The sequence below is a fragment of the Musca vetustissima genome, unplaced genomic scaffold, assembly GCF_032173495.1.
Source record: "Musca vetustissima isolate MV318-11 ecotype Yass unplaced genomic scaffold, APGP_CSIRO_Mvet_v1 utg24453, whole genome shotgun sequence".
NCBI classification, from domain to species: domain Eukaryota; kingdom Metazoa; phylum Arthropoda; class Insecta; order Diptera; family Muscidae; genus Musca; species Musca vetustissima.
The window spans coordinates 1-135,468 of NW_026872833.1; the positions used below are offsets into that span (position 1 = coordinate 1).

The window sequence follows — 135,468 nt, forward strand, 5'->3', positions numbered from 1 at the left end:
AAATAAACACCCCTCCCGGGAGTCGTTACAACATCTGCTAAGTCCTCAACAACAAAGTCAAGAAACTGTCATAACATCTCGGGGTGGTCGTGTGGAGATCAAACAACCGAAAAGATCTTCCTCGCCCAATATTGGTCACTTTCAAGTTCTGGATGTTGCGGTGCATCCCGATATTCTAGTGAAAATATCACCGAAACATTCTCCCCTCTGTGAACCGAGACGTCCTCATGAATCTCCACTAGCTGCCAGGTCAACACAACAGAGAAGGAGACTCTTACAGCGATCGCATGAAATTGATTCGGGTGGTTCAACATCAGAATCAGAAAAATCCGTAGAAGTCAAATCGCCAACAGATTTGAAATCACCCTTGAGTACCCGAACTCAGGTGGCAAGTCCTTTACTCACATCGAAAAGATTACCTCTACAGGCTTCGGTATCTTCTTCCGCATCCGATGATTCGAATTTTAATGCAGCACAAAAATATTTTGCCGAAAGTGGTATACTAGGACCGGTACCCAGTTCGGCTACGAATCTAATAAGGAAGACATCGAAAATATTGCAGGACTCGAATGTTATTGAACAGGTGAGTTTCGAAGGTTTTCAAGAAAATATTTGTCAGGGATCCACTAGGTTTTAAAAATATTTTAATAAGGGCAGATAGGGCCCCAGAATTTTTAAAAATATTTTGTCAAGGGTTTTCTAAAAGGCGTGGATTTTTTAAATAATTTTTAAGGGTCTCTACAAGGCGTGGATTTTTTAAATAATTTTTTTAAGGGTCTCTACAAGGCGTGGATTTTTTAAATAATTTTTTAAGGGTCCCTACAAGGCGTGGATTTTTTAAATAATTTTTTTTAAGGGTCTCTACAAGGCGTGGATTTTTTAAATAATTTCTTAAGGGTCTCTACAAGGCGTGGATTTTTTAAATAATTTCTTAAGGGTCTCTACAAGGCGTGGATTTTTTAAATATTTTTTTTAAGGGTCTCTACAAGGCGTGGATTTTTTAAATAATTTTTTTAATGGCCTCTATAAGGCGTGGATTTTTGAAATAATTTTTTTAAGGGCCTCTACAAGGCGTGGATTTTTTAAAGAATATGTTTTCAGAGTCTATATTAGGCGTGGATTTTTTAAAGAATATATTTTCAGGGTCTCTACAAGGCGTGAATTTTTTAAATAATTTTTTCAAGGGTCCCTACAAGGCGTGGATTTTTTAAATAATTTTTTCAAGGGTCCCTACAAGGCGTGGATTTTTTAAATAATTTTTTCAAGGGTCCCTACAAGGCGTGGATTTTTTAAATAATTTTTTCAAGGTTCCCTACAAGGCGTGGATTTTTTAAATAATTTTTTCAAGGGTCCCTACAAGGCGTGGATTTTTTAAATAATTTTTTCAAGGTTCCCTACAAGGCGTGGATTTTTTAAATAATTTTTTCAAGGGTCCCTACAAGGCGTGGATTTTTTAAATAATTTTTTCAAGGGTCCCTACAAGGCGTGGATTTTTTAAATAATTTTTTCAAGGGTCCCTACAAGGCGTGGATTTTTTAAATAATTTTTTCAAGGGTCCCTACAAGGCGTGGATTTTTTAAATAATTTTTTCAAGGGTCCCTACAAGGCGTGGATTTTTTAAATAATTGTTTCAAGGGTCCCTACAAGGCGTGGATTTTTTAAATAATTTTTTAAGGGTCTCTACAAGGCGTGGATTTTTTAAATAATTTTTTAAGGGTCTCTACAAGGCGTGGATTTTTTAAATAATTTGTTTAAGGGTCTCTACAAGGCGTGGATTTTTTAAATAATTTGTTTAAGGGTCTCTACAAGGCGTGGATTTTTTAAATAATTTGTTTAAGGGTCTCTACAAGGCGTGGATTTTTTAAATAATTTGTTTAAGGGTCTCTACAAGGCGTGGATTTTTTAAATAATTTGTTTAAGGGTCTCTACAAGGCGTGGATTTTTTAAATAATTTGTTTAAGGGTCTCTACAAGGCGTGGATTTTTTAAATAATTTTTTTGGGATCTGGATTTTTAAAAAATATTTTTTTTTTAAAATTTTTTTATTCCTTTCCCTCTTTTCCAGATCCGTAAAACCTCAATGATTTTACGTTCGAATACCGGTGGCAATACTGGAACAACTAATCAACCAACAGCCATAAATGCAAGTGTAATGCCAAAGACAAATAACAACAACAGCAGCAGCCAGAATACCAATAACGGGGCCACAAACTACAACAACAACACTGTATCCTCAACAAACCTTACACTAAAATTACAAAGCAATGTCACTTGTGGTGGTGGTAGTGGTGTGATAACTGGCACTACATCATCGACAGCAGCACAATACCAGCCTGGCCTTATCTATTCACCTCCCTCACCCCAATCACCACACACAATGGCCACAAAATGTGGCTTCAGTCCGAATGTCACGACACAAAGTTGCAGTGTCATCGATGACAAGGATGCACAAATTAAAAGCTTACAAGGCGAAATTGTCTCGCTCAAGGATGTGATAAAATCTCGAGATGCTGAGATTGTTAAACTGCGTCGGGAAATACACAAACTGAAGGTAAGTGAGGAGAGGGTAAACAGATAAAAAAAATAAAAACAAGGGGGGGGGGAAAGAGGGGGTAAAACGTGATAATGGTTTACGATGGAAGTCGATTGGAGATAATTGTTATTCCATTTCATCAATGATTTTGGAAGGACATTCTGTCGGAGAATTTCTTATAGGAGCGAGGGAACTGGATTTTTCAGGATTCTCTCAAAAATTAAAAAAAAGTTATAATTTATAGTTTAAATATTTTTATTGATTAATTAATTATTTATTTAAAGCTTCTCAATATTTTTTGTTGCCGCTCATTGACATTTTGTAGCGATTCGATTTTTTTAATTTGCAAATAATTAATATTTAATTGAGCATGTCAATACAGAAGCACGTGAAGAGCTACTTATTTGCATTAATTTGTAATGACCTTCAATGGAAGATAATCAATAAATTAACAAAAAATCAGGGTCAAATTACACTTCTGTCCTGCTACAACCAGATGAAAGCTGGGGCGTGGATTTTTCTAAAAATTTATTTTTCAAGGATCCATAAGTATCGTGCGGCTCTATATAAGTCGTGGATTTTTTCAAGAATTAATTTTTCAAGGCTCCAATCAAGGCGTGATATTGTAAAATACAATTTTAAGGCTATAAAAGAGGCCTGGATTTTTTGATTAATTTTTAAGGCTCTAGCCAAGGCTTGGATTTTTTTAAATTAATTTTTCAAGGCTTTAACCAAGGCGTGGACTTTTATACCCTTCACCACACTGTTGTACATGGTATTATGTCCTTGTGCATATGTTTGTAACAGGCAAAATGAATCGAGATAGACCCGTGGTTCCTTTTGAGAATATGCATAGAATCACTTTTTAAGTCGATTTATGTCCGATTTATGTCCGTCCGTCTGACCGCCTGTCTGTCCATGCTAAATTGTAAACAATTGGAAGAAATTTGACCACTTATTTGGCCCAAGGACGAACCCTATTGAAATTGGGAAAAATCGGTTCAGATTTAGATATAGCTCCCATATATAGTTTCGTCCGATTTAAAGTAAATGGTGCAGCAAAGTTCCTATATATCTTTCGATTTGCACGAAATTTGGCATAGCGTACTGAATGAAGCCTAGAATGATGTGTGCAAAGTTTCGTAAAAATCGGTTCAGATTTAGATATAGCTCCCGCATATATTTTCGTCCGATTTAATGTAAATGGTGTACCAAAGTCCCTATATATCTTTCGATTTGCACGAAATCTGGCAAAGCGTACTGACTTAGGTCGAAAATGATGTGTGTTAAATTTCCTGAAAATCGGTTCAGATTTAGATATAGCTCCCATATATATTTTCGTCTGATTTAATGTAACTAATGCAGCAAAGTCCCTATATGTCTTTCGATTTGCATGAAATTTGGCATAGCGTAATGAAGTAGGTCTAGTCTGATGTGTGTTAAGTTTCCTGAAAATCGTCTGTCTGTAAATGCCTTGTTGACCACGAAGTCAGGCGCCAACGAAACGAACTTCTCATTGGGGTCGTATCGCTGGTAACGTAAGAACTTCGAATTGTCACAAGAGACATTTGGGTTTGAAAGGTTTTTTGTAAAGAAGCTATTAATAGCTTCTGGGGAGAATATCCCAACAAAAAACTAAGGGAACTGATGAGGATCAGTGGCGAGATCCGAAACTATAGTCTTCCCTGCCTTACCCCTCGGCGGACAATGCCATACATTCCCCATTAATAAATAGTTGTTTTTTTTATAAAAACAACAAACTGGGATTAAGCCTAACTATTTTGCAAAAACAAAATACAAATGGTATCCCACATAACCCGCCAAACACTACTGAAAATCGGTTCAGATTTAGATATAGCTTTTATATGGGCAATATTGCCAATTTTTTAACATAGCTGAAGCGGAGGTTCACCCCTTTATAACTCGGGAACTACTTAAGTATATGGAAAAAAGTGAATAGTTTTGGGTTAATTGATCTGTCGTTGCAAACTGCTCATGATATTGACCTCCAAACTTTATTTTGGTGGAAGCTGTGTCTACTTTAATGTAAAAAAATGTGTAAAAACACGTTGAGGCGAACCAGTTTTTTTATGTTCTCTATCGATTTGTGACTAAGCCACTCATTGCACGGTCTTCGTGTCAAAATAAAACTAGAAACCAACAAAATGGGGACTACGCCCCTTATGTATCATTTTTCAAAATTTTCACTGCATCTACCTTTAAATGATGCTGACATTTTGAAGCTCGATTTTGAGTGTTTTTTTAATTTTTATTCTAGCTTTAATACGCAAACAGGAATTTCTAAAAATCGATTATAAGATTATTGTAGTCGCGAATCTGCGTCATTTGATATGTATTTTGTGTATGTAGTATGCACAGCTTCAGAGTAATACTCATCCGAAGGTGCGAATTTTGTGCGATCAAATTTCTAAAAAACCTATTTTTCGGTCCAAATTTTTAGATCTGTCAACTGAATGATATGGGTACCCGCGATCAATAAGGTTTTTTACGTTTCGGATGATATAAAACCTTCTTCGTGAAAATCCATCTATTAGAACTGCGGGAACTGGCCTTCCAAAAACACGAAATTTGGCAAAAAATGTTTTTGAAAATATCGCGGATTTATTTGCGTTCTCTGTGTATCATTTCCGCTTCAATAAATGACATCATACGGATTTTGATCTTTTTCAAAAAGAGAACTTTAAAAACTTCAGCCGAAAGAGAGATGTACGCAATTTATCTCAAAAATAGATTTTGCTGGCACATCCATGGTTCTTAATGGACCACATTGAAATTGTATAGATCGATGTATTTTTTTAGGGTGCACACCGAAATCGGATGCGCGTTAATGGCATATGGAGTGTTTGGAAATTATTCGCGTTTTACGATTTTTTGGGTACTTCAATGCAACGTGTGGCACATCTTAGCCGTCAAATGAAATTTCGCAAAATATGCATGGATTGGAAGATAAACTTCAGTACTTCCTGGAAACCGCATGCGCATCAAATGATTTTGAGAATTACGCGATTTAGACGCAATTTATCTCAAAAATAGTGTGAGCTGGCACATCCATGGTTCTTAATGGACCACATTGAAATCGGTATAGATCGATGTATTTTTTTAGGGTGCACACCGAAATCGGATGCTCGTTAATGGCATATGGAGTTTTCGGAAATTATTCGCGTTTTACGATTTTTTGGGTACTTCAATGGAACGTGTGGCACATCTTAGGCGTCAAATGAAATTTCGCAAAATATATATGGATTGGAAGATAAACTTCAGTACTTCCTGGAAACCGCATGCGCATCAAATGATTTTGAGAATTACGCGATTTACACGCAATTTAAAATTTACATTTCATAATATTATTTTATTTTAAGATTTATTCCTATTTATAGAATTATAAGATTAATTGGAAGGGTCTTGATATAATCCGCAAGGCGTATACTTATACACAAAAAGTGATTATTATTATATATGACAATTTTTCGGCGAAATTCGGGTAAAATAGCAGAATAACCCCAACATTTTTTTTCTGAAATTTCTTGTATACAATAAAAAAAATATATATGATGACATTATTTTTTCGAACCAAAAGCAAATATTTTTCCTCAATATCTTGTTTTGTTGTCGCTTTGATTTAGAAACCGCTACACGGACTTGTGTTATTTTGATATCATTTGATTCATCATGGTGTTTAGATTATGTAGATATTTTAAATTATTTTTTTAGGTGTGTGTATGTCATTAATATATTGAAAATATTAATGTAATCTGCTTTATATTTTTTATTTTTCTCATATTTCGCGAATATGTGCAACTTTATCGTGATTATTATAATATATTCATATTCTTATTTTACGGAGGAAGATATATATCAACGTTTTTGGTCAATATAATAAACGGCGTAATTTTAAGATTTTTTTCTTATGCCCAAAATTAAAACTTCGATAACTTTTGCGCGCATCAACCAAAAATTTGATCGCGAACGGTTTCGGAGTCAGAACATTTTTCTCTATATGTGTACCAAAAATCATTGATGTGCCACAAAAACAAAAAAGCAGATTTTTTGAAAATGAAATATTAAAAAATTGGCAATATTGCCCATATATATTTACGTCCGATTTAATGTAAATGGTGTACCAAAGTCCCTATATATCTACCGATTTGCACGAAATTTGACACAGCATACTGAATTAGGTCAAAAATTATGTGTGTTGAGTTTCCTGAAAATCGGTCCAGATTTAGATATAGCTCCCATATATATTTTAGTCCGATTTAATACAAATGGAGTACCAAAGTCCCTATAAATATTTAGATTTGCCTGAAATTTGACATAGCGTAATAAATTAGGTCGAGAATGATTTGTGTTAAGTTTCCTGAATATCGGTCCAGATTTAGATATAGCTCCCATATATATGTTCGTCCGATTTAATGTAAATGGTGCAGCAAATTCCCTATATATTTTTCGATTTGCACGAAATTTGGTATAACGCAATGAACTAGGTCTGGAATGGTGTGTGTTAAGTTTCCTAAAAATCGGTTCAGATTTAGATATAGCTCCTATATATATTTTCGTCGGATTTTATGTAAATGGTGCAGCAAAGTCCCTTTATATTATTCGATTTGCACGAAATTTGGCACAGCGTAATGAATTGGGTCTAGAATGATGTGTGTTAAGTTTCCTGAAAATCGATCCAGATTTAGATATAGCTCCCATATATATTTTCGTCCGATTTAATGTAAATGGTGCAGCAAAGTCCCTTTATATTATTCGATTTGCATGAAATTTGGCACAGCGTAATGAATTAGGTCTAGAATGATATGTGTTAAATTTCGTGAAAATCGGTTCAGATTTTGATATAGCTCCCATATATATTTTCGTCCGATTTAATGTAAATGGTGCACCGAAGTCCCTATATATCTTTCTATTTGCACGAAATTTGGTACAGCGTGCTGAATTAGGTCTAGAATGATGTGTGCTAAGTTTCCTGAAAATCGGTCCAGATTTAGATATAGCTCCCATATATATTTTCGTCCGATTTAATGTAAATGGTGTACCAAAGTCCCTATATATATTTAGATTTGCACGAAATTAGGCATAGGGTACTGAATTAAGTCTAGAATGATGTGTGTTAAGTTTAATGAAAATCGGGCCAAATTTAGATATAGCTCCCATATATATTTTCGTCCGATTTAATGTAAATGGTGCACCAAAGTCCCTATATATCTTTCTATTTGCACGAAATTTGGCATAGGGTACTGAATTAGGTCCAGAATGATGTGTGCTAATTTTCGTGAAAATCGGTCCAGATTTAGATATAGCTCCCATATATATTTTCGTCAGATTTAATTCAAATTGTGCACTATAGACCCATAGCTAGGCCGATTGACACAACGTACTGAAATTAGTATTCCTTCGAAAAGGCGACGTCTGTTAGGATACATATGTAGAATATACCTAAAGTGGTGAAGGGTATCATATAGTCGGCCCAGTTCGACTTTACTACTTTCCTTACTGGTTCTTTTCTGGTCGCTCTGGAGGCCGCAATTATGCACCAAAAATTTTACATGGTGTATAATTGCGGCCTCCAGAGCGACCAGAAAATCAGACAAAATAAAGTTTTCCCCTAAATATTCATTGGCCAGAACCCATCCTACTTGCAAAATTTCGTGAAGATTGGTCCATAACTGTGGCCTGTATCGTGTTTACAAATTATAATGGACAGACGGACGGACGGATACACATGTCTAGATCGACTCAGTAAAGTATAAGCATGTCTGCTTTGATAAAGATCAATATTTAGTGGTTCTTTTTATACCCTATACAACTATGTTGTCTGGGTATTATAGCTTTGTATACCGATCGTCATATCTCGACTAGCTGAGTCGATCTAGACATGTGTATCCGTCCGTCCGTCTGTCCATTATAATTTGTAAACACGATACAGGCCACAGTTATGGACCAATCTTCACGAAATTTTGTAAGTAGGATGGGTTGTGGCCAATGAATATTTAGGGGAAAACTTTATTTTGTCTGATTTTCTGGTCGCTCTGGAGACCGCAATCTGTCCCAAAAATTATTCATGGAGAAGGGGATCGGGCCAAAGTTTAAGCATTCGTGTTTTGATAAAGATCGGTCAATATTTAGTGGCTCAAATGGACCCTGACTTTTGTGTGAAAAATTACAACATTTTTACTCTATAGCGTATAGATTTACCCCTGAAGGACATAGACCCGAGAAGATGATTGTAAATCCATGAGAAGTGGTTGACCTTTAAATTGATACCAATTATATTGTGGGAGTTACACGTAAATATTTATTGATATTTACGTGTTCCGATATTATTTATTAACCCATTACCACACTAAAGGGCGGAAATATAGCCCTGATCGCTTTGAAATTTTCCATGAGAATCCAGGTATGGTCAAGGACAACCATATGATGATCTGATAATAATATTGGGATGAAGTGGACCGAAAAGTTATTTTCTTGTGTTTTTTTTTTCGAGTCGATCTATAGGCCACAGTTGAAAGCCGAACATCACAACACAACCCACGGTGAAGGGAATCTGGACACGTAATTAGAAGTACTGTACTGAATATTAGTAATATTTTTGTACCTCTAGTCGGCCAAAAGGGTGCAACTATCTCGAAATATAGTCCAGACTCAGAATATAGAACCGCAGAAAGTTAGATTTTCGTGGTAGTTGTGTAGGGTCGGCCCCGTCCGACTATAATGCTCCGCTCATTGTTTTTTTAGTTTTTTTTTATAAATAACTTTTATGCAAATATTATTTTTCGTAGAAACTTCCCGCTACATTTGTTGTTATAGATATTTGTTTCAAATATTTATTAAAATAATTAGCACATTTTGGTTAGATTCGTTTGGTGCTATGTACTTGTAGTCGATTTCAAATACTGTTTAATTTTTTCTTCTTTCCTAACTCACAAACACAGTCATACACCTCCCTAAAGGCAATCATTGCTCTCAGACAATTTCTGTATCCAAAAAATATATTTTTGTTGATAATAATTATTTACATTTTTTGTTATTATTAGTATTATTATTCTTATTTGTTGTTGTTTTCGTTTTTTTGCCATTTTGATTGCGACTCATCATTTGCTTTACCTTAGTCGCATATTTATCAAATATATTATTACACTCATATACAATGTTTTGGTTACTTAGTTTATAGCATTATGACTATACTATTATTGTCTTAAATAGCTCTTGGCCCGCTTGTGGGGGTCATACTTTCTGTAGCTATCTTTATGTAAATAGTGAGCATTTTTTTTGCAGGTGTGGGAGTTGTTAAAAAAAAACTGTAACATCTATGAACTAATTTATTTGTTTAAATAAATGTATTTTTAATTTTTTTTTTTAAATATTTGTTGTTAATGACCAATGCGGAATGTTCGTATTGAAAATTAGTTTAATTTTTTTAAGGTGAGGTTGTAATGAGCTGTCACGGAAGTGTATCTTCAAAAAACTAGGTCTACTTAGCATAAGTAATGGGTGTTGACATTGTTCAAAAATATAAATATATAAACAGTCATAACAAATGACTAATTTTTGGACTAAATGTGTCGAACAATTGATCAATAAGCGTGAGATAAAAAATGTCGTGGATTTTTTCCACCGCTTGTAGTCAACAACCAGTGGAAAGCTGGCATAATTTCTTTTAACGATTTGCAACCCCTGAGTTGACTAAAATATTTTCTAAATAATGTTTTCAACATCTAGAAGGCCAGAAATAGTGGATATTCCCTGATGGGTTCTGGGTTTTTAAAAGAATATTTTCGGTACCTATAAATGCGTGGATTATTTTAAATATTTTTTAGACTCCAATTGAAGTGCCGATTTTTTAACATTTTGGCCATTATAAGGATGTGAGAATTTTTTACAAAATATTTTTGGGGTCCTATAGAAGCGAGGGTTAAACCACGAGTTGAGCACAAACCGGAATATGTATACCCTACACAACTATGTTGTCAAGGTATTATAGCTTCGTGTAGCTCTAAGAGTTTGTAACGTCGCGAAATATTTGTCCTACACCCACCATTAAGTATACCGATCGTCATATCTCGACTAGCTGAGTCGATCTAGACATGTGGGTCCGTCCGTCTGTCCATTATAATACAGGGCACAGTTATGGACCAATCATCACGAAATTTTGCATGTAGGATGGGTTCTGTCCAATGAAGACCCCTAAATAAAGATCGATTATTATTTAGGCGATGAAATAAACAGAAAAAGAATGGTAAATATGATGGTATGAATTTCCATTTGCGAAGCCTTGGCCAAACAGAATGAGATAGACCTATTTCTTAAACGGATGGTGACTGGAGATGAGAAATAGATCACATACGATAACCCTGTGCGAAAACAATCGTGGTAAAAGAGCGGTGAAGCACCTCAAATGGTGGCCAAACTGTAATGCATTTAGTGGGACTGGAAGGATACTATTTACAATTTATTTACAATTTACTATGAGTTGCTTCCATATGGCCAAACGCTAAATTCTGATCTCTACCGTCAACAACTGGATCGTGTAAAGATAGCAATGACCAGAAACGGTCAGAATTGGCCAACAGCAGAGGTATCGTGTGCCACCAGATCAACGCTAGGCCACACACATCTCACCAAAAACTTCGGGAGCTGCTTGGGAAGTTGTAATTTTCTTGCATTGCAAAGTTTCTTTAATGATAAAAAAAATTTGGTATCTAGGGTGGATTGTGAAAACCGGCTACTAGAGTTCTTTACAAATAGAAAGCAGGACTTCTATGAGAGAGGCACATCGGACATTCATATAAAAATAATGGGTTTATTTTTCCCCAACCTAATATTTTATACATGTGTTTTGGATCATTAAATAAAATTTTGTTCTCCTTCAACAAATTGATTTAAAAACATGCTATATAAATACATGGTTAAGCAAATATTGTAATATTACACAGAAAGGTCTTGGGTGATGTGAACCGCTGAATATGGACCGATCATCGAATATAGCCCCTCTAATTAGTTTGCCAGATTCGTAATTATAACCCCAAAATAAAGCGAACTTAATTTCTGATTCGATCCAAACTGTACACATCGTAAAATTGCTTTCAAACACATATTAAATTCAAAGGTGTGGAGAATATGTCCAATCGATCTTGTGCCTCTGCGTTTTGTAATATCATGCGAACAGAGCATCCAATTCAAATCAAATTTTGCACTAACAAATATTTTAAACATATTTGTATACTGTTGGGAGATGGGACTCATCAGTATAATTTTCAACCGAAGTGACTCTAATTTTATACCAGTGAGCGGAGCAGTATAGTCGGACGGGGCCGACCATGCGATACCCTACACAACTACCACGAACTCTAACTTTCTGAGGATGTTTATTCCGAGTCTGAGTAATATTTCGTGATATTTGCCCCCTCTTGTCCGATTAGAGGTTAACAACACCTCTTCCTTACTTTTTGTCGAATATTCAGTACAGTCCTTCTAATTACTTGTCCAGATTACCTTCACGGTGGGTTGTGTTGTGATTTTCGGATTATACTCTACTCGAAAACACACAAAAAATTATGTTTTCGGTCCATTTCATCCCAAAATTTTAATCTGATCATCACCGAAAATTATAGGCGTTGTTCTTGACCATAACTGGAACTTCATGAAAAATTTCAAAGCCATCAGCGCGATATTTCTCCCTCTAATGTGGTAATGGGTTACTGAATAATATCTGAATACGTAAGCACCTGTAAATATTTTACTGTAACTCCCACATCTGAGTAGATACATCACTATATTTGGTATCAATTTAAAGGCCAACCACTCCTCTTGGATGTGCTATCAACTCCTGGGGTCTACATCCTCCAGGAGTAAATATATATGCCATAGAATACAAATTTTGTCATTTTTCACACAAAAGTCAGGGTCCATTTGACCCGCTAAATATTGACCGATCTTTATCAAAACATGCATGCTTATTCTCTGGCCCGACCAGAAAAACCGACAAAAATTTAGTATTTGGTCCATTTCATCCCCTAAATATTAACCGATCTTTTCCAAAAACAATAGGGGTCTTCATTGGCCAGAACCCATCCTACATGCAAAATTTCGTGAAGATTGGTCCATAACTGTGGCCTGTATCGTGTTTACAAATTATAATGGACAGACGGACGGACGGACACACATGTCTAGATCGACTCAGCTAGTCGAGATATGACGATCGGTATACTTAAAGGTGGGTCTAGGACCAATATTTCGCGGCGTTACAAACATTTGGGGCTGCACAAAGCTATAATACCCTGACAACATAGTTGTGTAGGGTATAATTACATTTTATATTCTTTTTGGGTAAAAAATCTTCCTACAATAACCCTTTTTTAAGGCTGATATACATATACGCTGAAAATCTTAGTCCAAGCTTAGTTTATTCGATAAAAGTCCAAGTCCAAGGCCCCATATAATTGTAGCGCCGGATTTCTACAGCGCAGTGATTGTAATTTGGCATTTCGGGTTCTTGGAGCGTGAAAAACATCTTTGCAAAAAATATTGAGGTCCACGTTTGTACAAGGTCGCATATTAAGATTCCACCCAATTTATATTTGGAGCATATTGGTCATTTTTTCAGCATTTACCCAACGTAGTTGCAGTAATTTGACATTTTGAGGGTAAAACATAGGACCATTTATGAATGACCTACAAATTTCAGAAGGTTTTAACTCCGAAATGCCTTTTCTTTCCAGCAAGTTTTCCATGTAGTTTTCCATGTTCGTACAAAGGTCCTGATCAAATATCGGTACGTTGATGTTCCTACAACATTTCCAAATTTTCAAGAGGATACTAGAGATGTTGGACCTACATGCTGCACTATATCTATGGTACATATAAATATTAAGGTCTGCAAAGTATAGACCACACAGAAAAGCCTAATGGAGTTGAGAATATCGTTCCGACCTTTCAATTTGATATTCGTTTGGAATAAAAAATATTACGATGTGCAATGCTATAAAGAAATCGAATTTGGTTCAAAAAATTGGGTTTCCAATATTTCGATGAGCCTCATTTTTGTCGCAGTGCCCTCATTAGCCATAAGGTCGAGGGTATAAAAATTTGAAAACTGTTTTTATAAAAATTCAATTTTTTTTAAAATCTAATCTTAAGTCACGCCTTTTTTAAGGATCCACTCTCTTGTTGGTTATTTGTCAATTTTTTAATCCTCAACAGGTTGGCCTTTTGGCTAATATCAGCAGCTGTAAACCTTCAAAAAATATTTTTTTCAAATCCAACCTATGCTGTCTTTTTGAAAATTTTGTTATACCCTTCACCACACTGTAGTAAAGGGTATTATGTCTGTGCATCTGTGTCTGTGTTTGTAACAGGCAAAAGGAAATGAGATAGACACATGGTTCCTTTTGAGAATATGCATAGAATCACTTTCTGGGTCTATTTATGCATGTCCGTCCGTCCGTCCGTCTCTCTGTCCATGTTAAATTGTAAAGAACGTACAGATCGCTATTATGATCCGAATTGGATGAAATTTGGCACATGTCACTTGTTTGGCCCAAGGACGAACCCTATTGAAATTGGGAAAAATCGGTTCAGATTTAGATATAACTCCCATATATATTTTCGTCCGGTTTAATGTAAACGATCCCTATATATCTTTCGATTTACACAAAATTTGGTACAGCGTAATTAATTAGGTCTAGAATGATGTGTGCAAAGTTTCGTGGAAATCGGTTCAGATTTAGATATAGCTCCCATATATATTTTCGTACTATTTTAGGTAAATGGTGTACCAAAGGTCTTATATATCATTCGATTTGCACGAAATTTGACACAGCGTACTGAATTAGGTCTAGAATGATGCGTATTAAGTTTCCTGAAAATCGGTCCAGATTTAGATATAGCTCCCTTATATATTTTCGTCCGATTTAAGTTAAACGGTACACCAAAGTCCCTATATATCTTTCGATATTCACGAAATTGTTCATAGTGTACTGAATTAGGTCCAGAATGATGCGTGTTAAGTTTCCTGAAAATCGGTCCAGATTTAGATATAGATCCCATATATATTTTCGTCCGATTTAAGGTAAATTGTGCACAAAAGTCCCTACATATCTTTCTATGTGCACGAAATTTGGCACAGCGTACTGAATTGAGTCTAGAATGATGTGTGTAAAGTTTCGTGAAAATCGGTTCAGATTTAGATATAGCTCTCATATATATTTTCGTCCGATTTAAGGTAAATGGTGCTTCAAAGTCCCTAAATATCCTTCGATTTGCATGAAATTTGGCATATCGTACTAAATTAAGTCTAGAATTATGTGTGCTTAGTTTCGCGGAAATCGGTTCAGATTTAGATATAGCTCCCATATATATTTTCGTCCGATTTAAGGTGAACGGTGCACCAAAGTCCCTAAATATCACTCGATTTGCACGAAATTTGGTATAGCGCACTAAATTAAGTTTAGAATGGTGTGTGTTAAGTTTCGTGAATATCGGTTCAGATTTAGATATAGCTCCCATATATATTTTCGTCCGATTTAAGGTAAATGGTGCACCAAAGTCCCTATATTTCTTTCAATTGCCACGAAATTCGGCTTGGCATACTGAATTGAGTCTAAAGTGATGTGCACTGAGTTTTCACACTTGGCGATTCGATGCAGGTCCACATTATTTAAAGTAAAATAGAATCGTAGAAATTTCTTTTCTTCCTCCAGGGGTGCTAAGGAAAATTATATGATAGTTGATACATACATACATATGTATGTAATGTTTTTATCTAGTAGCAAACAAAATTGAAAAATCGCCTGCACTCATTTACAGCGGGGTGTGTGATTTATGTGTAAAAAATTAGACCTCTGTAAAAAATAAAATAATATATAATTTGTTGTATTTAAATTTGTTGGCCTTAAGGTGTGAAGAATTGTCCCATAGCATGGTTGGCATTCATGTGTGTGTGCGGCACTTATTTGGATGTCATGTTTTTCTTCGTCGCTGTTCTTACAAATTGTTGTTGTTGTGGACTTTTTCGTCCGTCTGTCTGAAAAGTGTAAAAATGATCTGCAAACAAATAGACAGCGATATGATATGGCTCTGACAATGATGACGACTTTACGTTACGGGCATGTGTACGTACGTACACACGTACGTATATGTACATATGTACGTACAACAAAGCGAACTGCGACAACAACTGATTGTCACCGGCAAAAATGTCAACAAAAGTCATGGGGAGAAAATAACAACAACAAAAAAAAGGTGTCGCTTGGCGTAGTCGGTTGGTAGTCTCAAACTATAAATATACTCCTCATAATTTATAAATTTTCTCAATATATTTTATTTTTTTGAATACTACTTTGTTGTCATTTTCTCAAAACAATTGTTGTTGTTGTTGTTTGTGGGGTTGTGTATGCTAATGTGTCGTCGTCTTGCATAAATAATTGTGGTGATTTGACCCAAACGTAAATATGGATATGGATAATTTGTTTGTTGTCGTTGACGTTGTTGTTGTTGTTGAATTTTCAATATTGTTATTGTTGCTTTTGTGTGTTTGCTTATCATATAAAATGTGCGTCTGTGAGTTAGACACGAGCCATTTTTCAAAATATTTGTTTATATTGAAAATCAAAATAAAAATCGATTATAGGATTTGAAAACAAAAATATAAAGGCAACATAATCCGCGTTTCAGCTAGCTTTATAAAAAAAAATATTATTTATACCACTGTTCACCAAACAGGCGCCCGTGGGCGCTTTGGGAGAGTACCAATACAATCACAGTTCTGTGTTCGAACTCAACATTATTCTCGACATCGAACATGTCGTATGCTTTGCAATGCTTTAACATAGACGATCTGTACCGAGAGAGCGAAAATTACTCTCCCAACGGATCTATGCGTGTGTCCAACACAATCATAGCAGTTTGCGTATGTATTGTTGGCTAACCCTGATTTATACCCTCTGCCCCAAGGCAAATTATGGTATCTTCGGTTGAACGAAATCCGAATCATACAATTGAGACGCGATTTAATTTTGTCCGTCGCCATACTGGTTGGTCTAACACGATATTTCACAAAGAGTGTAGATGGTTTGTTGTTATTGGCCTCTAATATTGTACTACTTAGTTCAAATCTAGAACAGGCCGGCTGGTGCGCAAGATGACTCTCGAACGAAGTAACTGATTTCATCTAAATTATGCACATCTTAATATATCTTTCAAACTTAGTTCAAGTTCGAAGATGTGGAATAGCGGTTCACTCCTTCTGGTACCTCCCACACAAAATGGCCAAAATTGTGAAAGTAAAAAAATTTTACTTGTTTTGTATTTTAAAGATTTCGGTATATTCAAGGTACCATCCCAATTTTCCATCTTGAGGGTATGTGGTTTGAATTTTCGTTTTCTCGTGGCAGCAATTTTCCGTGGTGCATCTCATGGTTGAGATTATAAACAATTCAATCCCGCCAAATATAGCGTCTGCTTAAAGGTTCCAAATTTTCCATTTTGAGTCCTCCTCACAAAATATTTTCATATTTGGTAAAAATTCCCCTGGTTAACGTACCGCATCATTTCTGGTATTCTGAATCTTCTCTTTAACATGGATAACTTAGGCGTTCTTATTTAGGGTTCTAGAAGAAAACCATATTCTATGGTTTTCAAATCCGCATCTGACATCAATTAAGAAAATTTCCAATACACATCCATATTTTGGTATAGATTTTCATTTTGATTGTGAAGCTCAATATGCGATATATTGTTATTGTTTTTAAACAACACAATTTAAAACCAATAAGAAAAGTAGTAAAGTCAGCCTGGGCCGACAATATGATACCCTTCACCACTATATGTTCTAGATATGGATCCTAACAATTTCAAATTGAAAGAATATAAATATTTTATATTTATCCGACTAACATCAATCCATACACATGCCTTTCAGCAACCCATGCTAAATTTCATTTTATTCGGGTAGATTTAAAGTCGTCCGATTTTATGTTATCAGAGCACCAAAACTCAAATATTTCTTTCGATTTGCACGAAATTTTGCACAGCGTACTAAATTAAGAGTAGAATGATGTGTCTTAAGTTTCGTAAAAAATGGTTCAGATTTAAATATAGCTCCCATATATATTTTCGTCGGATTTCATGTTAATTGAGCAACAAATCCCCTATATTTCTTTCGATTGCCACGAAATTCGGCATAGCATGCTGAATTGAGTCTAGAGTGATGTGCATTGAGTTTTCGGACTTGGCGATTCGATGCAGGTCCACATTATTTAAGGTAAAATAGAATCGGAAAGCACTATCGAAAATCGTAGAAAAAATTTCTACGGTTAACACCCTTAACACCCCTGATGGTTGATACATACATATGTATGTAGTGTTTTCATCTAGTAGCAAACTAAATTGAAAAATCGCCTGCACTCATTTACAGTGGGGTGTCTGATTTATGTGTAAAAAATTAGACCTCTGTAAAAAATAAAATAATATATAATTTGTTGTATTTAAATTTGTTGGCCTTAAGGTGCTAAATTTCATTTTATTCGGGTAGATTTAAAGTCGTACAATGGGACAAATTAATGTAAGTCAATTTATAGCACATTTGATTCACGATATTCGGTATATCGCACCGTTCAAAATTTAATCTCAATCAAATACCCGTTCGAAATATATATAGGAGCTATGTCTGCATCTGCACCAATTTCAATAAAACGCAATAACGTCATTCTAGTCTTAATTCGATACGTTGTGCAAAATTTCGTGTCAATAGGACAAACATTAAGTGTATGGTGCACCATTTACCTACAATGTGGTGGCAATATATTTGGGCGCTATTTCTAAATCGGAACCGATTTCAACAAAACGTACAAGAGATTAATTTATATTAACTTCAGTAATTTGTACAAAATTATGTGCCAATCGGACTAACTTTGAGTCTTTAATGAACACTTTACATAAAACTTCGCACACATCATTCTATAGTCAATTCAGTACGATATGCCAAATTTCGAACAAATCGAAAATGATACAATATTTACATTAAATCAGACGAAAATATGTATGTGAGCTATATCTAAATCTGAACCGATTTTCATCAAACTTAGCTCACATTATTCTAGACTCATTTCAGTACGTCATGCTAAATTTCGTGCAAATCAAACGGATAGTGTAGCAACTATTTACATAACATCGGAAGAAAATATATAAGTGAGCTATATCTAAATATGAATTGATTTGCACGAAAATTAGCACACACCATTCTAGACTTCGTTCAGTCCGATATGCCAAATTTCGTGCAAATTTACATTAAACCGGACGAAAATTTATATGGGAGCTATATCCAAATATGAACCGATTTTTGTCAAACAAATTAAATTTTATCCAATTTACATGGACAGACGGACATGCATAAATCGACTAGAAAGTGATTTTATGCATATTCTCAAAAGCAACCATGTTTATATCTCGTTTCCTTTTGCCTGTTACAAGCATATGCGCAAAGAGGGGTGAAAGGTATAATTACAACTGATTAGTTTGAAAAATTAATCAAAAGCTTCTACCTAACAAATATTGGGGGCAATTGAGAGGAACTCCAAAACATAGGTCAATATTAAAAATTGTTAGTAGAGAATTTGTTTGATATTACTCGCAACATGTTTAAGTTTATAACGGCATTTTTTCACCAAAGTGGATGTAGTTTTGTATTCCTGTTATGTGAAGTATAAAAAAGAACTCCTCAAACATCTTTGCAAAAAATTATATGTAGGACCGGTCTAATTTTCGGTATTTTAAAGGCTTTAGCTAAATTTCCTTAAAGATTTCTTTGCGGTCCGATTTTCGAAGTGTCTGTAATTTAACATTCCAGATTCCCTGTACTGTGGTACAGGGTATTATTTCTTTGTGCATATGTTTGTTACAGGCAAAAGGACACGAGATAGAAACATGGTTCTTTTTGAGAATATGCATGGAATCACTTTCTGAGTCGATTTATGAATGAATGAATGATTTATAAAATTGTAAACAAAGTACAGGTCGCATTTATAATCCGATTTGGATGAAATTTGGCACAAGTCACTTATTTGACCCAAGGACGAACCCTATTGAAATTCTATAAAATCGGTTCAGATTCAGATAAAGCTCCCATATATATTTTCGTCCGATTTAAGGTAAATGTGGCACCAAAGTCCCTATATATCTTTCGATCCAGAATGATGTGTACCAAGTTTCGAGAAAATCGGTTCAGATTTAGATATAGCTCCCATATATAGTTACGCCCGATTTAAGGATTTGCACGAAATGGTGCATAGAGTACTGAATTTGGTCCAGAATGACGTGTGCCAAGTTTCGTGAAAATCGGTTCTGATGTATATATAGCTCCCATATATATTTTTGTCTGATTTTATTTAAATGGTGCCCCAATGTCCTATATATTTGTCGATTTGCACGAAGTTTTGCATAGTGTACTGAATTGAGTCTAGAATTAAGTATGTTAAGTTTCGTGAAAATCGGTTCAGATTTATATATAGTTCCCATACATATGTTCGTCCCATTTTATGTCAATGGAGCACCTATTTATAAGTTACCAGATTTAGATATAGCTTAGCTTCTATATATAATTTCGACCTATTCATGTTTATTGTACACCAAATAATAAATGGGTACCTGATATTACATTTTAAACAGTGAAGCATACAAAATAGCGTGTGTAAATTTTGCTTTAAATCTATTTACAAACTTTAGAATAGGTTGCAGAATGCCATATATTGGGATTGATGTCCATAATTAAGTTCTTTCAATTTCATGTAAATGTTCCTTCGAATACCCAAAAAGGTGAAGGGTATCATATAGTCGGCCCAGTCCGACTTTACTACTTTCTTTACTGGTTTTCAACTCAAAGAAGTGTGTAATATTTGGAATTTTCGGTTCTCAAAGCACAAACAATTTTGAGAACCGCAATCTTGGCCAAAAATTATCTATATGGTTCCGATTTTCAAGTTGTTTTAAAGGCACCCTCCTCATTTTAAAGCACCAATTATCCATAACATGGCATTTAGGGTTTCAAAGCGAAGTGGATGTACTTGGATATTCCGGGTTTGTGGGTTTTAAAAAAGATATTTGCACAATTTTTTTATCTCGGATTCTTTGATGGGAGAAATATTTTTGAGAAGGATTACTTACGTACTTACTTACTTTGCTGGCTTGTTACAGAACGGTTGTTCCATAAGCCGAGCTTAAAAAAGATTTCTAAGCGCGTCGGTCAATTTGAAAGACACGTTCCAAGATGTTGTTTTCTACTTGGTCTTTCCATCTGATTCGTGGCCTTCCCCTTCTACGGGAACCATCAATAGGCTCGCTTTTATATGCCTTTTGAGCTGGGGCATTCTCATTCATTCGCTCCACATGGCCATGGCCTTGCCATCGTAGTCGCTGCAGCTCAATACGACTGACTATGTCGATGTCCACGAATGAATTGTAAATATCGTGGTTCATTTGCCGCCGATATTCACCGTCGACTCAGATCGGCCCGTATATCTTTCGGAGTATTTTTCTTTCAAACACCCCAAGAGCTGCCTCATCTGCTTGCACAAGTACCCATGCTTCAGATCCATATAACAGCACGGGTAGTATCAGCGTCTTGTAAAGTGTGAGTTTGGTCTGATGGGAGGTGGCCTTGTTTCTAAACTGCTTACTTAGACCATTTGATGTCATTCGTTTTATTTATGGCGGTACCAAGGTATATAAAATCATTAACTACCTCGAAGCTGTAGTTCTCACAGTTGTCATTATCTCTTTCATCTCAATTGTGGACACAAACCTTCCTGCGGTGTCACCTGGGGTAGCTATTCTCATCACCCGTTGAAATAGTGAGCTAATATGTGCCGCGAGTTCACACATAAGATCTATAAAAAATGGAGAAACCCTCCTACTATAAAAAAGCAAAAAAGGATTGGTGACATAAAATTTAATATGTTGGTCGGATTCATATAGACGGATTAATTTATAGTCAAGGGTATATACATTTTCTTGTTCCGTTTGTAACTCATGGAAATAATCATTTCCGACCCTATAAAGTATATATATTCTTGATCAGCGTAAAATTCTATGACGATATAGCCATGTCCGTCTATCCGTCTGTCTGTCTGTCCGTCTGTTGTAATCACTCTAGCGTCTGAACGAATTGAGATAGATCGCCAAAATTTTGCATAGAGTCGTCTTTTGTCTGCAGGCAGGTCAAGTTCGAAGATGACCTTTATCGGTCCACGGTTAGGCAGAGTTCCCATATAAGGGTACCCCCCTAATTTTCGGTATTTTGAGGTTCTTGAGCGTGTTTTTCGAATGAATTCGCTGAAATTCGGTACATTGAGATTTTATTGGGTAGCAAATCTCTCCAGAGAAAGTTATAAATATGGGTCCATATTTTTGGATAGCCCCCATTTTGGGGGGTTTGATCGCATTTTTCGAACGAATTCGCTGAAATTCGGTACTTTGAGTTCTTATTGGGTAGCAAATATCTACACTAAAAATTATAAATATAGATCAATCTTTTCGGGTAGCCCCCATAAAAGGGTACTCCCCAATTTTCGGTATTTTAGGGTTCTTGAGCGCGATTTTCAACCGATTTCGCTGAAATTTGGTACAGAGGGTTTTAATTGGGTACCAAATTTTCCCACTAAAAATTATAAATATAGGTCCACTTTTTCTGGTAGTTCCCATATAAGCGTACTTCCCAATTTCCAGTTTTTGGGGGGTTTTTACTGGATTTTTTCACCGAATTGGCTGTAATTTAGTAATTTGAGTTATTATTGGATAGCAAATCTCTCCACAAAAAAATTATAAATAAAGGTCAATTTTTTCGGGTAGTCCCCATATAGGGGTACCCGCAATTTTCGATATTTTGAGGTTCTTGATCGCATTTTTCAAACGAATTCGCTGATATTTTGTATTTTGTAGTCTTATATGGCAACAAATCTCCTCAACAAAAATTATTAATATTCACCCCTTGTTATAACCCCCTTTTTTATATTAAATTAGTTATCTGATTTGTTCCGTGTGTTGCGGTTGGGTAGTCGTTACGGGGAATAGTCAATTTGTACACTACAAAGACTATTTAGCCATATGTTGTAAGCATTCCGCCTTCTAAAGATATTGTGATAAAAAAACTCAAACATTATGATAATGAAATATATCGGCAGACATTTAGGCATCTCCTCAATATAGTGATACCTCCTGAAGGAAAGAATTCACATAAACAATTAAAATATTGGGTTCAAAATTGGCATATACCGGTCATTAATTAGGCATAGCCCTCATATAATGATATTCCCAAATATTCACTATGTAATCAATATTGTTCCCCCTTTAGACATACCCTCATATAACTTTGTAATCTAAATTACAGTAGTTTGAGGATATTATACTCTACCATGCGTTATCAGTATCAGTCCACTTTTTGGATCTTACAGAATTTAGGAAAAATCCCCATTACAAATTGCTGAAGTTTGTATTTGGTGTACATAATGGTTTACATAAATCGGTTTGTAGAATTATCAGTTTATGCCCACTTGTTGGTATGTTCCCTCTATTTTCATTGCATGTGTCTGTCAGTATAACTATGGTGGAGGGTATCCAAAGTTCGGCCCAGCCGATCTTAACGCTTTTCACTTGTTTAGGCCTGGATTCGTTGTTCGATGACAAAGCCTTAAAATACTTTGTAGGGGACTACTATAATATGTGTATGGAAGAAGATAGGCGTGAAAATTCGCCGAAGTGACTGTTATTTTTTTATTCCAGAGTTTTTGAAGACTGATAAAAAACCGTTTATATAGAGCCATGTTTGACATAGCTTCCATATTCAATTTCCGTCCCATTCTCAGTATTTTGAAAGGGGGGTGTGAAAAACTTATTTACAGAAATGTACAGCTCCCTGTTATGACATAGCTTCCATTCGGAAGGGGACAAACATTTATGTAGAAAATTATCAGTAAGAGTCGATGTTTGATGTATTTATATTTCAGTTTAAAGGGTAATTTTTAGAATATTTAAGTTCATGACCGCATTTTCCCACCAAACTGGATGTAATTTGGTATTCTGGGTTTCTTGAATGTGAAAAATATATTTGCAAAACAATTTAATATGGGTGCAAACTTCCTGGGCTCTTAGTGGGGCAAAACATCTTCATAGAATGTTATATGTAGGGCCATTTTTTCACATATCTCTCATATAAAGAACAGGCCCTATTTTCGTTATTTTAAAGGCCTAGCTAAATTTCCTTAACGAAGTGATTATAATTTGCCATCCGGATTCTTGAATTTCCTGTCCGATATTCTCAACCTTTTAATTTTTTTGCATTCCAGATTCCTGGTGAATAAGAAAATTTTTAATATATCCTGGTTTTTTACATGGCTTTCATGAATAGGTCAGGCTTTAACTTCGTTACGTTAAAGTTCCTAGTCCGATTTTCCAAACTGAGTGTATGTAACTTGGTAATTAATTTCCTAAATTTGGTAATTAATTTCCTAATTTCCTAGATAAACATTTTTATATACTGTTTTAACGGCTCATTTTTTGGTGTTTTTTTCAAATGATTACTTTTCGGGTATTTTAATTTTTTGTCGGTTTTATATTCTCCAGTTTTTATAAATTTTATGTTCTGGCCAATTTTAGTTTGGGTCGTTTATATCTATATATGAATTTATATATCGACGCCTCCGGAGAGTAGTATGCTAAGTCTGAAAAGTGACTTTTTCAGCAGAAGCTCTCAAAGTATGGACGCTTCTTTAATCTTACGTGCCATGCTAAGTACATTTTTGCTTATAACTTTGGTTTGGATTGACCGATGATTACCAAAATTTCAGAGAATTTAAATTGAGGACCGTAGTATCTAAAAACGTAAAGAACTTTAAAATATGCTAAGTCGACTTAGCATACTATGGTTCGGAGGTGTCGATATAATAATTGTTAGATCACATCTCGAATATCCCCACACACACATCTACATCACAAGTATAATGGGGACATTGCACACGTGAGCTCCCATATATTATTATTATTTAAATACGTTTTTGTTGATATAATTTTGTTTATATATACAGACATTCCTTTTGGTTTCTTCATCACATTGCTAATAACTACGCTAATTAATTTTCTATAGCAATATCTACCTATATTTCCTAAACTAAGTATTGAAATGATCTTCTTTTTTCTTGCAAAAATAAAATTATCTAATCTCTGTGTAACTACAATTGTTTTCTTTTTCCATATCTTTACTCTTTTTTCCCCTTTGTATCTTACTCTTACAAAATTGTTCTCTTCCCCTCTTTCTATTTCTATCGAAATGCCAACATCACAGGAACAAATAGATTCTAAACAATTTAGTGGAGAAATTAAGTTAAAACCAAGCAATCGTAGATCGTAATACCTTTTTCTGTATTCAATCGACGATGTAAATTGAAAATATTCCAGAAAAAAATATAATATGACGATAAATTGCATTTGTAAATAAAGATATTTTTTGCATATCATTTAAATAAATATTTTACAAAAACGTCAATATATAGCTATATAAAACATATTTTTTAAGGCTGTACAATAGGTGTGAATTTTTTAAAAATACCTTTTTAACTAATTAATTTTTTTTCCTCCATCCCTCCCCACAGAGCGTTCTTCAACAGACCACAAATCCCCTACCATTGGCCCATGACGAATTACTGCAGCCACCCTCACCAACAGTGCATCGTGTCTTTGTACCCCCAGCTCTGCCCATACAATGTAGCGATATCAGCAGCACCCATGAACGCCTCTGTGAAAAATGTAAAAAACTTCTGGATCCACGCATCTCTCCCATACCGGAATTTGTACCACAAATACCGACAAGTGATACCAAAGCCTCTTCCGATAGTAATGGCAGCTCTGTTGATTCCTCCATTTCCGAACAATATCAATCATGTCAATCACGTTCCGCTTCAACGGGTACAACTTCTGAAACCTGGACACCGGCTGAACGTAATACTGCTGCCTCCAGCGTCGCCCCAGCCGAGGAGGCCACAAAAATGGAAAATTCCGAAACAGCAAATGGTGGCCATGGCCAGGTGAAAAATAAAATCTTAGCTTTAGCTTCTAGCCAGCCGGTGCTCAAGAAACAGGGTGTATCCGGTGAAAGTTGTGAGACGTCAATGCAGCAATCGATCAATGTGCCCATACCGAAATATGACAAAGACTTTGCCAGTAAACAGTTGATTAAGGATGCCATTATGGATAATGATTTCCTCAAGAATATCGATGCTTCACAGGTTAGGGAATTGGTGGACTCAATGTATTCGGTAAGCATTCCAAAGGGGAAATTTGTAATACGCGAGGGGGAGGTGGGAGCCCATCTCTATGTTTCGGCGGAAGGGGAATTTGAGGTGGAAAAGAATGGCAAGGTGTTGGGTGTTATGGGTCCCGGTAAGGCCTTCGGAGAGTTGGCAATTCTTTATAATTGTACCCGCACCGCATCGGTGAGGGTGCTGTCCGATGCCAGAGTTTGGGTATTGGATCGTCGGATTTTCCAACAGATTATGATGCGTACTGGTATGCAGCGCATAGAGAATAGTGTAAATTTCTTGAAGTCGGTACCGCTCCTCAAGAATCTCAGTGAGGAGATTTTGGCCAAAATTGCAGATGTTTTGGAAGTGGTAAGTCAGACCCATCTACAAACCCCTCTGAAAATATTTCAAAGTTTTATTATTTCCTTCTCAGGAATTCTATCCAGCCGGTACATATATCATACGCCAAGGGGCCAGCGGAGATACCTTCTTCCTCATATCCCAGGGCTCGGTGAAGGTTACCCAAAAAATAGCACCCTCAGCAGAGGAGAAAGAGATACGCACCCTGGAGCGCGGTGATTATTTTGGTGAGCAAGCTTTGATCAATGAAGATAAGCGTACGGCCAATATTATTGCTATGGCTCCGGGTGTTGAGTGCCTGACATTGGATCGGGATTCATTTACCCATTTGATTGGTGATCTCTGTGAGCTGAAGGAGAAAAATTATGGTGATGAAAATCGCGTGCTGGCCATGAAACATGCTGAGAAGACCAAGGAGATATTTGGTGCTAATGTTAAACAGGGTAAGTAAGGGGCCAATATTCCATTAAAAATTATTTTCGAGGGTCCTGAAAAGGCGTAGATTTTTTAAATAATTTTTTTCTCAACTCTATACAAGGCGTAGATTCTTTAAATAATTTTTTCTCAACTCTATACAAGGCGTAGATTTTTTAAATATTTTTTTCTCAACTCTATATATAATTGTTTCTCAACTCTATACAAGGCGTAGATTTTTTAAATAATTTTTTCTCAACTCTATACAAGGCGTAGATTTTTTAAATAATTTTTTCTCAACTCTATACAAGGCGTAGATTTTTTAAATAATTTTTTCTCAACTCTATACAAGGCGTAGATTTTTTAAATAATTTTTTCTCAACTCTATACAAGGCGTGGATTTTTTAAATAATTTTTTCTCAACTCTATACAAGGCGTGGATCTTTTAAATAATTTTTTCTCAACTCTATACAAGGCGTGGATTTTTTAAATAATTTTTTCTCAACTCTATACAAGGCGTGGATTTTTTAAATAATTTTTTCTCAACTCTATACAAGGCGTGGATTTTTTAAATAATTTTTTCTCATCTCTATACAAGGCGTGGATTTTTAAAATAATCTTTTCAAGGCGCTATACAAGGCGTGGATTTTTAAAATAATTTTTTCAAGGCTCTATACAAGGCGTGGATTTTTAAAATAATTTTTTCAAGGCTCTATAAAATGCGTGGATTTTTAAAATAATTTTTTCAAGGCTCTATACAAGGCGTGGATTTTTAAAATAATTTTTTCAAGGCTCTATACAAGGCGTGGATTTTTAAAATAATTTTTTCAAGGGTCTATTTAAGGCGTGGATTTTTTAAATAATTTTTTCAAGGCTCTATACAAGGCGTGGATTTTTAAAATAATTTTTTCAAGGGTCTATTTAAGGCGTGGATTTTTTAAATAATTTTTTCAAGGGTCTATACAAGGCGTGGATTTTTAAAATAATTTTTTCAAGGATCTATACAAGGCGTGGATTTTTAAAATAATTTTTCAAGGCGCTATACAAGGCGTGGATTTTTAAAATAATTTTTTCAAGGATCTATACAAGGCGTGGATTTTTAAAATAATTTTTTCAAGGCGCTATACAAGGCGTGGATTTTTAAAATAATTTTTTCAAGGATCTATACAAGGCGTGGATTTTTAAAATAATTTTTTCAAGGCGCTATACAAGGCGTGGATTTTTAAAATAATTTTTTCAAGGATCTATACAAGGCGTGGATTTTTAAAATAATTTTTTCGAGGCGCTATACAAGGCGTGGATTTTTTAAATAATTTTTTCGAGGCGCTATACAAGGCGTGGATTTTTTAAATAATTTTTTTAAGGCTCTATACAAGGCGTGGATTTTTTAAATAATTTTTTCAAGGCTCTATACAAGGCGTGGATTTTTTAAATAATTTTTTCAAGTCTCTATACAAGGCGTGGATTTTTTAAATAATTTTTTCAAGGCTCTATACAAGGCGTGGATTTTTTAAATAATTTTTTCAAGGCTCTATACAAGGCGTGGATTTTTTAAATAATTTTTTAAGGCTCTATACAAGGCGTGGATTTTTTAAATAATTTTTTAAGGCGCTATACAAGGCGTGGATTTTTTAAATAATAATTTTTTCAAGGCTCTATACAAGGCGTGGATTTTTTAAATAATTTTTTCAAGGCTCTATACAAGGCGTGGATTTTTCAAATAATTTTTTCAAGGCTCTATACAAGGCGTGGATTTTTTAAATAATTTTTTAAGGCGCTATACAAGGCGTGGATTTTTAAAAAAAATTTTTTCAAGGCTCTATACAAGGCGTGGATTTTTAAAATAATTTTTTCAAGGCTCTATACAAGGCGTGGATTTTTAAAATAATTTTTTCAAGGCTCTATACAAGGCGTGGATTTTTAAAAAAAATTTTTTCAAGGCTCTATACAAGGCGTGGATTTTTAAAATAATTTTTTCAAGGCTCTATACAAGGCGTGGATTTTTAAAATAATTTTTTCAAGGCTCTATACAAGGCGTGGATTTTTAAAATAATTTTTTCAAGGATCTATACAAGGCGTGGATTTTTAAAATAATTTTTTCAAGGCTCTATACAAGGCGTGGATTTTTTAAATAATTTTGGTCGTTTTCTCTTTCTTCCAGAATTCCCCGATTTACAGTTAACGGATCTGGAGGTAATTGCCACCCTGGGCATTGGTGGTTTTGGTCGCGTGGAACTGGTCAAGGCCTATCATCAAAATCGTGTTGATACCTTTGCCCTGAAATGCTTGAAAAAGCGCCACATAGTCGATACCAAACAAGAGGAACATGTCTTCTCCGAACGTACCATTATGTTGACCTGTAATTCACCATTTATATGTCGCCTTTATCGGACATTCCGTGATGAGAAATATGTTTATATGCTGTTGGAGGCCTGCATGGGTGGTGAAATATGGACAATGTTACGGGATCGTGGTAGTTTCGATGAAAATGCTGCCCAATTTATTATCGGTTGTGTTCTGCAGGCCTTTGAATATTTACACTCGAAGGGTATCATCTATCGGGATTTGAAACCGGAAAATTTGATGTTGGACGAGAGGGGTTATGTTAAGTTGGTGAGTAGGGGGAGGGGTAAGGAGACTTCGAGAATTTTTTATTATTATTTTTTTTTGTTCCTGCAGGTCGATTTTGGTTTTGCCAAATACATTGGCAACAGCTGCAAAACTTGGACCTTTTGTGGCACCCCAGAATATGTGGCCCCCGAAATCATTCTAAATAAGGGTCATGATCGTGCTGTGGACTATTGGGCCTTGGGTATTTTGATACATGAATTGCTGAATGGAACGTAAGTTAGAGCTTTCCGAATTTTGGAAAATATTTTTTTGTAATTTTAAAATTTTTTTCTAGACCTCCCTTTGCCGCCAATGACCCCATGAAGACCTATAACATCATCCTGAAGGGCATTGACATGATTGACTTCCCCAAACGCATGTCCCGCTCTGCCGTGCAGCTGATAAAGAAATTATGCCGTGATGTACCTGCCGAACGTTTGGGCTATCAAAAGGGTGGCATACAAGATATCAAGAAGCACAAGTAAGAGAGGAAGAACTTTCTCTTAGTTTTTGTTTTCCCTTTAATTCTGATTTTCTTTTTTTTTTTCTTCCTCTTAGGTGGTTCCTTGGTTTTGACTGGGATGGCCTGCAGAGTCAGCTGTTAATACCACCATTTGTGCGACCCATTGCCCATCCAACAGATACCTGTTACTTTGACAAATTCCCATGTGATCCCAATGAGCCACCAGATGAGCTATCCGGATGGGATGCAGATTTTTGAAAACTATAAATTGACCAGTTTCTTTGCAATTATAACCCCCAGCAGGGGGTGGTCTTAAGTGCCTTTATTGCCTTTTCTTGAGAATGGGAATCAAATGTTAAACAATTTTTTTTTAAATAAATAAATTTAAGTCATAGGGCGGGGCCATGAGGGGAAGAAAGGGGAGTCTAGATAATAAGTCTCCAAACCCATAGACATTTTGTAGTGTGGTCCTTTTCGCCCCTTATTGGCCCCCTAGAACATTTTTTGCTTGCTTTAGGTGTTAGTCTCTTAAGAACAACGTAAAAATTAGCTTAGCTCTAAAAATAGTTACAATTTTTTTAAATAAAAAAATATTTGCTCTTTTACATTCTATGAAAGTGCCTTTGATCCAAAAACTAATAATTATTGCTCAATTTTATTTTTTTGTTAATTTTTTTATATAAAAACTAATTTTTTGTAGTACCTTGTTTAATGTATACGCACACAAAGGATTAAGAAAATATGTAGATTTTTTTTAAACAAAATATTTATAGGGTAGTCTAAGTCTACAGCTATGTTTATATTTCTTCTAAAGAAAATATTAAAAAATATTTATCAACTAGAGCTTATTTTTTAATTTTTAAGAGAAATAAACATTTATTTTCTTTGTTAAATTGTTGTTATAATTAAATCTAATGCAAAATAAAAAAAATAAATAAAATTTTCTTGTCAACGATAAATAAATATAAGGCGTGAATTAAAAAAAGCTAGTAAGGAAAGTTGTAAAGTCGGACTGGGCCGACTATATGATACCCTTCACCACTTTGGGTATATTCTACATATGTATCCTAACAAACGACGCGTTTTCATTATATATATGTATATCTGAACCAATTTCTGGGAAACTTGCCAGAGATTAATTTATATTACATCAGTACGTTGTGTCAATCGGCCTATCTATGGATCTTTTCACGAAGCTTAGCAACATAATTCTAGACTTAATTCAGTACCCTATACCAAAATTCGATCAAATAGAAAGATATATAGGGACTTTGGTGCACCAATTACATAAAATCGGACGAAAATATATATGGGAGCTATATCTAAATCTGAACCGATTTTCACGAAACTAGGCAGACATCATTCTAGACCTTGTTCATTACGCTGTGCCAAATTTCGTGCAAATCAAAAGATTTCCAGGGACTTTAGTGGACTATTTACCTAAAATAGGGTGAAACTATATATGGGAGCTATATCAAAATCTGAACCGATTTTCTAAAAACTTTTCACACATCATTGTAGACTCAATTCAGTATGCTATGCCAAAATTCGTGCAAATCAAAATATTTCCAGGGTATTTAGTGGACTATTTACCTAAAATCGGGCGAAGCTATATATGGGAGCTATATCTAAATCTTAACCGATTTTCACGAAACTCAGCACACGTCATTCTGGACCTAATTCAATACTCTATGCCAACTTTCGTGTAAATCGAAAGATATATAGGGCCTTTGGTGCACCATTTACCTTAAATCGGACGAAACTATATATGGGAGCTATATCTGAATTTGAACCGATTTTTATACCCTACACAACTATTTTGTCAGGGTATTATAGCTTTGTGCAGCCCCAGAAGTTTGTAACGCCACGAAATATTAGTCCTAGACCTACCTTTAAGTATACCGATCGCCATATCTCGACTAGCTGAGTCGATCTAGACATGTGTGTCCGTCCGTCCGTCTGTCCATTATAATTTGTAAACACGATACAGGCCACAGTTATGGACCAATCTTCACGAATGGATGGGTTCTGGCCAATGAAGATCCCTAGTGAATTGGAAAAGATCGGTTAATATTTAGGGGATTAAATGGACCAAAAACTTTATTTTCGTTGGTTTTTCTGGTCGTTCCAGAATTTTTGCATGGAGAAGGGGATCGGGCCAAAGAATAAGTATGCCTGTTTTGATAAAGATCGGTCAATATTAAGCGGTTCAAATTGACCCTGACTTTTGTGTGAAAAATTACAAAATTTGTATTCTATGGGGTATATATTTGCACCTAAATGTCCCAGACCCGTGAAGTTGATAGTATGTTCAAGAGGAGTGGTTGACCTTTAAATTGATACCAATTATATTGTCGTATGTACTCGGATGTGGAACTTACACATAAATATTTACAGGTGCTTACGTATTCATTCATTATTTAGTAACCCATTACCACACCAGAGGGCGGAAATATAGCGTTGATCGCTTAGACATTTTTCATGAGGTTCAAGATGTGGTCACTGACGATAGCCTTTAATTTTCGGTGATGATCAGATAATAATTTTGGGATGAAGTGGACCGAAAACTAATTTTTTGGTGTTTTTTTTCGAGCCAAAATTGAAAGCCGGACATCACAACACAACACACCGTGAAGGGAATCTGGACAAGTGATTAGAAGGGCTGTACTGAATACAAGAGGGTGCAAATATCGCGAAATATTGCCCAAGCTAGGAATAAAGAACCACAGAAAGTTATAGTTTCGTGGAAGTTGTGTAGGGTATCATATGGTCGGCTACGTCCGACTATACTGCTCCGCTCACTGATCTTGAATTTCTATAGGGTTCGTCCTTGGGCCAAATAAATTGCAAAGAATTTGGTTGAAAAACGCGTTCAAGAACCCCAAAATTTCGAAAATTGGGAGGTACCGTTATATGGGGCCTACCCGAAAAAATTGACCTATATTTATCATTTTTAGTGGAGTAATTTGGTACCCAATTAGAACCCTATATGCAAAATTTGAGCGAATTCAGTTGTAATACGCGACCAAGAACCCCAAAATACCGAAAATTGGGGTACCCTTATATGGGGGCTATCAGAAAAAATTGACCCATATTTATAATTATTTGTGAAGACATTTGCTACCCAATAAGAACTCAAAGTACCAAATTTCAGCGAATTCGGTCGAAAAATGCGATCAAAACCCCCAAAATACCGCAAAATTTGGGGTACCCTTGTATGAGGGCTATCCGAAAAAAATGACGCTGATACTTTATAGGGTCGGAAATTATTTCGAAGCGTTACAAACGGAAAAACAACGAATGGTGGAGGGTGTAAAAAAATATCAAGGTCTACCCAAGGCGTGGATTTTTTAAATAATTTTTTTCAAGGCCTATATAAGGCGTGGATTTTTTAAATAATTTTTTTCAAGGCCTATATAAGGCGTGGATTTTTTAAATAATTTTTTTCAAGGCCTATATAAGGCGTGGATTTTTTAAATAATTTTTTTCAAGGCCTATATAAGGCGTGGATTTTTTAAATAATTTTTTTCAAGGCCTATATAAGGCGTGGATTTTTTAAATAATTTTTTTCAAGGCCTATATAAGGCGTGGATTTTTTAAATAATTTTTTTCAAGGCCTATATAAGGCGTGGATTTTCTAAATAATTTTTTTCAAGGCCTATATAAGGCGTGGATTTTTTAAATAATTTTTTTCTAGACGTATATAAAGCGTGGATTTTTTTTTAAATTATTTTTTTCAAGACGTATATAAAGCGTGAATTTTTTTTTAATTATTTTTTTGAAGGCGTGGATTTTTTCAAAATTATTTTTCAAGGCCTATATAAGGCGTGGATTTTTTCAAAATTATTTTTCAAGGCCTATATAAGGCGTGGATTTTTTCAAAATTATTTTTCAAGGCCTATATAAGGCGTGGATTTTTTCAAAATTATTTTTCAAGGCCTATATAAGGCGTGGATTTTTTTAAATATAAGGCGTATATTTTTTTGAAATTATTTTTTATTCAAGGCCTATATAAGGTGTGGATCTTTTTTTAATTATATAAGGCGTGGACATAAAAAAACATGGTCTAAAATGGATTTTTTATTAAAAAAGAATTTATTTATTTATTTTTTTCAAGGCGTGGATTTTTTAAATATTTTTTTTCAAGGCGTGGATTTTTTTTAATTATATAAGGCGTGGACATAAAAAAACATGGTCTAAAATGGATTTTTTATTAAAAAAGAATTTATTTATTTATTTTTTTCAAGGCGTTGATTTTTTAAATATTTTTTTTAAAGGACTATTTTTTAAAGGCGTGGATTTTTTAAATTATTTTTTCCAAGGCCCAAGGCGTGGATTTTTTTAAATTATTTCTTTTCAAGGCGTGGAATTTTTTAAATTATTTTTTTTTAAGGCGTGGATTTTTTAAAATATTTTTTTTTAAATGCGTGGATTTTTTTAAAATATTATTTTAAATGCGTGGATTTTTTTAAATTATTTTTTTAAATGCGTGGATTTTTTTTAATTATTTTTTTAAATGCGTGGATTTTTTTAAATTATTTTTTTAAATGCGTGGATTTTTTAAAATAGTTTTTTATAGGCGTGGATTTTTTTTAATTATTTTTTTCCAAAGCCTACCTATAGGCGTGGAATTTTTCCAAAGCCTACCTATAGGCGTGGATTTTTTTAAATTATTTTTTTCCAAAGCCTACCTATAGGCGTGGATTTTTTTAAATTATTTTTTTAAATTATTTTTTTTAAGGCGTGGATTTTTTTTAAATTATTTTTTAGGCGTGGATTTTTTTAAATTATTTTTTTTAAGGCGTGGATTTTTTTAAATTATTTTTTTAATGCGTTGATTTTTTTAAATTATTTTTTTTAAGGCGTGGATTTTTTTAAATTATTTTTTTAAGGCGTGGATTTTTTTAAATTATTTTTTTAAGGCGTGGATTTTTTTAAATTATTTTTTTTTAAGGCGTGGATTTTTTTAAATTATTTTTTTCAAGAGGTATATAAAGCGTGGATTTTTTTAAATTATTTTTCAAGGGACAAGGCGTGGATTTTTTTAAATTATTTTTTTCGAGGCGTGGATTTTTTAAATTATTTTTTTTTCAAGGCCTATATAAGGCGTGGATTTTTTTAAATTATTTTTTTCAAGACGTATATAAAGCGTGGATTTTTTTTTAATATTTGGATTTTTTAAAATATTTTTTTAAATGCGTGGATTTTTTTAAATTATTTTTTTCGTGGCGTGGATTTTTTAAATTATTTTTTTTCAAGGCCTATATAAGGCGTGGATTTTTTTAAATTATTTTTTTCAAGACGTATATAAAGCGTGGATTTTTTTTTAATATTTGGATTTTTTTAAAATATTTTTTTAAATGCGTGGATTTTTTAAATTATTTTTTTCGTGGCGTGGATTTTTTAAATTATTTTTTCAGAGACCAGCCAAGGCGTGGATTTTTTTAAATTATTTTTTTCAAGACGTATATAAAGCGTGGATTTTTTTTAAATTATTTTTTTCAAGACGTATATAAAGCGTGAATTTTTTTTTTAATTATTTTTTTGAAGGCGTGGATTTTTTTAAAATTATTTTTCAAGGTCTATATAAGGCGTGGATTTTTTTAAATATAAGGCGTATATTTTTTTGAAATTATTTTTTATTCAAGGCATATATAAGGTGTGGATTTTTTTTTAAATTATATAAGGCGTGGACATAAAAAACATGGTCTAAAATGGATTTTTTATTAAAAAAGAATTTATTTATTTATTTATTGAAAAAACAAATAACCGATTTACTTCCACTTCACAATGAAGGTGCGGATCTGCATTGGATCCATGGTAATTTGGAACTTCGAAGCCGCATCCTTTTGTACAGCTGCCAAGGGAGTGTGTTTCGACTTGTAGTATTCCACTTTCTTTGGAACGGTACCATCCGGTTGGAATTTGAAACGATTCATGTTGCTCAAGGCCATAGTACCATCCAGGGTGGTTTCACGAATCTCCGTACCACCCAAGCTATCAAAAACTTGACGAATATTAAATGTGATGCTGGTACTTTCATTTTTATTAAGGAAATATTCCAAACGCAAGAGGCGTTCATTGGCCGAATATGGTTCCAAGGTGAGGACATCAACACCAATCGGCAATGAGGTAAAGGTGGGTAGGCGTGGTAAAACTTTGTTGGTGGCCTTTGTGGAATTGCTGAAGAACTTCCAGAAGGGCAAATGTAATTCACGTTCAGCCAAACGTTCATTGACGGTACTTGTTTTCGACACAGGGCTCAAGATGAGGTAAACTTTACCGCGGGCAACCAAACCCTGACCGTTGACAGTTTCATTGAGAGCCTCACCCACACCAAAGGCATCATCACGCAACAGGCGACGATGTAACATTAATTCCAAGCTACCATCCTTCAAACTTGAACCACCTTGGGCACGATCATTCAGCAGGGTCATACGTCTGGTCGTGGATTCCAAAGCTATGCGCGATGTAATGGGGTAGTAGTTTCCGGAAACACTTTCGGTCAAATTTGGTTTGAAATATTCACGTTCATTGCGGACACGACGTAACATTTCACGACCATTGGAATCGGTGTAGAATACGCCGGAATTTTTCAAATTCGATGTGAAACGGGTAATCACCTCCTTGCCGATATTATCGTTAATTGGAATTGGACCCACCAACCATTCAAATTCAACACGATTTACACCCTCATAGATGCGGATCACTTGCGAGACCCATTCGTTGAAACGTTGATGGACTTCTTTGACCAGGGTACCATTGTAAAACGATAAGGTGGCCTTAGGGCCAATTAGAATCTCTGTACCATTGGGACGGAAAATATAGGCACCCGAAGAGCGGTTCTTAAATTCAGCATTATTACCATAGGCACCCTTATAATAGTAGAATTGTTGGGTGATATCCTCGGAGACGCCATTCATTTGGACATTGTAGAGGAAGCCGTTGGCGTTGAAGGTCAACTTGATTTGCTGGAAAGAGAGATAGAAGGGGAGAAAAGTGGGATTAGAAGAGAGGTAAAACAATTTAAAAATATATTTTAAAGGGCTTGGATTTTTAAATACTTTTTTCAAAGGTCCTGAAGAGGTGTGGATTTTCTAATTAATTTTTTCAAGGCCCTGAAGAGGCGTGAATTTTTAAAATATTTTTTAAGGGTCCGACACAGGGGTGGATTTTTTTAAATTAATTTTTCAAGGGCCGGACATAGGCGTGGATTTTTTAAAATTAATTTTTCAAGGGTCGGACATAGGCGTGGATTTTTTAAAATTAATTTTTCAAGGGTCGGACATAGGCGTGGATTTTTTAAAATTAATTTTTCAAGGGTCGGACATAGGCGTGGATTTTTTAAAATTAATTTTTCAAGGACCACAGGGCCTATCAGGCGTGGATTTTTTAAATTAATTTTCAAAGGCCGAATCATAGGCGTGGATTTTTTTAAATTAATTTTTTAAAGACCGGACATAGGCGTGGATTTTTTTAAATTAATTTTTCAAAGACCGGACATAGGCGTGGATTTTTTAAAATTAATTTTTCAAGGGTCGGACATAGGCGTGGATTTTTTAAAATTAATTTTCAAGGGTCGGACATAGGCGTGGATTTTTTAAAATTAATTTTTCAAGGGTCGGACATAGGCGTGGATTTTTTTAAATTAATTTTTCAAAGACCGGACATAGGCGTGGATTTTTTAAAATTAATTTTTCAAAGACCGGACATAGGCGTGGATTTTTTTAAATTAATTTTTCAAAGACCGGACATAGGCGTGGATTTTTTTAAATTAATTTTTCAAAGACCGGACATAGGCGTGGATTTTTTTAAATTAATTTTTCAAAGACCGGACATAGGCGTGGATTTTTTTAAATTAATTTTTCAAAGACCGGACATAGGCGTGGATTTTTTTAAATTAATTTTTCAAAGACCGGACATAGGCGTGGATTTTTTTAAATTAATTTTTCAAAGACCGGACATGGGTGTCTTTCAAGGGTCCATTAAGGGTGGTGATTATTTATTTTTTTTTACTTACCGAATTTTGTACGATTACATCTCCGGCAGCTCTGGGTTCAATCTCCTCTTCCTCCTTCTTTGATTCCACGTATTTATTATACCGTTGCCTAAAGAAGCCTTTAGGCAATTTGATCTCATTTGTGGCAATTTTCTCCTCTTCTGATCGTGGTGTTGGTGCAACCTTAATATAATAATTTGCAATCTTTTCAGCATAGGCTGAGAAGACCAATTCATGTTGCGATACATTGGGTCTCAAATGGGTTAAGCCAATAACCTCCTTGGGCACTGGTACCACCTCCGACCTAACTTGACGCCCAGTGGAATCGGTGACAATGTATGTACCATTTTTAACAGGAATTCGTACATATTGTGTAGAAGGATGTGCCAAAGGATTGACAATGGTCACAACCAAATTGTTGGGGCTCCATTGGCTGTATTCACACATGCTCAAATTCAATTGAAGACAACTGTCAAATTCACCATTTGTCAAATTGGTCAGTTTGCGTAGAGCATCACGGGTATTGGTCTCAGCAACGCTAATGGCCTTGGTCAGCATGCGATCATAATCATAGGCAACATGTTGTTTCTCAGTGCCGGTAATGGCATCATGATGTTGCATGATACCCATAGCGTGACGTAAATTATCCAAATTGGCGAAGGCTGTCGTGGTGGTCAGATTAGCCATTGTGGTCAATTGTTTGGCGACCTGCAGGAAATGATTACCATCACGTTCGAATCGCTTTTGGGTGGGACGTGAACTATAGTAGCCGGTCCAATAGGTATGCCAATCTGTCGAGTAGGGGAAGAAGTCCTGTGTTTTCACCGGCCAGGTCATGTTGGTGTTGTGAAGAGCCTGGAGGTAACAGGCTGGGGTGGAATAGAAGACGTTCACCTTGCCACCTTGCAATTGGCGTTCATTGACATATCTGAAAAAAAATGGCGATGTTTTTAATAATTTTTTCCGAACTCTAAACAAGGTGAGGGTATTTTTAATATTTTTTTTTATTCAAACTCTATACAAGGTGGAGATTTTTTTAATAATTTTTTGCAAACTTTTTTTCCGATCTCTATACAAGATGGGTATTTTTTTAATATTTTGTTCCGAACTCTATACAAGGTGGGGATTTGTTAAATATTTTTTTTTCAAGGGTCCATACTCACTTGATCAATTTATCCATGTTCTTATAATTCACATAGGCATTTTCATAATTGAAATCATCGCCCATTGGTACCAGCAAATCGGTGGCCCGATAATATGTTCCCATTTTATTTACGTAAGTAAGGAAATCATCAACCTGAAAACAACAACAACAAAATTTCGGAACATTGTTTTCGAAAATTCCCCTTCCGACCCTCCACCTACCTTCTTCTTAACATTATTCTCATAACTGTCACCATCAATGATGGGATCATCGGAACACAAATTATCGAAGCAGAAGCCGGGAGGTGCTGAATAATGATTATACAAAACCCCTGTGAAGAGTTCCGATCTCTCATCTAAATTATCCGAGGCCTTCCATATCATTTCACCGGTCATATTATTGAGACGAGTATTTTTCTCCACATAATCCATGCGGGCGAAAAATTCACCATCAAAACCCATTTGCGCAAACAAAGAGGCCATTTCACGGGAGTGGCCAAAGGGATCGATTTGCCAGCCGACACGAGGACGGGCACAGGTACCAAAGGTGTCGGCAAGGGATCTGAGATGAAAAATTACAAAAATTGGAAATTAAAATTTAATCAAACTTCGATCTCTAAAGAAAACTTCCGGAGAACATTTATCCCCTCTCAACTTACTTGAGACCCACTGTAAAATGATCAATAACACTTTGATAGTGCACCGCCGCCTCATCGTTCATACTCCAGGCACCACCGGTAAATTCTAAACGTCCCTCTTCCACCAAGGTCTTGACATTCTTTTGGACAGCAGCCGTTTGTTCCTTGTACCATTTGAAGAAGAAGGCCGATTCAACTTGAATGAATCTGAAGACAAAGACAAATCGCATTTAAATAAAAATTCTCCTCCTCACCCTCTTCCTCCACTCCACTTACCTTCTCGTCTTATCTTTCAACAGTTCTGTAATGACACTATCCAAAATATACTGGACACCAGCATGTTGAATACCATTACGACTGCCATAGTAATATTGATCGACAGTTTTCAACCAACCAGTATCATCGTGAGAATGTGGCACCAGGTGAATATTTATCATGTTCGCTTTGGAGGTGGGGCATGCCTGCAAAAGGTGAAACATAAATGGTAATGATAAACATCTAATGTTTTTTATTGATAAGTATTATCGGAATCGTTGAAGTGGCAATACATAGAAGTAACAACAACCGATGACGAGTCTGAAGGGCAGAGGAATTTTTTTCGGCATGAAAAAAAAAATACACAGGCCCTCACTTGGAAATCATGAAGATTCTTTAATAGAAAAATCGAGGGTTGATGATATTTTCTCTAGGTGAAACAATCCTCAGAGAGGCCTCAACATTTTTTCTATAAAAATCCCTCTATTTAAAAAAATCCTCTGTCAGAACTGTGCTCATTGACTAAAAAATGTGTATTTAAGAACAAATTTGAATCTATCCTGCATCATTGCTTGTATTTTTTAACTTCGATGCATTCATCGACAAGCTATTTTCCTTGAAGTACAAGGCAATTCTCATTCACTTCGTAGTGCGATGTAGATATATCTTTATATTTTCTTTGTAAAGTAGTCGACTTTTAGCCAACTCCCTAATTAAAGCTCTCATTGCGGTAAGTTATTTACTAAGGAGCCGACAGCATCTAACATCTTCGAGCCGGTCGTCACCTTCCGATTACTAAAGAGCGGACAGTAGCTTGTCGATTACATTTAAATAAACCGATAAATCGGAAACCGATCTTTATTAACCTATGCCGTGATAAAGGAGGTGCAGGCATCATCAATCTACTTCATATGCCACCTAGGAAACCGATCTTCAGCAACCTATAATTTTCAGCTCGTAATTCACGACCATTTATTTACTAACGAACCGACTGAAGCTAACCAGCCATCCATAACCATCAGATTACTAGAGTTCAGATAGAAGCTAACCGATTACATTTAAAATAATCGATCTTCAGCAATCTATTCCGCAATCAAGAAAGTCCAATCCCTATAAATTAGAAATTCGAACCTACTTTATTATTATTCAAATATCGTAAACATTGAAGTATTATAACAACGATTGGCTTCCGATGTCTTGGCTACTGGTAGCAAATTTTGCCCTGAGCATAATCCACTTTTTGCCAGGTTATCAAAAAGTGGATAATCAGTTATTTATAAGGAAACAATAGCAGCTGATCGGACCATTCATGAGTATCCGATGACTAAAAATCCGATATTAACTAGTCAATTACTCTTAAAAGAACCCATAACTTCGAAATCGATCCTCAGCAACCTATTCGCGATCAAGGAGATCCAACCACCAACAATCACCTATAAAACCTACTTCGTATACCACCTATTAAACATTTGCCATAACGAATGCTCGCAGCAGATGGGTTAAGTGTTTCCGCTTTTTATATCTTCTCTGGGTCCCTGCGCGGGCGCCGTTAATAACAAATTGCCCACAAACCATTTGTAATTGGATCCTCAACATGACACTGATAGCGGCTGAACTTAACTCGTCGTTAGAAAAAAATCACCCTTTTAAAATTGAACCATCGCTAGTAAGGATTCGTTGTGATCAATGCATAATCGTGGGAAGCATTCGGAAATAACCGACTTTTTAAATTCAGAATCTATTATCTGAGAATATTTACTGAAATGCGAACAGTTATTTGTATCTACATGTCTAGTTCCGGCACCGAATTAATAAATAAAGTTCATTATTGACGCGAACTTCTTTAAGAGCTAACCGAGTTTCTCAATCTTAATCGCCTACTCCTGGCAGAACTCACCACATTTGAGAAAAATATATTAAAATTAACCAAATGAAACGATACGACATCCTACAAGGACCGACTTCAATACAGAGCCGAAAAATTATTTCTATCCACGTACCGTATAGAGTCAAATAGAGCATACCTTCTACAATCGCCAACAACAGATCGAAGAAGAAGCTAAAGATTATGTGTTAAACAAGCTCACGACTTCAATGCTTCATTCTCCGTTAAAATCCATAAACAATCTGGATCTTATTTTCAAGGGCCTTCGACTGGAATACACCCATTATGGCCGCCGACATGACTTCCACACTTCAGATGAACTGATAAAACAAACGGACAACTACGAGCTTTTCAAAAGAGACGGTGCCCACATGCTCCATGCAGTAGACTTCACTACTTCCGGGACACGAGCCTACTATTTACCATTGTTGTCAAATACCGACCCGACTTTGTTCACTTTGTGGAAAAGGTGAGTCTGCGATTGTTTAGTCAACTAACTACCTCAAAAAAACTGTTACGCAAAACGAACGATCGGAACTAGGTTCGGCTATTTCCTCCATCTAGTCCCTTTTGTTCCAAACGTTCACTTTTGTTCCCGTTTGCTAATTCCTTTTACCCAATCGTTCATCTAGATATTTCCGTTCATTGACCGAAGTAAATGACGTGACGATTGTACTCAAATGAACCATGAAAATAAATATCCTGGTTTATTTTGTAGGCGAACCGAAAATGATCGAAAAGTGTCGGGAACGAATCACCGATTATAGGAATTCGATATATACAGACAAAATAGTCTGTATTTTATTTCCGTTTTTTTCAGTTGCAGTCGACATAGAGAAGAGAATAATGCGAGTGACCGACTAGAGGGTAATCCAGATCGTGGGATGATTTAACGCTTAGGCGCTTTCGGGAATGAACTATCAAATTTCAGGCTGAGTTTTGTCGGAGAAATCCTACTCCGAATTATGAATGAACTGTTTAACGAGTATGCCCTTAGCTAAAATGATGAGTCTATGCGAAGGATATTGCAGTCGCAAAGAGTACCTCCGGCACAATTAAACGAATAATGCAAATGACCGACCACAGTGTGACAAGATGTGAATCAGATCTTCGACACTATAAAACTTTTTCGTACCTCATACAGGAGGTTTGGCCAATGTGTACAGGTTATACCAATGAACAAAGCTCGTGAGCTTTATGTTCACCATTTACCCCAAATGAATGCTATATTGGATCAATTTAGAGAAGCAAAGTTCACTTCAACATCGTGAAAAGCTTTCCTAAGCTCCTTAATGTATTAGAAATTGTATTAAAAGCGATTGCAGAACGCTGGAATACAAACAAACGTTCAAAAGGTTGAGTTCATGTGAATGTCCAACTGAGACACATAGTGACACCCTAAAAACATGGACCTCGAAACACTTAAGACATGCAAATCCTCGAAATATTCGTCGGCGATCAGAATATAATTCAATGTCATTTAAATCACGGTAGAGCTTTTAAAATTTGCACAGACATTGCAATTTCGGTATATCGGGCATCGTTTTGGTAAAGCCAAATAACGGCACCGCCCCATTTTCGAAATTTTGAAGGGTTTATCCGCTTTTTACAACCGCTGACAGTGCAATTTTATATTTATGGTTCTTGGAAAATTCCATACATGAATGCAGAAAATTATTCCTGTAGGTTAAATATTTCACTGACGGCTCCGTCCGATTTTCGGTATTTTGACGGTTTTAGTCGCATTATTCGAAACGATGGCGGCATTTCTATTGTGTAAACCAAGAAATATTGATACTAGGCCTACATTTTAGTATATCATTCGATATATATAAATATATATACTAGGTGAGTGGATCTAGCTATGCGCGTACGTCGGTTTAAAGACCACCGTAATAACGCGAGTATCGAGAAGTTATTTTGATAAACATCAGTGAATATTTAGTCGGTCAACTGTGTAAAAATCACATAAAATTGAATTCTATATTTACTCCGAAAGGGAATAGACCGGAGAAGTTGACAGTATATCCATGAGGAGTGGTTTACCTTACATTGATACCAATTATATTGAAGTATGTACTCGTATGTGGGAGTGGTACTAAAATGTTTACAAGTATTCTTATTTTGTCTATTTTTACCCTTACCATTGATCGCTATGAAATTTTACATGAAATTCCAAGTCATGGTCAAGGACAACATCTATAGCTTTTGGTTTATATTTGAAATTTCACATGGGGAGAGGAATCTGGCTAAATAATAAGCGTGACGAAAATTAAAAAAAATCTATGCTGATCTATTGGCGTGTATTAAAAAATTGCTTGAAATTAAAAAAAAATAATAATATAAAAATTCTATTTTATTGTAAAAAATATATTCTGGTTAATTACATTTATTTTACTAATAATATTCTTTAAAGCCCCACGCCTCACTATGGCCCTTGAAAAAAAAATATTCTTTAATAAATCCAAGCCTTATATAGACCCTGATAAAATTTTCTTTAAAAATCCACGCTTATTATGGCCCTTGAAAAAATATTCTTTAGAAATCCACGCCTCACAGTGTGGTATCTATCCCGAATACTCCCTTCTATCCGGTTTTATAAGAAAATCAATTAAATTCTGATCGATTTGTCTATTCTTAACTATGGTCACTATCAGGACCACCTTATAAACTACATCGATAAGAAGCTAAATATGACCATAACGTAGGATGGAAAGCGTGTCCATTTAAAGTGATTGGCAAACAACATGAATGACCGTCTCACCGGTTATCCAGATACACCTCAAACAAATCCTCCTCCTTTGCTGGGCAACTAGACCACCTCTCAACAGCAAAACGAGATATAAACGAGACTTGTTGACTTGTTCGATCAAACATTCATAATGTTTAAGGTGCAGTTAAGTGTAATATTGTAGCACACCATATGCGTGGATTTTTTATACCCTCTAGCGATCCGTCTGTCCGTCCGTCCGTCTTTTGTAATCACGCTATGTTCTGAAGGAATTGAGATAGGGTGCTGAAATTTTGTATAGGGTTGTCTATTGTCTGCAGGCAGGTTAAGTTCGATTATATCCCTTCCAATTTTCGGTATTTTAGGGTTATTGAGGTCGTTTTTCAACCGAATGCGCTGAAATTTGGTACATTGAGTTTTTATTGGATACCAAATATTTCCACAATAAATTGTAAATATAGGTCCACTTTTTCTGGTAGCCACTATATAACGGTACCTCCTAATTTTCAGTATTTTGGGGGTTTTGATCGTATTTTTCCACCGAATTGGCTATAATTTAGTATTTTGAGTTCTTGATAGTTAAAAATATGTAAATGATAGGTAAATATAGGCCCAATTTTTCGGAAAGCCCCCATATAAGGGTACGTCCAATTTTCGGTATTTTGGGGTTCTTGAGCGCGTTCTTCTACCGAATTCTCTGCAATTTGGTTTTTTGTTATCGTATATAGTAAGAAATCTCCCCAACAAAAATTATTAATATTCACCAAACTCCCAAGGATTGTCCGAATGAGACAACATTTGGCACAGCGTACTGAAGTAAGTCCAATTCGATGTCTGTGATGTTTTGTTGAAATCGGTTCAGATATATATATAGCTCCCACACATTTAGCTTAACTATTGGCCTGTTTTTTTTATTTAAAAACCCTTTGTTCAACATTATTTTATTATTATTATTTCTTTTAATATATATTTTTTAATTTAAATCTCTTCTAACCCATAAAAAATATATGACCAACATTTATGGATATTAGTGAAATAAAATTGAATTGATTAGATTAGATTGCAATTTTATGGATCTAAAAAAATCACTTTCCATCAGATATCGAGTGAAATTTATAGCACTGTTTACCACAATGGGAAGTCAAAATTGGGATAATAAAATATATTGACTCAGAAGCACATAATTTATAGAGGGGGAACATGACAACAATTATTTAAAAATTTTATTTTTAATATTGACACTATGTCGCCAAGCAATCTGGGAGGGCTGAAAAGACTACGGTCCCATAGGAGAGCTTCAAGATAAAAAATTATGTACAAGTGTCACAAGAAAATTTAATTTTTTCCAGTTTCGAGTTATTTAAAAATTTGATTTTAAAACCATTTAATTTTTTTTAATTTCCAGATTTAAATATCCACCATTATTCATTTCCATTTCAATATTTATTCATTACACTCTATTATACACCTTTCCACATTCACTTTCATTTGCATACCTTATAGCCACAGGCGGCTTCGGATTGGTAACTCCATGAGAGCACCAAAAGGGCTGATAAGGCCCACAGGGTAATTTTCATTTTTTTAAATAATTTTTCAGGTCACCAAAATTTAATTTGATCACTATTTTTCCACTTCACAATTCCACGAATGAAATTTCAATTGCAAAACTATTGCAAATAAATTTTCGTTTTTTAAAGCGAATTTTCTTAAGACCGTTTCTCCCGATGTGTTGTTCGTTTCGTTAATAAATTCCAACTAAATTTAATTATTGTTTATTTTTTATTTTATTTATATAGGAGGTCGGTGGATCGGTAGGGTTTTGAATTTCAACAATGAAATGTACTCCAGAGGAAGCAGTGATAAGAATTCACGGAATGTTGAGTTTAACTCAAATTCGGTTTTGAGTGGTTTTTGCCGATATCGTTGTGAAAAATTTGAGAAAGACAAATTGAGTATTGCCTTAATCAATGAATAACAATAATATGAAGTGGCTATTGCCGCTTTTTATGTTGATAAAAAAAATGTTAGGAAAATAATTTATGATTAGCAAAAAAACAGAGTATCTGAAGGGTGTTGAATTTCTTTCTTGGCCAATTTGGGGATAAGAACAATTCTAGGAATTGTGATTACAAATTGAAATATTTAGAGGAAATTAATTTTACACAAAAAAATACATTTTAAAAAAATCCACGCCTATGTAGTCCTCAAAAAATATTTTAAAAAAATAATTTTTAAAAAATCCACGCCTATGTAGTCCTCAAAAAATAATTAAAAAAATAATTTTTAAAAAATCCACGCCTATGTAGTCCTCAAAAAATAATTTTTAAAAAATCCAAGCCTATGTAGTCCTCAAAAAATAATTTAAAAAAAATAATTTTTAAAAAATCCGTGCCTGTGGTTAGCCCTCAAAAAATAATTTTTAAAAAATCCACGCCTATGGTTAGCCCTCAAAAAATAATTAAAAAAATAATTTTTAAAAAATCCACGCCTATGGTTAGCCCTCAAAAAATAATTTAAAAAATAATTTTTTAAAAAATCCACGCCTAAGTTTGGGAGTAAATATTAATTTTTAAAAAATCCGCGCCTATAGTTACCCCTCAAAAAATTATTTAAAAAAAATTTATTTAAAAAAAATTATTTAAAAAAAAATTCTTTAAAAAAAAATTATTTTTAAAAAATCCACGCCTACATTCTGTAAAAAATCCATGTTTAGACACCAAAAAATTATTTCAAAAAATACGAAATTTCCGGTGATTTCCCTAAGAGCATGACTAAGTTTGCCCACAATAATCAGTTTGGTCAATTTTGGCTCGAACATAATTCTCCAATATCATTGCCTAATCTTATCGTCATTTGATTATGACCGTCAAAAGATTTTCGGTTATCGGTAAAAATATAAGCCAATTGTTTGAACATATTTATTTTAATGTTCAATTAATAAGTAATACATATTGAATTGTTGTAGTTGTTGTAAAAAAACACGTCTCTGAATGGGTTATCAAAGTAAGGGGATATACAAAAGTAAGGGTGACTTATTCGAAAAAGAAAGGGTTTAATAATAATCGCTTGGCTACCAAATGACATTTAAAATATCGGTTGCCTGGGTGAGGTCAAAGATGTCCTTAATAAAATATTCTTTAATAAATCCACGCCTTATATAGACCCTGACAAAATATTCTTTAATAAATCCACGCCTCAGTTGGCCCTTGAAAAATATTCTTTAATAAATCCACGCCTCAGTTGACCCTGACAAAATATTCTTTAATAAATCCACGCCTTATTATGGTCCTTGGAAAAATATTCCTTAAAAATCCACGCCTCATATAGAGCCTTCTTTAAAATGAAATATTAAATATTCTTTTCACGCCTAACAGTGTGGTATCTATCCGAATACTCCCTTCCCTTAAAAGAAAACCAATTAAATTCTGAATGATTTTTCTTTTCTTTACTATGGTCATCATTAGGACCAACTGATAAACTACATCGATAAGAAGGTAAATGTGACCATAACTTAAGACAGAAAGCGTGTCCATTTCAAGTGATTGACAAACAACATGAATGGCCGTCTCATCGGTTATTCAGATACACCTCAAGCAAATCCTCCTCCGTTGCTGGGCAACTAGACCACCTCTCAACAGCAAAACGAGATATAAACGAGACCTGTTGACTTGTTCGATCAAACATACATAATGTTTAAGGTGCAGTTAAGTGTAATATTGTAGCACACCGGTATTTTGGGGTTCTTTTTTTTTTTTTGAACCGTATATGGTAACAAATCTCCCTACCAAAAATAATTAATATTCACCTCCTTTTTGCGGTAGTCCCCCATATAACACCCTTTTTATACCCTTCACCACACTGTGGTTTAGGGTATTATGTATTTGTCCATATGTTTGTAACAGCAAAAGGAAACGAGATATACACATGGTTCCTTTTGAGAATATGCATAGAATCACTTTCTGAGTCGACATATTCATGTCCGTCTGTCCATCTGTTGGTGTTAAATTGTAAACAATGTACAGGTCATATTTATAATCTGAATTCGATGAAATTTGGCACAGCTCATTTATTTGGCCCAAGGACGAATTGGGAAAAATCGGTTCAGATTTAGCGGATATGGCACAAAATATATATTTTAACATGTGCCAAATTTTATAAACCAAAGATATACCATATATATATTTTTTCCACGAAATTCGGATAGCGTAATGAATTAGGTGCCAACTTTTATTGTTATATGGTGTGTGTTAAGTTTCCAATGTTAAATTGTAAAAAATCAGGTCGCATTTATGATCCGAATTTGATGAAAATATAGTTCCATATTGAAATTGGGAAAAATCGGATTAAGATATAGCTCCCATATATATTTTCATCCGATTTAATGTAAATGGTGTACCAAAGTCCCTATATATCTTTCGATTTGCACGAAATTTGGCACCGCATACTGAATTGAGTCTAGAATGATGTGTGTTAAGTTTCCAAAAAATCGGTTCAGATTTAGATACAGCTCCCACATATATTTTCATCCGATTTAATGTAAATGGTGTACGAAGGTCCCTATATATTTTTCAATTTGCACGAAATTTGACACAGCATACTGAATTGAGTCTAAAATTATGTGTGTTAAGTTTGCTGAAAATCGGTCCAGTTTTAAATGTAGCTCCCATATATAGTTTCGTCGGATTTTATGTAAAGTCCCTATATATGTAAAGTCCCTATATATCTTTCGGTTTGCACAAAATTTGGCATATCGTACTGAATTGAGCCTAGAGTGATGTCAGCCAAGTTTCGTGAAAATCGGCCCAGATTTAGATATAGCTCCCTTATATATTTTCGTCCGATTTTAGGTAAATGGTGCACCAAAGACCGTATATATCCTTCGATTTGCACGAAATGTCGCATAGGGTTCTGAATTAAGGGGACCCCCCCATTCTCGGGGTCAAAATTTTTGTTGATATAATTCGAATCTACACTGATTAAAGAATGTCTCTAAAAAATTTCAAGTGAAAATCTCAAGAACTCTTGAAGATATAGTCGATTTATTGTATCAGCATCAAGTGACGGCTGAAGGGCTTCTCAAACTTTAAACGCGTTTTTCTCTAAACATTTTTTTGCGAATGGCGGGCACGATAACTCAAAAACTAATAACCCAATCGGTTCCAAATTTTGCAACGTTTCTCTGGGAGTGTATAGCTCTCGTATGAACTAGGATAAAGCAAATCGGTGAAGATCTTCCTTATTTTTTAACTTGGCTTTTGGTAAAAAATCTGCGATTTTTCAAAAATAATTTTTCAAAAGTCCACCATTTTGTTAATTTTAGAGCGAAGTCAATAATCCTAGTTCATACGAGAGCCAGACATGTACTCTTTCTAACACCGTTGGAATTTTCGGATTCCGATGTTCCAGTGAGGAGTTATCATGCCCGCCATCAAAAATAAGGACTTTTCTTTAATTACAAAAAACAACAACAAAACAATAACAAAATTTTTTTGTAAATTATTTTTCTTCTCTTTTAAATCTTCAATTATATATGTGCAAAGTTACAAACCTTAACAAGCATTGGTATTGATTTACCAGCCCATTGAAAATCTTGAAAAAATAAAATCGAGAATGGGGGGGTGTTCCCTTAAGTCTAGAACGATGTGTGCAAAGTTTCGTGAAAATCGGTTCAGATTTAGATATAGCTCCCATATATATTTTGGTCCGATTTTATGTAATTGGTGCACCAATTCCCTATATATCTTTCGATTTGCACGAATTTTGGTATAATGTACTGAATTAAGTCTAGAACGGTGTTGCTAAGCTTCGTGGAAGGATCCATAGCTAAGCCGATTGACACAACGTACTGAAGTAATGCAAATTAGTCTCTGGCAAGTTTTCCTGAAGTCGGTTCAGATATAGATATATAACAAAAACGTGACGTTTGTTAGGATACATATGTAGGATATACCCAAAGTGGTGATGGGTATCATATAGTCGGCCCAGTCCGACTTTAATACTTTACTCACTGGTTTAAAAATTCATTTTCAAGGGTCTATACAAGATCTGGATTTTTTAAATAATTTTTTCAAGAATCTATACAAGGCGTAGATTTTTTTCAAGGGTCTATACAAATCGTGGATTTTGAAAATTAATTTTCAAGGGTCTATACAAATCGTGGATTTTGAAAATTATTTTTTCAAGGGTCTATACAAATCGTGGATTTTTTTTGTGCTTTAATTTTGTTCTCCACTGTGTGAGTTTTTCCTGTCCTGTGGACTTATCTGTCGATGACACTGCACTTGCCTTCTTGAAATACTAGACTTAGTTGCTCAATGAAAATTGCAATAGAACGATGAAACCCCCTTCCCCTCGTGTAAACAAAACCCTCCATGCCCAGTACCATCTGACACCGGTTTGCCGGCTCACTTTTACTCAACTCAGAATCGTCAAGATGCCCCACTTGAGTGGGTCTTACTTCTGCCGGCTAAGTTATGTGTGTGCGTGTTTTTATATGCGGATTGAGTTTGAGTCTAGTCTTAATAAATATCAATTAAATTCCACACAATAGCTCAGTTGAGCTTGAGACTTCGTGGGGTTATCACATAACAGCGGGATTGTTAGTGCAGTGTGAAAAATAAAGTGAAGTGGAAAAAAATTGGAAAATTTATTTGAAAAACAAAAAATATATTAAAAACAACAACAACAATGTTAATTTCCGACTTTAAGTCGGCCAAATTTTTAGCTTGCCTCTGCATTTTCTTGGCCCTGGTGGAAAATGCTGAATTACTTCCCCAGAAGAGGCAGCAACAAAAATCAATGCCAAATGTAGGGGCTCATTGTGGCTATGCGGTAGGTCAAACAATGTTATCGCTGATAATGTAAAGAACACACAAAATAACAACAACAAAAACTACAAGAAAAAAAGAAAACATCTTCATTATTCTCAAAAAAAAAGAAATTAAAAAAATCTACAACAAATTAAAAAAAAATAAAAAATCTAAATAAATTATTTTTTAGAGTTGCCCCAAAACCAAGCCGCATATGCTGAATGTCCACTTGGTTCCGCACACCCATGATGATGTAGGCTGGCTGAAGACAGTCGATCAATATTATTATGGCAGTCAAACGTTGATACAAAAAGCCGGCGTGCAATATATTTTAGATTCAGTGGTTGCGGAATTGCTAAAGGATCCCGAGAAACGTTTTATTTATGTCGAGTCGGCATTCTTTTTCAAATGGTGGTCCGAACAGTCGGATGCCATGAAGCAGCAAGTCCGTATGTTGGTCGATGAAGGGCGTTTGGAATTTATTGGCGGGGCCTGGAGTATGAATGATGAGGCAACGACCCATTATCAGAGTATCATTGATCAATTTGCATGGGGATTGAGGTGAGTTGTGAAAAACCTTAATAAATTAAAATGCAGAAGAAATTAATTTTTAAAAAAATCCGCATCTCCTATGGACTCTTAAAAACTTAATTTTAAAAATCCACGCGAACCTTGAAAATGTAATGAACCTTGAAAAAATAATTTTAAAAAATTCACACCGTGTACAGAGCCTTAAAACATTATTTTAAACCAGTGAGCGGAGCAGTATAGTCGGACGTGGCCGACCATATGATACCCTACACAACTTCCACGAAAATCTAACTTTGTGTGGTTCTATATTCTGTGCTTGGGCAATATTTCGCGATATGTTCACCCTCTTGACCCACTAGAGGTCTACAAATATTACTAATATTCAGTAGAGCCCTTCTAATTACTTATTCAGATTCCCTTCACCGTGGGTCATGTTGTGATGTTCGGATTTCAATTGTGGCCTTAAGATCGATTCGAAAAAAACACAAAAAATTAAGTTTTCGGTACACTTCATACCAATATTATTATCTGTTCATTACCGAAAATTGTAGGCGTTGTCCTTGACCATACCTGGAACCTCATGGAATATTTCAAAGTCATCAGCGCTATATTTTCGCCCTCTAGTGTGGTAATGACTTACTAAATAATATCTGATTACCTAGCCACTTGTAAATATTAATGTGTAACTCCCACATCCGAGTACATACAACAATATAGTTGATATCAATTTAAAGGTCAACCACTCCTCTTGGATATATCACCAACTTCTCGGCTCTATGTCCTGCAGGAGTAAATATATACGCTATAGAATAAAAATGTTCTTATTTTTCACACAAAAGTCAGGGTCCATTTGACCCGCTAAATATTGGCCGATCTTTATCAAAACAGGCTTGCTTATTCTTTGGCCCGATCCCCTTCTCCATGAAAAAATTCGCCATGTTCAGGCCATAGCTGAGGTCTCTGGAGTAACCAGAAAATCAGAAAAAATTAAGATTTTGGTCCATTTCGACCCCTAAATATTAATCGATCTTTACCAAAAACAATAGGGATCTTCATTGGCCTGAACCCATCCTACATGCAAAATTTCATGAAGATTGGTCCATAACTGTGGCCTGTATCGTGAACAGACAGATGGACGGACACCCATGTCTAGATCGACTAAGCTAGTCGAGATATGACGATCGATATACTTAAACCGATCGATCCACGCCTTGAGTAGAGCCCTGAAAATTTAATTTAGAAAATCCACGCCTTGAGTAGAGCCCTGAAAATTTAATTTAGAAAATCCACGCCTTGAAAATTTAATTTAGAAAATCCACTCCTTGAGTAGAGCCTGGAAAACTTAATTTAAACCAGTAAGGAAAGTAGTTAAGACGGACGGGGCCGACTATATGATACCCATCACCACTTTGGCTATATTCAACAGATGAAATCTAACAGACGTCGCATTTTTAAAGGACCAGTAAAATGAAATTCGATCCATAAACATGTCATTCTGCAACCAATACTAATTTTTTTTCATTTGGTCAGATATAGAAGCTATATCTAAATCGGGAGCGATTTTCAGAAAACTCAACACACATCATTCTAGACCTAATTCATTACGCTATGCCAAATTTCGTGCAAATCGAACGATATATAGAAACTTCGGTGCACCATTTCCATTAAATCGGACGAAAATATATATGGGAGCTATATCTAAATCTGAACCGATTTTTCCGAAAATTAGCACACATCATTATAGACCTAATTCAGTACGCTGTGCCAAATTTCGTGCAAATCGAAAGATATATAGGGACTTTGGTGCACCATTTCTATTAAATCGGACGAAAATATATATGGGAGCTATATCTAAATCTGAACCGATTTTTCCGAAAATTAGCACACATCATTATAGACCTAATTCAGTACGCTGTGCCAAATTTCGTGCAAATCGAAAGATATATAGGGACTTTGGTGCACCATTTACCTTAAATCGGACGAAAATATATGTGGGTTCTATATCTAAATCTAGATCGATTTTCAGGAAACTTAACACACATCATTCTAGACCTTATTCATTACGATATACAAAATTTCGTGCAAATCGAGAGATATGTAGGGACTTCGGTGCACCATTTACCTTAAATCGGACGGAAATATAGATGAGAAATCTGAACCGATTTTCAGGAAAATTAACACAAATCATTCTAGACCTAATTCATTACGCTGTGCCAAACTTCGTATAAATCGAAAGATATATAGGGACTTTGGTGCACCATTTACATTAAATCGGACGAAAATATATATGGGAGCTATGTCTAAATCTGAACCGATTATCACGAAACTTAACACACATCATTCTAGACCTCATTCATTACGCTATGCCAAATTTCATGCAAATCGAAAGATATATAGGGACTTTGGTACACCATTTACATAAAAACGGATGAAAATATAGTTGGGAGCTATATATATATCTGAACCGATTTTCAGGAAACTTAGCACACTTCATTCTAGGCATAGTTCAGTACGCTGTGCCAAATTTCGTGCAAATCGAAAGCTATTTAAGGACTTTGCTGCACCATTTACCTTAAATCGGACGAAAATATATATGGGAGATATATCTAAATTTGAACGAAAATTAGCACACATCATTCTAGGCTTAATTTAGTACACTGTGCCAAATTTCATGCAAATCGAAAAATATATAGGGACTTTGGTGCACCATCTACATTAAATCGGACGAAAATATTAATGGGAGTTATATGTAAATCTGGACCGATTTTCAGGAAACTTAACACCCATAATTGTTTACCTAATTCAGTGCGCTCTGCCAAATTTCGTGCAAATTGAAAGATATGTAGGGACTTTGGTACATCATTTACATTAAATCGGACGAAAATATATATGGGAGCCATATCTAAATCTGAACCGATTTTCAGGAAACTTAACAAGCACCATTCCAGACCTAATTTATTACGTTGTACAAAATTTCGTGTAAATCGAAAGATATATAGGGACTTCGGTGCACCATTTACATCGGACGAAAATATATATGGGAGCTATATCTAAATTTGAACCGATTTTCCCCAATTTCAATAGGTCCTTGAGCCAAATAAGTGACGTATGCCAAATTTCATCTAAGTCGGATCATAAATGCGACCTGTACATTGTTCACAAAAATACATGGACGGACGGACAGACGGACATGCGTAAATCGATTCAGAATGTGATTCTATGCATATTCTCAAAAGGAACCATGTGTCTATCTCGTTTCCTTTTGCCTGTTACAAACATATGCACAAAGACATAATGCCCTGTACCACAGTGTGGTGAAGGGTATACAAAATCCACGCCTTGTATAGACCCTTGAGAAAATAATTAAAAAAACACGCCTTGAGTAAACCCTTGAAAAATGTTATTTTAAAAAATCCACGCCTTGAGTAAAGCCTTGAACATATAATCAACGCTTGGTTTGGACCCTTGAAAAATATTTTTAAAAATCCACTCTTCTTCTTCTTCTTTTATTTGAATTCGTCTCTCTTTGTTTTCTTCCCCCTAGACGCCTCAATGACACCTTTGGTGAATGTGGCCGACCTCGCATTGGCTGGCAAATTGACCCCTTCGGCCATTCCCGTGAAATGGCCTCAATGTTTGCCCAAATGGGCTTTGATGGCCTCTTCTTTGGCCGTTTGGATTATCAGGACAAGGATGAGCGCTTAATGACGAAGAAAGCGGAAATGATTTGGAGAGCTTCGGCAAATTTAGATGAAGATGCCCATCTCTTCACCGGAGCCCTTTATAACCAATATCAACCCCCACCAGGATTCTGTTTCGATATTCTATGTGCCGATGAGCCGATTATCGATGGCAAACACAGTCCGGATAATAATGTCAAGAGGAGGGTAAGTACGAATGGAGTTCGAAATTAAATTTTTGGAAATTTGGAAAATTTTTGAAATGTTGTTTTTTGGCCAGGTCGATGAATTCTTTGAGTTTGTCAAGAAACAATCAAAATATTATCGCACCAATAATATTATTGTGACCATGGGCGGTGATTTTACCTATCAGGATGCCAATGTTTATTATAAAAATTTGGATAAATTAATAAGGTAAAAATTAAATTTTGAAAAAAATATTTGGATATTGGAAAAAAATTCGGCTTAACTTGGCTTAGAGTGTAAAAAATCCTTACCCATGTTCAGAATATTTTTGTAGGGGTGGCTGAGGACCCACCGGATCTTTCAGCTACTCCTTTGTAGTAGTTACCTCCTTACAAATGACCTCCATGTTAATAAGACCCCATATACACCCCCATAGGTAGATGAATTCTTTAAAATAGCCCTTGAAATGGCAGAGGGCTATCGCTCCAATAATATTCTGGTTACCATGGGTGAGGATTTCCATTACCAAAATGCCAATATGTGGTATAAAAATTTGGATAAATTAATAAAGTAAGCCGATTTTTTTCCAAGTCCAAGAAAGTCTCTCTCTAACACCCCACCCTTCTCCGCACAGATATGCCAATGAACGCCAGGTGAATGGCTCCCAAATAAATCTGCTCTACTCCACTCCCTCATGCTATCTGAAGGCTCTCCACGATGCTGGCATTACATGGCCCACAAAGGATGATGATTTCTTCCCCTATGCCTCCGATCCGCATGCCTATTGGACGGGATATTTCACCTCACGGCCCACCATCAAACGTTACGAACGCATGGGCAATAATTTCTTACAGGTTTGTAAACAGCTGACCACCCTCACTCCGAACTTGCATCCGGAATTATTACCTCACCTCGGTTTTATGCGTGAAACGATGGGTGTAATGCAACATCATGATGCAGTAACGGGTACCGAAAAACAAAAGGTGGCCTATGATTATGCTCGTCATCTTAGTGTGGGAATGCGAACATGTTCGGCTAATGCCCGTTCGGTATTGAATGTTTTGGTTGAAGGTGACTCACCGCGTCCGAAACGTTATGGCAAACCACGACCGGTGAAATTTGAATTTAAAACTTGTTCGTTGCTGAATATTAGTTCGTGTGATGTGTCGGAGCAGAGTGAGCAATTTGTGTTGACGCTTTATAATCCTCTGGGTCATTTGACAGATGAATATGTGAGGATCCCAGTGCCAGATGTTAACTATGTTGTCAAAGATTATAAAGGTAAGAGATTTTTAATATTAAAACCAGTAACGAAAAGTAGTAAAGTAGGACTGAGCCGACTATATGATACCCTTCACCACTTTGGGTATATTGCGCATATGTATCCTTACAATAGCATGTCAATGTTCCCTCGAAGGAACATACACATGCCTTTCTGCAACCTATGATAAATTTATAGGATATATAGACACTTTGGTACACCATTTCATTAAAATCGGACGAAAATATATGTTGGAGCTATATAGAAATCTGAACCGATCTTCTAAATTTAACACACATCATTCTAGACTCAATTCATTACGCTATGCAAAATTTCGTGCAAATCGAAGGAAATGTAGGGACTTTGGTGCACCATTTCATTAAAATCGGACGAAAATATATATGGGAGCTATATAGAAATCTGAACCGATCTTCGAAAATTTAACACACATCGTTCTTGGCTCAATTCAGTACGCTATGCCAAATTTCATGCAAATCGAAGGATATATAGGGACTTTGGTGCACGATTTACCTAAAATCGGACGAAAATATATATGGGAGCTATAGCGAAATCCGAACCGATTTTCACGAAACTTAAAACACATCATTCTAGACATAATTAAGTACGCTATGCCAAATTTCGTGCAAATCGGGACTGTGGTACACCATTTACATTGAATCGGACGAAAATATATATGAGAGCTATATCGAAATCTGAACCGATATTCGAGAAATTTAACACACATCGTTCTAGACTTATTTCAGTACGCTATGCCAAATTTCATGCAAATCGAAGGATATATAGGGACTTTGGTAAACCATTTGCATTAAATCGGGTGAAACTATATATGGGAGCTATATAGAAATCTGCACCGATTTTCCCGAAACTTAACTCACATCACTCTAGACATTATTTAGAACGTTATGCCAAATTTCGTGTAAATCGAAAGATATATAGGGACTTTGGTGCACCATTTCATTAAAATCGGACGAAAATATATATGGGAGCTATATAGAAATCTGAACCGATTTTCACGAAACTTGGCAGACATCACTCTAGACTTTATTTATTACGCTATGCCAAATTTCGTGCAAATCGAAGTATATATAAGGACTTTGGTGCCCTATTTACCTAAAATCGGAGGGAATATATATATGAGCTATATAGAAATCTGAACCGATCTTCGCGAAATTTAACACACATCGTTCTAGACTTAATTCAGTACGATATGCCAAACTTCATGCAAATCGAAGGATATAAAGGACTTTGGTGCACTATTTACATAAAATCGGACGAAGATATATATGGGAGCTATATAGAAATCTGAACCGATTTTCCCGAAACTTAGCACACATCATTCTAGACTCAATTCATTACGCTATGCCAAATTTCGTGCAAATCGAAAGATATATAGGGACTTTGGTGCACCAATTACATTAAATCGGGTGAAACTATATATGGGAGCTATATCTAAATCTGAACCGATTTGCACGAAACTTGGCAGACATCACTCTAGGCTCAATTCAGTACGTTATGCCAAATTTCGTGCAAAACGAAAGATATATAGGGACTTTGGTACACCATTCGGACGAAAAAATATATGAAGCTATGTCTAAATCTGAACCGATTTTTACCAATACCAATAGGGTTCGTCCTTGGGCCAAATAAATGAGCTGTGCCAAATTTCATCCAGTTCGGATTTTAAATGCGCCCCAATAGTTTGTAACGCCGCGAAATATTGGTCCTAGACCCACCATTAAGTATACCGATCGCCATATCTCGACTAGCTGAGTCGATTTTGACATGTGTGTCCGTCCATCTGTCCATTATAATTTGTAAACACGATACAGGCCACATTTATGGATGGAGTGGACCGAAAACCTATTTTTTTTTTTTGAGTCGATTTATAGGCAGCTATTATAAGCCGAACATCACTATACAGCCCATAGTGAAGGGAATCGGGACAAGTAATTAGAAGGGCTGTACTGAATATTAGTAATATTCGGAAAATATGTCAGTGTAAGGAAAAGGTGCTGTGTACCTCTTATCGGGCAAGAGGGTGCAAATATCACGAAATATTGCCCAGGATCGGAGTAAACATCCGCAGAAAGTTAGAACTCCGTAGTAATTGTTTAGGGTATCGTATGGTAGGCCCCGTCCGACTATATTGCTTCGCTCACTGGTTTCAAATTAATTTTCAAGGCTCAGACCAAGACTTCAATTGTTCTAATTAATTTTCAAGGGCCTATAAAAGGCTGGATTTTTTTCAAATAAATTTTCAAGATCTATTTTTTTCAAAAACTTAATTTTTATTTTATTACATTTTCTTCTCCCCAGATGTGGTCATGGACATCCAATATGTCCCTGTGGCCGACCCTGTACAAAATCTGACCTTCCGTGACTCTCAGGCAAAGTATGAATTGATATTCTTGGCCACTGAGCTACCGGCATTTGGTTATAAGTCCTACTACATCAAGAAGACCAATGGACATCACATGAAACCCGTACCAGATCCGGAGAATATGTCCAGCTTGATTGATATTGGTAATGAGGTAGGGAGGAGAATTTGCCGATATTTTTATAAAAAAAAATATTTTTAAATTTTTTTCTGTCCCCTGTAGTACCTGCGCCTGACCTTTGACACCAATGGCTTCCTGACCAATGTTGAGGCCGATGGGGTCTCTCGTATAGTGAATCAGGAATTTTTGTATTACGAAGCAGCCATTGGTAATAATCGTGAATTTGTAAACCGCTCCTCGGGAGCCTATATCTTTAGACCCAAGGAGGATAAGGTACGCACCGTAACCGTGGCTCCGGAGATCACCGTATATCGTGGCGATTTAGTCGAGGAGGTCCATCAGAAATTTAACGATTGGATTAGCCAGGTGATTCGCGTCTACAAGGGTAAACGTTATGCCGAATTTGAATGGATGGTTGGCCCTATCCCCATCGACGATGGTGTGGGCAAAGAAATCATTACTCGCTTTAATGCCGACATTAAATCGGAAGGTATTTTCTATACCGATTCGAATGGTCGTGAAATGATTAAACGATTGAAAGATCATCGTGACACCTGGAGGGTGAAATTGGAGGAACATATTGCGGGTAATTATTATCCGGTGACCACAAAGATAGCTTTGGAGGATGAACATGCCCGTATGGCCATATTGACGGATCGTGCTCAGGGTGGTTCGTCATTGTCGGATGGTTCATTGGAATTGATGGTTCATCGACGTCTACTGCACGATGATGCCTTTGGTGTTGATGAGTCATTGAATGAGACAGCCTATGGCCAGGGTTTGGTGGCCAGGGGTACACATTATTTGCTATTCGGTTCGTCACAGCTCGATCAAAGTCCCACCATACAGGCATGGGAAAGATTTACTCAATTGGAGAAAACTTTGTCGCCCTGGAAATTCTTTAGTCAGACGAATTATAGCTATACCCAATGGAGGCAACAGTTTACGAATATTGTGAGTTAGATACAGCCCCTCTGACACCCTTCCTTGGAACCTCTACTAACCTCCATTTTTTATTTCAGTTCACCGCCATGTCTGCGAACTTACCCAAAAATATCCACCTCCTCACCTTTGAACCCTGGCATGACCACGAAATCTTGGTACGCTTTGAACATCTGCTGGAAAAGGATGAGGATCCAATGTTCTCGAAATTTGTGCAATTCAATGTCAAGAACTTATTCGCCGGATTCTCAATCAGTGATATGCGAGAAACGACCCTGGATGGTAATGCTTGGCTTGATGAAAATCGTCGCATGGAATTTGTACCCGATCCTGAGGAAGATAACTATGAAAATTATGCCGTCTTCGCAAAGGCCTATAATTATGTCCAGCTACAAAAGGCTGATCGACCAATGGTTTCGACCGAGTTCTATGAGGAACTATTGCCGGCTGGTAAATTGGGTGCGGAAAATAATCGCTTGAAACGTGACACGTTGCACGATCATCAGGAATTGAATCGTTTGCGTAGCGAAAAATTGAAGCGAATGAAATATTCCATTGGGGAATTGCCCTTGGAGAAGAATGATGATCGCAAATTTTTAATTGAACTGAGTGCCATGGAGATAAGGACATTTATTTTGACCTTAGGACCAGTTTGAAAAACAAATTAAATATTTTGAAAGTAAATTCAAATAAATAAAAATATTGATATTCAGCAAAATAAAATTTCAGATTTTTTATACGGTAGTTCAAAAATCTCAAAATATTTTTTTAATGGGTCATCCACACATGCGGATTTTCCATAATTATTTTTTCCACGCCTTGTATAGGCCCTTGAAAAAATTATTTAAAAAATCCACGCCTTGTATAGGCCCTTGAAAAAATTATTTAAAAAATCCACGCCTTATATAGGCCCTTGAAAAAATTATTTAAAAAAACCACGCCTTGTATAGGCCCTTGAAAAAATTATTTAAAAAATCCACGTCTTGTATAGGCCCTTGAAAAAATTATTTAGAAAATCCACGCCTTGTATAGAGCCTTAAAAAAATTATTTAAAAAAATCCACGCCTTGTCTAGAGCCTTAAAAAAATTATTTAAAAAAATCCACGCCTTGTATAGAGCCTTGAAAAAATTATTTAAAAAATCCACGCCTTGTATAGAGCCTTAAAAAAATTATTTAAAAAATCCACGCCTTGTATAGAGCCTTGAAAAAATTATTTAAAAAATCCACGCCTTTTATAGAGCCTTGAAAAAATTATTTAAAAAATCCACGCCTTGTATAGAGCCTTGAAAAAATTATTTAAAAAATCCACGCCTTGTATAGAGCCTTGAAAAAATTATTTAAAAAATCCACGCCTTGTATAGAGCCTTGAAAAAATTATTTAAAAAATCCACGCCTTGTATAGAGCCTTGAAAAAATTATTTAAAAAATCCACGCCTTGTATAGAGCCTTGAAAAAATTATTTAAAAAATCCACGCCTTGTATAGAGCCTTGAAAAAATTATTTAAAAAATCCACGCCTTGTATAGAGCCTTGAAAAAATTATTTAAAAAATCCACGCCTTGTATAGAGCCTTGAAAAAATTATTTAAAAAATCCACGCCTTGTATAGAGCCTTGAAAAAATTATTTAAAAAATCCACGCCTTGTATAGAGCCTTGAAAAAATTATTTAAAAAATCCACGCCTTGTATAGAGCCTTGAAAAAATTATTTAAAAAATCCACGCCTTGTATAGAGCCTTGAAAAAATTATTTAAAAAATCCACGCCTTGTATAGAGCCTTGAAAAAATTATTTAAAAAATCCACGCCTTGTATAGAGCCTTGAAAAAATTATTTAAAAAATCCACGCCTTGTATAGAGCCTTGAAAAAAATATTTAAAAAATCCACGCCTTGTATAGAGCCTTGAAAAAAATATTTAAAACATCCACGCCTTGTATAGAGCCTTGAAAAAATTATTTAAAAAATCCACGCCTTGTATAGGCCCTTGCGCCTTGTATAGGCCCTTGAAAAAAAATATTTAAAAAATCCACGCCTTGTATAGGCCCTTGAAAAAAATTATTTAAAAAATCCACGCCTTGTATAGGCCCTTGAAAAAAATTATTTAAAAAATCCACGCCTTGTATAGGCCCTTGAAAAAATTATTTAAAAAATCCACGCCTTGTATAGGCCCTTGAAAAAATTATTTAAAAAAATCCACGCCTTGTATAGGCCCTTGAAAAAATTATTTAAAAAATCCACGCCTTGTATAGGCTCTTGAAAAAATTATTTAAAAAATCCACGCCTTGTATAGACCCTTGAAAAAATTATTTAAAAAATCCACGCCTTGTATAGACCCTTGAAAAAATTATTTAAAAAATCCACGCCTTGTATAGACCCTTGAAAAAATTATTTAAAAAATCCACGCCTTGTATAGGCCCTTGAAAAAATTATTTAAAAAATCCACGCCTTGTATAGAGCCTTGAAAAAATTGTTTAAAAAATCCACGCCTTGTATAGAGCCTTGAAAAAATTATTTAAAAAATCCACGCCTTGTATAGAGCCTTGAAAAAATTATTTAAAAAATCCACGCCTTGTATAGAGCCTTGAAAAAATTATTTAAAAAATCCACGCCTGGTATAGAGCCTTGAAAAAATTATTTAAAAAATCCACGCCTTGTCTAGAGCCTTAAAAAATTATTTAAAAAAATCCACGACTTGTCTAGAGCCTTGAAAAAATTATTTAAAAAAATCCACGCCTTGTCTAGAGCCTTAAAAAAATTATTTAAAAAATCCACGCCTTGTATAGAGCCTTGAAAAAATTATTTAAAAAATCCACGCCTTGTATAGAGCCTTGAAAAAATTATTTAAAAAATCCACGCCTTGTATAGAGCCTCGAAAAAATTATTGAAAAAAAAATTTTAAAAAATCCAATTATTTAAAAATTCCACGCCCTGTATAGAGCCCTGAAAAAAAAATTCTAAAAAATCCTTGCTTGTGGATGATCTTTGAAATAGTGGCCACGTTTTACCTGAACCTTGATTTTTTGTTTGTTTTTCTATTTGGTTATGCAGCGACATTGAACAGGATATTGTTCATGAAATTTTATTTATAACCCACCAAAGCCAACTTCGGAATTTTTTCATTTTTCCTTATCCTTGACCTTGAGTTTTTTGTTTGATCAAACACAAAGGGAATTGTTACCCTTTATGGAGAGAAAAAAACAACAACAATGGGAGACAAAGCGACACGAAAAGGAAATAAAATAAATAATTCCGCCTCTTAGAGGAACGTATCCCGCCGAATGAAGTCATTAATGAATTTTAAATGGGCAGGCAGATTTCTATAAAAGGATGGCGCACGAAGCTAACGGCGAGAAGTCTATTTGAAAAAGTGTAACTGAGTGAAACGAAAATTCTCGAAATGGCATTTTGGGCAACAGTGAATAGTAAAAATCCCACACCACCGAAAATCACCCCCGTCTTGAATCCGAATCAGCGTCAATTTCTGCAGGATGAAATTACCTATCAAAATAAAATTAATTTTCTTGCGGAAAATGTGGGAGCAAATCTCACGGATTTTTATGTACGCAAGGAAGAGGTTATCGACGACCCGGAACTATTGGATAAACACGACTCCTTCTATCATAACACCAAAAGCCTGTTGGTTCTCTTTCAAATTATGGGTGTTATGCCGCTACATCGTAATCCCCCAATACGGGGAATACCTCGCACAGGCTACTCGTGGAAATCGAAGCAATTCTTTTGGGCCCTTTTTGTGTATATTATACAGACAAGTGTGGTCGTGATGGTGTTACGGGAGAGAGTCATCCACTTCAAGGAGGGTCCTGACAAACGTTTCGATCAGGCCATTTATAATGTCATCTTCATTAGTTTGTTATTCACCAATTTCCTGCTACCCGTGGCCAGTTGGAGACATGGCCCTCAAGTGGCGATTTTCAAAAATATGTGGACCAATTATCAATTTAAATTTTATAAAGTCACGGGATCGCCAATTGTGTTTCCTAATTTATATCCCCTCACCTGGGGTCTGTGCATTTTTTCATGGGTTTTGAGTATTCTGATAAATTTGTCACAATATTTTCTTCAACCGGATTTTAAATTTTGGTATACTTTTGCCTATTATCCGCTGATTGCTATGCTGAATTGTTTTTGTAGTTTGTGGTAAGTTTGAATTTTTTCCTATGGAGGTCAAAATATTTTTTTGAAACTTCACTAGGTATATAAATTGTACGGCCTTTGGCATTGCCAGCAAGGCCTTGTCGGAGAATTTACGCAAGACTCTGAGAGGAGATAAGCCGGCAGAAAAATTAAGTGAATACAGATATTTGTGGGTGGATCTCAGTCACATGATGCAGCAATTGGGTAAGTCTCCTCAAGGACCCAATATATTTTTTTGAAGGCGTGGATTTTTGAAAAGCAATTTTTCAATGGTCTATACGAGGAGTGGATTTTTTAAAAGCAATTTTCAAGGGTCTATACAAGGCGTGGATTTTTTAAACTTAATTTCTCAAGGGCCTATACAAGGCGTGGATTTTTTAAACTTAATTTCTCAAGGGCCTATACAAGGCGTGGATTTTTTAAACTTAATTTCTCAAGGGCCTATACAAGGCGTGGATTTTTTAAACTTAATTTCTCAAGGGCCTATACAAGGCGTGGATTTTTTAAACTTAATTTCTCAAGGGCCTATACAAGGCGTGGATTTTTTAAACTTAATTTCTCAAGGGCCTATACAAGGCGTGGATTTTTTAAACTTAATTTCTCAAGGGCCTATACAAGGCGTGGATTTTTTAAACTTAATTTCTCAAGGGCCTATACAAGGCGTGGATTTTTTAAACTTAATTTCTCAAGGGCCTATACAAGGCGTGGATTTTTTAAACTTAATTTCTCAAGGGCCTATACAAGGCGTGGATTTTTTAAACTTAATTTCTCAAGGGCCTATACAAGGCGTGGATTTTTTAAACTTAATTTCTCAAGGGCCTATACAAGGCGTGGATTTTTTAAACTTAATTTCTCAAGGGCCTATACAAGGCGTGGATTTTTTAAAAACAAATTTTCAAGGGTCTATACAAGGCGTGGATTTTTTAAAAACAATTTCTCAGGGGGTCTCCATACAAGGCGAGGATTTTTTAAAAACAAATTTTCAAGGGTCTATACAAGGCGTGGATTTTTTAAAAGCAAATTTTCAAGGGTCTATACAAGGCGTGGATTTTTTAAAAGCAAATTTTCAAGGGTCTATACAAGGCGTGGATTTTTTAAAAGCAAATTTTCAAGGGTCTATACAAGGCGTGGATTTTTTAAAAGCAAATTTTTAAGGGTCTATACAAAGCGTGGATTTTTTAAAAGCAAATTTTCAAGGGTCTATATAAGGCGTGGATTTTTTAAAAGCAAATTTTCAAGGGTCTATACAAGGCGTGGATTTTTTAAAAGAAAATTTTCAAGGGTCTATACAAGGCGTGGATTTTTTAAAACCAAATTTTCAAGGGTCTATACAAGGCGTGGATTTTTTAAAACCAAATTTTCAAGGGTCTATACAAGGCGTGGATTTTTTAAAAGCAAATTTTCAAGGGTCTATACAAGGCGTGGATTTTTATACCCTTCACCACACTGTGGTACAGGGTATTATGTCTTTGTGCATGTGTTTGTAACAGGCAAAAGGAAACGAGATAGACATATGGTTCCTTTTGAGAATATGCCTAGAATCACTTTCTGAGTCGATTTACGCATGTCCGTCTGTCTGTCCGTCCGTGCATGTATTTTTGTGAACAAAGTACAGGTGGCATTTATGATCCGATTTGGATGAAATTTGGCATAGGTCAGTTATTTGGCCCAAGGACGAACCCTATTGAAATTGGGAAAAATCGGATCAGATTTAGAATTTAGATTTAGAATTTGGCACAGGGTAATGAATTAAGCCTAGAATGATGTGTGCTGAGTTTCATGAAAATCGGTTCAGATTTAGATATAGCTCCCATATATAGTTTCGTCCGATTGTATGTAAATGGTGCACCAAAGTCCCTATATATCTTTCGATTTGCACGGAATTTGGCACAGCGTAATGAATAAAATATAGAATTATTTGTGTTAAGTTTCCTGAAAATCGGTTCAGATTTAGATATAGCTCCCATATATATTTTCGTCCGATTTAATGTAAATGGTGCACCGAAGTCCCTATATATCTTTCGATTTGCACGAAATTTATCACAGCGTAATGAATAAGGTCTGAAAAGATGTGTGTTAAGTTTCGTGAAAATCGGTTCAGATTTAGATATAGCTCCCATATATATTTTCGTCCGATTTTTTATAAATAGTGCACCAAAGTCCCTATATATCTTTCGATTTGCACGAAATTTGGCATAGCGCACTGAATTTGGTCAAGTTTCGTGAAAATCGGTTCAGATTTAGATATAGCTCACATATATATTTTCGTCCGATTTTATGTTAATGGTGCACAAAAGTACCTATATATATTTCGATTTGCCCGAAATTTGACACAGCGTACTAAATTAAGTCTAGAGTGATGTGTGTTAAGTTTCGGGAAAATCGCTTCAGATTTCGATATAGCACTTACATATGCATATGTATTCGTCCGATTTTACATAAATGGTGCACCAAACTTCTAATGTTTGTCCGATTAACACGAAATTTTGCACAATTTGTGACGATATTGCGTTTTTTTGAAATAGGTGCAGATGCAGAAATAGCTTCCATATGTATTTCGAACGGTTCGGTTCGGAATAAAAATCCGCGGAAAGAGGTAGTTGTGTAGGGTATTTTATGGTCAGCTTCGTCCCACTATACTGCTCCTACGAACTTTGAAAAATTTTTTTTTTAAATCCGCACCTTCTATGAACCCCTGAAAAATATTTATTCCCTCTTTTTTCTCCCTTCCAGGTCGAGCCTATTCCAATATGTACGGCATGTATTGTCTGGTGGTCTTCTTCACCACCATCATTGCCACCTATGGTTCGTTTAGTGAGATCCTGGATCATGGTGCCACCTATAAGGAGGTCGGGCTCTTTGTCATCGTTTTCTATTGCATGGGCCTGTTGTATATCATCTGTAATGAGGCTCATCATGCTTCACAAAAAGTCGGTTTTGATTTTCAAACTCAGCTGCTGAATGTCAATTTGACAGCTGTCGATACAGCCACCCAACGTGAGGTGGAAATGTTTTTGGTTGCCATTGCAAAAAATCCACCCACAATGAATTTGGATGGTTATGCGACGATTAATAGGGAGTTAATAACATCGGTAAGTGGAGGGTGAAATGTGGAGGAGGGATATACAGTGGTCGACATAATTATTTTATGTAATTTTTTTCTATTTTCCAGAATGTCTCCGTAATGGCCACATATTTGGTGGTCCTGCTGCAATTCAAAATCACCGAACAAAGGGGACTTCGTTCACAGCAGACCACAGCCATATCGTAAAGGCGAAACACACAATGGGGCATTGAAAGATAATTTCCTGAGGACTTTAAAATAGAAATAATAAAATGTATAGATTTAGAAAATTATAATAATAAATAGATAAATAGATTAACAGGACCTTAAACCGCTCTTTTTAAATTATTTTACACCACACACAAAAGCCTTGAAAATATATTTCATCGGGAGCTACCAACAAGTTGGCAAATACATTTTTACGTCAAGATGTGTTTAGTTGGTATGAGAATCCTATTTGGGCGCCATCTATGTGCCATAAACGTGAACTAGTAATAACACATATAATATGCTTGAGGCGCCACCTGCACACCACCTCCGGAACAATTTCACATGAAGTCCAGACACCCTCCTTTTACCACACAACATAAAAAAACTGTACAGTCGCTGGGACAAATCAGTTGGGTTGGGTCTTGAAAAAATTATTTTTAACAAATACTCAACTCGTTAAGGCCCTTGAAAAATTAATTTTAAAAAAATCCATGCCTCGTATAGAGTCTTGAAATTTATTTTTATACCCTTCACCACACTGTGGTACAGGGTATTATGTCTTTGTGCATATGTTTGTAACAGGCAAAGGGAAACGAGATAGGCACATGGTTCCTTTTGAGAATATGCATAGAATCACTTTCTGAGTCGATTTACGCATGTCCGTCTGTCCGTCCGTCTGTCCGTCCGTCCGTCCGTCTGTCCGTCCATGTATTTTTGTGAACAAAGTACAGGTCGCATTTTTGATCCGATTTGGATGAAATTTGGCATAGGTCACTTATTTGGCCCAAGGACGAACCCTATTGAAATTGGGAAAAATCGGTTCAGATTTAGATATAGCTCCCATATATATTTTCACCCGATATAGGCACCAAAGTAGCTATATATCATTCGATTTGCACGAAATTTGGCATAGCGTACTGAATGAGGTCCAAAATGATGTGTGCTGAGTTTCGTGAAAATCGGGTCAGATTTAGATATAGCTCCCATATATATTTTCGCCCGATATAGGCACCAAAGTACCTATATATCATTCGATTTGCACGAAATTTGGCATAGTGTACTGAATTAGGTCCATAATGGTGTGTGCTGAGTTTCGTGAAAATCGGTTCAGATTTAGATATAGCTCCCATATATATTTTCGTCCGATTTAAGGTAAACGTGGCACCAAAGTACCTATATATCTTTCGATTTCCACGAAATTTGGCATAGCGTACTGAATTAGGTATAGAATGATGTGTGTTAAGTTTCCTGAAAATCGGTTCAGATTTAGATATAGCTCCCATATATATTTTCGTCCGATTTAATTTAAATGGTGCACCAAAGTCCCTATATATCTTTCGATTTGCACGAAAGTTGGCACATCGTAATCAATTAGGAATATAATGGTGTGTGTTAAGTTTCCTGAAAATCGGTCCAGATTTAGATATAGCTCCCATATATATTTTCATCCGATTTAATCTGAATGGTGCACCAATGTCCCTATATATCTTTCGATTTGCACCAAAGTTGGCACAGCGTAATGAATTAGTTATAGAATGGTGTGTGTTAAGTTTCCTGAAAATCGGTTCAGATTTAGATATAGCTCCTATATATATTTTCGTCCGATTTAATGTAAATGGTCTACCAAAGTCCCTATATATCTTTCGATTTGCACGAAATTTGGCACTGCGTTATGGATGAGGTCTGGAATGATGTGTGTTAAGTTTCCTGAAATCGTTGAAATTGGTTCAGATTTAGATATAGCTTCTATTTCATCTGTTGAATATGCTCAAAGTGGTGAAGGGTATCATATAGTCGGCCCCGTCCGACTTTACTACTTTCCTTACTGGTTTTTATTTAAAATTTGTATTATTATTTCACATTATAATCGAAAAAGCAAATATATATCCAGTGTTTAGTTCATGGGTCCATGGCAATCGCTTGCTGAGAACGCAATCCCCTCTGTTCCGTAATTTTAAATTGCAGCAGCACTACCAAATAAGTGGCCATAAATGATACATTCTAGAAAAAAATATAACAAAAATATTAAATTAAAAATAAGGTGTCCGAACATCCCATCCCCTCTAACCTACCGATGTTATCAATTCCCGATTAATATTGGCATAACCATCCAAATTCATAATTGGCGGATTTTTCGAGATGGCTACCAAAAACATTTCCACCTCTTTTTGGGTGGCCGAATCGACAGCTGTCAAATTGACATTTAACAGCTGGGTTTGAAAATCCAAACCGACCCTCTGCGAAGCATAATGGGCCTCATTGCAGATGATATACAGCAAGCTCATGCAATAGAATACGATGACAAAGAGACCGACCTCTTTATAGGTGGCACCATGATCAATAATTTCACTCAACGAACCATAGGTGGCAATGATGGTGGTGAAGAAGACGACCAGGCAATACATGCCATACATGTTCGAATAGGCACGACCTGAGAAGAAACAACAACAAACAAACAAACAAAAAAAATTATATAAAGTTCGGAAAGTTTACCCATTGCTTAGGACTTACCCAACTGCTGCATCATGTGACTCAAATCCACCCACAAATAACGATATTCGGTTAATTTTTGTGCCGGCTTTTCACTTCTCAGCGTCTTTTGCAAGGATTCGGATAAGGCTCGACTGGCGGTGCCAAAGGCATTGCAATTGATGTACCTAAAAATGAAGGCCAGAATCATTTTTCAAGGGTGCGATTTTTTTATTAAAGCGTGGATTTTTTTAAATCAAATGTTATGGGTCCTTCAGAAGCGTGGAATTTTTAAAATTACATTTTAAGGGTCCTACTGAAGCGTGGATTTTTTTAAACTAAATTTTAAGGGTCATGCAGAAGCGTGAATTTTTTAAAATTAATTTTTAGGGATCAGCCATAGGCGTGGATTTTTTAAAATTAATTTTTAGGGATCAGCCATAGGCGTGGATTTTTAAAATTCATTTTTAGGGATCAGCCATAGGCGTGGAGTTTCTAAATAATTTTTTCAAGGGTCTACATAAGCCTTGGGTCTATACAAGGCGTGGAGTTTTTAAATAATTTTTTCAAGGGTCTACACAAGCCTTGGGTCTATACAAGGCGTGGAGTTTTCAAATAATTTTTTCAAGGGTCTAACCAAGGCTTGGGTTTTTAAAATTGATTTCTCAAGGGTCTACGCAAGCCTTGGGTCTATACAAGGCGTGGAGTTTTCAAATAATTTTTTCAAGGGTCTAACCAAGGCTTGGATTTTTAAAATTGATTTCTCAAGGGTCTACACAAGCCTTGGGTCTATACAAGGCGTGGAGTTTTCAAATAATTTTTTCAAGGGTCTAACCATGGCTTGGATTTTTAAAATTGATTTCTCAAGGGTCTACACAAGCCTTGGGTCTATACAAGGCGTGGAGTTTTCAAATAATTTATTCAAGGGTCTAACCAAGGCTTGGATTTTTAAAATTGATTTCTCAAGGGTCTATACAAGGCGTGGATTTTTAAAATTGATTTCTCAAGGGTCTAACCAAGGCCTGGATTTTTAAAATGGATTTCTCAAGGGTCTATACAAGGCGTGGATTTTTAAAATTGATTTCTCAAGGGTCTATACAAGGCGTGGATTTTTAAAATTGATTTCTCAAGGGTCTAACCAAAGCCGGGATTTGTAAAATTAATTTTTCAAGGCTCTAACCAGGGCCTGGATTTTTAAAATTAATTTCTCAAGGGTCTATACAAGGCGTGGTTTTTTAAAATTGATTTCTCAAGGGTCTATACAAGGCGTGGATTTTTAAAATTAATTTCTCAAGGGTCTATACAAGGCGTGGATTTTTAAAATTGGTTTCTTAAGGGTCTAACCAAAGCCTGGATTTGTAAAATTAATTTTTCAAGGCTCTAACCAGGGCCTGGAATTTTAAAATTAATTTCTCATGGCTCTAACCAAGGCCTGGATTTTTAAAATTGATTTCTCATGGCTCTAACCAAGGCCTGGATTTTTAAAATTAATTTTTCAAGGCTCTAACCAAGGCCTGGATTTTTAAAATTGATTTCTCAAGGGTCTATACAAGGCCTGGATTTTTAAAATTAATTTTTCAAGGCTCTAACCAAGGCCTGGATCTTTAAAATCAATGTTTCGCCGTTTTTTTACTCACCACAAACTACAAAAACAATTCAGCATTGCAATCAACGGATAATACGCAAAGGTATACCAAAATTCAAAATCCGGCTGCAGGAAATATTGCGACAAATTTATCAAAATACTAAGAGTCCATGAGAAGATACACAGGCCCCATGTCAGAGGATATAAATTCGGAAAAACAATTGGTGTTCCGGTAACTTTTAAAAATTTCAATTGATAATTGGTCCACATATTTTTGAATATGGCAACTTGAGGACCATGCCTCCAGCTGGCCACGGGTAGGAGAAAATTTGTAAACAGCAGACTGATAAAGATGACATTATAAATGGCCTCATCGAATCGAGTCTCCGAATTGGTTACAAATTTATTCACCCTCTCCTGCAGAACAAATATCACCACTGTTGTCTGTATGACATAGACGAACATGGCCCACAACACCTGCTTCGAAGTCCACGAATAGCCGGTACGTGGTAAATTCGGTTTTGGGGGATTGCGATGTATTGGCATGACGCCCATAATTTGAAAGAGTACCAAAAGACTTTTTGTCGTGTGATAGAATGAGTCGTGTTTATCCAATAGCTCCGGATCATCGACCGTTTCCTCTTTGCGTACATAATAATCCGATAGATTGGCATCATCATTGTCCGCCAGGAAATGTAATTTGTCCCTATATCTCAGCTCGTCGTGCAGAAATTGTTTCTGACTTGGAGTTAAAGCAGGCATAACCCGAGGTGAAGTAGTTTCGCGGCTGGCCACTGTTGCCCAAAAGGCCATCGTTGAGTATCCTTTGAGAGGTTCGCGAGAGGTTCAAATGACAAGAATTAAAATCGGAAAATTACTGTTGCCTCTACGCTGCGGGTGTTGTGCTTAAATACTATCCTGATTGCCATTGTTTGTTTTTCTATGCCATTGCTATTTTCCGAACTTTTCAAGTTTGTCTGAATTAATTATTCCGCCAAAAGGGGAGGAATTTTTTAGTTTTGTTTTCCTTTAAAGGTTATTGCTGGTTAAACATAAATTGCAATAGCCCAGGGTCAAGGATAATAAATTACGACGAATAATAAAAAAGGGGGTCAGTAGAATATAGTCAGGTTGAGGTCAGTAATTTAATAAATAAAAGGTTGTGGCCTGTAAATATGCATTTAAATAACAAATAAAATGAATAGACCCTTGAAAAAATTATTTAAAAAATCTTCGCCTTAAATAGACCCTTGAAAAAATTATTTAAAAAATCCACGCCTTAAATATACCCTTGAAAAAAATTATTTACAAAATCAGCGCCTTAAATAGACCATTGAAAAAATTATTTAAAAAATCCTCCCTCTAAATATACCCTTGAAAAAATTATTTAAAAAATCCTCGCTTTAAATAGACCTTGAAAAAATTATTTAAAAAATCCTCGCCCTAAATAGACCCTTGAAAAAATTATTTAAAAAATCCCCGCCTTAAATAGACCCTTGAAAAAATAGGCCCTTAAAAAATCGACAACTCTTTGAGAAAAAAATTATTTAAAAAAACCCTTCGGTTGGGTTTAAAAAATCCAGGCTATGATAATTTTCTTTTAATCCTCCCAACTCCCGTCCCTGATATGGTAGAAACGCATAAAATTGCATGTCAAATTTTGTATTTGATTACAAAGCAGGACATAATGCATTTCAAGTGTAATAGCCATGTCTGATTAATTAAAACAATTCAGACATGCACAAGCTTGTTTGTTATACAGCAAACATCGTTCTCCTAGGACAGTAGCTATTTTACCATCTAAGCCATTGGGTCTCAATCGCAAATCGCAAACCTCTAGAAAATGAGTGGTGCTCCCCAACCTCCCCCCGGAATAGGAAAATCATCCGAAGCTTGGCCCGCCCAGCCACCGGAAAAACCTCGCCGAAAAGTGACATTGTGGTTCCTCACAGTTGAGGGTTTTGAATATTTCAAATTATATTTGGCCACTTGCTGTAATCACTGCTATGTGTATTTGGTGAAGGAGGGTCTCATCTGGGTGGAAAGAATATTTTGGCTCATTCTCATAGCCGTATCGCATTATGCCTCAATTTATATTGCAATGCAATCGATAGATCGTTTCCTAACGAAAAATGCCTATATGGGTATTGAGCGGGACTATTTCAGTTGGAATACTTCGTTGCCGAGCTTGACTATATGTCCCATGGAGCGTTTGGATCGGGAGCTTTTCAATGAATATTGTCAGTGAGTATGAGGGGATTATGGAAAGCATTTTATTCAAAGGTCGTGGCGTAGATTTTTTGAAATTAAACTTTCAAGGGTCCCACATAGGCGAGGATTTTTTTAAATTAATTTTTCAGTGGTCTTATAGGGGCGTGGATTTTTTAAATTTAATATTTTATGGGTCCTACAGAGGCGTGGATTTTTTAAATTTAATATTTTAAGGGTCCTACAGAGGCGTGGATTTTTTAAATTTAATATTTTAAGGGTCCTACAGAGGCGTGGATTTTTTAAATTTAATATTTTAAGGGTCCTACAGAGGCGTGGATTTTTTAAATTTAATATTTTAATGGTCCTACAGAGGCGTGGATTTTTTAAATTTAATATTTTAAGGGTCCTACAGAGGCGTGGATTTTTTAAATTTAATATTTTAAGGGTCCTACAGAGGCGTGGATTTTTTAAATTTAATATTTTAAGGGTCCTACAGAGGCGTGGATTTTTTAAATTTAATATTTTAAGGGTCCTACAGAGGCGTGGATTTTTTAAATTTAATATTTTAAGGGTCCTACAGAGGCGTGGATTTTTTAAATTTAATATTTTAAGGGTCCTACAGAGGCGTGGATTTTTTAAATTTAATATTTTAAGGGTCCTACAGAGGCGTGGATTTTTTAAATTTAATATTTTAAGGGTCCTACAGAGGCGTGGATTTTTTAAATTTAATATTTTAAGGGTCCTACAGAGGCGTGGATTTTTTAAATTTAATATTTTAAGGGTCCTACAGAGGCGTGGATTTTTTAAATTTAATATTTTAAGGGTCCTACAGAGGCGTGGGTTTTTTAAATTTAATATTTTAAGGGTCCTACAGAGGCGTGGATTTTTTAAATTTAATATTTTAAGGGTCCTACAGAGGCGTGGATTTTTTAAATTTTATATTTTAAGGGTCCTACAGAGGCGTGGATTTTTTAAATTTAATATTTTAAGGGTCCTACAGAGGCGTGGATTTTTTAAATTTTATATTTTAAGGGTCCTACAGAGGCGTGGATTTTTTAAATTTCATATTTTAAGGGTCCTACAGAGGCGTGGATTTTTTAAATTTCATATTTTAAGGGTCCTACAGAGGCGAGGATTTTTTAAATTTCATATTTTAAGGGTCCTACAGAGGCCTGGCTTTTTTATGAATTACTTATTCAAGTGCCCTACAGAGGCGTGGATTTTTTATGAATTATTTATTCAAGTGCCCTACAGAGGCGTGGATTTTGTATGAATTATTTATTCAAGTGCCCTACAGAGGCGTGGATTTTGTATGAATTATTTATTCAAGTGCCCTACAGAGGCGTGGGTTTTGTATGAATTATTTATTCAAGTGCCCTACAGAGGCGTGGGTTTTGTATGAATTATTTATTCAAGCTTCCATACTTTTTCATTATTTCCAGATCCCATTACATTACGGGCAAAAATCAAGACGACCTCTGGGATCTGCTGGAACATCTGGCCAATTCCACGTATATGAATTTTCAAGATATTCCCAATCATAGTAGCTTGGATCGCACTCTTGATAAACTACAGTTAAAACCTAATAAATATATGGAATTAATATATAATCTGACGGTGGACCATACCCTAAATCCTGTCGATAAGCTGAGAATACGTTGCATCGACAATGATGAATATATACACTCCCGACAAGTGCTTACCGAATATGGCCTCTGTTATTTAACGAACAACAATATTGATGATCGCTATTCATCGAAGTATTTGCTATTCGGAGTAATGCCCGAACCAAATGAATATGAAATTAAACATAATGTCCGGAAGATACAAATGGGTTCATATCCGGATAAATATATAGATTTTAATTTTATTGGTTTCCAGTCACCAATTGATGTGAGTATCTTAAGGGGGGGAGGGGTAGGAGGAAGGCTTGGGAAACTTGAAGAAATTTAAATATTTGATTTCGTTTCTTACAGGTCTATGCCCATAGCTCCTATGAGGTCATGAAGGTGGACAATAATTATGGTTATACCACTGAAAATCTCTACTACGAACCCTTCTCACCGGAAATCACCACGGATCATAATTTTGAAACGTAAAGTCCCTAATACCATTACAGGACCTTCAAATACTAATTATTTTATTAAATTTTTTTTTATAGGGGAGCCAGTGTCCGCCAAAGGAACTGCCGTTTCAGCCACGAGTCTAATCTAACCCATTTTCCGATTTATACGAAAAATATTTGCATGCAGGAGTGTCGTTTAAATTTGGTCTACAAAATGTGTAAATGTATACCGCACTTCTATCCCAATCGACGTAAGTGACCCTTAAAATGTTATTTACGTGCTTAAAAAATTATTTAAAAAAATCCAAGCCGTATATAGACCTTTGAAAAAATGACTTAAAAATCCAAGCCTTATATAGACTCTTCAAAAATTTATTTAAAAAATTCACGCTTTATATAGACCCTCGCTTGAAAAAATATTAGTTAAAAAATCCACGCCTTAGAAAGCCTAAAAAAATCTTATTTAAAAAATCCACGCCTATTGAAGGTGCTTGAAAAAAATTATTTAAAAAATCCACGCTTTATATAGACCCTCGCTTGAAAAAAATAGTTAAAAAATCCACGCCTTTTGAAGGTGCTTGAAAAAAATTATTTAAAGAAATCCACGCCTTATTGAGACCTCTGTACAATTTTTTTAAACATTCCACTCTTTTATAAACACTTGAAAAAAAATTTTTTATTAAAAAGTCGATCCTTTTTATTTTCAGTTCCAATACCCAAGCCGGTTTGCGATTTCAAAACTCTGAGGGAATGTATGCCGCAGCATGAAGCTTATTTTCTGAAATTATATCGGGAGAGACCCAATAGCAATAAACTGGACATGGCCCCGTGCTATTGTGAACAGAACTGCAAGGGATCGGTATTGAGTCTTAAGGTTTCGGTATGTAGGAAATATCCACTATTTTGAAATTTTGATATAATACATAATCCCTCCTTGTAGTTATATACCCGCTCAAAACAACTATATGGTAGTTATGGTGCAACAATGACGGAAAAGGAATGGCCCACTGTGCGCTATAAGCGAGAGATTTATTTGACATTTACCGATTTAATGGGTAAACATTTTTTTAAAAAAAAGTCTATCTTAGGAATTTTTTTTTTAATTTGTATTTCATTTTTTGTTTCAGTTTACATTGGTGGTACGGCCGGATTTTTCTTGGGCTTTAGTGTATTGGGCGCCATTGAGATTTTCTATTTTTTCACAATGCGTTTACTGTTCCATTTGTTTGGCTATAAAATATAAATATTTTTACCTGAATTAAATATTGAATACTTTTTGCACTATTTTTCATATTAATAAAACAATTTTTGATTATTCACATAAATTCTGAAATTCTTATTTTTTAGAAATTTTCAAGGTTCAAGGCATGGATTATAGCTTTGTGAAGCCCCAAGAGTTTGTAAAGCGCGAAATATTGGTCCTAGACCCTTCTTTAAGTGTGCCGATCGTCATATCTCGACTAACTGAGTCGATCTAGACATGTGTGTTCGTTCGTCCGTCTGTCCATAATAATTTGTAAACACGATACAGGCCACAATTATGGAGCAATCTTCACAACATTTTGCATGTAGGATGGGTTCTGGCCCATGAAGACCCCTATTGGTTTTGGCGTGGATTTTTTTATACCCTACACAACTATGTTGTCAGGGTATTATAGTTTTGTGCAGCCCCAAGAGTTTGTAACGCCGCGAAATATCGGTCCTAGACCCTCCATTAAGTGTACCGATCGTCATATCTCGACTTGCTGAGTCGATCTAGACATGTGTGTCCGTCTGTCCATTATAATTTGTAAACACGATACAGGCCACAGTTATGGACCAAGCTTCACGAAATTTTGCATGTAGGATGGGTTCTGGCCAATGAAGACCCCTATTGGCTTTGGCGTGGATTTTGTTTACCCTACACAACTATGTTGTCAGGGTATTATAGTTTTGTGCAGCCCCAAGAGTTTGTAATGCCGCGAAATATCGGTCCTAGACCCTCCATTAAGTGTACCGATCGTCCTATCTAGACTAGCTGAGTCGATCTATACATGTGTGTTCGTCCGTCCGTCTGTCCATTATAATTTGTAAACACGATACAGGCCGCAGTTATGGACCAATCTTCACAAAATTTAGCATGTAGGATGGGTTCTGGCCCATGAAGACCTCTATTAGTTTTTGTAAAGATCGGTTAATATTTAGGGGATGAAATGGACAAATACCGCAATTATGGGCCAAACATCGCAAATTTTTACATGGAGAAGGAGATTGGGCCAAAGAATAAGCATGCCTGTTTTGATAAAGATCGGTCAATATTTAGCGTGTCAAATGAAACCTGACTTTTGTGTGAAAAATTACAAAATTTGTATTCTATGGGGAATATATTTGCCCCTGAAGGTCATAGACCCGAGAAGTTGATAGTATATCCAAGAGAAGTGGTTGACCTTTAAATTGATACGAATTATATGGTCGTATGTACTCGGATGTGGGAGTTACACTTAATAATATATATAGCGCTGATCGCTTTAAAATGTTCCATGACGTTCCAATTATGGTCAAGTATAACGCCTATAATTTTCACTGATGATCAGATAATAATTTTGGGATAAAGTGGACCAAAAACTTTTTTTTTGGTCCATAGGCCACAATTGAAAGCCGAACATCACAACACAAATCACGGTGAAGGTAATCTGGACAAGTAATTAGAAGGACAGTACAGAATATTAGTAGTATTCGGAATATATGTAAGTCTAAGGAAGAGGTGCTGTTGACCTCCAATCGGGCAAGAGGGTGCAAATATCACGAAATATTGCCCAGGCTAGGAATAAATATCCGCAGATGGTTAGAGTTCCGTGGTAGTTGTGTAGGGTATCGTATTGTCGGCCCCGTCCGACAATACTGCTCCGCTCACTGGTTTAAAATTATTTTTTTCAAGGGTCCAAACAAAGCGTTGATTTTTATCCCCTTCACCACTCAGTAGTACAGAGTATTATGTCTTTGTGCATATGTTTGTAATAGGCAAAAGAAAACGAGATAGACATATGGTTCCTTTTGAGAATATCCATAGAATCACTTTCTGAGGCGATTTATGCATGTCCGTCCGTCTGTCAATGTTAAATTGTAAACAAAGTACAGGTGGCAGTTATTATCCGAATTGGGTGAAATTTGATACAGCACATTTGCTTGGCCAAGGACGAACCCTATTGAAATTGGGAAAAATCGGTTCAGATTTAGATATAGCTCCCATATATATGTTCGACCGATTTAAAGTAAATGGTGTACCGTTAGGGACATATCTTTCGATTTGCACGAAATTTGGCAGAGCGTAAGGAATTAAGTGTAGAGTGATGTGTGCTAAGTTTCGGGAAAATCGGTTCAGATTTAGATATAGTTTCCATATATATTTTCGTCCGATTTAAGGTAAATGGTGCTCCAAAATACCTAAATATCTTTCGTTCAATTTCATGTCAATGTTCTTTCGAAAAGGCGATGTCTGTTAGGAGACTATATAGAACATACCCATAGTTTTGAAGGGAATCATATCGTCGGCCCAGCCCGACTTTACTATTTTCCTTACTGGTTTAAAATTATGTTTTAAAGGACCTTAAAAGGCGTGTATTTTGTTAAAATACATTTTAACCCACCTGGGGTACCTCTTTTCATCACCCGATGAAATTGTGAGCTAATATGTGCCGCCAAAAAAATTATAAAAAATGGGTTGAGGCGTCGGGTTGGGCGCGGAAAACCAAACCTATTATGAAAAAGCAAACCAAACGACACCTGCAAACGTATAAAGGACCACAATCTGCGAACCTGCGCTTGGAATGTGCGTTGTACAGAAAAGGCGCAGTGTTCGCTTTGGCGGATGTACTCAAGAAGTATAAAGCCGATATTATTGCCTTACAGGAAACGCGATGGAAAGGGACTGGCGTAAGTAAATCAGATGATTAAGCACTGTATTATAGCTGACATGAAATGAGACATGAATTTGGCTGCGGATTTATGGTTAATAGGAGAATAAAAGACCTCGTCTCCAGATTCACTCCAGTGGATGAGCGAATTGCTATAATCCGTATAAAAGCAAAGTTCTTTTACATCAGTCTCATTTGCGCCCATGCTCCGACCGAAGATAACGATGAACAGACCAAAGACGTATTTTACGAGCGCCTAGAAATAGCATATGATCGTTGCCCTGACCATGATATTAAAATTCTGCTAGGAGATTTTAATGCAAAAATCGAAAGGGAAAATATCTTTGGTCCCACCGTTGGAAAATTCAGCCTCCATGAAGAAACATCCGACAACGGCATGAGGTTGATTGACCTCGCGGCAGCAAAGAACATGGTAATTAGCAGCACCATATTCATGCATCTCGATATACACAAGGCCACCTGGATTTCTCCCGATCGAACAACGAGAAATCAAATTGATCATGTTGTTATAGACGGAAGGCATTTATCCAGTATTTTAGACGTCCGAGGAGCGAATATGGATTCGAATCATTACTTTGTGGCAGCCAAGGTTCGCATCCGTCTTAATGTAGCAGCAAAGGTGCGATCTAATGCAACACGGAAATTTGATGTCGAAAAGCTGCAATCACAACAGGTAGCCGAGGCATAATCCGCTCAACTTACCCAAATGCTTGACGAAAACACTTCTTGTCCCGATAATAGTATAGAAGCACAGTGGCAGAGAATTGCCCACTCCCTACGAACTGCACCAAAAGCAACACTCGGGTACCAAAGACCACCATCAAGAAATCCGAGCGTGAAAAACGCAGCGTATAGGGCAACACTGCGGACAGTAGCAACACGTAATGCGATGGAGAACTATCAGGGGAAGAGGAGAGATGAGAAACGTGTTTTCAGAAAAAATAATAAAGAACAAGAAATACGGGAGCGTCAGCAAATCGAGATGTACAGGAGTCAGAATGAAGTCCGAAAATTCTATCAACGGGTAAAACACCAAACTGAAGGCTTTGGTTCAGGCACATCCTCCTGTACAGATGAATAAAGAAACCCGGTGACACATCGACACATTCCACCTATTCGTCGACTATAAAGCCTCATTCGACAGCCCTATCCGTTCAGAGGTGTTTAAAGCCATGTCTATGCTCGGCATTCCTGCAAAATTAATACGGCTATGCAGGATAACTTTATGTGGCTCAAGGTCAGCAGTTAAAGTAGGAAAGGACTTATCGGAGCCTTTCAATACCGAACGAGGATTCAGACAATGTGACAGTTTGTCGTGTGATCTTTTTAACATTCTGCTGGAAAAGGTTGTACGAGACGCAAAGGTGAACAGAAATGGCACTCTGTACACCAAACAACATCAGTTACTCACCTACGCCGATGACATCGATATAATGGGTTGAACATTGCGAGCGGTAATAGCCACATTTGAACAAATTGAGAAGGAGTCTACCAAAGTGGGTCTGACAGTAAACGGCGAGAAGATCAAGCTGATTTTATCAACGCGCAAGACGTCCAGTGGACTCTGACCAACTGTGGTACTTGACAACTACAGCTTCTAGGTAGTTAAAGATTTTATATACCTTGATACCGCCATAAAAAAAAAACGAATGACATCAGTTTTGAAATTCGGAGAAGGATTGTGATGGCCAACAGAGGCGTGGATTTTTTAAGGGTCTATTAAAGGCGTGGATTTTTTAAATAATTTTTTCAATGGTCTATTTAAGGCGTGGATTTTTTAAATAATTTTTTCAATGGTCTATTTAAGGCGTGGATTTTTTAAATAATTTTTCCAAGGGTCTATTTAAGGCGTGGATTTTTTAAATAATTTTTTCAAGGGTCTATTTAAGGCGTGGATTTTTTAAATAATTTTTTCAAGGGTCTATTTAAGGCGTGGATTTTTTAAATAATTTTTTCAAGGGTCTATTTAAGGCGTGGATTTTTTAAATAATTTTTTCAAGGGTCTATTTAAGGCGTGGATTTTTTAAATAATTTTTTCAAGGGTCTATTTAAGGCGTGGATTTTTTAAATAATTTTTTCAAGGGTCTATTTAAGGCGTGGATAATTTTTTCAAGGGTCTATTTAAGGCGTGGATTTTTTAAATAATTTTTTCAAGGGTCTATTTAAGGCGTGGATAATTTTTTCAAGGGTCTATTTAAGGCGTGGATTTTTTAAATAATTTTTTCAAGGGTCTATTTAAGGCGTGGATAATTTTTTCAAGGGTCTATTTAAGGCGTGGATTTTTTAAATAATTTTTTCAAGGGTCTATTTAAGGCGTGGATTTTTTAAATAATTTTTTCAAGGGTCTATTTAAGGCGTGGATTTTTTAAATAATTTTTTCAAGGGTCTATTTAAGGCGTGGATTTTTTAAATAATTTTTTCAAGGGTCTATTTAAGGCGTGGATTTTTTAAATAATTTTTTCAAGGGTCTATTTAAGGCGTGGATAATTTTTTCAAGGGTCTATTTAAGGCGTGGATTTTTTAAATAATTTTTTCAAGGGTCTATTTAAGGCGTGGATAATTTTTTCAAGGGTCTATTTAAGGCGTGGATTTTTTAAATAATTTTTTCAAGGGTCTATTTAAGGCGTGGATAATTTTTTCAAGGGTCTATTTAAGGCGTGGATTTTTTAAATAATTTTTTCAAGGGTCTATTTAAGGCGTGGATAATTTTTTCAAGGGTCTATTTAAGGCGTGGATTTTTTAAATAAATTTTTCAAGGGTCTATTTAAGGAGTGGATTTTTTAAATAATTTTTTCAAGGGTCTATTTAAGGCGTCAATTTTTTAAATATTTTTTTTTTCAAAGGTCTATTTAAGGCGTAGATTTTTTAAATATTTTTTGTTGAAGGTCTATTTAAGGCGTGGATTTTTTAAATAATTTTTTTCAAAGGTCTATTTAAGGCGTGGATTTTTTAAATATTTTTTTCAAGGGTCTATTTAAGGAGTGGATTTTTTAAATAATTTTTTCAAGGGTCTATTTAAGGCGTCAATTTTTTAAATATTTTTTTTTCAAAGGTCTATTTAAGGCGTGTATTTTTTAAATATTTTTTGTTGAAGGTCTATTTAAGGCGTGGATTTTTTAAATATTTTTTTTCAAAGGTCTATTTAAGGCGTGGATTTTTTAAATATTTTTTTTCAAAGGTCTATTTAAGGCGTGAATTTTTTAAATAATTTTTTCAAGGGTCTATTTAAGGCGTGGATTTTTTAAATAATTTTTTCAAGGGTCTATTTAAGGCGTGGATTTTTTAAATAATTTTTTCAAGGGTCTATTTAAGGCGTGGATTTTTTAAATAATTTTTTCAAGGGTCTATTTAAGGCGTGGATTTTTTAAATAATTTTTTCAAGGGTCTATTTAAGGCGTGGATTTTTTAAATAATTTTTTCAAGGGTCTATTTAAGGCGTGGATTTTTTAAATAATTTTTTCAAGGGTCTATTTAAGGCGTGGATTTTTTAAATAATTTTTTCAAGGGTCTATTTAAGGCGTGGATTTTTTAAATAATTTTTTCAAGGGTCTATTTAAGGCGTGGATTTTTTAAATAATTTTTTCAAGGGTCTATTTAAGGCGTGGATTTTTTAAATAATTTTTTCAAGGGTCTATTTAAGGCGTGGATAATTTTTTCAAGGGTCTATTTAAGGCGTGGATTTTTTAAATAATTTTTTCAAGGGTCTATTTAAGGCGTGGATAATTTTTTCAAGGGTCTATTTAAGGCGTGGATTTTTTAAATAATTTTTTCAAGGGTCTATTTAAGGCGTGGATAATTTTTTCAAGGGTCTATTTAAGGCGTGGATTTTTTAAATAATTTTTTCAAGGGTCTATTTAAGGCGTGGATTTTTTAAATAATTTTTTCAAGGGTCTATTTAAGGCGTGGATTTTTTAAATAAATTTTTCAAGGGTCTATTTAAGGAGTGGATTTTTTAAATAATTTTTTCAAGGGTCTATTTAAGGCGTCAATTTTTTAAATATTTTTTTTTTCAAAGGTCTATTTAAGGCGTAGATTTTTTAAATATTTTTTGTTGAAGGTCTATTTAAGGCGTGGATTTTTTAAATAATTTTTTTCAAAGGTCTATTTAAGGCGTGGATTTTTTAAATATTTTTTTCAAGGGTCTATTTAAGGAGTGGATTTTTTAAATAATTTTTTCAAGGGTCTATTTAAGGCGTCAATTTTTTAAATATTTTTTTTTCAAAGGTCTATTTAAGGCGTGTATTTTTTAAATATTTTTTGTTGAAGGTCTATTTAAGGCGTGGATTTTTTAAATATTTTTTTTCAAAGGTCTATTTAAGGCGTGGATTTTTTAAATATTTTTTTTCAAAGGTCTATTTAAGGCGTGAATTTTTTAAATAATTTTTTCAAAGGTCTATTTAAGGCGTGAATTTTTTAAATAATTTTTTCAAGGGTCTATTTAAGGCGTGGATTTTTTAAATAATTTTTTCAAGGGTCTATTTAAGGAGTGGATTTTTTAAATAATTTTTTCAAGGGTCTATTTAAGGCGTGGATTTTTTAAATATTTTTTTCTAGGGTCTATTTAAGGCATGGATTTTTAAAGAATATCTTTTCTAGGGTCTATTTAAGGCGTGGATTTTTTAAATATTTTTTTTTCAAAGGTCTATTTAAGGCGTGGATTTTTTAAATATTTTTTGTTGAAGGTCTATTTAAGGCGTGGATTTTTTAAATATTTTTTTTCAAAGGTCTATTTAAGGCGTGGATTTTTTAAATAATTTTTTTCAAAGGTCTATTTAAGGCGTGGATTTTTTAAATAATTTTTTTCAAAGGTCTATTTAAGGCGTGAATTTTTTAAATAATTTTTTCAAGGGTCCATTTAAGGCGTGGATTTTTTTAATAATTTTTTTCCAGTCATACATAAGGCGTGGATTTTTTTAATAATTTTCTAAACTAATTTTCAAGTTAATTTTAAAAATCAAAACACGTACGTACATTTTTTATTTATTTTTTTATTTAAAGTTTTTAGTTTCAAAAAATATTTTTAATTTTATTTTCGTTTTATTAGTAGTGCCTCTTTTTTATTTAAAATATTTTTTTTGTATATTATTATTTGATTTAATTTAACATGTCTTCATATATAAGAATACAAAAATAATTTTTTCTTAACATAAGTATTTTTTGTTGATTTTGTATTTTTTTCTTTCATAAAAAAAAACATTTTCACTATTCGATTGGTCGCATTAAATTATTATCATTAAAAAATATAAATGTCATAAAAATAAACTTATATTTAAAAAAATAGAATTTATTAAATTACACAATTTTTACTCTCCGCTTGCTCTCTTCTTGTTTGATTGTGAACAATTACTATAGTTTTTTGCTGAGTGTGCCGAGGCAGTGTAGTCTTTGTAGGATGGCAACACTGTACTCTCTCCCATTCTTTTACTCTTTTGACATACGGTGGAAGCTGAGGTAAGAGAAGCAAATTTTTTTGGGAGAGTAATTACTTTCTCTCTCCCAAAAACATGTGATTCTCTCAATTAAGCTTTCAAAGTCTGCCAAAAGAGTAGCAATCTCGTTTTGTTCTTTCTCTCCTCTCCTTTGTCCTCTCTTCTATATTCTCTTTATCTCCTATGACTTAATTACAAGAATAACAACATTTTTGCTTATAATACTCATAGCTGCATAGCTTGGCCTTGACGGCCCACGCACAGTTGGTAAAGACATCGGTGCAGGGCAGGACAATGGCATCATCATTCTGCAATTGTTCATAGCGGAGATCTGGAAAGAAAAGTGGAATAACATTTTTATAAAATATTTCAAAAAATCTCTCTCCACCCACCTTCACATTTGTGGGTATTACAGCTCCTATATATTGGCTCCCGAATGGAATAACGGCATTTATTGGACTCCTTCAGGGCATTTTCCTGTTCATTGTATTCCAAACATTTCACCGAACGTCTTTGGGTGCCGCCATCACAGGTTTTGGTACACTAAAATAACATAGAAAACAAAAAATAAATTAGCCAAACGTTCCAAAAAATAAATTGCAAGCCCTTTCTCCCTACCTCCGACCACTCCGAATAATGCCATCTGGGTCCACAATATTCCACCTCTTCGTGGGAACATTTCTCCACCGTGGTGGGTTTCAATTCCGGCTTACATTCATCATCCTCCAAAATCAATTGATTTTCAATACACAAAACCTGTCGACTACGGGTCAAATTGAAACAGTTACCATTGCAGGGTGACCATGGCCCGGCAAACCATTCTCCCGTATCACATGATTCCTCACGATCACATATCCTTGTTGTCTCCGGAGCATTTCTTATATCACATCTTTCCGGATTCGATTTAGTACGATCACAATAGACGGTACGATATTCTGTGCCTGGACCACATTCCGACGAACAATATTGATTCCAATCGGACATTAGCCATATGCCAGCCTTATCACGATTCGTTTTATTATTCGAGTGAGCCGCATTGGGGCTGAGACCATGCATGCGATAACGAGCATTATTGCTACGATGTCTATTCTTGGGACAATCACAGGGTTTCTTAGCCACTGGCTTCTCTTCCATACAAGCGGCGGCATCAACATGTACCACAACGCCGGATGCCAATTCTTGAACACAATTAATCTCTCGTTCCCTCACTCCAGCCTCTCCATGATGGCAGCGACATTCTCCCCAATCTTCTAGACGCCAAAAAGCGGGGCAGGGTTGCGTGTTACATCTCAGGAGATTTTCATTTATGATGGGCTTCTCGGAATGGGCACATCTACGCTGTGAATAATAACGCAAGGGATTTTCGCGCACACATTTTACAATCGGTGATTGCATACCTCCTCCGCAGGACTTTGAGCAAGCGCTGAAGCCTACAACTTTCCAGTTATAACGACGTTTACGCACCGGACGATTGGCCGTGATAATGGCTTCATCATTGGCCGACTTCAAAAAGCCATCAGTTTCCACGGACACCTCATTTTCTTCGGAGTCGGAAGTAATCGGTAGCAGGTATTCGTATTTAATACCAGGGTTAACGGTTTTACTGTAGATCTGTAAAAAATACAAAAATACAATTTTGTTTTCAATTCCTTTCTTTCTATTCACAGATGGAGTCAAAGTCTACGTAATTTGGGTTCGACACGTATATTCTCCGTGGAGTGAAACCTCTTTTCTACTCACCATCAATTCCAAACTCTCTCGAATGGGGCCGGTACACGTTACCCATTCGGTAACACCTTCACTTTGTTCCTGTAAACTATCCAAACGATGATAATCGAAGACGGCACCAGCAGCCTCGTATACACCACTTTCCGACATTGTGTTATCGCCATTGAAAACATATTTCTGATCTTCAGTACGTAGCACTAAACAGAGGTAGAAGAAAAGAGAAAACAAATTGACATAACCTCAAATTTTTAATGAAAAAAATCCCCTACTTACCCAACAAATTCATGCTATTCTTCAATTCAGTTATAGAAATATTCGAAGCTCCAGCTGGAATTATGGCCACATGTATATATGCATCTTCGGGTAGTGGATCACGTGTATAGAGTCCGGTCAGAGGACGACATAAGAGACCACCACATGCTACAGCGCCGCTATTTGCCGATAAACCGGTGACAATGCCACCAGCATGAATTGCCTAAAATGAAAAAGAGAAGAAATTAAAAATAAAATGTGTGAAACAGAGAAGAATATCTAGTGCAAGATGCTTGACTGAAGAGATAAGCATTCCTCCGAGATTCCTGGAATAAATAAACTCAATAATCTTCAGAGCAGAGCTGAATGTTAGCGGACGTGTCCACAGGTTGGGGATACTGGCAAGCCCAATATTATTCATTGGGTAGCTGTGAGTATAAATAAATAATCGCGGACAATGAGAGGGTCACGGAAGAGAGTCTCGGAGTAAATGACCGACGAGGCGAGAATGTCGCCTCCTAATACCCAGTCAGGGTCTCCTAATGATACCTGCGCGCCTCTACAAGTTTTTACTGGCGTAGCAACCGTAAGTGGCTATGCCATGGCTGACCTCAAGTCCTCACTCCGAAAACTTTCTATGGAGCCGCCCCTCTTCTTCAAAAAATAAATATGTTAACGGAATGCGATTTTTTGACTGATGTTGGTGTGGTTTCCTTGGCATCCACAACCTCGAACTTTACAAGGTCAGTTCCTAATCAACTTCAACAAGTTTCTTCAGGCTTAGCTGTCGTTAGAGGCTATGGCATAGCTGACCTCAAGTCTTTATTCAAAATACTTTCTATGGAACCGACTTTTAAACTTATTCCTCCTTCTTCAGAAAATAAATATGTTATGGAATGCGATTCTTCGACTGATGTTGATGTGGCTGCCTTGGCAACCTCAGCCTCGAACTCCACAAAATCAGATCCAAATCAACCTCCACAAACGATGACAACCAGTGCCAATTTACGGAAGATTCTTTTGCTTCTTCAAACTCCGTCACTCATACGGACCTTTTCATTGACCATATTGAGGAAACCACACTCATCTTTGGGATCACAATTCCTTGACAGACGGGGATAGCGCTACGAATACCACTGTGATTAACACTACGGTGATTTACACAATGCATATCCCACTGACTCCTCCACATCTAGGGGAATCTTCCTGGCGAGGATTAAAATCCCAACTCCATCTTCAGGGCGTGGAGGCAGCTGACCTTTGAAGTAGAGGCATCCACACTCATCTCTGGTATCACAAACCCTTGGCAGACGGCGAAGGTGCTATGGATACCACTGTGATTAACACAATGGATATCCCAGTGAATCCTCCAAATCAAGGTAAGTCTTCCTGGCGAGGATGAAAATTCCAACTCCATCGCAGCGAAGTCTCGAGACTTTTAAAACAAATGGCCTTTGAAATAGAGGCATGTGCTGATGACCTTCCCATCGAAACGATGAATAAATCATCGGCACAAGACACTACCAAACGCGTCAATTTACCGAAGTGCAGTTAACTTTTACTATGGGTTTATTGGACTGAACAGTGGCTTTATTACCGACAAGGAATTTCTTCTGACAAAGATGAATCTCAAATTCATTCAGAAGTTATCTCGGAATTATCCGAATAACATTGCGAGTGACTTCGTAATTGAAAGAATTCCTACGTCGCGTATGAAGTCAACCACGTTAGTCTATCCAAAGAAGCAGAAAACTGTAAGTAGTTTGAGGGCAACCAAGACGATGATGGCTGGTTGTGTTGAGAAGTCCTATTTGGGAAGGTAATAAGCTTGCAGCCGTTGTAGTTCACGAGATATCGTGGGGGATGGTGACCTCTGTGTGGATCACACAAACTCTTATGGGACTAGAGAAAACTCTGAGGTTGGTTGAAACCCAGAACGACGGACTGTAGGTGAGGAAATTGAGTGTCCTCACCTCATCTGAAAAGAATGGAGGTCTTGCCGCTTAGATCTCCACCGAATCATTATGGCCACTTGGGAGAAAGAAATACTACTTCCAAGGTGGAAGAAAGACTGCCTCTAAAGTGGAAGAAATTCAGTGGTTAGTTGATTTGTCGGTAAGAAAATGAAAGGCTGGAAGTTAAAACTGGAAACTAACCTAGCTTCGAACCTAGTAAAGAAATAAATAGAGGTGTGTCTTGTTTGAAAAAAAGTGGAAATATAGCCTGGAGTAAAACACCAAACCGAAGGCTTTGGTTCAGGCACATCCTTCTGTAGAGATTAAAAAGGAATCCTGGATACAGATGCAGACAGCGTGTTGTGGATCTGGAAGGAGCATTTTGAAAAGCTTCTGGTATCAAAAATGGCGGTGAAGAAGATGCCCCAGAACCAATAAGAGATGGCGATATAACCAAGATAAGGTCAGAATAGCAATCAATCGGCTGAAGAATAATAAAGCCGCAGGTTTTGATGGGTTACCAGCCGAACTATTCAAGGCTATTGGTCAGATGCTGGTCAGGAGCAGGCACCAGTTCAGTAGTACAATTTGGAATGCATGCCCAATGATGAAACTACAGCATCCTGATATGTGCCAACTATAGAGGAATAAGTCCAGTTTCCATCGCATATAAAGTGTTATCCAGCTTGCTGTGTGAACGACTGAAACGAATCGTCAATGGTATTATTGGACCAATGCGGCTTCAGACCTGGCAAATCCACCATTGACTTGACTATAAAACCGCATTCGACAGCCCTATCCGTTCAGAGGTATTTAAAGCCATATCTGTGTTCAGCATTCCTGCAAAATTAATACGGCTATGCAGGATAACTTTAATTGGGACAAGATCAACAGTTAAAGTCGGCAAGGACCTTTCGGAGCCCTTCAATACCGAACGAGAATTCAGATCGTGTCGTGTGATCTTTTCAACATCCTGCTGGAAAAGGTCATACCAATCTGATGGTAACGACGCGCAAGACGGCCAGTAGACTCGGACCAACTGTGGAACTTGAGAAATACTGCTTCGAGCTAGTCAAAGATTTTATTTATCATCTTTGAAACTCGGAGAAGGATAGGGTTGCCCAACATATGCTACTATGGTCTAAATAAGCAGTTTAGAAACAGTTTCTACAAGACGCTGATACTACCCGTGCTATTGTATGGATCTGAAGCAAAGGGTACTTGCCCAATCAGATGAGGAGTTTTTGGAGTGTTTGAGAGAAAATTTCTCCGAAAGATCTATCGAATAAACTATATGTTGTACCATATATTCTCGTACATCGGCAATATCAGAGGTATCGAGTTGCAGCGACTAACTGATGGCTCACGCAGAGAGGGAAGGCATTGAATTGGATGGAAAGATCATGTAGAGGATGACATATCAAAACATGGTCATTCAAATTGGAAGAGCTGCGCGCAAGACCGGCTCGCCTGAAAATCGTTTTTAAGCTCCGCCTATGGAACAAATGTTCTGTCACAAGCCAGCTAAGTAAACACGTCTTAATTAGGCCTTGAAAAAATAATTAAAGAAATCTATGCCTTGGTTAGCCTTAAAAAATATATTTAAATAAATCTACGCTTATTTTAGGTCCCGAGAAATTATTTAAAAACCTACTCCTTGGATAGACTTCTGACTTAAAAAATCTTTGCCTATTTCAGTCCTCAGAAAAAAATGTTATAAGGTGAGTTCCGGTACAGCATTTATTCCGACACAATAAAGCATTAGGAGATCTATAGATAGAAGTCCTCTATATGTAAAAAATCGGTATTCTTATTTTCCATAATAAAATATCGTCAAGAATTTTCTAAATTATATATTTTTTATATATTCCATTTCAATACTCACCAATATCAGCATTAATAATAATTTTCGATTTAACATATTTATTTTTTTTTAATTTACGTTCGATCCGATTCGTTCGTTTACTTATTCATGAAATGTCTTGTTTTTGTTTTTAAATTGTGTGTTTAGTTTATTATTTATTATATATATGGGTTTTGTATTTATATTTCCGCCCTTCAATTAAAAATTATTTATAATAAACAAAATTAATTTATGTTACCAATCGTGGATTTCAACATAATACTAAACAATAGGGATCGATCGATATAAAAAATATAAATGTCTCGAATTTGTTGTCAATGTTATCTTGTCAGAAAATCTGCATATCTCACCTAATTTCGATACGAATCGAATTAAATGAGGTTTTAAATGTGTCTTATCTTATACTTTTTTTTTCTTTTTTTTTTTTGAATATTTGATATTTTTTTATTAAATTAATTATGTTTTGATCTTGTCAATGAATTGTTAATAACCACGAAAATAAAATCACAATGTCATAAATCATTCGACAGGGGCGATTGTGAGTGTTGAATGGGTGTTTGAGAAGCCCTAAACAAGTTGTGAATTAGATGGAGATAGGGTTGTGTGGTGGTGGTAAGGGGTAATGGAGGTGAACAGTGTTGCATTGGAAGGTACAAAAATATTTCTTTTTAAATTATTTATATTAAAAAAAATTCAAAACAATTTTTTAATTTGTTTATGGTTTGGGAATTCAGGGACCTATCTGCATATTTTCAATTTATGTATATCAAAATGTATCTCCATAGAAACCTCCTAACATCCATGGCTCTACAAAGACTGAGAGAAGAAAATCCAAACTTCTGACCATCTAAGTTTAGTCTCCATCGCCCCACTGTGCATCAGGTTTGCTGTGTGTGTTTAAGCAAATGTGTTAGGTTTTTTTCTTTTCATCGAATATCGTCAAACTTATTATTTCATATTTCTTCCAAAGCATAATTAAGCAATTAATTATGATGATCATATAAATAAAAACCAACAACAATAACAATAAAATCAATAGGTGCCGTACTCGTTTAAGCTTGTTACGGGTTTGGATGATGATTGGCCAGACAGTTTAGTGATCGTTTTTCAGTGTATTTGTTATGTAGGTGGTTTTGAGTGTGATCTTCAAAATTAATATACAAGTTCTAAGCATTTTTTAAAAACAAATATTTAAATTTGAATAAATAAAATTCTCTTAAAAAATTGAACCGATTTTAATCACAGTTTATATGATACATTAAATTATGTGCCCATAATAAGATTAAATTTAAATTATGCAAAGCTACCAAATAATATATTTGCATATTATTTGAATATTATTATAGGAAAAATTACTTTAAAAATCCACGCCATAGACCTTGGAAAAAATTTCTTAAAAAATTCACACCTTAGATAGGTCTTGGAAAAAATATTCTTTAAAATAAGTTTTAAACAATCTTGAGAAATTATTTTCAAAAAATCTTTAAAAAACATTAATTTTAAAAAATCCACGCCTCTCATGGACCTTGAAAAATTAATTTTAAACCGGTAAGAAAAGTAGTAAAGTCGGACTGAGCCCACTAAATGATACCCTTCACCACTTCGGGCATATTCTACATATGTGTCCTAACAGACGTCACCTTTTCGAAGGAACATTAACATGAAATTGAAAGAGCATAAATATGCGATCTTTATCTATAAGTAAACCTATCTATTCTATTTTTGTGAATAGATTTACAGCAAACTCTACACACGCTATTCGGTATGCTGCACTGTTTAAAATGTAATCTCAATCAGACATCCAGATTCGCAGAACGTATAAAGGACCACGATCTGCGAATCTGCACTTGGAATGTGCGCACTCACGAAGTACAAAGCCGTTACTTCGTGAGTGTTGTTGCCCTACAGGAAATGCGATGGAAAGGGACTGGCGTAAGTAAATCAGATGATTACGCCCTGTGTTATAGCTGCCATGAAACGAGACATGAATTTGGCTGCCGATGTATGGTTAACAGGAGAATAAAAGACCTCGTCTCCAGATTCACTTCAGTAGATCAGCGAATTGCTATAATCCGTATAAAAGCGAAGTTCTTCTACATCAGTCTCATTTGCACCCATGCTCCGACCGAAGATAAAGATGAACAGACCAAAGACATATTTTATGAGCGCCTAAAAACAGCATATGATCGCTGCCCTGACCATGACATTAAAATTCTGCTAGGAGATGTTAATGCAAAAATCGGAAGGGAAAATATCTTTGGCCCCACCGTCGGAAAATTCAGCCTTCATGAAGAAACATGAGACTCCTGTAGAAATGAAGAAGGAAACCTGGTGACAGATACATTTTAAAAAACTTATGGTATCAAAGAGTAGCGGTGAAGAGGATGGGTTACAAGCCGAACTATTCAAGACTGATGGTCAGGATCTTGCACCAGCTGATTAGTACAATTTGGCTAGCGGAATGCATGCCCAATGATTGGAACCTCAGCATCCTGTATCCCGTGCACAAAAAAGGAGACAAGACGTTAGGAGCGGTAACAGCCACCTTTGAACAAATTGAGAAGGAGTCTCCCAAAGTGGGTCTGGTAGTAAACGGCGAGAAGACCAAGCTGATGGTATCAACGCGCAAGACGTCCAGTAGACTCGGACCAACTGTGGAACTTGAGAACTAAAGCTTCGAGGTAGTCAAAGATTTTATATACCTTGGTGCCGCCATAAACAAAACGAATGGCATCAGTTTTGAAATTCGGAGAAGTATACTAATGACCAACAGATGCTACTATGGTCTGAGCAAACAACTCAAAAGCAAGGCCACCTCTCGCCAGACCAAACTATATGGATCCTATGAATGGGTACTTGCGCAAGCAGAGGAGGCAGATGTAGATGTATTACCTTAAATTGGACGAAAATATATATGGGAGCTATATATAAATCTGAACCGATTTTCAAGAAACTTACCACACGTCATTCTGGACCTAATTCAGTACTCTGTGCAAAATTTCATTTACCTTAAATCGGACGAAAATATGTATGGAAGCTATATATAAATCTGAACCGATTTTTGCAATTTCAATCAGTGACCAATGCCAAATTTTGTCCAATTCGGTTTATAAATGCGACCTGTACTTTGTTTACAATTTAACATGGACAGCCAGACAGACGGACGGGCATGCATACATCGACTTAGAAAGTGATTCTATGCATATTCTCAAAAGGAACCATGTGTCTATCTCGTTTCCTTTTGCCTGTTACAAACATATGCACAAAGACATAATACCCTGTACCACAAAGTGGTGAAGGGTATAAGTATTCACATGACCTGTAATTATTCTTTCATTTCCCACTTCTGAAAAAATCAGAAATCACCATTCCATGTCCACCACTCATCATTCATTAACAGTCCCCTTTACTTTTCATTGGAAAATTTACAACTTTATTCAAATGAGCAGTGTGAAATTTTTTTCCCGCAACATAAATATTTACGCAAAAATTATCATGTGTATATATGAAAAACTAACAACAACAAAAACGTACATGCTAAAACAACAGTTACCTACTATCTAAATCTACATAAATTCGAACTTTTCAAACAATTTCCATAGAAAGCAGCCATACCAATGCACACTGACCTTTCATAACATGTAAGGTGCATGGATGGAGCTACAATTTAGTTTTTCAAATAATTCCGATTGGTGGAATGGCTGTCTGTCCGGCTGAGAAAAAACATTCGAATTGGCCAACAATTGCCTGTGCTGTGTGGTGTGGCTGCAGTTCAAATTATGGATGATCACGATAAACTTAATCTTTATAATAAAATGCTTTTAAGATAAGAAATTACAATACAGGGTATTGTAAAATGGTGTAGCACTGCCGCGTGAGCCCTCTCTCTCACTTCGTTTTACTGGGATAGAAGTGCAGAACGAAACTGGGTCAATTTGTATGTGATATTAATTGGAGGAGGTATGATCAGTTAGCGAATTTGTTTAAATAAAAATTTTCAGGGTCTATACAGGGCGTGGATTTTTTGGCCCAAGGACGAACCCTATTGAAATTGGAAAAATCGGTTCAGATTTAGATATAGCTCCCATATATATTTTCGTCAGATTTAACGTAAATGGTGCACTAAATACCCTATACGTCTGTCTATTTGCACGAAATTCGGCATAACGTACTGAATTGAGCCTAGAGAGATGTCTGCCAAGTTTCGTGAAAATCGGTCCAGATTTAGATATAGTTCCCACATATAGTTTTGTCCGATCTCATGTAAATGGTGCACTAAAGTCCCTATATATATCTTTCAATTTGCACGAAATTTGGTATAACGTACTGAATTGAGGCTAGAAAGAGATGACTGCCAATTTTCGTGAAAATCGGTTCAGATTTAGATATAGCTCCCATATATATTTTCGTCCGATTTAATGTAAATGGTGCACCAAATACCCTATATATCTGTCGATTTGCACGAAATTTGGTATAATGTACTGAATTTAGTCTAGAGATTTATAAAGATTTATATATATCACCCATATATATTTTCGTCTGATTTTGGGTAAATGGGGCTCCAAAGTCCCTGTATATCTTTCGATTTGCACGAAATTTTGCATAACGTACTAAATTAGTTCCAGAATGATGTGTGCTAAGTTTCGTGAAAATCAGTTCAGATTTATTCAGATTTTCGTGCCTTTGAGATGGAAATGGTGCCGACCATAGCTCGTGTGTTAAGTTTCGAGAAAATCGGGTTAGATTTAGATTAGAGTTCTTTCAATTTCATGTCAATGTTCCTTCGGGAAAAGTCGACGTCTGTTAGGATACATATGTAGAAGGGTATCACATAGTCGGCCCAGTCCGACTTTACTACTTTCCTTACTGGTTTTTAAATGTCTTAATAATGGACCTGGTGTTCACAATCCACCTCATGTTGCACCTTTTCTTCTACGAAGATAAAAATCTAAATATATTGTCGTTGTTGTTGTTGTTGTGGTGGCGGTGGTTACATTTTCTAATTATCTTATCTATGACCGTTTTGGGATAATTTGCCTCCATAACGTGAAAATATACAACATCATTGACTACTGCTGCTACCCACAGCCATATACCCAGGCAGCAGAGCTTCCGTAAGATGACAGTTAATAAAACCGATCAATGAAAGAGGCAGATATCATCTGCAGAGCAGAGCTCTGCTAGGGGGACACTGTAAAATTATTCCAAAAGATAGAAGTTAAGATAACGCGGATGATGGCTAAAACAAACAAACCATAAAAAATCCAACAACAACAACAACAAGTCACAATGACAACAACACCGCTGTTAGCTACAATGAATGGTCAATATGTGGCTCAGCAGAGCTGTGGCGAACACAAGTGATAATCGTTGGCAATTTAGCCCCCTTGGGGCATAGCATGGTATATTATGCGCCTATAAAGACATAAATTATCACATTGTAGATTAAACAAACACTTTACTTGAGAAGGCTGAACCATACCATAGCACTACTCCACCCCTCCCCCAACCAATCAATGGGATCCTAGCAGCTAGTCAAATACCTGCCCCATAGCCGGAGATCTTGGGCGATTCTTAAGAAGAAAAATCATGTTGTCCATGTAAACAATTCGAACAACAACAACAGCATCATGCAACGGAGTAACAAAAATCCGACAGCAGCAACAACAACCAATGACTCCATAAAGTCAGTCAGTCAGTCAGTCCATTCCGTCCGAACATAATTTCCATATGGATTATTATGGCTTTTTATTACCTCATAGACAATTTGTTGCCACAATGTCGTTGGTGTTGTTATTTTCTATCGTTCGTTGTATGTATGTCGATGTATGTTTACTATTCGTCTTAGAGTGCCCCACAATGTGGCACTATAAGAGGATGATGACGGTGATTGTTGTTTAAAGAGAAGGCTGTGTGGAAAACAGGGCATAAAACCCAGTCAATGTAATTTGATTAAAAAGCTTGAGTATTTGTTGTTGTTATTGGAATCAACAAAAGAAGAAAAGCCTAGCTTTGTCTAGCATCAATTAGGAATTATGAGGCAACATATCGACTTCGTGGCACAATGAAATACATTTCATTGTGTGCAAATAGATAAAACCCAAAAAAAAAACTTCTAAATGTATTTTTATAAAATTTTTCATAAAATCGGACGAAAATATATATCATTCTGGAAATAATTCAGTACCCCATGCCAAATTTCGTGCAAATCGAAAGATATATGGGGACTATGGCGCCCCATTTACCTTAAATCGGACGAAAATATATAGGGGAGCTATATGTATATCAGAACCGATATTCACGAAACTTAGCACACGTCATTCTAGGCTTAATTCAGTACGCTATGCCAAATTTCGTGCAAATCGAAAGATATATGGGGACTTTGGCGTCCCATTTACCTTAAATCGGATGAATATATATATGGGAGCTATATCTAAATCTGAACCGATTTTCACAAAACTTAGCACACATCATTGTAGACCTAATTCATTACACTGTGCCAAATTTCGTGCACCATTTACATTAAATCGGACGAAAATATATATATGGAAGCTATATCTAAATCTGAACCGATTTTCAGGAAAATGTACACACATCAATCTACACCTAATTCAATACGCTATATCAAATTTCGTGCAAATCGAATGATATATAGGGACTTTGGTACACCATTTACATAAAATCGGAGGAAAATATATACGGGAGCTATATCTTAATCTGGACCGATTTTCACGAAACTTACCACACATCATTCTATACCTAATTCATTACACTGTGCCAAATTTCGTGCAAATCGAAGGATATATAGGGCCTTTGGTACACCATTTACATTAAATCGGACGAAACTATATATGGGAGCTGTATCTAAATCTGAACCGATTTTTACGAAACTTTTCACACATCATTCTAGGCTTAATTCAGTACGCTATGCCAAATTTCGTGAAAATCGAAAGATATATGGGGACTTTGGCGTCCCATTTACCTTAAATCGGATGAAAATATATATGGGAGCTATATCTAAATCTAGACCGATTTTCACGAAACATGGCAGATATTACTCTAGGCCCAATACAGTACGTTATGATATATTTCGTACAAATCGAAACATATATAGAGACTTTGGGGCACCATTTACATAAAATCGGACGAAACTATATATGGGAGCTATATCTAAATCCAGACTGATTTTCATGAAACTTGGCAGACATCATTCTAGGCTCAATTCAGTACGTTATGAAAAATTTCGTGAAAATCGAAGGATATATAGGGACTTTGGTGCACCAGTCGGACGAAAATATATATGGGAGCTATATCCAAATCTGAACCACGCCTACAGATGACCCATGAAAATTTAATTTAAAGAAATCCACGCCTACGGATGACCCATGAAAATTTAATTTAAAGAAATCCACGCCTACGGATGACCCATGAAAATTTGATTTAAAAAAAACCTCGCCTACGGATGACACATGAAAATTTAATTAATAAAAAATCCACGCCTACGGATGACCCATGAAAATTTAATTTAAAAAAATCCACGCCTACGGATGACCCATGAAAATTTAATTTAAAAAAATCCTCGCCTACGGATGACCCATGAAAATTTAATTTAAAAAAATCCACGCATACGGATGACACATGAAAATTTAATTTAGAAAAATCCATGCCTACGGGTGACCCATGAAAATTTAATTTAAAAAAATCCACGCTTACGGATGACCCATGAAAATTTAATTTAAAAAAATCCATGCCTGCGGGTGACCCATGAAAATTTAATTTAAAAAAATCCACGCCTACGGATAACCTATGAAAATTTAATTTAAAAAAATCCACGCCTATGATTACACCCTCAAAAAATATTTTTTAAAAATCCACGCCTTTTGGTAGGTCACTATTTTGTTTCAATTCTCGCATAGTGTTGGATGTATGGTTGACCTTAGAAAATATGTTTTTTTTTTAAAAATTCTTACTTGAATTTTTTTAATAAATCCACCACTCGAATGTATAAATGGTTGTATATCTTATATACAGACATATCATATTCGCTTATTTTGTCTGCCATTCCGACACATTTCGCCTAAGCCTACCATGTAATTATCCAAACACAAGCTGACTACAAATATTAACAAGTTAATTGTTAGTCAATAGATTGTTTTTTAGTGGACATACACATAAACATACATACTGGCATTTGATACGCAAAGCTCAATGCGGATAAATTGAAAGGAATTCTTTGTTAGTGAAGTGGGAATTTATGTGAATATTTTTTGTTGTATCTCCATTACAATGTTGAATAGTTTTTTTTTTAATAAATTTACAATTTTATTACATAGGATATAAAATTCGAAATTTATGTTTATGTGTACAATTTTTTTTTTTCATTTCAACCCAGTAAAATATATGGAACCAATATATTTTACTGGGTTGAAAAAAAAAAAAAAAAAAAACAGTTGGGCGCCATTCATAAATGATACAAAAATATTTTTAATAATTTTTAAATATTTTTTTTCAAGGGTCTATACAAGTTGTGGACTTTTGAAAAATTATTTTTCAAGTGTCCACACCAGACGTGGGTTTTCAAAAATTATTTTTTCTAGGGTCTATACAAGGCGAGGATTTTTTAAATATTTTTTTCAATGGTCTATACAAGGTGTGGATTTTTATACCCTACACAACTATGTTGTCAGGGTATTAAAGCTTTGTGCAGACACAAGAGTTTGATACGACGCGAAATATTGGTCTTAGACCCACCTTTAAGTATACCGATCGTTATATCTCGACTAGCTGAGTCGATCTAGACATGTATGTTCGTCCGTCCGTCTGTCAATTATGGACCAATCTTCACGAATTTTTACATGTAGGATGGGCTCTGGTCAATGATGACCCCTTATTGTTTTTGGTAAAGATCGGTTAATATTTAGGGGATGAAATGACCAAATACTGAATTTTTGTCTGATTTTCTGGTCGCTCCAGAGACCGCAATTATGGCCGGAACATCGCGAATTTTTACTGGAGAAGGGGATCGGGCCAAAGAATAATCATGACTGTTTTGACAAAGATGGTCAATATTTAGCGGATCAAAAGGACCCCGACTTTTAAGTGAAAAATTACTAAATTTGTATTCTATAGGGTATATGTTTACCTCTGAAGGACATAGACCCGAGAAGTTGTTAGGATATCCAAGAGGAGTGGTTAAACTTTAAATTGATACCAATTATGTTGTCGTATGTACACTTAAATATTTACAGGTGCTTTTGTATTCATATATTATTTAGTAACCCATTACCACACTAGAGGGCGGAAATATAGAGCTGATCGCTTTCAATTTTTCCATGAGGTTCCAGTTATGGTCAAGGACAACGCCTATAATTTTCGGTGATGATCAGATAAAAATTTTGGAATGAAGTGGACCTAAAACTTAATCTGGACAAGTATAGATGGAATGTACTGAATAATACTAATATTCGAAAAATATTTCAGTGTAAGGAAGACGTGCTGTTGACCTCTAATCGGGCAGGAGGGTGCAAATATCACGAAATATTGCCCAGTCTCGGAATAAACATCCGCAGAAAGTTAGAGTTCGGTGATATTTGTGTAGGGTATCGCTGGTTAAATAATAATTTTTGGTTTTATATATTTTATTTTATTATTTTATATATCATACTGGTTTTAAAAAACTGTTGGGCGCCATTTACAAATTATAAAAATATGTCTTAAGTTTCTTATATTTTTTCATGTTTTAGCAAAAGTAGATTTTTTAATGAATATTTTTTGAAAAATTCCGAAATGCGTTGAATTTTAATAAAATATTTGTTTACATTTGGAACTCCCATCCCTGTTAAAATATTTGCACATTTCACATTTGTATTTATATTTTTGCTACTGTATAATAGTTTTTTGTTTTTTTTTTATTTCTAAATTATAATTTTTTTATGATATTTTGTTGCCGACAAACCGAACATCAACATATTGACCAATTCAAAATCAAATAAATTATTTATTTATATATTCAAATAAACGCCAGTCACTAATAATCAAAAGAAAACACAACCAGGCAAAAAATTCAAACTCAACTGAAATTGAAATTGAAACTCTCCACAAATCATAATTATGACCGCAAATGTTAAAACAAAATCTCTATGAAAATAGATATCAATATTTGCTGAGTTGAGTTGAGAATAAATATTGAAATAATAAAAAAAAACTTGAACTATAAAATTTGAAATTGAAAAAAAACAACTGTGGTAATTTAAGTATTTTTTTTCATAAAAAATAAATATTATAGTTCTTATTTTTTTTTTTATTCTAAAATTACTTCATTTAGCATTGATTGTGGTTTGGCAGAGATCATTGCTATTTTTTCGGAGGTGTGGGGTGTGGTTGTGACTCAAGACATTCCATAGCTCTGACTACTACTTTGTATGACATCTACATGTTGCAAACAAAATACTCAATTAGTGTTTATGGAGTGGAATATTTATTAATTGATTTTTATATTCGATATTTTTATTCAATAAATTTAATTAACCATTTATTTATAGTTTTTACAATTTAAAATTTACGACTTAATTCCGATCACATTGTGGCACCAGGTGCCAAAATATTTGCGCCTGGGTTTTTTGTTTTGGCTATCTTGGTCTATGATCTATGTTATGAATGTGCGTTGTTTTGGTATTCAGTATAGGTTGTTCGTCTGTGTGTCTGTCTGTCATGATTAGCCGAATTTTTTTTCTGATTGGTAATCGGAATATTTATTGTCTAATTATGTCGAATTCTATTGCTAATGAAGGCATGATGAAATGTCGGAATTGAGAAAGTGTGTAGGGAAATAATTTTTCAATTCAAACAAGCATTTATGAACGGGGATTTCCTAAAACTATTTTTGAGGGCTTATCCATAGGCGTGGATTTTTTAAAAATATTTTTTCAAGTCAAGTCAAGCCTGGACTTTTTAATAATATTTTTTCAACCCACCAACATAGGAATGGATTTTTTTAAAAATATTTTTAAAAGTCAAGTCAATCCTGGACTTTTTAATAATATTTTTTTCAACCCACCAACATAGGAATGGATTTCTTAAAAATAATGTTTAAGGGTCCTATATAGGCAGGTTTTTTTGTATACCCTTTACCACACTGTGGTATAGGGTATTTATACCCTATACAACTTTGTTGTCAGGGTATTATAGCTTTGTGCAGCCCCAAGAGTTTGTAACGCCGCGAAATATTGGTCCTCGACCCACCTTTAAGTATACCGATCGTCATATCTCGACTAGCTGGGTCGATCTAGACATGCGTGTCCGTCCGTCCGTCTGTCCATTATATTTTGTAAACACGTTATGGACCAATCTTCACGAAATTTAGGAAGGGTTCTGCCCAATGAAGACCCCTATTGTGTTTGGTAAAGAATGGTTAATATCTAGGGGATGAAATCGACCAAAAACTTAATTTGTCGGTATGGCCCAAACATGGCAGATTTTTACATGTAGAAGGGGATTGGGCCAAAGAATAAACATGCCTGTTTTGATAAAGATCGGTCAATATTTAGCGGGTCAACTTGGCCCTGACTTTTGTGTGAAAAATTAAAAAATTTGTATTCTATAGCGTATTAATTTACTCCTGAAAGACATAGACCCGAGAAGTTGACAGTATAGCCAAGAAGATTGATTAGCCTTCAAATTGATACCAATTATATTGTCGTATGTACTCGGTTACACTTAAATATTTACAGGTGCTTACGTATTCATTTAGTATTTAGTAACGCATTACCACACTAGAGGGCGGAAATATAGAGCTGCTCGCTTTGAAATTTTCCCTGAGGATCCACATATGATAATAATATTGGGATTAAGTGGACCGAAAATTTAATTTTTTTGTGTCTTTTTCGAGTCCATCTATAGGCCACAATTGAAAGCCGAACATTACAACACAACCCACCGTGAAGACAATCTAGACAAGTAATTAGAAGGGCTGTACTGAATATTAGTCATATTCGGAAAAGTGTCTTTGTAAGGAAGAGGTGCTGTTGACCTCTAATAGGACAAGAGGGTGCAAATATCACGTAAAATTGACCAGGCTCGGAAAAAACATCCGCAGAAATTTAGAGTTCCATGCTAGTTGTGTAGGGTATCATATGGTCGGCCCCGTCCGACTATACTGCTCCGCTCACTGGTTTATACATAGTTTTTGAGGATCTATACAAGGCGTGGATTTTTATACCCTTCACCACACTGCGGTACAAGGTATTATTGCTTATGTTTGTTATAGGCAAAAGTAAACGAGATAGACCCATGGTTCCTTGTGAGAATATGCATAGAATCACATTCTGAGTCGATTTATGTATGTCCGTCCGTCTGTAGTTGTTAAATTGTAACAAAAGTACAGGTCGCACTTATGATCCGATATGAATGAAATTTGGCACAAGTCACTTATTTGACCCAATGACGAACCCTATCGAAATTGGTGAAAATCGGTTCAGATTTAGATATAGCTCCCATATATATTTTCGTCCGATTTATTGAAAATGGTGCACCAAAGTACCTATATATCTTTCAATTTCCACGAAATTTAGCATATGGTACTGAATTAGGTCCAGAATGATGTGTGCCAAGTTTCATGAAAATCGGTTCAGATTTAGATATAGCTCCCATATATATTTTCGTCCGATTTAAGGTAAATGGGACACCAAAGTCCCTATATATCATTTGATTTTTACAAATTTTGGCATGAAATACTGAATTGAGCCTAGAGTAATGTTGCCAAGTATCGTGAAAATCGGTCCAAATTTATATATAGCTCTCATATATATTTTCGTCCGATTTAATGTAAATGGTGCACCAATGTCCCTATTTATCTTTCGGTTTGCATGAAATTTGGCACAGCGTAATGAATTAGGTCTAGAATGATGTGTGTTAAGTTTCCTGAAATCGGTTCAGGTTTTGAAATAGGTTCTATATCTGACCAAATGAATTTTTCTGGTCCCTCAAAAATGCGACGTCTGTTAAGAGTCATATGTTGAATATACCCAAAGTGGTGAAGGGTATCATATAGTCGGCCCCGTCCGACTTTACTACATTCCTTACTGGTTTAAAATTAATTTTTCAAGAATCCACATTAATTTTTCACGGGAGAGATTTTTTATACCCTTCACCACACAGGGTATTATGTCTTTGTGCATATGTTTGGAACAGGCAAAAATAATCGAGATAGACACATGGTTCCTTTTGAGAATATGCATTGAATCACTTTCTAAGTCGATTTATGCATGTCCGTCTGTCTGTCCATGTTAAATTGTAAACAAAGTACAGGTCGCATTTATTATCCGAATTGGATGAAAATTGGCATAGGTCACTTATTCGGCCCAAGGACGAACCCTATTGAAATTTAGATATAGCTCCCATATATATATATATATATATATATTTAACCGCTTTAATGTAAACGGTCCCTATATATCTTTCGCTTTGCACGAAATTTGGTACAGCCTAATAATTTAGGTCTAGAATGATGTCTGCCAATTTTCGTGAAAATCGGTCCAGATTTAGATATAGCTCCCATATATAGTTTCGTCCGATTTCATGTAAATGGTGCACCAAAGTCCCTATATATCCTTCGATTTGCACGAAATTTGGCATAACGTACTGATTTGAGCCTAGAGTGATGTCTGCCAAGTTTTGAGAAAATCGGTTCAGATTTAGATATACCTCCCATATATAGTTTCGTCCGATTTAATGTAAATGGTGCCCCAAAGTCCCTATATATCTTTCGATTTGCACGAAATTTGGCATAACCTACTGAATTAAGCCTAGAGTGATGTCTGCCAAGTTTCGAGAAAATCGGTCCAGATTTAGATATAGCTCCCATATACAGTTTCGTCCGATTTCATGTAATCGGTGCACCAAAGTCCCTATATATCCTTCGATTTGCAAGAGATTTGGCATACCGTACTGAAATGAGCCTAGAGTGATGTCTGCCAAGTTTTGAGAAAATCGGTTCAGATTTAGATATAGCTCCCATATATATATTTTCGTCCGATTTAATGTAAATGGTGCACCAATGTCCCTCTATATATTTCGATTTGCACGAAATTTAGCATGACGTACTGAATTGAGCCTAGAGTAATGTTTGCCTAGTTTCGTGAAAATCGGTCCAGATTTAGATATAGCTCCCATATATATTTTCGTCCGATTTAATGTACGAAATTTGCCACAGCGTAATGAAATAGGTCTAGAATGATGTGTTTTAAGTATCCTCAAATCGGTTCAGATTTAGATATAGCTTCTATGTCTGACCAAATGAAAAATTTAGTATCGGTTGCAGAATGACATGTTTATGGTTCCAATTTCCAGTAAAATACTGGTCCTTTAAAAAGGCGATGTCTGTTAGGATTCATCTGTTGAATATACCCAAAGTGGTGAAAGGTATCATATAGTCGGCACCGTCCGACTTTACTACTTTCCTTACTGGTTTAGAATTAAATTTTCAGGGTCCACAAGAGACGTTTATTTTTTAAAATTAAATTTTCAAGGGTCCACAGACGGCGTGGATTTCCTAAAGTTAATGTTTCAAGGGACCACAGTTAATTTTTCAAATTTCGTGTAGATTTAAAAAAAAAAATATTTCATAAATTTCCATATTTTAAATTGTGTGTGGTCTATTGACATCTTCATCACTCTTAACCAGAATTGTGATCTCTCCTCGCTTGTTTGTATTTTTCTTGTATTTTCCATATTCAATTTTTTAAACTTTGATTTCAGTCTCTAATTAAGAAATCATATCAATTTTATTAATTTTTTATTAGTTTTTCGTGCAAATGCCTAATGGATGGGAGACCCAAATCGATGACAAATAAAACCGCAAAATCCATTAGAAATCATTAAAAAAAGAGTTTTTGTGTAAGGCAGCGCTTGACAAATAAATTAAAATAAATTTGTAATATTTTTCCCATAAAATCGAAGTAACGAAACACACAAACAAAAAATCAATTCCTCCTTTTGTCAAAAGGTAATAAAATCGATGATAAGAAAAAAACATAGCGCCATCCTAAACTTGGTAAGTGACTGACTGTCCGTCCGACCAACCAGCTAGTCAGCCAACCAACCAATCATTTCAGCTGGCTGGCTAGTCAATGAATGTCGCACACCTCTTTGTTAAAGACCCTGAATTAATGGACTTAAAACACTTCGTTAGGTCTTCCTAAGATCGTAAAATATTTATTGTGTGCGTTTTTTTTCATTGTAAAGTAACAAAAGTGTTTTAAACGCTTTTAAGGTGGCATTTGAAAATGCTAACACTTGGACAGACATACAAACATCTACTGAGCTATTAAAAGTTAATAAATAATATTTGCTATTTAGTTGACTAACTTATTTTTAATGGGGATTTTTGTTAAGGTTTCAAAATAATTTTGAAAAAAAATCCAAGTCTTCTATATACCCTTTTAAAATTAATTTCAAAACTAGTAAGGAAAGTAGTAAAGTGGGACGGGGCCGACTATATGATACCCTTCACCACTTTGGATATATTCAACAGATGAATCCCAACAGATGTGGCAAATTTGAGGGACCAGTAACATGAAATTGGAACCATAAATATGTCATTCTTCAACCTACACTAAATTTTTCATTTGGTAGTATATCTGACCAAAAAAACCGGACGAAACTATAAATGGGAGCTATATCTAAATCTGAACCGATTTCAAAACGTTTTGCAAAATGTTATGCCCATTGGACCCATCTGGGGAGTTTGGTGCAGAATTTATATCTAACTTCTAGGTCATACTAACTTCAGTACGTTGTACAAAATTTTGTATCAATTTTGTGTAAAAAGGACGAAAATATATATGTAGAAGCTATATCCAAATCTGAACCGATTTCAACGAGATTTGCCAGACATTAATTTATATTAACTACAGTTTATTGTACAAAATTGTGTGGCAATCGGTCAAACTTTGGGTCTTCAGTGCATAATTTACATAAAATCGGAAGAAAAAAAATATAGAAGCTATATCTAAATCTGAACCGAAATCTGGGAGCTATATCTAAATCTGAAACGATTTTCATGAAATTTAACACAAATCGTTCTAGACTTAATTCAGTACGCTATGCCAAATTTCGTGAAAATCGAAATATATATAGGTACTTTGGTGCACCATTTACATTAAATCGGACGAAAATGTATTTGGGAGCTATATCTAAATCTGAACCGATTTCAGGAAACTTAACACAGCATACTAGACTTAATTAAGTACGCTGTGCCAAATTTCGTGCAAATCGAAAGATATATACGGACTTTGTTGCACCAATCACTTTAAATCGGACGAACATATATTTGGAAGATATATCTAAATCTGATCCGATTTTCAGATTTAGATATATCTTCCAAACTTGTGTGTGATCCGAAACTTAACACACATTATTCTCGACTTAATTTAGTACGCTGTGCCAAATTTCGTTCAAATCAAAGTATATATAGGGACTTCAGTACACCATTTACATTAAATCGGACGAAAATATATATTGGAGCTATATCTAAATCTGAACCGATTTTCGGGAAACTTAACACACATCATTCTAGACCCAAATCAGTAGGCTGTGCCAAATTTCGTGCAAATAAAATGATATATAGAGACTTGGATGCACCTTTTACATTAAATCGGACAAAAATATATATGGGAGCGATATCTAAATCTGAACCGATTTTTAGGAAACTTAACACACATCATTCTAGATCTAATTCATCACGCTGTGCCAAATTTCGTGCAAATCGAAAGATATATAGGGACTTTGGTGCACCATTTACAATAAATCGGACGAAAATATATATGGGAGCTATATCTAAATCTGAACCAATTTTTCGCAATTTCAATAGGGTTCGTCCTTGGGCCAAATAAAGGACCTATGCCAAATTTCATCCAATTCGGATCATAAATGCGACGTGTACTTTGTTTACAATTTAGCATGGACCGACAGACGGACGGACATGCATGCAATCGACTCAGAAAGTGATTATGTACATATTCTCAAAAGGAACCATGTGTCTATCTCGTTTCCTTTTGCCTGTTACGAGCATATGTACAAAGACCCTGTACCACAGTGTGGTGATGGTGGTAAAAATCCAAGCCTTCTATATACCCTTTCAAAATTAATTTAAAAAAAATTCCGTCTTGTATAGACCCTTGAAAAATTAATTTTAAACCAGTGAGTGGAGCAGAATATCTAACTTTCTGTGGTTCTATATTCTGAACAGGAAAAATATTTGTCCATGTTTGCACCCTCTTGACCGACAAATATTACCAATATTCAGTGCAGCCCATCTAACTACTTGTCCAGATTCCCTTCACCGTGGGTTGTGTTGTGATGTTCGGCTTTCAATTGTGGCCTATATATCGACTCGAAAAAACACAAAAAATTAAGTTTACGGTCCATTTCATCCCAATTTTTTTACTTGATCATCGCCGAAAATTAAAAGCGTAGTCCGCGACCATAACTGGAACATCACGGAACATTTCAAAGCGATCAGCGCTATATATTCGCCCTCCAGTGTAGTAATTGGTTTTTAAATAATATCTGAATACGTAAGCACCTGTAAATATTTAAATGTAATTCCCACAATATAATTGGTATCAATTTGAAGGCCAACCGCCCCTCTTGGATATACTATCAACTTCTCGGGGATAACTTCTTCAGGGGTAAATAAATACGCCATAGAATACAAATGTTGTCATTTTTCACACAAAAGTCAGGGTCCATTTGACCCGTTAAATATTGACCGATCTTTATCAAAACAGGCATGCTTATTCTTTGGCTCGATCCAATTCTCCACGCAAAATTTCGAGATGTTTGGGCCATAATTGTAAACTCTGGAGCGACCAGAAAAACGGACAATAGATTAATATTTGGTCCATTTCATCCCCGATCTTTACCAAAAACAATGGGGGTCATTGGCCCGAACCAATCCTACATTCCAAATTTCGTGAAGATTGGGCCATAACTGTTGCCTGTGTCGTGTTTACAAATTATAACGGACAGACGGGCGGACACACATGTGTAGATCGACTCGGCTAGTTAAAATTTAATTTTGGAAAATCCTCGCCTATTCAAAGCCTGAAAATGTTATTCAAAAACTCCTGTCGATACAAAAATATCAGCAGAACTTGTTCAAGTTAATTATGTTTGTTTACAACATATGTTTCTTAAATTATAATTATTTCAATTATCACCAATATATTTTTCCAACAAACTCCTCTCTCCCACCCCTTTCATCCTGATCCGAATATAACCACTCTATTTAAATTTATTTATTTCTTGATATTCATAAATTATATTCTGTTACCATTTTTAGCGTTTTTTTTTCGAATCTCCCCATCCGAACCCATTACAACCGTTTGAAGCCAATATGTTGCCCCGCAACCACCGGTTTGTGGTTGTAAAGCAAAAGTGTGAACTTCGTTTATTGGCTATAATTACAGCTTAGATGTTATGGTTTTTAAACTCTTTTTTGTTGTTGTTGTTGTTTATTTTTGGTTTGTTTTTTCTCTGGCGGTGATTTGCGGCTGCTTCAGACCAAAAGTGTATCATAATTTAATATATGCGAAGCAATTATAAATAGATTTGGCGCTGAAAATGGTCACCTATTGATAAATGAAAATGTAATTGTAATTTTGAATACCAAAAACAAAAAACTAAATTCGAATATGATTAATTGATTCTGAATGGTAACTGGCGGGGTAAATATGGTTTTTATGGCCATACCATAAAAGGGAGCCGAAAATGGCAAAACAAAACGATAACAATTTAAAGAATATCAAAAATTTTGGAACCATATTTAGAAGAGCTGATGATTATAATTAAGTCATTAGAATATGTTGTGAACAGACGTGACATATATATGGTGGATTTTGAAAATTATTTAAAAATATTCGGGGATCTTTTTTTGGATTTAACTATAGGCTTGGATTGTTATATTTGAGGTTAGTGATAGGCGTGGATTTTTTAAATATTTTTTTGGGTTAACAAAAGGCGTGGATTTTTTAAAATTTATTTTTTGAGGTTAAAAGTAGGCGTGGATTTTTTAAAATTTATTTTTTGATGTTAAAAGTAGGCGTGGATTTTTTAAAAATTCATTTTTTGAGGTTAAATGTAGGCGTGGATTTTTTTAAAATTTATTTTTTGATGTTAAAAGTAGGCGTGGATTTTTTAAAATTTATTTTTTGATGTTAAAAGTAGGCGTGGATTTTTTAAAAATTCATTTTTGAGGTTAAAAGTAGGCGTGGATTTTTTTAAAATTAATTTTTTGATGTTAAAAGTAGGCATGGATTTTTTTAAATTTATTTTTTGAGGTTAAAATTAGGCGTGGATTTTTCAAATTTTATTTTTTGGGGTTAAAAGTAGGCGTGGATTTTTTAAAATTTATTTTTTGGGGTTAAAAGTAGGCGTGGATTTTTTAAAATTTATTTTCTGGGTTTAAAAGTAGGCGTGGATTTTTTTAAAAAAAAATTTCTCTTGGACCAAAAAGTAGGCGTGGATTTTTTTAAAATATTTTTTTCTTGGACCAAAAAGTAGGCGTGGATTTTTTAAATTTTATTTTTTGGGGTTAAAAGTAGGCGTGGATTTTTTTAAAATTTATTTTTTTGGGTTAAAAATAGGAGTGGTTTTTTTTTAAATTTATTTTTTTGGGTTAAAAATAGGAGTGGATTTTTTTATATTTATTTTTTGGGGTTACAAGTAGGCGTGGATTTTTTAAATTTTATTTTTTGGGGTTACAAGTAGGCGTGGATTTTTTAAATTTTATTTTTTTGGGGTTAAAAGTAGGCGTGGATTTTTTAAATTTTATTTTTTGGGGTTAAAAGTAGGCGTGGATTTTTTTAAAATTTATTTTTTTGGGTTAAAAATAGGAGTGGTTTTTTTTTAAATTTATTTTTTTGGGTTAAAAATAGGAGTGGATTTTTTTATATTTATTTTTTGGGGTTACAAGTAGGCGTGGATTTTTTAAATTTTATTTTTTGGGGTTACAAGTAGGCGTGGATTATTTAAAATTTATTTTTTGAGGTTAAAAGAAGGCGTGGATTTTTTTTAAATATATTTTTTGGGGTTACAAGTAGTCGTGGGTTTTTTTAAATATATTTTTTATGTGTATCGAACTGTGTATCTTTCATAAATGGGTCACTAGGTTCATTGTCTTCGAAACTAATTTGCCTCACATCAATATGTGCCGCCCGAAAACATACATACACACAATAAATAATGATATCGGACAAAATTCCACAAAGATGTCAAGTACTTATGAGGCAAGAAAATACTACAAATGTGCGTAAATGCAATACCGCCACCAAACAACAACAACAACCAGTAACTAGTAAACAAAATTAGCACAATTTGTAAATGAAGTAAAAAATGGCATACAAATAAATAAACAGAAATTGCAATTATCGACAGCAGGCAGGTCCGATGTTGAAGAAATCATAACGACAATGACATAAATCAATTTCAAAAAAAAAAAATAATAACAATTTTAAGAGACAAAAACAAAAATTATTGGTTTGAAATAAATAATTAAAATTAATATATAAAAATAAATTCTTAAGAAATATTGAGGCACATATTTGCAGCAGCTCGAATTATTCATTAGAGACCATGTAAAGTAGATCTATTTATACCCTTCACCACACTGTGGTACAGGGTATTATGTCTTTGTGCATATGTTTGTAACAGGCAAAAGGAAACGAGATAGGCACATGGTTCCTTTTGAGAATATGCATAGAATCACTTTCTGAGTCGATTTACGCATGTCCGTCTGTCCGTCCGTCTGTCCGTCCGTCCGTCCGTCTGTCCGTCCATGTATTTTTGTGAACAAAGTACAGGTCGCATTTTTGATCCGATTTGGATGAAATTTGGCATAGGTCACTTATTTGGCCCAAGGACGAACCCTATTGAAATTGGAAAAAATCGGTTCAGATTTAGATATAGCCCCATATATATTTTCACCCGATATAGGCACCAAAGTACCTATATATCATTCGATTTGCACGAAATTTGGCATAGCGTACTGAATGAGGTCCAAAATGATGTGTGCTGAGTTTCGTGAAAATCGGGTCAGATTTAGATATAGCTCCCATATATATTTTCGCCCGATATAGGCACCAAAGTACCTATATATCATTCGATTTGCACGAAATTTGGCATAGTGTACTGAATTAGGTCCATAATGGTGTGTGCTGAGTTTCGTGAAAATCGGTTCAGATTTAGATATAGCTCCCATATATATTTTCGTCCGATTTAAGGTAAACGTGGCACCAAAGTACCTATATATCTTTCGATTTCCACGAAATTTGGCATAGCGTACTGAATTAGGTATAGAATGATGTGTGTTAAGTTTCCTGAAAATCGGTTCAGATTTAGATATAGCTCCCATATATATTTTCGTCCGATTTAATTTAAATGGTGCACCAAAGTCCCTATATATCTTTCGATTTGCACGAAAGTTGGCACATCGTAATCAATTAGGAATATAATGGTGTGTGTTAAGTTTCCTGAAAATCGGTCCAGATTTAGATATAGCTCCCATATATATTTTCATCCGATTTAATCTGAATGGTGCACCAATGTCCCTATATATCTTTCGATTTGCACCAAAGTTGGCACAGCGTAATGAATTAGTTATAGAATGGTGTGTGTTAAGTTTCCTGAAAATCGGTTCAGATTTAGATATAGCTCCTATATATATTTTCGTCCGATTTAATGTAAATGGTCTACCAAAGTCCCTATATATCTTTCGATTTGCACGAAATTTGGCACTGCGTTATGGATGAGGTCTGGAATGATGTGTGTTAAGTTTCCTGAAATCGTTGAAATCGGTTCAGATTTAGATATAGCTTCTATTTCATCTGTTGAATATGCTCAAAGTGGTGAAGGGTATCATATAGTCGGCCCCGTCCGACTTTACTACTTTCCTTACTGGTTTTGATTTGGATTTTTTTAAAAATATTTTTTTAAAGGACCAAAATAAAGCGTGGATTTTTAAAAATAATTTTTCAAGACTCAAAAGAGGGGTAGATTCTTTAAAAGTATTTTTTCAAGACTCACAAGAGGGGAGGATTTTTTTTAAATATTTTTTCAATAATCTAGAACTGGAGGGAGTGGGTGGTTGGATATTTAACATGAAATTTATGATGATATGAAGTAAGGGTTAAATAGCTAGATTAATATCCGTAAATATTTCAATGAATTTTTAAAATTAATTTTTCAAGGGAAATGTTTTTTTTTTTTTAAATTAATTTTTAAGAGTCTATACAAGGCGTGGATTTTTATACCCTACGCAACTATGTTGTCAGGTTATTAAAGCTTTGTGCAGCACCAAAAGTTTGTAATGCCGCGAAATATTGGTCCTAGACCCACCTTTAAGTATACCGATCGTCATATCTCGCTGAGTCGATCTAGACATGTGCTGAGTCGATCTAGACATGTGTCCGTCCGTCCATTATAATTTGTAAACACAATACAGACCACAGTTATGGACCAATCTTCACGAAATTGTGCATGTAGGATGGGTTCTGGCCAATGAAGACCCCTATTGTTTTTGGTAAAGATCGGTTAATATTTAGGGGATGAAATGGACCAAATACTAAATTTTTGTCGGTTTTTCTAGTCGCTCCAGAGGCTCGATACAGGCCACAGATATGGACCAATCATCAAGAACTTTTGTATGTAGAATGGGTTCTGCCCAATGAAGACCCCTATTGTTTTTGGAAAGATCGGTTAATATTTAGGGGATGAAATGGACAAAATAGTTAATTTTTGTCTGATTTTCTGGTCGCCCCAGACGCCGCAATTATCGCAAATTTTTTACATGGAGAAGGGGATCGGGCCAACGAATTATCATGCCTTTTTTCATAAGGATCGGTCAATATTTAGCGGGTCAAATGGACCCTGACTTTTTTGTGAAAAACCCCTGAAGGACATATACCCTAGAAGTTCATAGTATATCCAAGAGGAGTGTCTGACCTTTAAATTGATACAAATTATATTGTCGTATGTACTCGGATGTGTGAGTTACCCTTAAATATTTATAGGTGCTTACGTATTCAGATATTACTAGCAACCCATTATCACAATATAGGGCGGAAATATAACGCTGATCGCTTTGAAATTTTCCATGAGATTCCAGTTGTGATCAAGGACAACGCCTATAATTTTCGGTGATGATCTGATAATAATTTTGGGATTAAGTGGACCGAAAATTTAATTTTTTGTGTTTTTTTCGATTCGATCTATAGGCCACAATTATAAGCTGAACGTAACGACACAACCCACGGCAAAGGGAATATGGACAAGTAATTAGAAGTACTATACTGAATATTAGAAATATTTGTTGACCTATAGTAGGCCAAGAGGGTGGAAGTAAAGCGATATATTATCCATGCTCGGAGTACAGAAACACACATAAAGTAAGATTTTCGTGGAAGTTGTGTAGTGTACCGTATGGTCGGCCCCGTCCGAATACTGCTCCGCTCACTGATTTAAAAATATTTTTTCAAGACTCTAAAAAATGTTTCAAGACTCTAATAGAAGATTTTTGGAAAATACTTTTTCAAGACTCTAAAAGAGGCGTGGATTTTCTAAATATATTTTTTCCAGAGCCTATGAGAGGCGGGGATTTTTTAAATATTCTTTTTTAAGAAGTGTGGATTTAAAATTGTTTGCAATTTGTTTTCAAGATCGTGGATTTAAAAAAAAAAAATTCACACGCCTATAAGAGGCGTGGATTTTTATATCCTTCACCACACTGTGGTACAGGGTATTATGGCTTTTTGCATATGTTTGTAACAGGCAAAAGAAAACTAGATAGACACATGGTTCCTTTTGAGAATATGCATAGAATCACTTTCTAAATCGATTTATACATATCCGTCTGTCCATGTTAAATTGTAAACAAAGTACAGGTTGAATTTATGATTCGAATTGGACGAAAATTGGCATATATCAGTTATTTGGCCCTATTTAAATTGTGAAAAATCGGTTCAGATTTAGATATAGCTACCATATATATTTTCGCCCGATTTAATCTAAATGGTATACCAACGTCCCTATATATCTTTTGATTTGGACGAAATTTGGCACAACGTACTGAATTGAGTCTAGAATGATGTGTGTTAAGTTTTGTGAAAAACGGTTCAGATTTAGATATAGCTCCCATAAATATTTTCGTCCGATTTAATGTATGGTGTAATATAATGGTGTACCAAAGTCCATGTATATACACAACTACCACGGAACTCTAACTTTCTGAGAATATTTATTCTGATACTGGGCAATATTTCGTTATAGTTGCACCCTCTTGCCCGATTAGAGTTCAACAGCACCTCTTCCTTACACTGAAATATTTTGCGAATATTACACAGCCCTTCTAGTTATTTGTCCTTCACCGTGGGTTGTGTTGTGATGTTCGGATTTCTATCGACCCGAAAAAAGCACAAACAATAAATCTTTCCGTCCAAGTCATTCCAAATTATTATTTGATCATCTCGAAAAATTATAGGCGTTGTCCTTGACCATAACCTGAACTTCATGCACAAGCTCAAAGCGATCAGCGCTATATTTCCGACCCCTAGTGTGGTAATGGTTTATTAAATAATATCTAAAAACGTAAGCACCTGTAAATATATAAGTGTAACTCCCACAACCGAGGACTTACGACAATATAATTGGTATCAATTTAAAGGTCAACCACTCCTCTTGGATATACTATCAACTTCTCGGGTCTTTGTCCTTCGGGCGTAAATATATACGCTATAGAATACAAATTTTGTAATTTTTCACACAAAAGTCAAGGTCCATTTGACCTGCTAAATATTGACCGATCTTTATCAAAACATCACATTTATTGTTTGGCCCGATCCCCTTCTCCATGTAAAAATTCGCGATGTGTAGACCATAATTGCAGCCTCTGAAACGACCAGAAAATCAGACAAAAATAATGTTTTCCATTTCATCTAACCTAAATATTAACCGATCTTTACCAAAAACAATTGGGGTCTTCATTGGCCAGAACCATCCTACATGCAAAATTTCGTGAAGATTGGTCCTGTGGCCTATATCGTGTTTACAAATTATAATGGACAGACGGACGGACACACATGTCTAGATCGACTCAGCTAGTTGAGTTATGATGATCGGTATACATAAAGGTGGGTCTAGGACCAATATTTTGGGACGTTATATAATACCCTGACAACATAGTTGTGTAGGGTATAAAAATCACACCTTGATCTGAACCTTAAAAAATTCACGCCTTAGTCTGAACCTTGAACAAATAATTTTAAATATTGTTGTGACCCTTAAAAAAAATTTTTTTTTAATTCTCGCCTCGTCTCTAAAAAATATTAATAAGGACTCTAATGATTGAATGTCCCTTTAAAAATATAAAAACAAAACTTCCAGGCGTCTTCTGAACCCTTTAAAAATGATTATTAAAGGGTTCAGGTTATAAGCTCTTTAAAAATTATAGTTAAAAAATTCAATCTTGTTACAATTTTTTTTTCTTTAATTTTTGTTATTAAATTATTTATAAATTGTATATATGTATTTCGAAAAAAACCTGATATTTATTATTTTATATATTTATTTAAGAAATATTTCTTATATTTATTTAACAAATATGTTTGCTGAATATTTTTGTTTTTTTTTTTATTTTTAAATAAATTCGTCACTTTTTATTTATTTTATTTTTATTTATTTTAGTTCTGAATATTTGCATACTCTTTTCTATTGATTTAAGGTTTTTTATTATTTCGATCACACTTTGCACCGATGTTATGTTAATACTTTTTTTTAACTATTATTTTTATTATTTCTTTTTTTATTTTTTTTTTCCAAACCGTCACTTTACCCGAGATACCGTAAAACACCTCGTTTGACTGACAACTATCGAATAATATTGATTTTTGTAAATATAGAATTATTTTGCTCAAAACTTTGATTCTGCCAGCAAAACAACAAAAACCAAACGAAAAACACTTCAAAACTATTATTTCGTCCCGGCTGCAGACGCGTGGCGAAACAAGTGTACGCTTGCGTCTCACAAAGATTTGTTTCGATTTGAATATTCCCAAGCCAGCAAGCAAGTCATTGAGGTGGTGAGGCAGTCTAGAAAAAACCAATAGACGTCAACGTTCGCTGCGAACGTCAGCAGAGACGTCAACGCCGCAGTCCATTGCGTCGCATTAGCTTTGAACTAGCCAATAATGAAACAACGAAAGAACAGCAACAACCTAATCAACACGTCGCCGAACACCAAAGCACAAAATCCGAAATAGAAGTCAAGTGGATAATTTTTTTCTTTCTTCTATTCGACTTCTTTCAATAACTGGAGTGATGGAATGCCTACTAACCAGATGATGGCGATGACGATGAAGATGGTGGTGTGTCGATAGTCTGGCAAACTTGATGAATGAATGCGTGAAATGGACGACGACGACGGTATGGCAAACATAGAATATTAAAGTGATAAGACACACACATACATACAAAAACAAAATGTTTCTTTATGACTTGGATATTATCAATTTGAAGTGAAAACAAAACAAAAATTTAGAATTAGAACTTCTTGACAATTTAATTATAAAAAACCCTTTGTAATACCCTCATATAGACCCTTGAAAAAATTATTTAAAAAATCCACGCCCTATATACTCCTTTGTAATACCCTTATATAGAACCCTGAAAAAAAAATTTAAAAAATCCACGCCTTATATACTCCTTTGTAAAACCCTTATATAGACCCTTGAAAAAAATCCACGCCTTATATAGACCTTGAAAAAAAAATCCACGCCTTATATACCCCCTTGAAAAAATCCACGCCTTATATACCCCCTTGAAAAAATCCACGCCTTATATAGACCTTGAAAAAAAATCCACGCCTTATATGGACCCTTGAAAAAATCCACGCCTTATATACCCCCTTGAAAAAATCCACGCCTTATATAGACCTTGAAAAAAATCCACGCCTTATATGGACCCTTGAAAAAAACCACGCCTTATATGGACCCTTGAAAAAAACCACGCCTTATATAGACCCTTGAATAAAAATCCACGCCTTATATATACCCTTGAAAAAAATCCACGCCTTATATAGACCTTGAAAAACTTATTTAAAAAATCCACGCCTTATATAGATCTTATAGACGCCTTGTTTGGACCCTTGAAAAATTTATTTTAAAAAATTCACGCCTTGTTTTGATTGGGCCGACAACCACCCTTCACCACTTTGGGTGTATTCTATGGCTGCACCTGCACCAATATCAACAAAACGCAATAACGTCATTCAAGTCTTAATTTCATTTGTGCAAAATTTCATGTTAATCGGACAAACATTAGGAGCTTGGTGCACCACTTAAATAGGACGAATATATACAGTGGTGGTCACAGAATTAAAACATTTACTGTGGTAAACATTTTTTGATCAGCCCTCGATTCGTTTGAAGTATTTTTGAAAATTTTTAATTCAGAACACTTCCATATACTGCACTTAAGAGATTTAGTGTGAGAATGGAAAATTATTGCATGCAATTTTTCCATAAATAACGGTTTTTATGAAAATACATCGACTTTGAAGTGGCCATATAATTAAAACATTGTGTGATTTTTTACTTTACTGCATTTTTTGAAAATATTTTTAAAAAAGCTCTTTAATTTAGTTGAATTATTAGTTTACTAAGCACTGAAAAAATCATTTACTGATAAAAATTTTTGAAAAAATGTGTAAAATCTTTCAAAATTGTCAATAATTTGTACAGTACACCTTACATTCAGAAAATAACCCTTATTATAGAAAATAAAGGTCCGAATGCACCACAAATTGCTAGAATAAGTAGAAAACAATAAATTATTCTCAAAATAAATAAATATTTGAAATAAAAACTGAAAAAATAGGAATTAACCTAAAAGAACGACTCAATTTCGATAGCCTTTATTGAAGAAGGCCGGAATATTTTTGCAGTATGTGAGGAAATATCGATTGATATTGGCATTTATTATACCAAATCGATTTTTCGAGTAGTACAGAATATATTTTATCAAAAAATATATCAGTCACACCAGAACGAACAGAGATCAACGCCTATGTTGACGCGAAAACGTTTCTGGTACTCAGCAGCATGTTTGATGGTTAACTCTTGACCCTTAAAATGTATTGAACATGACAATATTTTTCCAAAATAACATTTTTTGAATAGAATAATGCCCATTTAATCTATTTTAGCCTAAAAGAAAGAAAAAATTTACAATTTGACAAATATTTAAAGTCTTGTGTTGAGCATCAAAAATGCTGCTGTGTGGCAGAAACTTTTACTCGTCAACATAGGCGTTGATCTCTGTTCTTTCTGTTGTGACTTGTATATTTTTTGATAAAATATATTCTGTACTACTCGAACAATCGATTTGGTATAATAAATGCCAATATCAATCGATATTTCCTCACATACTGCAAAAATATTCCGGCCTTCTTCAATAAAGGCTATCGAAATTGAGTCGTTCTTTTATGTTAATTACTATTTTTTCAGTTTTTATTTCAAATATTTATTTATTTTGAGAATAATTTATTGTTTTCTACTAATTCTAGCAATTTCTGGTGCATTCGGACCTTTTTTCTATAATCAGGGTTATTTTCTGAATGTAAGGTGTACTGTACAAATTATTGGCAATTTTGAAAGATTTTACAATTTTTTTTTTCAAAAAAAATTTTATCAGTAAATGATTTTATCGGTGCTTATTTTACGTATTTTAACTAAATTAAAGAGCTTTTTTAAAAATATTTTCCAAAAATGAAGTAAAGTAAAATATTACACAATGTTTTAATTATATGGCCACTTCAAAGTCGACGTATTTTCATAAAAACCGTTATTTATGGAAAAATTGCATGCAATAATTTTCCATTTTCACACACACTGAATTAAAAAAATTTAAATATCTCTTCAAAAAAATGTTTACCACAGTAAATGTTTTAATTCTGTGACCACCACTGTATGTATGTATATGTGGCAGCCATATCGAAATCTGAACCGATTTTCCCAAAACTCACCACTCATCATTCCAGACTTAATTCAGTACGCTATGCCAAATTTCGTGCAAATCGAAGCATATAAAGGGGCTTTGGTACACAATTTACCTTAAATCGGGCGAAGATATATATAGGAGCTATATCGAAATCTGAACCGATTTTCACGAAATTTGACACACGTCGTTCTAGACTTAATTCAGTGCACTATGCCAAATTTCGTGCACATCGAAGGATATATAGGGACTTTAGTGCACTATGTACCTAAAATCGGGCGAAAATATATATGGGAGCGATATCTAAATCTGAACCGATTTTCAGGAAACTTAACACACATCATTCTAGACCTTATTCATTACGCTGTGCCAATTTTCGTTCAAATCGAAGAATATATAGGGACTTTGATGCCCTATTTACCTAAAATCGGACGAAATTATATATGTGGGAGCTATATCTAAATCTGAACCGATTTTCACGAAACTTGGCCCACGTGATTCTAGACTTAATTCATTACTCTATGCCAATATTCGTGCAAATGATATATAGGGACATTGGTACACCATTTATATTAAATCGGACGAGCTATATCGAAATCGGGACCGATTTTCAGGAAACTTAACACACATCATTCTAGACCTTATTCATTACGCTGTGCCAAATTTCATGCAAATCGAAAGATACATATCTTTGGTACACCACTTACCTTAAATCGGGCGAAAATATAAATGGGAGCTATATCCAAATCTGAACCGATTTTCAGGAAACATGACACACATCATTCTAGACCTTATTCATTACGCTGTGCCAAATTTCGTGCAAATCGAAAGATATATAGGGACTTTGGTGCACTATTTACCCAAAATCGGACATTATATAAATCTAAACCGATTTTTCCCAATTTTAATAGGGTTTGTCCTTGGGCCAAATAAGTGACCTATGCCAAATTTTATCCAATTCAGATCATAAATGCGACCTGTACTTTGTTTGCAATTTAACATGAACAGACGGACGGACATGCATAAATCGACTCAGAAAGTGATTCTATGCATATTCTCAAAAGGATCCATGGGTCTATCTCGATTCCTTTTGCCTGTTACAAACATGCACAAAGACATAATACCCCGTACCACTGTGAGATGAAGGGTATAAAAATTTATTTTAAAAAATTAATGCTTTGGATTGTTTTTGTTTATATCAGATTTATTGACACCCAACTTCCTTGACATTGATATCTTTATTATGCCGTCTGCTGCGGAACTTTTAGCCTCCCAAAAACTGTAGCTGTTTGTAAAGTTTTTTAAGGGCTTTCGTTTTGTTTTTGTTTAAGGATTTCCAGTTGCAGATGTCTGGAATCTTGTTGTTGTTATTATTATTGTCATTTGTCGCCCTGCCATTCGATACCTTCAAAAATTTATCAACCACATGCCAGTCGAATGTCTTTATTACCCGACTGTGACTGCGTTAAAATCTCCGCTCGCGAAGTTGCGGGTGTTCGAAGTGACATAATGGATTGTCATTATACGTATGTACGAGCATATGTATGTTTGTTGTTATTGCTGCACAATATGGCTGTTGTTGTTGCACATTATGGCCATTTTAACGCCTCATTATCATCGCCTTCCAAAAGTGTGTGGGGGAATAATTCAGGAGATTCCAAATGGTCGGAGGCTTTTTATGTGTTTTTTTATTCAGAAGACAATGGACTTTTGTTTACAGAGGCAATATGTGTATGCGAGTGTATTTTATTTCATATGTGTGTGTACCAAAAACCAACACAAAAAATCATTAATTCTCTCGTGTAACCAAAAATGTTTGCTGGGTTACCGAATTAATTACCTTCCTCAAGAACCACTCCAAATAGTTTCATAAAATTATATCGAAGTAGTTATGGGATTAATGAACTGATTGTTGTTCAATTTCTTTGATTTAATGTCAATAAATTTTCAATTAATAAATAAATAAAATATAAAATAAGAAAAATTAGCCTCTCAAAAAAAAAAAAAAACTGCCTCAGTGAAATAAAAACCCTCAATGTAAAGCATCTGCAAACATTTAACCCCCTCCAATTGGAATATTTGACGTCATCGTTGATTTAATGCCCTAATGAATGGATGGCAATTAATGTCGGGAAAAAATCAGAAAATATTGAAAAAAAATATAGAAGTAAATTATTTTGCAGTAGCTGAGAAAAAAATCATAAAACATTTTAAATGAAAATTTTGGCGTATTTTATACCCTACACAACTATGACCAAGCTGATGGTATCAACGCGCAAGACGTCCAGTAGACTCGGACCAACTGTGGAACTTGAGAACTACAGCTTCGAGGTAGTTAAAGACTTTATATACCTTGGTACCGCCATAAATAAAACGAAACTTTACAAGACGCTGATACTACCCGTGATATTATATGGATCAGAAGCATGGGTACTTGCGCAAGCAGATGAGGCAGCTCTTGGGGTGTTTGAGAGAAAATTTCTCCGAAAGATCTACGGGCCGATCTGTGTCGACGGTGAATATCGGCGTCGAATGAACCACGAGCTTTACAATTTATACACGGACATCGACATAGTCAGTCGTATTGAGCTGCAGCGACTACGGTGGCTAGGCCATGTTGTGCGGATGAATGAAGATGCCCCAGCTCAAAAGGCATATAAAAATGAGCCTACTGATGGTTCCCGTCGAAGGAGAAGGCCACGAATTAGATGGAAAGACCAAGTAGAAAACAACATCTTGGAACGTGGTCTTCCAAATTGGTGGCCTTGCGCACAAGACCGACGCGCTTGGAAATCTTTTTTAAGCTCGGCTTATGGCACAACCGTTCTGTAACAAGCCAGCTAAGTAAGTAAGTAAAGTAAGTAGTACACAACTATGTTGTCAGGGTAGCTTTGTGCAGCCCCAAGAGTTTGTAACGCCGCGAAATATTGGTCCTAGACCCAACTTTAAGTATACCGATCGTCATATCTCGACTAGCTGAGTCGATCTAGATATGTGTGTCCGACCGCCCGTCCGTCCGTCTGTCCATTGTAATTTGTAAGAACGATACAGGCCACAGTTATGGGCCAATATTCACGAAATTTTGCATGTAGGATGGGTTATGACCAATGAAGACCCCTATTGTTTTTGGTAAAGATCGGTTAATATTTAGGGGATAAAATGGACCAAAAACTTTATTTTTGTCTGCTCCCTCCAGAGGCCGCAAATATGTCCCAAACATCGCGAATTTGTACATGGAGAAAGGGACCCATTACCACACTAGAGGGCGGAAATAGCTCTGATCGAAAACCGAAACTTATTTTTTGCGTTTTTTCGAGTCGATCTATAGGCCACAATTATAAGCCGTACATCACAACACAACTCACGGCGAAGGAAATCTGGACAAGTATTTAGAAGGGATATATCCAGAATATTAGTAATATTCTGGATATATGTCAGTGTAAGAAAGAGGTGATGTTGACCTCTAATCGGGCAAGAGGGTGCAACTATCACGAAATATTGGCGAGGCTTGTAATAAACTTCCGCAGAAATATAGAGTTCCGTGGTGGTTGTGTAGGGTATCGTATGGTCAGCCACGTCCGACTATACTGCTACGCTCACTGGTTTTAAATAAATTTTTCAAGGGTCTATAGAAGACATGGATTTGTGTATCCTTCATCGCACTGTGGTACAGGGTATACAGGGTAGACCCATGGTTCCTTTTGAGAATATGCATAGAATCACTTTCTGAGTCGATATATGCATGTCCATATGTCAGTCCGTCCGTCTGCCCATGTTTAATTGTAAACAAAGTACAGATCGCAGTTTTGATTAGAATTGGATGAAATTTGCAACAGCTCATTTATTTGGCCCAAGGACGAACCCTATTGAAATTGGGAAAAATCGGTTCAGATTTACATATAGGTCCCATATAAATTTTCGTCCGATTTAAGGTGAATGGTGCACCAAAGTCCCTATATATCTTTCGATGTGCACGAAATTTGACACAGCGTACTGAATTGTGCCTAGAATTATGAGTGGTGAGTTTTGTGAAATTCGGTTCAGATTTCGATACAGCTCCCATATATATTTTCGTCCGATTTAAAGTAAATGGTGCACCAAAGTCCCTATATATACTTCGATTTGCACGAAATTTGGCACAGCGTACCGAATTAAGTCTAGAATTATGTGTTTTAAATTTCGTAAAAGATGGTTCAGATTTAGATATAGCTCCCATATATATTTTCGTCCGATTTAATGTAAATGGTGGACCAAAGACCCTATGTATATCTCGATTTGAACGAAATTTGGCACAGCATACTGAATTGAGTCTAGAATTATGTGTTTTAAGTTTCGTAAAAATCGGTTCAGATTTAGATATAGCTCCCATATATTTTTTCGTCCGATTTAATGTAAATGGTGCACCAAAGTTCTTATATATTTTCCGATTTGCACGAAATTTGGCACAGCATACTGAATCAACTCTAGAATGATGTGTGCTGAGTTTCGTGAAGATCCGTTCAGATTTAGATATAGCTCCCATATATTTTTTCGTCCGATTTTACATGAATGGTGCACCGAACTCCTAATGTTTGTCCGATTAACACGAAATTTTTCGCACCGTATGAAATTGAAACTTGAATGACGTTATTGGGTTTCGTTGACGTACCGAATAGCGTGTATCAATTTTGCTATAAATTATGTTCCATAAATTTGTCCCATCGTACGCAGACGACTCTGCCCGAATGAAAATAAATTTATTATAGTTTGCAGAAAGACATGAGTATCTTCCTTCGAGGGGACATTGACATATACAGGGTTGCCCATATTCGACGGACCCATCTGGCAACGCCATAACTTTTGACAGAGATGTCACATCGCTTAATGACATACCGCGTTTGAAGCGTCAGTCCAAGCAGATTTTTACCATGAACCAATACACGCCACCCGAGTGCTCTGATATAGTTGAAAATTTACATTCAACAGAAGAAGTCAATTGTGAAAACTCAATATGCTTTTAAAACATTAAAAATGTGAGAAGTGCGCCTTCTAAGAACACCATTAAGCGTTTATACGAAAAATGTTCGACTGGTAAGGCTCTTTCTAATCCGAAGAGGCCATATAAAAGTCGACCAAGGCGATCGGCCGAGAATATCGCTGCCCTACGAGCCAGTGTTGAGAGGCCCCCAAGAACATCCCAAAACCGCCGTTCTCAACAGTTGGGCATGGCTCGGTCCACTTTGCAACGGATTATTCGCATTTGTTCCCGTACAAAATTCAATTGACGCAAAGAATGTTGCCTGCGGACAAGCCTCGTCGATTGGAATGGGCCCAAAGAGTCATCGAAATGGCCGAAGATGACGAGCAATTTTGGAAGAAAATTATCATGTCCGATGAAGCCCATTTCACATTGAATGGGACCGTAAATAAGCAAAATTGCCGTTTTTACGCCACTGAAAATCCTCAGGAGATTAAAGAAGTGCCTCTTTATGACGAAAAAGTCACAGTTTGTTGCGGCGTTAGTGCGAAAACGGTCATTGGGCCGTATTTCTTCCAAAATGAAAATGGTCATGCAGTTACCATCAATCAGGAGCGTTATCACGACATGATGACCAATTTTGTGATGCCAATTATTCGTCGAAAGCGTATGAGGCAGTTCTGGTTTCAACAAGGCGGCGCTCCACCGCACACAAGTCGCATAACAATGGATTTTCTAAAGAATTTGTTTCCGGGCTGTTTGATGTCGAAAAGTGGTGATTTGGACTGGCCACCGCGGTCGCCCGATTTGACGCCGCCTGACTTCTTCTTGTGGGGATATTTGAAGTCAAAGGTTTACGTTAACAAGCCAAGGACCGTAGAAGAGCTCAAGGACATCTTTCGTGAAGAAATAGCCGCTATTCCGGCCGAAATGGTAAAAACGATGGAAAATGCAGCAAAAAGGGCACAATACGTCATCAATGCCAGAGGCGGCCATTTGAAAGATATCATATTCAAAAATTGATGTAAACAAATCTACTTGGAACAAATTAAATGATTAACATTGCCAACCGCCAAATTTTTATTTTTTTTTCTTTGATTAAAAAAAAACAAACATGGTGAAGGGTATCATATAGTCGGCCCAGTCCGACTTTCCTTACTGGTTTAAAATTATTTTTCCAAGGCTCTATACAAGGCGTGAATTTTTTAAAATTATTTTTCCAAGGCTCTGTACATTTTTCGAAGTTAATTATTCAATGGCAAAAATGAAAGTTTTGATCCATATATATATTTGTGGTTATTCACCCAGTGACCATTCACCTATATATGTATACTATTTACCACAAGTTTTCCTGTTTTCCTTCTAGTTTTCCATTCACTTCAAACTTTTTTTATTTCCGATACCTCAACAATAGGTCAATCGAAGAAAAAGAAGAAGCAGAAGCAAAAGGAATCACAAATACTTTCATTTCAAGAATTCTGTTTGCAATTAGTTGATTCATAGAAAACACATGGTTTGCCTCTACATCGAAGAACTAAGTCATTGAGTCATTTCATTTTGGGATATGAACTCCAATCCGTCAGCACAGTCCACTCCAGCCGACTTTGCAATCTTATGGTCTGCTAACCATGGTCTCCCTTTAACTAGACAGCTGACACTTTGCCCAACCACAAAACCATAAAATCAACAGAAGGGAATGAAGTGAAAAAAAACAAACTTCACTTTAATTTCTATGGACCACAATTGACCATTGAAATCGGTTCGATAAATTGTTACACATTTTCAAATTCAAGAGATCAAAGCTAAAAAATATTTTTTTTTTCAATTTTTTTTTTTCGAATGGATTAGATTTCCGGTTTTATCGGCGATACGATGAAGTATAAATTGAATTTCCATAATTGAAATAAAATGTTATTTAACATTAACGATAATAACAGTGTTATTTTATGTTATTAACATAAATTAACAGAAACGATAACATCAGCTAGTCTATCCATTCCTTAATCACATAGACGATATCAAATGCTAGCGCCTAAAAGTATGCTATGAATCTATAATTATGTATTATTATACCAGCTCAGCATGAATGGGGCATCATGAAAAAGTCATGGCCCTATATAAAGCGAGAATTTTAAGGAACATTTTCCAGGACTATATAAGGCGTGGATTTTTAAAAATATTTTTTCGTGGGCCTATATAAGGCGTGGATTTTTTAAAAATATTTTTTCATGGGCCTATATACGGCGTGGATTTTTTAAAAAATATTTTTTCATGGGCCTATATAAGGCGTGGATTTTTTAAAAATATTTTTTCATGGGCCTATATAAGGCGTGGATTTTTCAAAAATATTTTTTCATGGGCCTATATAAGGCGTGGATTTTTTAAAAATATTTTTTCATGGGCCTATATACGGCGTGGATTTTTTAAAAAATATTTTTTCATGGGCCTATATAAGGCGTGGATTTTTTAAAAATATTTTTTCATGGGCCTTTATAAGGCGTGGATTTTTTAAAAAATATTTTTTCATGAGCCTTTATAAGGCGTGGATTTTTTAAAAATATTTTTTCATGGGCCTATATAAGACGTGGATTTTTTAAAAATATTTTTTCATGGGCGTGGATTTTTTAAAAATATTTTTTCATGGGCCTATATAAGACGTGGATTTTTTCAAAATATTTTTTCATGGGCGTGGATTTTTTAAAAATATTTTTTCATGGGCGTGGATTTTTTAAAAATATTTTTTCATGGGCCTATATAAGGCGTGAATTTTTTAAAAATATTTTTTAATGGGCCTATATAAGGCGTGAATTTTTTTAAAATATTTTTTCATGGGCCTATATAAGGCGTGAATTTTTTAAAAATATTTTTTCATGGGCCTTTATAAGGCGTGGATTTTTTAAAAATATTTTTTCATGGGCCTTTATAATGCGTGGATTTTTTAAAAATATTTTTTCATGGGCCTTTATAAGGCGTGGATTTTTTAAAAATATTTTTTCATGGGCCTTTATAAGGCGTGGATTTTTTAAAAATATTTTTTCATGGGTCTATATAAGGCGTGGATTTTTTCGGAAATAATTAATGTGATATGTATTAGGGCGTATGATTGCTGTCATTGCTTATACGATCCTTGATCAAAAAATTAAGAATATAAAATAAGACGTATGACTAATGTCATTAGTTATACGATCCATGGTTCCAAATAATCCATACAATTTTCAATTTTATTTTTATTGAAATTTGGTTTTTAGTTTCCCCTTTCACAAAATATCAAATAAAAAATATTTTTTTCGACGCACTTACCTTACAAATACCCTCAATGCACATGGCACGACCACGATAATTTGACCGATAATATTCAGCTGGTCTTTCGCATGGTGTTCCATCCAAAACCGAGGCATTTAGGGTGGCAAAATATTGTTTGCCCACCGGTTTGCAATTCAATTCACATTCAGCATCGTCTGTGGGGGGAAATTAAAACACGAAATTCTAATCGAATTCAAAAATCATTTGAAAAAAAATAATGACCATACCTTTAACATAAGGCTCCCATGTATACTGCTGGCCCTGAAAATCAACCTCATCATATGCCGAACATTGTTCTGAACGAAAATCTTGAACAGAGGATGGACAAGGCTGGTTGGAAAGAAATTAAGGAAAGGAATTAATAAAAAATAAATTGTTGTTGTGGTTTTTGCAGAAAATTATTGGCTACATACCACATCATTACATAGCTGATAACGTTTGTAGACTCCAATACAATTTTTACTCAAATACACTTTGCCATTTGATGAATTGCTGAAAGAAAACAACATGAAAAAGAAAAAAATAATTATTAGATATTGGAAAAAATTAAAAATCTTGTGGATTTTTTAAAATAAATTTTTAAAGGGTCAACATGACAAGGGTCCACATGAGGCGTGGATTTTTTAAAATACATTTTTAAAGGATCAACATGACAAGGGACCACATGAGGCGTGGATTTTTTTAAATAAATTTTTAAAGGATCAACATGACAAGGATCCAAATGAGGCGTGGATTTTTTAAAATAAATTTTTAAAGGGTCAACATGACAAGGGTCCACATGAGGCGTGGATTTTTTAAAATAAATTTTTAAAGGGTCAACATGACAAGGGTGCACATGAGGCGTGGATTTTTTAAAATAAATTTTTAAATGGTCAACATGACAAGGGTCCACATGGGGCATGGTCTATAACAGGCGTGGATTTTTTAAACGGTCTATAAAAGGCGTGGATTTTTTAAACGGTCTATAAAAGGCGTGGATTTTTTAAACGGTCTATAAAAGGTGTGGATTTTTTAAACGGTCTGTACAAGGCGTGGATTTTTTAAAGAATATTTTTTCAGGGTCTGTACAAGGCGTGGATTTTTTAAAGAATATTTTTTCAGGGTCTGTACAAGGCGTGGATTTTTTAGAGGGTCTGTACAAGGCGTGGATTTTTTAAAGGGTTTATACAAGGCGTGGATTTTTTAGAGGGTATATACCAGACGTGGATTTTGAAAGGGTCTATGCCAGACGTGGATTTTGAAAGGGTCTACACAAGTCGTGGATTTTGAAAGCGTCTGTACAAGGCGTGGATTTTTTTAGAGGGTCTGTGCAAGGCGTGGATTTTTTCAAGGATCCATAAAAGGCGTGGATTTTTTAGAGGGTCTATAGAAGACGTGGATTTTTAAAGGGTCTATACAAGCCGTGGATTTTTTAAAATTCGGTTTTAAGGGTCCATAAAATCGTGGATTTTATACCCTTCACCACACTGTGGTACAGGGTATTACGTCTTTGTGCATATGTTTGTAACAGGCAAAAGGAAACGAGATAGACCCATAGTTCCTTTTGAGAATATGCATAGAATCACTTTCTAAGTCGAGTTATGCATGTCTGCCCGTCCGTCCGTCTGTGGGTGTTAAATTGTAAACAAAGTACAGGTCGCATTTATAATTCGAATTGGATGAAATTTGGCATAGGTCACTTTTTTGGCCCAAGGACTTGCCCTACTCAAATTGGGAAAAATCGGTTCAGATTAAGATATAGCTCCCATATATATTTTCGTCCGATTTGATGTAAACGGTCCCTATATATCTTACGATTTGCACGAAATTTGGCACAGCCTAATGATTTAGGTCTACAATGATGTGTGTTAAGTTTCCTGAAAATCTGTTCAGATTTAGACATATCTATTTTCGTCCGATTTCATGTAAATGGTACACCAAAGTCCCTATATATTTTTCGATTTGTACGAAATTTGGCATAACGTACTGAATTAAGTCTAGAAATATGTGTGTTAAATTTCGTGAAAAGCGGTTCAGATTTCGATGTAGCTCCAATATATATATATATATATATATATATATATTTTCGTCCGATTTAATGCAAATGGTGGACTAAAGTCCCTATATATCTTTCGATTTGCACGAAATTTGGCACATCGTACTGAATTAAGTCTAGAACGATGTGGGTTAAGTTTGCTGAAAATCGGTCCAGATTTAGATATAGCTCCCATATATATTTTGGTCCGATTTCATGTAAATGGTACACCAAAGTTCCTATATATCTTTCGATTTGTACGAAATTTGGCATAACGTACTGAATTGAGCCTAGAATGATGTCTGACACAGCGCACTGAATTAAATCTAGAACGATGTGTGTTAAATTTCGTGAAAAGCGGTTCAGATTTAGATGTAGTTCTTATATATATTTTCGTCCGATTTTATGTAACTGGTGCAACAAAGTCCCTTCATATCCTTCGATTTACACGAAATTTAGCATAGCGTACTGAATTAAGTCTAGATAGGTGTGTGTTAAATTTCGTTATAATCGGTCCAGATTTAGATATAGCTCCCATATATATTTTCGTCCGATTTTAAGTAAATGGTGCACCAAAGACCCTGTATATCCTTCTATTTGCACGAAATTTGGATTTATAAGTAAATGCAGAACTCAAAATGCGGCCGAATGCTCAAAACTTTCTGACATAAGTGTAACCTAACATATGACGAGTTTCGATGAAATCGGTTTAGATTTCGATATTTTTATAGCCTACACAACTATGTTTTTGCTTTAACGGAACCATCCCCCCTCCTTTCTCGATTTTAATTTTTCAAGATTTTCAATGGGCTGGTAAATCAATACCAATGCTTGTTAAGGTTTGTAACTTTACACATATATAATTGAAGATTTAAAATAGAAGAAAAATAATTTACAAAAAATGTTTTGTTTTTGTTTTTTTGTAATTAAAGAAATGTCCTTATTTTTGATGGCGGGCATGATAACTCCTCTCTGAAGCATCGGAATGATAACTCCTCACTGAAACATCGGAATCCGAAAATTCCAACGGTGTTACAAAGAGTACATGTCTGGCTCTCGTATGAACTTCGCTCTAAAATTAACAAAATGGCGGACCTTTGAAAACTACGTAATTCTATGCTCAATTTTGTACGTTGTGCAAAATTTGATGTCAACCTGACTAGCATGAAGAGTTTGATGTCCAATTTACTTAAAATCGGGCGAAAATATATGTGGAAGCTCTATCCAAATATATCGAAGGATATATAGGAAACTTTGGTGCACCATTTACATGAAATCGGACGAAACTATATCTGAATCTGGGCCGATTTTCTCAAAACTGGGCAGACATCATTCTAGGCTCAATTCAGTACGTTATGCCAAATTTCCTGCAAATCGAAAGATATATAGAGACTTTGGGGCACCATTAACATGAAATCGGACGAAACTATATATGGGAGCTATATCTAAATCTGGACCGATTTTCGCGAAACTGGGCAGACATCATTCTAGCCTCAATTCAGTACATTATGCCAAATTTCATGCAAATCGAAAGATATATAAGGACTTTGGTACACCATTCACCTTAAATCGGAGGAAGATATATACGGGAGCTATATCTAAATCTGAACCGATTTTCACGAAACTTTGCACACATCATTCTAGACTTAATTCAGTGCGCTATGCCAAATTTCGTGCAAATCGAAAGATATATAGGGACTTTGGTACGCCATTTACCAAAAATGGGCCGAAACTATATATGGGAGCTATATCTAAAACTGAACCGATTTTCACGAAACTTGGCACACATCTTTCGTGGCTCAATTCAGTACGCTATGCCAAATTTCGTGCAAATCGAAAGATTTTCAGGGTCTAAAGTCCGTAAATCGGGCAAAAATATATATGGGAGCTATATCTAAATCTGAACCGATTTTTCCCAATTTCAATAGGGTTCGTCCTTGGGCCAAACAAATGAGCTGTGCCAAATTTCATCCAAATCGGATCATAAATGCGACCTGTACTTTGTTTACAATTTAACATGGACAGACGGACAGACGGACGGACGGACATGCATAAATCGATTCAGAAAGTGATTCTATGCATATTCTCAAAAGGAACCATGGGTCTATCTCGATTATTTTTGCCTGTTACAAACATATGCACAAAGACATAATACCCTGTACCACAGTGTGGTGAAGGGTATAAAAATAAGGAAGATCTTCACCGATTGGCTTCACCGATTGGCTTTGGCCTAGTTCATACGATAGCTATACACTCACAGAGAAACGTGTAAAAATTTCAAATCGATTGAGTTATTAGTTTTTGAGTTATCGTGCCCGCCATTCGCAAAAAAATGTTTAGAGAAAAACGCGTTTAAAGTTTGAGAAGCCCTTCAGCCGTCACTTGATGCTGACACAATAAATCGGCTATATCTTCAAGAGTTCTTGAGATTTTCATTTGAAAATTTGTAGGGACATTCTTTAATTAGTGTAGATTCGAATTATATCAACAAAATTTTTGACCCCGAGAATGGGGGGTCCCCTTAAATTTATTTACATAATTTTGTCTCATTGTAAGAAGCAACATTATATCTGACCAAAATTTAATATATGTTGCAGAATGACATATTTAATTTCATGTTAATGGTCCTTCAAAAATGCGACGTCTGTTATATGCATTAAATATACCGCTAGTGGTAAATGGTATCATATAGTCGGCCCCTTCCGTCTTTACTACTTTCCTTACAAGGTGTGGATTTTTTTTTTTTTAAATTATTATTATTTTTTCAAAGACACAACCAAGGCCTGGATTTAAAAGAAATTTCGAGGTTCTATACAAGGAGTGTTTTTTTTTTAATATTTTTCCTTTATATATTCTTCATCTTGCGTCCAAAAAAGCCACTGACTTCCACACTTTTCCATTGTAAGTGAGATTAATTTCCCATGAACGTGGGTGAGTGTAACAATATAAAGCAAAAAAAAAAAATGTCTACAAATTGATAATGAATACAATAAAAATTTTGATTGATTAACTAACCAATAAAAAATTATTCTCCATAAATAGTACTGGAAAAGAAATTCCAGAATTATTAAGAATTTTGCTATTTTTTGAAAAAATACATTCATATGTTCTTCAATTTGCTCCAGATGCTAGCGAAACAACATGTGGATCTGAATCCAAGGCGACCCTTCCATTTTTGCTTTTTTTTTTGTTTGTGCAAAAAATTCCAAAATTTGTTAATCATGCACTACACACATAATGATAATTTTGTTTACGGAAATAGCAACAAATTATGACATGACAAGTCATTTCTGGGAACAACATATGTATGGGTACACATATGTACTAATGTATGTACATTATATATTACACATAATTTAGCTTGTTTTCACAATGGGTCATCCTCATAATTTGTTTGGGTTTTAATGATCATTTGCCGACATTAGATTCGTTATAATTTTCAATAAAATATTGCCGATGACACCATGTTTCAATTATGCAAAAAAAAAAATATTTTTTTGCAAATTCTGTCATAGAGATATGAATGAATCTATGATTTTTAAATTTGTTTTTATTGTTGGGGCTATTAAAATTTTGTTCTCTTTGCAAATGTCATTGACTGTATTGTCTAATTAAAATAAAAATGTATACGATCTTTATGGGAGATTCTATTAAAATCAGTTATACATACTTGCATATTAAAGACATGATTTATTTAATTCAAAAACAATCCACGCCTTTTGTGGTCCCTTGAATAATTAATTTTAAAAAATCAACACCTAGTTGTGACTAGCCTTGACTAGAACCTTGAAAATTTAATTTTAAAAAATCCACGCCTTTTGTAGACCCTTGCAAAAATTACCCTTGCAGTAAGGAAAGTAGTAAAGTCGGACGGGGCCGACTAGATGATGCCCTTCACCACTTTGGGTATATTCAAGAGATGAATCCTAACAGGTGTCGCAAATTTGAGGGACCAGTAAAATGAAATTGGAACCATAAACATGTCATTCTGCAACATATACTACATTTTTCATTTGGTCAAATATAGAGTTGCTTCTTACAATGGGACAAAATTATGTACATCAATTTTAAGCAAATATCAATCGGACACCCGTTGATTATTTGGATAAATATCTGATAACCATGAGGAGTTTGATGCACCTATATCTAAATCTGAACCGACAGTTCATTGTACAAAATTGTGTAGTATGCGGACAAACTTTGGGTCTTTAGTGCACAATTTACATAAAATCGGAAGAATAGTTATATAGGAGCTATATCTAAATCTGAACCGATTTTCAAGAAATTTTAGACACATCATTCTAAACTCAAGTCAGTACGCTATGCCAAATTTCGTGGAAATCGAAATATATATGGGACTTTGATGCATCATTTACATAGAATCGGACGAAAATATATATGGAAGATATATCGAAATCTGGACCGATTTTCACGAAACTTAGCACACATCATTCTGGAAATAATTCAGTACCCTATGCCAAATTTCGTGCAAATCGAAAGATATATAGGTACTTTGGCGCCCCATTTACCTAAATCGGACGAAAATATATATGGGAGCTATATATAAATATGGATCGATTTTCTCGAAGCTTTGCACACATCATTCTAGACTTAATTCAGTACGCTGTGCCATATTTCGTGCAAATCGAAAGATATATAGAACGTTGGTGCACCATTTACCTTGAATCGGACGAAAATATTTATGGGAGCTATATCTAAATCTGGACCGATTTTCAGGAAACTTAACACACATCATTCAAACCTAATTCACTACGCTGTGCCAAATTTCGTGCAAATCGAATGACTTTGGTGGACTATTTACCTAAAATCGGACGAAAATATATATGGGACCTTTATCTAAATCTGGACCCATTTTCAGGAAACTTAGCACACATCATTCTAGACTCACTCCAGTACGCTGTGCCAAATTTCGTGCAAATCGAAAGATATATAGGGACTTTGGTACACCATTTACGTTAAATCGAA

At 35.3% G+C, this 135,468-nt stretch overlaps 7 protein-coding genes and 1 long non-coding RNA gene across 8 annotated transcripts; 4 read left to right on the forward strand and 4 right to left on the reverse strand.

The window, feature by feature from the left end:
- Window positions 1–4: 4 nt before the first annotated feature.
- On the forward strand, window positions 5–29,965 carry LOC133338942 (cGMP-dependent protein kinase, isozyme 1; the record flags this gene model as incomplete). The annotated part of the gene is made up of 8 exons (XM_061547072.1): window positions 5–583; window positions 2,065–2,550; window positions 25,194–26,210; window positions 26,275–26,644; window positions 28,777–29,228; window positions 29,295–29,458; window positions 29,521–29,706; window positions 29,784–29,965. Coding segments are annotated over 8 exons (3,417 nt in total), but the record flags the coding sequence as incomplete, so codon positions are not given.
- Window positions 29,966–35,462: 5,497 nt separating this feature from the next.
- On the reverse strand, window positions 35,463–45,866 carry LOC133338923 (lysosomal alpha-mannosidase). The gene is made up of 7 exons (XM_061547055.1): window positions 45,836–45,866; window positions 39,745–39,929; window positions 39,490–39,675; window positions 39,053–39,392; window positions 38,851–38,984; window positions 37,709–38,615; window positions 35,463–36,659 (listed from the first exon to the last, which is right to left on the reverse strand). The coding sequence occupies exons 2-7, from the start codon at window positions 39,903–39,905 to the stop codon at window positions 35,463–35,465; spliced, it is 2,925 nt and encodes a 974-aa protein (XP_061403039.1). The 5' UTR covers window positions 39,906–39,929; window positions 45,836–45,866.
- A 5,267-nt stretch (window positions 45,867–51,133) lies between these two features.
- LOC133338872 (lysosomal alpha-mannosidase) lies at window positions 51,134–60,923 on the forward strand. The gene is made up of 8 exons (XM_061546998.1): window positions 51,134–51,170; window positions 51,339–51,709; window positions 55,224–55,566; window positions 55,640–55,773; window positions 56,180–56,826; window positions 59,144–59,358; window positions 59,428–60,279; window positions 60,348–60,923. The coding sequence occupies exons 1-8, from the start codon at window positions 51,138–51,140 to the stop codon at window positions 60,921–60,923; spliced, it is 3,171 nt and encodes a 1,056-aa protein (XP_061402982.1). The 5' UTR covers window positions 51,134–51,137.
- Window positions 60,924–63,661: 2,738 nt separating this feature from the next.
- On the forward strand, window positions 63,662–67,690 carry LOC133338882 (gustatory and odorant receptor 21a-like). Its single transcript, XM_061547010.1, has 4 exons — window positions 63,662–64,422; window positions 64,478–64,623; window positions 67,153–67,511; window positions 67,592–67,690. The coding sequence occupies exons 1-4, from the start codon at window positions 63,662–63,664 to the stop codon at window positions 67,688–67,690; spliced, it is 1,365 nt and encodes a 454-aa protein (XP_061402994.1).
- A 1,902-nt stretch (window positions 67,691–69,592) lies between these two features.
- On the reverse strand, window positions 69,593–72,560 carry LOC133338892 (gustatory and odorant receptor 21a-like). The gene is made up of 4 exons (XM_061547021.1): window positions 71,800–72,560; window positions 70,205–70,350; window positions 69,766–70,124; window positions 69,593–69,694 (listed from the first exon to the last, which is right to left on the reverse strand). Exons 1-4 carry the CDS (start codon window positions 72,558–72,560, stop codon window positions 69,593–69,595), a joined length of 1,368 nt encoding a protein of 455 aa, XP_061403005.1.
- A 1,030-nt stretch (window positions 72,561–73,590) lies between these two features.
- LOC133338901 (uncharacterized) lies at window positions 73,591–76,930 on the forward strand. The gene is made up of 5 exons (XM_061547033.1): window positions 73,591–73,991; window positions 75,401–75,851; window positions 75,935–76,053; window positions 76,120–76,274; window positions 76,731–76,930. Exons 1-5 carry the CDS (start codon window positions 73,591–73,593, stop codon window positions 76,928–76,930), a joined length of 1,326 nt encoding a protein of 441 aa, XP_061403017.1.
- An 8,622-nt stretch (window positions 76,931–85,552) lies between these two features.
- Window positions 85,553–88,413, reverse strand: LOC133338911 (thrombospondin type-1 domain-containing protein 4-like). The gene is made up of 6 exons (XM_061547044.1): window positions 88,399–88,413; window positions 87,368–87,569; window positions 87,107–87,291; window positions 85,985–86,977; window positions 85,759–85,909; window positions 85,553–85,697 (listed from the first exon to the last, which is right to left on the reverse strand). The coding sequence occupies exons 1-6, from the start codon at window positions 88,411–88,413 to the stop codon at window positions 85,555–85,557; spliced, it is 1,689 nt and encodes a 562-aa protein (XP_061403028.1). The 3' UTR covers window positions 85,553–85,554.
- Window positions 88,414–128,470: 40,057 nt separating this feature from the next.
- On the reverse strand, window positions 128,471–128,977 carry LOC133338934 (uncharacterized). Its single transcript, XR_009754639.1, has 3 exons — window positions 128,882–128,977; window positions 128,696–128,798; window positions 128,471–128,623 (listed from the first exon to the last, which is right to left on the reverse strand). It is a non-coding gene; the product is annotated as an uncharacterized LOC133338934 (long non-coding RNA).
- Between the last annotated feature and the right edge of the window lie 6,491 nt (window positions 128,978–135,468).

Excerpts from the sequence above, each read along its gene's own strand:
- LOC133338923 (XM_061547055.1), bottom strand. The coding sequence starts at position 39,905 with ATGATAAATATTCACCTGGTGCCACATTCTCACGATGATACTGGTTGG. Across the intron at positions 39,676-39,744 it reads TTGAAAGATAAGACGAGAAG|ATTCATTCAAGTTGAATCGG; the intron begins GTAAGTGGAGTG and ends CTTTGTCTTCAG. Across the intron at positions 38,985-39,052 it reads AGAATAATGTTAAGAAGAAG|GTTGATGATTTCCTTACTTA; the intron begins GTAGGTGGAGGG and ends TGTTGTTTTCAG.
- LOC133338872 (XM_061546998.1), top strand. The coding sequence starts at position 51,138 with ATGCCAAATGTAGGGGCTCATTGTGGCTATGCG. Across the intron at positions 51,710-55,223 it reads CAATTTGCATGGGGATTGAG|ACGCCTCAATGACACCTTTG; the intron begins GTGAGTTGTGAA and ends TCTTCCCCCTAG. Across the intron at positions 56,827-59,143 it reads TGTTGTCAAAGATTATAAAG|ATGTGGTCATGGACATCCAA; the intron begins GTAAGAGATTTT and ends TCTTCTCCCCAG.
- LOC133338882 (XM_061547010.1), top strand. The coding sequence starts at position 63,662 with ATGGCATTTTGGGCAACAGTGAATAGTAAAAATCCCACACCACCGAAA. Across the intron at positions 64,423-64,477 it reads AATTGTTTTTGTAGTTTGTG|GTATATAAATTGTACGGCCT; the intron begins GTAAGTTTGAAT and ends AAACTTCACTAG. Across the intron at positions 64,624-67,152 it reads TCACATGATGCAGCAATTGG|GTCGAGCCTATTCCAATATG; the intron begins GTAAGTCTCCTC and ends TCTCCCTTCCAG.
- LOC133338892 (XM_061547021.1), bottom strand. The coding sequence starts at position 72,560 with ATGGCCTTTTGGGCAACAGTGGCCAGCCGCGAAACTACTTCACCTCGG. Across the intron at positions 70,351-71,799 it reads AATTGTTTTTGTAGTTTGTG|GTACATCAATTGCAATGCCT; the intron begins GTGAGTAAAAAA and ends CTTCATTTTTAG. Across the intron at positions 69,695-69,765 it reads ATCGGGAATTGATAACATCG|AATGTATCATTTATGGCCAC; the intron begins GTAGGTTAGAGG and ends ATTTTTTTCTAG.
- LOC133338901 (XM_061547033.1), top strand. The coding sequence starts at position 73,591 with ATGAGTGGTGCTCCCCAACCTCCCCCCGGAATAGGAAAATCATCCGAA. Across the intron at positions 76,054-76,119 it reads ACGGATCATAATTTTGAAAC|GGGAGCCAGTGTCCGCCAAA; the intron begins GTAAAGTCCCTA and ends TTTTTTTTATAG. Across the intron at positions 76,275-76,730 it reads GCACTTCTATCCCAATCGAC|TTCCAATACCCAAGCCGGTT; the intron begins GTAAGTGACCCT and ends TTTTATTTTCAG.
- LOC133338911 (XM_061547044.1), bottom strand. Across the intron at positions 87,292-87,367 it reads GAATAGCATGAATTTGTTGG|TGCTACGTACTGAAGATCAG; the intron begins GTAAGTAGGGGA and ends ACCTCTGTTTAG. Across the intron at positions 85,698-85,758 it reads TAATACCCACAAATGTGAAG|ATCTCCGCTATGAACAATTG; the intron begins GTGGGTGGAGAG and ends TTTTCTTTCCAG.